This window comes from Phyllobates terribilis, unplaced genomic scaffold (genome assembly GCF_046119375.1).
Source record: "Phyllobates terribilis strain yellow unplaced genomic scaffold, ASM4611937v1 Scaffold_5__5_contigs__length_657084704, whole genome shotgun sequence".
Lineage (NCBI taxonomy): Eukaryota > Metazoa > Chordata > Amphibia > Anura > Dendrobatidae > Phyllobates > Phyllobates terribilis.
Genome location: NW_027362765.1, coordinates 67379367 through 67496745, shown reverse-complemented (window position 1 = coordinate 67496745; position 117379 = coordinate 67379367). Strand labels below are relative to the sequence as shown.

Genomic DNA, 117379 nt, shown 5'->3' with positions numbered 1-117379 from the left:
ATTAGAGTCTCTAGTTTGAGAAATCGACACCTCACAGCTCCTCAACTAGCAGCTTCATTAAATAAGTACACGCAAACGCCAGTGTCAACATCTACAGTGAAGAGGCGACTCCGGGATGCTGGCCTTCAGGGCAAAGTGGCAAAGAAAAAGCCATATGGAAGACTGGCTAATAAAAGCAAAAGATTAATATGGGCAAAATAACACAGACATTAGACAGAGGAAGATTGGAAAAAAGTTTTATGGACAGACGAATCAAAGTTTGAGGTGTTTGGATCACACAGAAGAACATTTGTGAGACGCAGAACAACTGAAAAGATGCTGGAAGAGTGCCTGACGCCATCTGTCAAGCATGGTGGCAGTAATGTGATGGTCTGGGGTTGCTTTGGTGCTGGTAAAGTGTAGAAGGTAAATGGGATTTTGAATAAAAAAAGCTATCACTCCATTTTGCAACGCCATGCCATACCCTGTGGACAGCGCTTGATTGGAGCCAATTTCATCCTACAGGACAATGACCCAAAGCACACCTCCAAATTATGCATGAACTATTTAGGGAAGAAGTAGGCAGCTGGTATTCTATCTGTGTTACGGATCCGGGTGGTGAAACCTCTGTGTTGCGGTGCAAGGAGGGACCAGAGGGGCGTAACTAGGTATCAACTCGGACCGACCAAGGTCGTACGGCGGCTCAATCGACTCCGTGACCAGGGAAGGACCGAGCAGAGCGACCAGGTGCTACTCTGGGACCGACCTTGTATGATAGCAGGTGACTCCCACGGGTCAGAAGGCAGGGACTGACCGGAACAGCAGATCAGCACGGGTCGACGGACTGGCAGACACGGCAGGTAACAAGCTGGAGCCTCCAGGTAGGCTGGCTGGTAGGCACGGCAGGAAACAGGCAGGTGCTTCCAGGTAAGCGGGCTGGAAGGCACGACAGTTAACAGGCAGGTGCTTCCAGGTAAGCAGGCGGGCAAGGTCCATAGACAGACTGGCTGCCTGGACTGTAGACAGACTGTTGGGCTGGAGAGTAGACAAGCTGGCGGACAGGACTGGTAGTCATGCTGGCGGACTGGACTTGTAGTCAGGTTGGCGGACTGGTAGTCAGGCTGGCGGGCTGGACTGGTAGTCAGGCTGGCGGGCTGGACTGGTAGTCAGGCTGGCGTGCTGGACTGGTAGTCAGGCTGGCAGCGGGACCTGAGGGCTGAAGCAGAGTTTAACAGACAAAGCTACAACCTTGCACGGGCACCTCCATTTTGGAGGAGGTGCCTTTTATATGAGAGGTCCTCCGGCCATTGGCCGGGGACTCCTTAGGACGACGTGCGTGGCCCCTTTAAGAGGGAGGGCGCGCATGCGCCCTAAGCACAGTGCCCTTGAAGCTGCGCGCACCGGCAGCAGTAGAAGCAGGAGCGCCGGAGGACGCCGGGCGGGGAGCGCGGCCGTAAGAGGGACGGCGTCTCTGCCTGTCAGGAGGCAGAGATTCCGATACTACAGTACCCCCCCTTTACGCCCCCTCTTTTTTAGGCCTGAAAGAAATTTTTTAAGGAGAAGCGGGGCGTGGATGTTCTCCCTGGGTTCCCAAGTTCTCTCCTCTGGGCCAAACCCCTTCCAATCCACCACAAAAAAGGTTTTTTCTCTTACCCTCTTGGTGACCAGAATGTTCTCTACCTCATAGACGTCCTCAGCGGAGACCGGAGCTGGGGAGGTACCTGGATTGATGGAAAAAGAATTAAGCAAAACAGATTTGAAGAGAGATACGTGGAAGGAGTTGGGAATCCGTAAGGTGGCCGGGAGTTTTAACTTATAGGCTACTGGGTTGATTTGCTTGAGGACTTCAAATGGACCGATGAACCGTGGACCCAACTTATAGGAGGGTATTTTGAGATGAACATGTTTGGAGGAGAGCCAAACCTTGTCTCCCGGACGGAATTGAGGCGGATCCAGACGTCTCTTATCAGCATGTTTCTTCATCCGCTCGGAGGACTGAAGAAGTGCGGATCTAGTGTCCTCTCAAATAGTGGAAAATTCGCTGACCAGAGACTCCGCGGCAGGGTTGTCCACTGAAGTGGAAACGGGAAACGGAATCCGGGGATGTTGACCGTAAACCACAAAGAACGGGGACTTGGAAGAAAATTCACTCTCATGGTTGTTATAGGAGAACTCGGCCCATGGTAGGAGCTCCACCCAATCGGTATGGTGAGCGTTGACGAAGTGCCGGAGGAAGCTGGTAAGGATCTGGTTGATACGTTCCACTTGGCCATTGGACTGCGGATGGTAAGCAGAGGAGAAATCCAGGGTGACATCCAGCAGCTTACACGTAGCTCTCCAGAAGCACGAAGTGAACTGGACCCCTTGATAAGACACAATGTGGAGGGGTAGGCCGTGGAGACGAAAGATGTGATGGATGAAGTCCTTAGCCAGCACAGATGCAGACGGGAGACCAGGCAGAGGGATGAAGTGAGCCATTTTAGAAAAGCGGTCAGCGACCACCCAAATGACCATGCAACCGGCAGAAACAGGGAGATCAGTAATAAAGTCCATAGCAATGTGTTGCCATGGGGCAGCAGGTACGGGAAGAGGCAGGAGACGGCCGGCTGGAAGATGTCTGGGAACCTTGTTGCGGGCACAGGACGAACAGGCCGTGACGAAGTCTACCACATCCTGGTGCAGGGTAGGCCACCAGTAATGCCAGGTAATGAGCAGGAAGGTATTATCCTGGCCAGCATGGCCGGCTAGTTTGGATGAATGACCCCAGTGAAGGACCTTCTTACGATCCGGAACCGCTACAAACTTCTTACCGGGTGGGAGACGAGACAGGACCAAGGGGGCCACATTCATCACTTTGGAGGGATCGATGATATGCATAAGCTCCTCCTCTTGATCGGAAGACAGGAAGGATCGGGACAAGGCATCGGCTTTAACGTTGTTGTCCGCCAGGCGGTAATGTAGGGTAAAGTTGAAGCGGGTGAAGAACAAAGACCACGGGGCCTGACGCGGATTGAGTCTTTGGGCATTCTGTAGATATGCCAGGTTTTTGTGGTCAGTATAGATGACCACCGGGTGCAGAGTCCCCTCGAGCAAGTAACGCCACTCCTCCAGCGCCAATTTGATGGCTAGTAGTTCTCGGTCTCCTATGGAGTTGCGCTCAGACGAGGAGAAGAGCTTGGAGTAGAAGCCGCAGGTTACCATTCTCCCGGATGGAGATTTCTGGGAGAGCACCGCTCCGGCTCCGGAAGAGGAAGCATCAACCTCAAGAAAGAACTGCTTGTTGCTATCTGGACGGTGCAGCACAGGGGCAGAAGAGAAGGCTTGTTTTAAGGAGAGGAAGGCCTCCTCCACTTCGGACGGCCATTCCTTAGGATTTACTCCCTTTTGGGTGAGCGCAGAGATGGGAGCAGTCCGGGAGGAGAAATGTAGGATGAAGAGACGGTAATAGTTGGCGAAGCCCAGGAATCGCTGAATCGCCTTCAACCCCTCCGGACAGGGCCACTTTAAGACGGCAGAGACCTTCTCGGGGTCCATCCGTAGACCTGTCTTAGAGATAATATAGCCCAGGAATGGAAGAGAGGTCTGCTCGAAGAGGCATTTCTCAAATTTTGCATATAGGTGATTCTGCCTGAGCCTAAGCAGGACCTGACGAACATCCCTCCGGTGTGTAGGAAGATCCGGAGAGAAGACCAAGATGTCGTCCAGGTACACCACCACGCAAGAATACAAGAGGTCACGGAAGATGTCATTAACTAATTCTTGGAAGACGGTGGGAGCATTACAGAGACCAAAGGGCATCACACGGTATTCATAGTGACCGTCCCGGGTATTGAATGCCATCTTCCACTCGTCTCCTTGGCGGATCCGGACCAAGTTATACGCCCCACGAAGATCGAGCTTGGTGAAGATCTTTGCGCCTTTAAGGCGGTCGAACAGCTCAGAGATGAGCGGCAGGGGGTATTTGTTCTTGATAGTAATTTGGTTGAGTCCTCTATAATCGATGCAGGGGCGAAGTGAACCGTCTTTCTTTTTTACGAAGAAGAATCCGGCTCCAGCCGGGGAGGAAGATTTCCGGATGAATCCCCTAGCCAGATTTTTTTCGATGTACTCCGACATGGCCCGGGTTTCGGCCAACAACAATGGGTAAATACGCCCACGGGGTGGAGTGGCACGGGGTACCAGGTCGATAGGGCAATCATATGGCCTATGAGGTGGCAGTGTCTCTGCCTCCTTCTTGTCGAAGACATCAGCATAGGACCAGTAAGGTGCCGTTAGACCAGTTAAATTATCCGGAGTAGATGGAGGTCGAGCTGGGCGAACCGGAACCAGGCAGGTCTCACAGCAATCCTGCCCCCAACGGAGCACCTCACCGGATTGCCAATTCAGAACGGGTTTATGTCTATGTAGCCAGGGTAGACCTAGCAAAAGGGGGTGAGAGAGTCCAGAAAGCACATGGAAGGAGATCCTCTCTTAGTGCAGCATTCCTACCTGCAGGATTACAGGCTCAGTGACGAGCAAGATGGTCACCGGAAGGAGTCTTCCATCCACGGAAACGACTGCCAGTGGTTCAGCCAGAGGTTTGGTAGGAATCTGATACTTCTCTACAAGGGACTGGGAAATGAGGTTCCCAGCGGCTCCGGAATCCAGATGTGCGGTTTCAAAGAAGCGGTTCTCTCCACAGGAGATAGAGATGGACAGAGTCAAGAACAAAGAGGATTTATTCCTGCCTAGGATGACCTCTCCGAGCGGTCCTAGACTCTGGAGTTTCCCGGCTTCACCGGACAGGAACGGATCAGGTGCTCCTTACTACCACAGTAGAAACAGCTCCCCTTGGCTCGGCGTGTTTCTTGGCGAGACTTGACCATCTTGGTCTGGTCGATCTGCATAGGTTCGGGCGAGCTTGCCCGGGGAGTTACTGGCTGGGAAGCCGGTTTCTGGAAAACAGGAGCAAGACGGGGAAATCTTCTCTCCCGGGTAGTCTCCTTAGCACGTTCTAGGAAACGGATGTCAATCCGGGTAGCTAGTGACACCAGGTCATCCAGGGTGGTAGGAATGTCCCGGCCGGCTAACTCGTCCTTAATCTGACCGGAAAGACGCTCCCAGAAGGTGGACACCAGGGTCTCGTTGTCCCAGGCAAGCTCAGAAGCGAGGATACGGAACCGTATGGCATACTGGCCCACGGTGAGACTCCCTTGGTGGAGATGGAGCAATGAGGAGGCAGTAGAAATCCTTCGTCCGGGTTCATCGAAGACCCTCCGGAAGGCAGTGAGGAAAGCGGGAAGATCGGACACCAGGGAATCCCCTCTCTCCCATAGAGAGTTTAGCCATGCCAATGCTTCCCCGGTGAGATGGGACATGATGAAAGCCACCTTGGCCCGGTCGGAGGGAAACTGATGTGGCAGAAGTTCAAAGTGCAGCATGCACTGGTTTAGAAAGCCCCGACATAAGACGGGGTCACCTCCAAAACGAGGAGGTGCAGAAAGCCGGGGTCCGAGGCTGGATGCCGTGGTATTGGTAGGCAGCGGCGCTGCCAGAGCAGGTGTTGCTCGACTCGAGGCGGGCACAGGTGGGACAGTGTGTCCAGGCGAGAGTTGACAGACCGCAGGTAGGTCAGGATGGTCTCCTGTTGGGATCTCTGACGAGAAACCTCCTGGTACAGGTCAGCAAGCGAAGGGGCCTGGGGGCCACCGGGTTCCATGGCCCGTGCAAACTGTTACGGATCCGGGTGGTGGAACCTCTGTGCTGCGGTGCAAGGAGGGACCAGAGGGGCATAACTAGGTATCGACTCGGACCGACCAAGGTCGTACGGCGGCTCAATCGACTCCGTGACCAGGGAAGGACCGAGCAGAGGGACCAGGTGCTACTCTGGGACCGACCTTGTATGATAGCAGGTGAATCCCACAGGTCAGAAGGCAGGGACTGACCGGTACAGCAGATAAGCACGGGAGGCAGGCTGACGAGTGATCCGGGTAGACGGACTGGCAGACACGGCAGGTAACAAGCTGGAGCCTCCAGGTAGGCTGGCTGGTAGGCACGGCAAGTAACAGGCAGGTGCTTCCAGGTAAGCAGGCTGGCAGGCATGGCAGGTAACAGGCAGGTGCTTCCAGGTAAGCAGGCGGGCAAGGCCCACAGACAGACTGGCGGACTGGACTGTAGACAGACTGTCGGGCTGGAGAGTAGAAAAGCTGGCGGACAGGACTGGTAGTCAGGCTGGACTGGTAGTCAGGCTGGCAGACAGGACTGGTAGTCAGGCTGGCGGACTGGACTTCTAGTCAGGCTGGCGGGCTGGACTGGTAGTCAGGCTGACGGGCTGGACTGGTATTCAGGCTGGCAGCGTGACTTGAGGGCTGAAGCAGAGTTTAACAGACAAAGCTACAACCTTGCACGGGCACCTCCATTTTGGAGGAGGTGCGTTTTATATGAGATGTGCTCCGGCCATTGGCCGGGGACTCCTTAGGATGGCAGCAGAAGCAGGAGCGCCGGAGGACGCCGGGCGGGGAGCGCGGCGGTAAGATGGACGGCGTCTCTGCCAGTCAGGAGGTAGAGACGCCGATACTACAATCTGTAATGGAGTGGCCAGCGCAGTCACCAGATCTCAACCCCATTAAGCTGTTGTGGGAGCAGCTTGACCGTATGGTATGCAAAAAGTGCCCATCAAGCCAATCCAACTTGTGGGAGGGGTTCAGGAAGCATGGGGGGAAATTTCTCAAGATTAACTCAGCAAATTAACAGCTAGAATGCCAAAGGTCTGCAATGCTGTCATTGCTGCAAAGGGAGCATTCTTTGATGAGAGCAAAGTTTGAAGGAGAAAATTATTCTTTCTAATAAAAATCATTATTTCTAACCTTGTCAATGTCTGGACTATATTTTCTAATTATTTTGCAACTCATTTGATAAATAAAAGTATGAGTTTTCATGGAAAACACAAAATTGTCTGGGTGACCCCAAATTTTTGAACGGTAGTGTATACAGTTATTTAATCTGTCCAATTACTTTTGGTCCCTTTAAAAACAGGGTGGCACATGTTAAGGAGCTGAAACTCCTAAACCCTTCATCCAATTTTAATGTGGATACCCTCAAATGAAAGCTGAAAGTCTGAACTTCAACTGCATCTGAATTGTTTTGTTTAAAATTCATTGTGGTAATGTCTAGAACCAAAATTAGAAAAATGTTGTCTCTGTCCAAATATATATGGACCTAACTGTACAGTATATACACACACACACATATATATATATATATATATATATATATATATACACACATATATATACACACACACACACACTGTGAAATACATCAGAAAGAGGAAAAAACAAAAGCTTTATTTCTCTGGTTGTGCAGTGCTTGGTGAAGTGATCTGTCACTCTCAGAAGTAGGTGCTTGCACGAGTGATGGGTCGGATGCAAAATGTTCCGAGACAAAGAGCCGGCTCCCTGCTTTGAATGATGGCAGCCGGTGCCCCAGAGAAAGCCACTAAATTCTCTGAATGGCTCTCACTGGTGTATCCCTGCCTTCGGTGGCAACTTAGCTTTCCATGTGGCCAATACAGCCTGATCAGGTGTAGAGGTCATATGGGACAAAACGATGAGGGTATGACTGCCAGTACCACCACTATTCCATAGGACAGGCTCTTCCACAAATCACGCTAAATATTTTATAGAGGGGTAAAAATACTCCTCTTAGCAATTTTTAGCCAAGGATGAGGACATAATTTGCAGTAACTCAAATCTATAGTACAAAGATGAGTATACAGCTACAGTACATACATCAGACCTGGACAAAGTGCGGCCTGTATCCAGATTCCACACCTTCCTCCGCCTGGTGTCCAAGGTTGCTAACTGTCCAGAAATTCCAGGACAGTCCATAAAAATATGCCACTTTTGTGCCTAGTCTTAAAAGGTAGGTGCCACAATTTATTTTTTGCATTAATAATTATTCATTATATAATTAATTATTTTTAAATACAAAATTAAATGCACTAGTTTAGCTATTTTTTTTTTTATTTATTAAAGGGGATATCCCCTTCATTAAAGTACCTAAGCACTAAAAGGCAGGTGGTAGTTGCTACCTACCTGCTTGTTTTGCCTGGCACCGATCAGCCACTGACTGCTGCTGCTGGCGATTCACATCGACAGAGCAGTGGCTTCTTTCCCGCCCTGCCGACTAGGCGTGACTGCCGATGCCATACTGATTGACAGCCGGCTCTGCCAATTAGGCAGTGGGGATCCGGCGGCCAATCAGAATGATGTCAGCAGACACTCCCAAGCTTTTATTTTTTCCTCTTTCTGATATATTTCACAGTGTATATATATATTTTAGTATACATATATAATATGCAAGGATATCACTCTACATATGTCTCTATAGTTATGTATGTATATGCAAATACACAGGACGTGTGCGCGCAAAATTGTGGTGTTTGGCAGACTTAACCCCACCCACTGAACAATTTAATTGGTTAACTGCAAGTAAGTGGAGTTTCGACCTCTGGGGGCGGGGTTTCGGCCACATTAACGTCATCTTAAATATGTGTTCACCTATTGTGAACAGATATTTAATAGGGATCCATTTAGGATCCAAAAGAGCTGACTCTTTTTGGTGAGTGGAGCCAGGAGAGCCAGATCACCAAAAAGAACCGGACGGTCCATCACTAGCTTGCATTCTCACAAAAAGAAGTAGAAGATTGAAGATAGAGGAAGGAGGGCAGAGAGGGTTTTGCAGTGGGTGTGATAGGTGCTGGCTTACAGGTCACTGCAATGCATGATCGAACTTGTAGTAATAGAACACAGGAAGCAAGGACAGGGGAAGTTGTCGATTAACCCCATCAGAGCTGCAGCCAGTCACGAGAACGTGCTGCTAGAAAATAATAAAAGGTAACATTGCTAAAATAACACAATGGATGTATTGAGAGGCACATAAGATTTTTGAAAAACAAAAACAAAAAAAACGTTATCGTACTGGACAATCTTTTTAAGCATCTTGCTTATCGATATACTTCATCGATTTCATGGTATTTGTGCCATTATCTCTCTTTATTCAAACTTTATTTCATGCTTTGATGCTTTATGTAATGAAGTCTATATATCCCTTTTTTGTGTTCTTCCTCTTCCAGACTTTGATTTTCTGTTTGTTATATTATGCGGTTACAAAATCAATAAAACTATGAATTTGAAAAGAAAATGCCTACTTTCCTGTGTGAGTTTTTAGATGTGTTACAAGACTTCCTTTCCAATTAAAACATTTCCCACATTCTGAACATGAAAATGGTTTCTGCCCTGTGTGATTTAGTTGATGTGTAACAAGACTTGGTTTATATGTAAAACATTTCCCACATTCTGAACATGAAAATGGTTTCTCCCCTGTGTGCATTCTCTGATGTGTAATGAGATGCAATTTTCTATTAAAACATTTCCCACATTCTGAACATGAAAATGGTTTCTCCCCTGTGTGAATTTTTTGATGTTTAACAAGACCTGATTTATCTGTAAAACATTTCCCACATTCTGAACATGAAAATGGTTTCTCCCCTGTGTGAGTTCTCTGATGTGCAACAAGACTTGATTTCTCTATAAAACATTTCCCACATTCTAAACATGAAAATGGCTTCTCCCCTGTGTGAGTTCTCTGATGTGCAACGAGATTTGCTTTCTCTATAAAACATTTCCCACATTCTGAACATGAAAATGGTTTCTCCCCTGTATGAACTCTCTGATGCTTAACAAAATTTGATTTCTGTATAAAACATTTCCCACATTCTGAACAAGAAAACGGTTTCTCTCCTGTGTGAATTTTCTGATGTGTTAGAAGTTTGTATTTCTCACTATAACATTTCCCACATTCTGAACATGAAAATGGTTTCTCTCCTGTGTGAATTTTCTGATGTATAACAAAATTTGATTTGTGTGTAAAACATTTCCCACATTCTGAACAAAAAAATGGTTTCTCTCCAGTGTGAATTCTGTGATGTTTAAAAAGTTCGGATTTCTTTCTATAATGTTTTCCACATTCTGAACATGAAAATGGCTTTTCTCCTGTGTGAGTTGTGTGAGTTGTCTGATGAGTAACAAGACATGTTCTTTGTGTAAAACATTTCCCACATTCTAAACAAGAAAATGACTTCTCCCCTGTGGGATTTTTCAGATGTGCAACAAGCTGTGTTTTCCGATTAAAACATTTCCCACATTCTGAACATGAAAATGGCTTCACCCCACTGTGTATTTTCTGATGTCTAACAAGACATGATTTCACTTTAAAACATTTCCCACATTCTGAACATGAAAATGACTTCTCCCCTGTGTGTATTATCTGATGTCTACCAAGACATGATTTTGTTGCAAAACATTTCCCACATTCTGAACATGAAAATGGTTTCTCCCCTATGTCAGCTATTTCATGATAAACAGCCCTTCTCTGACTCTTGTTTTGCATATTTGTTTTTGATGAAACAGAAAAAAGAACCCGTTGATGAGGATCAGATGACAGATTTTTTCTGAGAACATCTTGAGGTGTATCCGGTATAATGACATGTTCTTCACAAGTATTATCAGAGAATATCAGACGCCCCTCTGAGATTCTGGTACAGTCATCTGCCAAGAATAAAAATGATATTGTGTGTCAGTAACATTACATTGGAATATTACTATTTATATTATTATATACTTTATAGTATTTCCATGCAACATGTAATACAATTCAAATATTGACAGACTAAGACAGCAATCCACTAAAGAGGGACTGAGATTACAGTGGTAGTCAACCAGATTATGTCCTTTCAACTTTCACTTCTCTATTATAGCCATATTTTCAGTTCATTTTTCACTGTGTCTGTCATGAATCTGTTCCAGTTACATGCTCAGAGGAACTCATAAAAGGGATATGTAATAACTTTTATTAGGTGTTTCCATCTGATATATTCTCTGACAGTTGCAAGCACTATAGCACATAGAAAAGAACATTGGAGGAGATTGGTCATGTACACAAGTCATGGCTTTGGATAAAAAGTAAGTTTTTTTATATATTTTTTATTAATGTAACTAAACTGTGGATGCAAGAAAGGAGAACAAGTCCTACATATTTTATGCAAGCCAATAGAAACACAATGCTGCTGTATTGGTGTCGCGTGTAGGGGAATCAAAATAAACTAGTAAACAGGTGTACAAGAACAGACATGCACAGTTAAATGACTGGATTTTTAAAATTAATTTGTTATTTTTTTAACAAAATAGTCTTTGCTTCTCAAAAAAAAGACAAATAAAGCCAAGAAGGTGCATGTCCGAAAACTCAGCCATTACAGTTGTATTGGTGAGATATATATGTATGTAAAATAGTAAAACAGGAGTTAAAAAAATGATGACATACACATCATTTACTGAGGTAGATTGTTAGAGTTCTATGTCTGGATTTTGGTCAATTTTATTTAGTATTTTCACAAAAATGAAAACAAAAGAAATGGAGAAATTCGGTACAGTCGGTCGCTTGTGACAAGCACATTTTCTAAGCCCATTTTCTTAGACTGACACCAAGTTTAGATTTTATTTTCTTTGACAAATATTATTGTTGTTATGTTCTGCTACCAGAGCTAAGGAAAGAGAGGAGATCTGTCCCTACGATAGAACTCAGCTTAATCCCTACGATGTAACAGGGAACCTGATCCTGCAATCAGACCTGCTAAAGTCCTAAGCTAGTCTGTACGGAGACCTATAGATGTGGGGAAGGAATCCCTACAAGTACTAAGGACTGGGAGGAAAATGGGACACCTTCTAACAGAAATAGTAGCAGACAGACGAACAAACAAAATATATAGAACATAGAGGTCCGTAGACCAATCAGACTAACAGAGTTAGATACAGAGCACAGGCTAGCTAGAAAGTAGTTATACAATGAAGTCCAGCAAAGCCAGAAGGGCGGAGCAGGATTAAATAGGCCAACAAGGTCATGTGACCAGCAAAGGAAAAAACCTAAGAGCAAGGTTCTAACAGTACCCCCCCTTCTAAGAGGATCCTCTGGATCCCCTAGGACCAGGCTTATCAGGAAATCTCCTGTGAAACGCTCTGATAAGTCTGGACGCGGAAACATCATCCGACCTCACCCAAGAGTTATCCTCAGGTCCGAAACCTTTCCAGGCCACAAGATACTGCAAACTACCTCTATACCGTCTAGAGTTAAGGATGCGAGAAATTTCATATTCCCCATCCTCCACCACCGGAGGAACAGAGGCAGAGGCGTCACAATCCGATACAACAGCTTTTTTCAACAGAGAGACATGAAATACCGGATTAATTCTCCAGGAGGTAGGAACCTCCAACCTAACAGCAGATTGGTTGACAACCTGAAGCACCTTAAAGGGCCCTACAAACTTGGGACCCAATTTCTTAGAAGGAATCCTCAACCGCAGATTCCTAGAGGACAACCAAACCATGTCACCAACAGCGAACAAAACCTCCTGTCGTTTCCTATCAAAGTAGTCTTTAGATTTTCTGTTGGCCTCCTGAAGATTACCACGCACATCCGTCCAAACTCTCTCCAAATCACCGGAAAAATTCTCCTCCTCAGGCACGGCAGATCCCAACTTGGAGAACGACCCAAACGACGGATGTCTCCCAGAACAACAAAAAAAAGGCGAACAACCAGCAGAAGAAGATGTATGATTGTTCAGAGCAAATTCAGCAAGTGGCAGAAACTCAGACCACCCCTCTTGATTGTCTGCCACAAAACAACGCAAGAACTGCTCAACATCCTGGTTTTTCCTTTCTGTCTGGCCATTAGATTAAGGATGATATCCGGACGAGAACGACAAATGAACTCCCAACCTGTCACAAAAGGCACGCCAAAAACGAGCCACGAACTGAGGACCCCTATCAGAAACAATGTCAGTAGGAACGCCATGAAGTCTGACAATTTCCTTGACAAAGGCCTTAGCGAGAGTTTTAGCGCAGGGCAGTTTGATGAAGGGAACCAAGTGACACATCTTGCTAAAACGGTCCACGACCACCCAGATGACAGTAAAACCCTCAGAGGGGGGAAGGTCAGTTATAAAGTCCATAGCCAAATGTGTCCAAGGAGCACTGGGAACCTCCAAAGGACAAAGCAACCCCGCAGCAGGAGTATGTGAGGACTTAGATCTAGCACATATAGTACATTGACGCACCCACTTAATGACTTCCTTCTGCCATCCAGGCCACCAAAAACTGCGACCCACCAGTCTCTTGGTCTCAGAGATTCCGGGATGACCTGCCAACCGAGATTCGTGACACTCAACAAACAAATCTCTCCTAAAGGTCCCAGGCACAAACAACCTCCCATGAGGAGTGTTAGATGGGGCATTCTCCTGTGCTTTAAGAATCTCATCTTCCAAAACGGAGTCCAAAGCAGCTATCACAACACCTTCTTGTAAAATGTTCTCCTCTTTCTCAGCACCGACTATGGGAGAAAAACTGCGAGACAAGGCATCCGCCTTAACATTCTTAGTACCAGGGATGTAAGTAACGGAGAAATTAAACCGCGAGAAAAACAGTGCCCACCTAGCCTGACGGGCATTCAGGCGCTTGGCAGCATCAAGATATATCAGATTTTTATGATCGTAAGAACCTGAACGGGAAATTCCGCACCTTCCAAGAAGTGGCGCCAGTGTTCAAATGCGAGTTTAATAGCCAATAATTCCCGATTACCAATATCGTAATTCAGTTCAGTCTCCGAAAATTTTTTTGAAAAAAAGGCACAGGGATGTAATCCATCCCCGTTATCCTGAGACAATACTGCGCCAACCCCCACAGAGGAAGCATCAACCTCAACCAAAAACGGCTTAGTCACATCAGGCTGCATAAGGATGGGAGCAGAGGTGAACCTCTCCTTGAGATACACAAAAGCTTCAATGGCCTCAGAAGACCACTGAACCGCATCAGCACCTTTCCTGGTGAGATCGGTCAGAGGTTTGACAATACTAGAAAATTTTTTTATGAATTTTCTGTAATAATTGGCGAAACCTAAAAACCTCTGTATCGATTTCAAACCAATAGGCCTAGGCCATTCCTGTACAGCTTGAACTTTAACCGGGTCCATCTCAAAACCTTTGCTGGAGATAATGTAACCCAAAAAACTAATTCTCTGTACTGCAAACTCACATTTCTCCAGCTTAGCAAAAAGCGAATTGTCCATTAATAACTGTAATACCTCACGTACGCTCCGCCAATGAGACTCCAGATCCGGCGAATAAATCAAAATGTCATCCAAATACACAACCACATTTTTGCCGATCAAAGGTCTAAGGATATCATTAATAAGATTCTGAAAAAATGCTGGAGCATTGGTAAGACCAAAAGGCATAACCAGATTCTCAAAATGACCCACAGGAGTGTTAAAAGCAGTCTTCCATTCGTCACCCTCCTTCATGCGCAACAGATTGTATGCCCCCTTGAGGTCAATTTTAGAGAACCACTTGGCCCCCATTAACTGGTTAAACAGATCAGGAATCAATGGCAGTGGGTAAGGATTGCGTACAGTAATTTTGTTAATCTCACGAAAATCCAGACAAGGACGTAAACCGCAGTCCTTTTTTTTTACAAAAAAAAATCCAACCGCCACAGGAGACTTAGAGGGCCTAATGTGACCGGCGGCCAAACTTGTCTGTATGTATTCCTCCAAAGCCTTCCTCTCAGGAATAGTAAGGTTAAATAAACGACTTTTAGGAAGAGTCGCTCCAGGGACAAATTCAATAGAACAATCATAGTCTCTATGGGGAGGCAAAACCTGCGATTCCTTCTCAGAAAAAACTCTCCAAAAATCTTGAATAGGAACAGGCAATTCTCCCCTATCCAAAGCTGCAATACGCCCGTTACAACACTTGTCATAACATTTATGGCTCCAGGATTTAATTTCACTGGTAGACCAATCCAGTACAGGATTGTGAAATTTTAACCAGGGCAATCCCAATATTACTGGAGAAGGCAAGTTATTCAAAACTACCAAATCCAATTTCTCATGGTGAACACCATTAATAGTGAGAGGAAATTCACAGACCTTGAGAGTAATATTCTTCAAAGGGGAACCATCCACAGAAACCACAGCAATGGGGGATGATAAAGGTTCGGGTTTTAAATTGAGTCTTTCCAAGAATCCCCCATCAATTACATTCAGAGTAGACCCACAATCAACAAACACCCGAAATTCCATTAATTTTTCCTGAGCAATCGTGGAAGCAGCTAAAAATACACCCTTGGAATTTAAACAGGCAATACGGGCATGACTGACCATTTTTTTTTCTTTCTTCATACGAAGCTCACAGCCTTTAATCAAATGACCAGATTTTCCGCAATAGAAACACAAGCCTTCAGAAAATCTGCGGTCTTTTTCTTGAGAGCGAGGTGCCATCGCTCCAATCTCCATCGGTTCACCACTGTTAGTACACACATTCTCATAACCAGAAACTGACATAGCAAAGGATTTGCTCTCATTAACCCTTGCACGCAGTCTCCTATCCACACGTATAGCTAATTGCATAGCCTGTTGCAAATCTTCAGGTGTAGGATAAGCAATTAGCAGGTCTTTAACCCTTTCATTGAGCCCAGCAAGAAATAGACTTTTCAGAGCAGAATCGTTCCACCCTGTTTGAGTAGACCAACGACGGAAATGAGTACAATATTTTTCCACATTACCTGATCCCTGTTTCAAACATCTTAACTCAGTCTCAGCTGATGAGACACGGTCAGGATCATCATATAATAGTCCCAAAGCAGAAAAAAAACTATCCACTGATCTGAAGCATGTATCACTAGGTTGCAAAGAAAAGGCCCACTCCTGAGGCTCTTTGCGCAAAAGTGACATTATGAACCCTATGCGCTGGGATTCATCCCCAGAGGACTTGGGTCTCAAACGAAAATACAATAAGCAAGCATTTTTAAATGAAAAAAATTCTCGGTGTTCACCAAAAAATAAATCCGGCAAACATACCTTAGGCTCCAAGAAATGTGCTCCAGGACAGTTACTCACGTGCTGACGAAGCTCGGCCACCTTCATAGAGAGTCCCTGCAGGCGTTTAGCCAAATCCAGAACCGACACCATGATGGAACAGAAAAATCTTTCCTTAGAGAATTTGCAGGCTGGACTTACTGTTATGTTCTGCTACCAGAGCTAAGGAAAGAGAGGAGATCTGTCCCTACGATAGAACTCAGCTTAATCCCTACGATGTAACAGGGAACCTGATCCTGCGATCAGACCTGCTAAAGTCCTAAGCTAGTCTGTACGGAGACCTATAGATATGGGGAAGGAATCCCTACAAGTACTAAGGACTGGGAGGAAAATGGGACACCTCCTAACAGAAATAGTAGCAGACAGACGAACAAACAAAATATATAGAACATAGAGGTCCATAGACCAAGCAAACTAACAGAGTCAGATACAGAGCACAGGCTAGCTAGAAAGTAGTTATACAATGAAGTCCAGCAAAGCCAGAAGGGCAGAGCAGGATTAAATATGCCAACAAGGTCATGTGACCAGCAAAGGAAAAAACCTAAGAGCAAGGTTCTAACAATTGTGTTGGCTTGCTGCTTTCTAAGGCATGAAGATTTTTTTAAAATAAATTGTAACTCAAATGAAGCAAAAAAAGATGCCAGCCCATCAACACTATATCCCAGGTCAATCTCACTAACTCTGCTGCTGGCACAACTCTACCATCTTCCTCTGCTGGTCAATTTAATCTCTAGATTATTCACAGAATACTACACTCATCGTCTTTCTCTGCTGCAGTGGTACAACACAGACTTTCTGAAGTATTTGTCAAATGTTTTAGGGCTTACTCTTCCAATTTCTACTGCTGAGCTGTGATGTCACCTCACTATCCAGAACCACTTAAAAATGAGGATAGCATTCCCTGCCTCAGCTTTTATAAAGACTGATATTTTCTCCTAATTTGTTATGCTACTGACTCGCCCCCTGGGCCGTGGGGCACTCGGATCCGGGCAGTAGGGGAACGATGGGAGTAGTAGTGGCAACCCGGTTCCGTGGCTCAGGGTGGTCAGACCAGTGGCAGTCTTTTAGATGTTTCAGATAATGTCCGACTACGCCACCCGTGGATTGCGGTTATTAGGAACCGCCGCTGCAGGGCAGACCGCTGGGGCCGATGATGGATGCAGCTAGGATGGTGTGACTCCCCACGGGAAGAGTGCGGCCCCAGGGCAGTGTGGTGAATGGTGGGAGTGATGGTGGTGAGAGTCCCAGTACCGTTAGGGCTGGAGGAGCGAAAGAGCACACAGACAACGTACTGCAGTCCAATGTCTTTTACTCACAGTTCAGGTACTCCGGGTCACTTCTGTACACGTAGTGACCGCCCGAGCCGTGCTGCGTCCACCAGGTGTGGGGCTCGGTCAACTCCCAGGCAGTTCAGGAGTATGGCTCAGGACCCCCTTTTGTCCTTTCTCTGGCCTGCCTCACCAGTGACCCACTTTTGTCCAGCTGCCGCGGACTTGTGCGGTTAAACGTGGGCCCCGTCCTCCGCTGTCCTATATGGTGCCTTCCTAGCAGATTTGATGAGGTGTCGCATAAATGATCACGACGTCCGGTCTTTGGCTGAGGGTAGTTTCTCCTCCACCAACTTGGGATCCGGTACCCTTAATCTACCTGACCCTTCACCCTGGATTCTCGTGGGTTCTTAGGGTCCCTTCCACCTTCTTGTTCCTGAGCCCTTCGGTTTCTCTGTCTCTCCTCCGTCTTTCCTGTTCCTTCTTATCCTCCCTTCTCGTGGAGCTGGGCTCAGGTGGCACCACAGCTCCCCTTCACCTCCTCCTCGGCCTCTCACTAGGCCCTCCTGGAGTAGAGCTCCTACGGAGCCTCTACTCCCTGTCTTCTCCTCTCTGGACAGAACCTAGATCTAAGATGGTGCCCACCTTTTATACCTCCCTCTGACCATGAGCCCAGGTGACCAGCAACCAATGGGCTCCTTCCTATGCTCAGGAACCAACCCCTATCTGCCCCTACAGCACTGGGTGTTCCACCCCCCTCCCCACTCCAGACAGGGACATAGTCGGTCGTGCCTGCACTTCTGTCTAGTGGGAGCACCGTTGAGCTATCCCTCGGAAATGGGGTGTGTGTGCTGTATGCAGCTAACTGAGCCCTGGTCCATACTCCATCCTTACCCGGGAGTGGAATACCACACCTCTGGTCTGAGGTGCAATACCCCTGTAGCGGCCGAACCCTCGGGGCGCTACATTCCCCCCTGGTAAAGCACAGCATGTCCTCGGGCTGGAAAAGAGCAAAAACAGTTAATTACAGGACATGCAAACTTTTTCACAACTTTTTACATCAGAAACGGACGACATTATTCAATTCCCTTTATGGGACACGCCCTTCTTTTTCACTAGACATTATAAAAGCATTTTCAAGAATTCCGGAACTCTTTTGTATAAAACACCTTATAAAACTCTTGCATTATCACCTAGCAGCATATAAAACTTTCTTATGTCAAACATTTTTAAGTAAAGCACATTCTTAGATTCTTGGGTCATGGCCGCGGTGCAACTTTCGACCAGGTGTTCTTTCTTCTTAAAGGTGCAACAGTCCAGTAAACTTGTCTTGAGGTAGACGTTGCAGTCTTTTTATAAAACCAGTAGGGGGCGCTTTAAGAAGCGCAACTATATACAAGGGGTGGCCGCTCTCAGTCCTCGGCCAGTTTTGGGAAGGGAAATGGCTGCTCACAGTCCTCAGCCTGCTAGGGGATGTAGGGGATAACTCTCACACAGTCCTATATCAGTCCCAACGGGGACCACACTTTATTTGAAACAGTCCCACACAGTTCTCTGTACCCTGACGGGTAACTATTTACATTGGCGCTTCTTCCTACTCTCTATCGTCGTCCTCCATATGCGCCTTGCTCCTCCTCGTCATCTTCAGGCCCATCCGGGTCCTCTTGGTACTCAGCGTCCGAGTAGTGCTGTTCCTCCTCCTCTACTACTCTGTGGACGTGGAGGGCGTACCATCCCTTCACGCCTTGGTGCCGGGTGTAAGACACCACATCCCCTGGAAATAGATCTCGCCCTCGATGACCCTCCGGCAGGTGGCTCTCCACATCTCTCCTCGTTACGAACACATCGCTGATGGTCTCAGGGTCCCGGATGAAACCCCAGCCGCGCTCCATCTGGAACTTCAGAACAGTCCTGGTGACTCGGGGACTGCGGGCAGTTCGGGGATCTCGCCGGGTCTTCATTTTCTGCTCTGCGCTCTGGACCTGCAGCTTCTCTTGCTTCACGCGCCGTTCTCGCTGCTCCCTCTCAAACATTTCCAGCTGTTGGCGGCAGGCTTCCCGCCGTTCGGCTGCGTCTGCCCGCGTTTCCTTCGTGAACCCCATTAGGTCCTCCCCAGTGGGGTCCCATTCAAACTGGACGTCCTCCAACGGTAGCTGGGGGGTTTCCGGAGGCGCCGGAGCAGGGATGAGGGGCTCAGATGGTACTTCAACCTCCGCGGGCAGGCTCCTCCGAAAGCGGGGGTTGACATACTCGGGGGGCCAGATGAAAGGAAGCCCATCCGGACTGGTGTGTTGGGCGAAGAGATCTGCGCCCAGTGGTGGTACTGCAGAGGCAGGGGGCACGAGCGGGTTGGCGGCGCCCGGGGGCACGTGGCCTTGCGACCAGGCCCGCGCTGGTCGCTTCCTAGTTGCTCCCAGGGGTGGTACAGCAGGTGCAGGGGGTTCCGTCGGGGCAGCGGCGCCCAGGGGCGCTAGGCCTTGCGGCCGGGCCTGCGTGGTGGTTAACTGAGCACGCCCGGGGTCAGAGGGCACGGCGTGGGGCGGGGCTCACTGGCAGCGTCGACGGCCTGGGGACTGGTTGGTGGCGGTGGAGGCACGGTGTCGACGGCGGGTCCAGGTACGTTGGGCTCCGCAACAGGGTGCAAGGGCAGGTCGGCGGCCCCAGGGTTCGGGGTAGGGGCGTCTCCGTTACCTACCTCTGCTGTCGCGGCCTCCTCCGCGGCGTCGTCCTCGGCCTCCGCTCTGCTTTCACTGCCCTCGGTGGCTGGTGTGCTCCTGGACGTCGACGGCACCTCCTGCTGCAGGGTCACAGCCCGCCGAGCCACTTCTTTCCACCCGGCTATGACGTCCTGCTGCGCCCGGACCATCCTCCGGTCCAGCTCCTCCAGCGCCGCCCGCGCATACTCGGGGTCCTCCTTGGGGAGATGGGCTAGCAGCTCTGTGAGGCTGCATGGTGGTGTGGCTTGCAGCAGGCCCCTTGCCAAAGTGCTGGAGCTTGTTACTTTCTCCATCTCTGGGTGCGGCCTGGCCAGACTGATCCAGACCACCCCCCCTGCCCCGCAGTTTTCTTCTCTTTCCGCCCCCATGGGGGGTGGTCCTGGGGCATTTTGCTGACAATCACTCTCAGGGGCAGCCCCCCCACGCTGACTGACATTTCTACCGCCGTGCTCATGGTTGTTGGGGGCGGGCTTCCTCTTTGGCGCCATTCTGGGACCCGGCCCACGATGGGAGGCGGCCTCCTGTGGTCTTTTGGCGCGCACATTATGGCGCTCGTTCTTCTGGGGCGGGCGCCATCTTTAGTACAATGAAACAGTCTCTTTTCAGGCGCGCAGTACCCGTTGTTAGCGGGCACGAAATCCTGCCGACTACGCCAAAGCTGACTCGCCCCCTGGGCAGTGGGGCACTCGGATCCGGGCAGAAGGGGAACGATGGGAGTAGTAGTGGCAACCCGGTTCCGTGGCTCAGGGTGGTCAGACCAGTGGCAGTCTTTTAGATGTTTCAGATAATGTCCGACTACGCCACCCGCGGATTGCGGTTATTAGGAACCGCCGCTGCAGGGCAGACCGCTGGGGCCGATGATGGATGCAGCTAGGATGGTGTGACTCCCCACGGGAAGAGTGCGGCCCCAGGGCAGTGTGGTGAATGGTGGGAGTGATGGTGGTGAGAGTCCCAGTACCGTTAGGGCTGGAGGAGCGAAAGAGCACACAGACAACGTACTGCAGTCCAATGTCTTTTACTCACAGTTCAGGTACTCCGGGTCACTTCTGTACACGTAGTGACCGCCCGAGCCGTGCTGCGTCCACCAGGTGTGGGGCTCGGTCAACTCCCAAGGCAGTTCAGGAGTATGGCTCAGGACCCCCTTTTGTCCTTTCTCTGGCCTGCCTCACCAGTGACCCACTTTTGTCCAGCTGCCGCGGACTTGTGCGGTTAAACGTGGGCCTCGTCCTTCGCTGTCCTATATGGTGCCTTCCTAGCAGATTTGATGAGGTGTCGCACCAATAAATGATCACGACGTCCGGTCTTTGGCTGAGGGTAGTTTCTCCTCCACCAACTTGGGATCCGGTACCCTTAATCTGCCTGACCCTTCACCCTGGATTCTCGTGGGTTCTTAGGGTCCCTTCCACCTTCTTGTTCCTGAGCCCTTCGGTTTCTCTGTCTCTCCTCCGTCTTTCCTGTTCCTTCTTATCCTCCCTTCTCGTGGAGCTGGGCTCAGGTGGCACCACAGCTCCCCTTCACCTTCTCCTCGGCCTCTCACTAGGCCCTCCTAGAGTAGAGCTCCTACGGAGCCTCTACTACCTGTCTTCTCCTCTCTGGACAGAAACTAGATCTAAGATGGTGCCCACCTTTTATACCTCCCTCTGACCATGAGCCCAGGTGACCAGCAACCAATGGGCTCCTTCCTATGCTCAGGAACCAACCCCTATCTGCCCCTACAGCACTGAGTGTTCCACCCCCCTCCCCACTCCAGACAGGGACATAGTCGGTCGTGCCTGCACTTCTGTCTAGTGGGAGCGCCGTTGAGCTGTCCCTCGGAAATGCGGTGTGTGTGCTGTATGCAGCTAACTGAGCCCTGGTCCATACTCCATCCTTACCCGGGAGTGGAATATCACACCTCTGGCAGAGGTGCAATACCCCTGTAGCGGCCGAACCCTCGGGGCGCTACACTACACCTTGCAATGTGATAGCTGCAAGGCATAATGGGAAAACCCACGTGGCCACACCTGAGGTCACAGGAACCTTCTGTGGAAGATGCAATCATCTGCAAAGCAAAAAATGGTGATTCACACAAATCAAAATTGTTCACATTTGCCTAGACAAGAGAGACTCATCTAAAATTCTACAGAAATTCTGTTTGTATCAAACTGATTTGCTAATCTTTACTCTTTTCTGGTCCAATTAATGGATCAAGATATTGCATGCAAAAGAAGACCGTTTTTGCACCCATCCACAATACAAATCTAGAGGTGCACACGAAGCCAAGCAAGTCTGCAGTCCGCAAACACGACTGTCACTATTTTTGAGTTTGCCATCTGCATCCAGTCTTATCACACTCCATGACTACAGCAGCGTGACGTCTGAATGCCTTTTTATGAGAATTCAAACAGTGACCTCAAGCAGAGACAGGAGCGCACGCAAGAATACAGAATGACCTTCCCCTGAGCCATAGCGTTGGTCTTCGTTAGCCTCATTGCACTGAATGGTGAACATATATACACTAAAAACGATTATTTATTAAATTCTATTAAAAGCACAAAAAAAACTGTACAGTAAAAATTCCTATATAAGGTAATATGTCTGGATGACCTACAGCTGACATACACAATTAATCAATGGTGAAGAGCTGTCCAAGATAATGTGATATATGAATCCAAAAGACCTGCAGTATATCTAGGTCAGAGATACTGAATGGTATCAAAGTCCCAGGCAACACCAAAATAATAACCTGTGGAACTCTAGATCAATACCTTGGCTGGTACTGCCTAGCTGCGGAGGTCGACACCCTAGATATACGTGATGTGGCTATATTCATACAGGCAGCATCAGGTATGTAATTATAAAGGGAGACCCTTGTAATATATAACAGCAAAAATTTACCCCAGTGTGGTTCACTCCGACCAGATTGGTTTCGTCAGTGAAAGACAAGCCTCTGACTCCACTAGAAGAACTATTAACCTGGTCTCGCTTATAGAAAAACACTGAACACCTTCTCTGCTCCTATCTCTGGATGTAGAGAAGGCTTTCAATAGAGTGCACTGGGGATTAATGCGGTCTATTTTAGAAAAATTTGGATTTACTGGACAAATATTAAAAAGGCATCATAGCCTTACACTCAGTCCCCTCAGCTCATGTTTCAAAAACTGTGCTGATGTAAAGTAGACATGTGGGAAATGAAATAAGAATTAAGAAATTTAAAAATTGTGAAGTTTTCACCAAATGTAAGGCTATGTGCCCACGATGCAGAAATGCTCAGGATTTTTCCTGAGCGTTTCTGCATCTCACTGGTAGAAAAAACGCATGCGGATTGTACATGCGTTTTCCTGCCAGGGACATGCGGAAATGAAGCGTTCTGCACATGCATTTCCGCATGCGGATTTACAAGCGCTTTCCAAGCTATTAGCATCACTTGGAAAGTGCTTATGACAACTTGGTCACACTATATAAATCCATGCAAAAGGCATGGATTTATATAGTGTGACCCGAGAGAGTGGTTAAAAATAAAAAAATAAACTTAAATACTTACCTTCCGATGGCCCCCGAGACTTGCTGTGCTCCTGTGCCATCAGATCGCGGTACTGAAAAGACCTGCCGTCACATGACTGTGACGTCACCGCAGGTCCTCCAGTCCTGCGCGATTGCCGGCAGCCAGCACAGGGAAGGAGTCCGGGGGCAGTCGAAAGGTGAATATAATCTTTATTTTTTATTTTATTCTTTTTTTATGGTACCTGGGTGTGGAGGAGACTCTCCTCTCCTCTACACCCGGGTACCATCCGCACATTAGAACGCACCAATTACGCAAGTACAGATGCAGTCTTGCGGAATTGGCGCGTTCTAATGCAAGTCAATGGCAACGAAAACGCAGCGCTTCCGCAAAATAATTGGTAGTGCTGCGTTTTTTTCCGCAATGATAATCCGCAGCGGAAATTTCCGCAGCATGTGCACAGCACATGCGGATTATTATTGGGGAACATTGCTGCCCTTCTACCATGCGTTTTTAATGCGTTTCTGCAGCTGCAGAAACGCATTAAAAACGCATCGTGGGCACACAGCCTAAGAAGGCCTCCTGTATGATGTCTCCAGACTAAGTTGGTATGGATGCTATCCAGCCTGATAGTCTATGACAATCACTAAAGTGGCGTTATTTGAATGGTTTACTTTGTTTTGCCAGCACTAAGGGGTTGTACGTAGAAATTATGGGGCCCCATAGCAAAAGTTCTAATGGGGCCCCCACCAAGAAAAAAATATTTTGTAAAATCATTTCGGACACAGTGCATAGGCATTGATGTAGAAAGTCATATCTCCTATGTATTGTGGCACTTACAAAGTAATTTTGCCACTACTGAAGCCCCTTAATATCAGAGGCTGAATTTAAGGGCTCCATAGTGGCCTTGTGATCTAGCACCATTAGTGGTATGCTACTGTTTCATATATTTTTGAGGCTTTGATTTGCTCCTATATGTATTGCTGATGACTAAAAGTTAAAGGGAACTTGTCAGGTGGTTCATGCTGCCCAACCCACGGACAGCATGATTCGCATCCTGGCTGAATGATTGTAGCTAAGTATTATAATTCTCTGAAACACTGCAGTGTTTCAGAGAAAATATAACTAGAAGATCGGGCTCACCCCTGGCTGGCTTCTCCCAGCACTGCACCAGGTGATTGACAGGTCTCTAGCAGAGGGAATCTTTAAAGTATAATATTCTCTGAAACGCTTCAATGTTTCAGAAGATAATACATCTCACTGCAAATGCGATTCATGCTGCCCGTGGGTTGGGTAGCATTAATCGCTTGCAGGTTCCCTTTAAAAGCCTCTCTCCATGGGGCAAACATAGTAACATAGTAACGTAGGTTGAATAAAGACCTAGGTCCATCCAGTCCCACCTTTCTCCCCAATTGTACTCCCTACACTAGCATACTAACTTACTGGGACTAGGCCTGGCAAATGTATTATTACCATTTTTATTATTGCTGCACTATTACAATTAAAAATTAGTTTTATATTTTGTATTACTCTTGTGATTCTAATAATGGTATTCCTAAAATACCTATGCCTAAATCTGTTGATCCAGAAGAAGGCAAAAAACCCAGGACACATTCAGCCAATTTGCACCACGGGGAAAAAATTCCTTCTTGACCCAGAAAAAAGGCGATCAGTCCTAGAACCCTGGATCAAACCTAATTGTGATACTACACTGCTCAAAAAAATAAAGGGAACACTTAAACAACACAATGTAACTCCAAGTCAATGACACTTCTGTGAAATCTACCTGTCCAGTTATGAAGCAACACTGATTGTGAATCAATTTCTCCTGCTGTTGTACTAATGGAACAGACAACTGGTAGAAATGATAGGCAATTAGCAAGATACCCCCTATAAAGGAGTGGTTCTGCAGGCGGTGACCACAGACCATTTCTCTGTTCTCAACCTTTTTGGCTGTTGTTTTGGTCACTTTTTCATTTTGCCATTCCTCTCACCCCTAGAGGTACAGTAGTATGAGGCGGTGTCTACAGTACAACCCACAGAAGTTGCTCAGGTAGTGCAGTTCATCCAGGATGGCACATCAATGCGAGCTGTGGCAAGAAGGGTAGCTGTGTCTGTCAGCACAGTGTCCAGAGCATGGAGCAGATACCAGGAGATGTGGAGGGAGCCATAGGAGGGCAACAACCCAGCAGCAGGACAGTTACCTCATCCTTTGTGCAAGGAGGAACAAGAGGAACACTGCCAGAGCCCTGCAAAATGACCTCCAGCAGGCCACAAATGTGCATGTGTCTGCACAAACGGTTAGAAACGGACTCCATGAGGATGGTATTAGGGCCCAACGTCCACAGATGGGGGTTGTGCTTACAGCCCAACACCATGCAGGACGCTTGGCATTTGACACAGAACACCAGGATTGGCAAAGTCGCCACTAGCGCCCTGTGCTCTTCACAGATGAAAGCAGGTTCACACTGAGCACATGTGACAGACGTGACAGAGTCTGGAGACGCCGTGGAGAGCGATCTGCTGCCTGCAACATCCTTCAGCATGACCAGTTTGGCAGTGGGTCAGTAATGGTGTGGGGTGGCATTTCTTTGGAGGGCCGCACAGCCCTCCATGTGCTCGCCAGAGGTAGCCTGACTGCCATTAGGTACCGAGATGAGATCCTCAGACCCCTTGTGAGACCATATGCTGGTGCGGTTGGCCCTGGGTTCCTCCTAATGCCTGACAATGCCAGACCTCATGTGGCTGGAGTGTGTCAGCAGTTCCTGCAAGATGAAGACACTGAAGCTATGGACTGGCCCGCCCGTTCCCCAGACCTGAATCCGATTGAGTACATTTGGGACATTGTGTCTCGATGCACCACAGACTGTCCAGGAGTTGGCGGATGCTTTAGTCCAGGTCTGGGAGGAGATTCCACAGGAGACCATCCGCAACCTCATCAGGAGCATGCCCAGGCATTGTAGGGAGGTCATACAGGCACATGAAGGCCACACACAATACTGAGCCTCATTTTGACTTGTTTTAAGGACATTACATCAAAGTTGGATCAGCCTGTAGTGTGTTTTTCCACTTTAATTTTGGGGGTGGCTCCAAATCCAGGCATCCATTGGTTAATAAATTTGATTTCCATTGATGATTTTTGTGTGATTTTGTTGTCAGCACATTCAACTTTGTACAGAACAAAGTATTCAATGAGAATATTTCATTCATTCATATCTAGGATGTGTTATTTGAGTGTTCCCTTTATTTATTTGAGCAGCGTAGTTATGTAATTACTATTATCGTATTAAATTTACTACTATAGCTGTAATATTTTGTCTAATTTAACTGTAGCTCACAATGTTATGTGTATCAAGGAAATCGTCCAGCCCTTTTTTGAACGCTGTTATAGTGTCGGCCATTACTACCTCTTGTGGTAGGGAATTCCACAGTCTGACTGCTCTGACTGTAAAGAACCCTTTCCTGTTTAGGTGCCGGAATCGCCTTTCTTCCACCCGTAATGAGTGCCCCCTGGTCCTTAGTATGGTCTTTGGAAGGAATAAGTCATGTGCTAGTCCTTTGTACTGACCCAACATATATTTATACATGTAAATGAGATCCCCTCTGAGGTGTCGCTTTTCTAAGCTAAACAAGCTCAACTTTTCCAACCTCTCATCATAGGAGATCCCTTCCATCACTTGTAATAATCTAGTTGCCCGCCTTTGAACTGACTCTTAACTGCTGAATATCCTTTTTAAAATGTGGAGCCCAAAACTGGATCCCATATTCCAGATGTGGCCTCACCAATGATTTATATAGGGGTAACAATATGTGGGGATTGCGGGATTTTATTTCTCTTTTTATAGATCCTAAAATCTTGTTTGCTTTTGTGGCTGCTGCTTGACATTGAGTACAACTGCTCAGCTTACTTGTAACCAGAATACCCAAATCCTTGTCCTGTTATGTAGTCCCGAGTATACTCCCATTTAATGTGTATGTAGTGTAATGCAGCGGCTTGCGGCATTACTGTAATGGTCCAGGGTGTGTTCTGGCTGACCATGTACATCTCCCTCCGAAGGACATGACTGTGACATCAGTACAGGTCCTGTGTGCACTGAAGGACTGATCACATGACTATGACATCATTGCAGGTCCTGTGTGCACTGAAGGATATATAAATCCTGGTGCTTTTGAAACAGGGTGAAAGGCGTGAAGCCTGTTCCCCGTGTGTGTGACACTGTTAGAGTGTGAGGCCTAGTGAAGCCTGGTGAAGCCTGAAAGGCAGGGGCTGGATCCTTGTGTGAAAGAGATGCCAGTAGCCTTGGAAGGTACGAGGGCTGGAGACCCCCATCTGGGAAGCCGTAAAGCCACAGCTGTGGCAGAACAAAGCTGACTGAAGCAGCTACGACCCGGCAAAGGTAAAAACGCTGCGTTATATGGACATTGATATAGTTACTTTGCTGAAGGCTGTAACTGGAGCCAAGTGGGCCTGTCTGCCACTTGAAAGGCTCTTGCATGTTATGTGTGTAAACATGCCGGTGAGCCACTGAGATGGACTATGTTATAAGCAGTTATGAAGTGTAATAAACTGCTGGATTGTGAAATACCGGAAAGACGTTGCATGTGTGCTTTAATTCACCCGGTGAAGCGAGTGTTCCCCAGCATGATGAATAGCGCTGCCTTCCAGTAGCAATAGGATTACTCTGTCCTCGGTGCATTACTCTACATTTATCTACATTAAACCTCATCTGCCAGGTGTTTGCCCATTCAGACATCTTATCCAGATCATTCTGCAATATTGTAACGTCAAGATCAGATTTTAATATCCTACATAGTTTGGTGTCATCAGCAAAAACTGACACTTTACTCTTAATCCCATCCCCAAGGTCATTAATAAAGAGGCTAAAAAGAATCGGTCCTAGCACAGACCCCTGTGGCACCCCACTGCTGACTATGTCCCATTTAGAGAACGTACCATTTATGACGACTCTTTGTTTCCTATCATTTATCCAATTCCTTACCCATCTGCATATAGTTCCCCCAAGTCCTTGCTTCTGTAGCTTCAGTATAAGGCTGCTATGTAGTACAGTACTTACATCCAGATTTGCACTTACCGCCTCATAGAACCCCAACATGTTGGTTAAACATGACCTATTTTTCATGATTCCATGCTGATTATCATTTATTATATTATTCTCTGCGATCTAACTCTGCAGGTCATCTCTTATGATGCCCTCAAAAACTTTGCACACTACTGATGTCAGACTTATTGGACGATAGTTACCTGGATCCACCTTCTTACTTTTCTTAAATATCGGTAACACATCGGCTATCCTCCAATCCTGTGGCACTACCCCTGTTACCAGAGAGTCTAAGAATATGAGATACAGCAGTTTGTCAATTACTGAGCTTAATTCCCTCAGTACCCATGGATGAATACCATCTGGGCCGGGGGATTTGTCAATGTTTAATTTGCTCAGACGCAGGGGTACTTCTTTTTGTGTTAATATAACTAGTTTATGTGGTGAACTTTGATTTTTGCCCTGTCGAAAGACCCCTGGAACGGACGGTTTGTTGGTGAACATGGATGAAAAGTGTTTAATATCTCAGCATTTTCTTTGTCCTCTGTTTTTTTCTTTTCTGGCATTGATGTATGTATAAAAAATTTTGGGATTTATTTTAATGTCGCTGGCGATTTGTTTCTCTATAGATAACTTTGCTAGCTTGATTTCTTTTTTACATTTCTCATTTAGATCTTTATACTCCTGAAATGCTATTTCGGTATTCTCGGCCTTCAAGATTTTGAATGCCCTTTGTTATTGTCTTATTAAACTTTGTCTTATTTATCCACAATGGTTTCTTTTTATTCCTGGACATTTTATTACCAGAGGGTATACATTTTCTACAGGATTCTAGTAGCAATTCCTTAAACATGCTCCATTTACGTTTGGTATCCCCAGTTACCATGACATGGTCCCAGTCTACACGATTAAGCTCTTCCCTTAATTTGTTGAAATCAGCTTTCCTAAAGTTCCAGGTTTTTGCATTTCCTTTTTGAAATGTTTTATTAAATATTACATTGAAACTTACCATATTATGGTCGCTGTTTCCCAAATGCTCCTGGACATGTAGATCTGAAACAGTATCTGGTCTATTTGACCAGATCCAGCAGATTAACTCCCCTGTTTGGTTCATCTACCAGCTGGGAGAGGTAATTGTCCTGAACTGTGGATAAAAACGTGCAGCTTTTAGCACAACTGGACACTCCTATGTCCCATTGGATATCTGGATAGTTAAAATCTCCCATAATAAGAACCCTATTATTATTTGCTGCCTTTTTAATTTGTTCCAGCATTTCGTTCTCTACCAGTTCAGCTATATTAGGAGGCTTGTAGCAAACTCCAATTAAAAGCTTTCTATTATGGCCATCTCCATGTACATTAAAGACGTGTCTAAAGCCTACAATACGGGAGGATGCATGGGAGGGAAATGAGGAGGTCGAGTCCTTATGGGTGGAGATACATGGGGCAAAAAACAATAATAAAATTATCATAGGAGTCTGTTATAAGCCACCAAATATAGCAGAAGCCACGGAAAGTCTATTAATGAGACAAATAGACGAAGTAGCAAAAAATAACGAGGTGATTATTATGGGGGACTTCAACTACCCCGATATAGACTGGGAAGCCGAAAGCTGTAGATCTCAGAAAGGAAACAGGTTTCTGTCAATTATCAAAGACAATTATTTGTCACAACTTGTGCAGGAACCAACTAGAGGGACGGCCCTTTTAGACTTAATATTAACTAACAGGCCAGACAGAATAACTGAGGTGCAGGTCGGGGGGCACCTGGGAAATAGTGACCACAACATTATAGAATTCCACATGTGCTTCAGTAGGGTGCCCAGCAAGGGAGTCACAAAAACACTGAACTTCAGGAGGGCAAAGTTTGATCAGCTAAGAGATGCCCTTCACCTTATAGACTGGGATAGTATCTTCAGTAATAGGAGCACGGATAGAAAATGGGAAATTTTCAAAACAGTCCTACATAGTCACTGTAGAAGGTACATACCTTATGGGAATAAAAGGGCTAGGAATAGGAGGAAGCCAATGTGGCTAAATAAGGAAGTCAAGAGGGCAATGAAAAACAAAAAAAGGGCTTTCGGTAAACTTAAACAAGAAGGCAGCGAGAAAGCGCTAATATCTTATAGGGAAAAAAACAAAATCTGTAAGAAACAAATAAGAATAGCAAAAGAGGAGACAGAGAGACTAATTGCCAAGGAAAGTAAAACGAATCCCAAACTGTTCTTTAACTATGTAAACAGTAAAAGGATTAAAACTGATGGAGTTGGCCCATTGAAAAATAACCTGGGTAAAATCATAGAGGGCCATGAGGGTAAAGCAAACCTACTCAATAGCTTCTTCTCCACTGTTTTCACAAAAGAAAACAATTTATCGGAGGAAATGCAGAGTGATAAAGTAAACCCTCCGCTAAATATCACCCACCTAACCCACATGCAAGTTTAGAAACGCCTAAATAATATCAAAATAGACAAGTCACCAGGCCCAGATGGCATACACCCCCGGGTACTAAAAGAATTAAGTAATGTGATAGACAGACCGCTGTATCTTATATTCAAGCACTCTTTATGGACAGGGACTGTCCCACTAGACTGGCGCCAAGCAAATGTGGTACCAATATTCAAAAAGGGGTCTAAAAGTGACCCTGGGAACTATAGACCAGTAAGCTTAACGTCTGTTGTGGGTAAATTGTTTGAAGGATTTCTTAGAGATGCTATTGTAGAATATCTTAATGATAATAACTGTCTAACTCCATATCAACATGGATTCATGAGGGATCGCTCCTGCCAAACAAACCTGATCGCCTTCTACGAGGAGGTGAGCTCACAGCTGGACCGGGGAGAGTCAGTGGATGTTGTATACCTTGATTTCTCCAAAGGGTTTGATACCGTGCCACACAAAAGGTTGGTATATAAAATGAGAATGCTTGGTCTGGGGGATAATGTGTGCAAGTGGGTAAATAGCTGGCTGAGTGATAGAAAGCAGAGGGTGGTTATCAATGGAGTAAGCTCAGGGTGTGTCAGGGTTACTAGCGGGGTGCCTCAAGGGTCTGTCTTGGGCCCTATATTATTTAATATATTTATTGATGATCTAGTGGAAGGGTTGCATAGTAAAATAGCAATATTTGCAGATGATACTAAACTTTGTAAAGTAGTTAATACAGATGAGGATAGGGCACAGCTACAGGAGGATTTAGATAAATAGGGGAGTTGGGCCAAAAATGGCAAATGGGGTTCATGCACATGGGAAAGAAAAACAGCAGTCACCCATACATATTAAATGGGAAACCGTTGGGGAAATCTGACATGGAGAAGGACCTGGGCGTCTTGGTTAATAGCAAATTAAATTGGAGTGCCCAGTGTCAGGCAGCAGCTGCGAAGGCAAATAGAGTCATGGCATGCATCAGAAGAGGAATAGGGGCATATGATGAGAACATTGTTCTTCCTCTGTATAAAGCGCTGGTAAGGCCGCACTTAGAATATTGTGCACAGTTCTGGGCTCCGGTGCTCAGGAAAGACATATTGGAGCTAGAGAGGGTACAAAGGAGGGCGACTAAGGTAATAAAGGGAATGGAGGGACTACAATACCCAGAGAGGTTGTCAAAATTAGGCCTATTTACATTGGAAAAGAGAAGGCTTAGGGGAGACCTCATAAACATGTATAAATACATCAGGGGGCAGTACAGAGATCTCTCCCATGACCTGTTTATACCAAGGATGGTGACAAAGACGAGGGGGCACACTATGCGTCTGGAGGAAAGGAGGTTCCTGCACCAGCATAGAAGGGGATTCTTTACGGTCAGAGCCATGAGACTCTGGAACTCTCTGGGAGAGGAAGTGGTGATGTCCAACTCACTTAATGAGTTCAAGAGAGGCCTGGATGCCTTTCTTGAGAACAATAAAAGAACATCTTATGCTTAGTTAATTAATCCAGGGATTTAATCTGACTGCCAGATTGGTGTCGGGAAGTGAATTTTTCCTCAATGATGTAAATTGGCCTATACCGCATGTTTTTTTTTTGCCTTCCCCTGGATCAACGCTGCGGAATAGCTGCAGTGCACAAGAAATAGGCCTTATAAGCTATGTAACTATCTATGTAATTAACCCAGACTGACTTTACATTGTTGCAGCTCCCCCCAATGTTGTCATTGATCACAGGTTTTAAGTTGGATCTTCCGAAAATACACACTCCTCCACCTTTTCTGTCTTTCTTGTCCTTTCTAAATGTAGTGTAACCCTCCATGTATGTCACCCAGTCTTGGCTTTCATCCAGCCAGGTTTCCGTAATACCCACTACATCATATTAAATGACCGACATGAGAGTCTACAGCTCAGCCATTTTGTTAGCGAGACTTCTTGCATTTGCCAGCAAACATTTAATACCATTAGCACATTTGTTACTCCTACTCAGCTCCCTACTTTCCTTGCGTATCCCAGTACCCTCTAGATCCTCTATAACCCCTGCTGTCCCACTCAGTCTACTCTATCTATCCTATTAGCACGAATACCTTCCCTCCCCCCAGATCCTAGTTTAAAAGCTCCTCCATCCGTCTGACCATTTTTTCCCCCAGCATAGCTGCACCCTCCCCACTGAGATGCAGCCCATCCCTACAGTATAGCCTGTAGCCGATAGCGAAGTCGGCCCAGCTCTCCCTGAACCCAAACCCTTCATTCCTGCACAAATTTCTAAGCCATTTATTTACTGCATCTCCCTAAGCTCCCACTGTCTTTCTAGTGACGCTTGTGGCACTGACAGTATTTCTGAAAACACCACCTTGGAGGTCCTGGCCTTCAGCTTCTCTCCTAGTTCCCTGTACTAATTTTTTAAGGACCTTCCACCTCCCTCTAACTTTGTCATTGGTACCGATGTGTACCATGACCGCTGGGTTTTCCCCAGCCCCACCCAGCTATCTGTCGATCCGATCCCCAATATGTCGAACCCGAGCACTCGGCAGACAACACACTGTTCGGCGTTCATGGTCTCGGCAGCAGATGACCCTGTCTGTCCGCCTAATTATAGAGTCCCCTACCACCAACATCTGTCTGGCCTTTGCAGCACTCCTATTTCCCTCCTTCCTACAGCAGTCGTCTTCCTGGTTGCTAGGAGCAATGTCCTGCTGCAGTGATCCCAATCCTGGGCTTGCAACCCTAGTATCAGCCAAGCAGGCATATTTACTAGGTTGTGCCAGATCAGGACTCGGCTCCCTAGCACTTTTCCCCCTACCCCTTCTTCTAACTGTTACCCAGCTACCTACTTCTGGGTTCTGATCTTCCCAACCTCCACCCTCCTCCATATCACTGGCCCCAGCCAGTGCAAGCTCAGTGAGCTCTAAACTCCTCTTCAGGTTTGCAATGCTCATGAGTGTTGTTAGCTGCATATTTAGATCCAGTATCTGGGCTTCCAAACATGTAACTCGCTGACATCGAGTGCAGACATTTTCACCCTCAAACGTCTGTTCAAGGCATGCATAGATCTCACAAGATGCACACGTGGTAGCATTATCCATGGACCACATATTACATGGGGATAAACAATACAAGTAAAAAAACATCTGAGGCAATTTTTTTTTATGAACATTGAACCCACAAACACTTTCGTTTGCTGTTGGCTGAATGATGGTTTGACCAATCATTTGTCTGACCACCACCTCTCCCATAGACTACAGCGCTCGCTCTGCTGCTCTCTATTCTCTATAACAAAGAGCCACTACCAGACATCTTTGGTGCCGGCTTATCTTTAGAGAACAAAAGGAGTGTAAAAACCAACATGCCGGATGATTATCTCCCCTACATCATAGGTTGGGAGAGAGTTGGGAAGCCCCATACACATTAGACCAGGGATGTCAAACTCAAACACACAGAGGGCCAAAATGAAAAACTTGGACAAAGTCGAGGGCCAACCAGTATACAGTATAATGGCCCCACATAGTCCTCCATACACAATTATGGGCCCACATAGAGGTGGTGGTGCTGGTGTCACGGGCCAAATAAAACCTGCCAGCCAGATTTGGCCCACGGGCCAGAGTTTGACATGTATACATTAGATTGTCAGCTGAGCCTGCTGAAATTGGCAGGTTCAGCTGATGTCGATCTAAGGTGTGATGGTCTTTAGGGCTGCTACCTTTTTATACTGAAAAAACACCAAACAGGCTTGCAGATCCATGGGTTAAAAGAAGAGCAAATACTATATACCTGTATTTATGTACATACATACGCAAATCGTCTCGTAATATCATATTTCTAAAAAATAAAGTGCAGCTGTATGGACAGTGAATGCAGCCGTATGGACTGTGAATGCAGCCGTATGGACCGTGAATGCAGCTGTATGGACCGTGAAGGCAGCTGTATGGACAGTGAAGGCAGCTGTATGGACAGTGAATGCAGCTGTATGCACGGTGTCAGGGGACTAAGAGTTGAGAGCCCATTACCACCTCCAAAGCAGGGGGAACTGTGCATTATGTTGAGGTTTTGGACTGCAAAGGGCCAATATAGTGTCTGCACAGGGGCCTCTTCTGCCTGTGTCAGTCCCTGCATGGTTTTAACACATGGCACCTGTCTTTCCCAGTCTGTGCAATGTACATGACACCTATACACTGTACGGAGACGCTTTGTCACTTCTAATGTATCTTTCCTTGATGGAAAAGTGGCACATATGTGATGTGGCTTTAGTGAGGAGGCCTCTAGACAATTGACAGGTGGTGAGGTAGTGCAGAAGTGATCATGTACATACAATAGCGCTCAGTTCATTGTACACATGGTTCAAAAGTATTGAGGAATACAAGGCCTAAATAAGTTATATTTCTATGTCAAAAGAATTGAGGCAGCGTTGCAAAGTCCATGACTAGTGATAAGCGAACGTGCTCGCCACTACTCGGTACTCGCCCGAGCATCACGGTGCTCGACAAGTTCGGCGAGTGTATTTCCGGGTTGCTCGGACGGGAGCTCTGGTCCCCGCCCTGCATGTTTGCCGCTCTTTAGAGAGCCAATGAACATGCAGGGATTGCTTGCCATGCACTGTAATGCCGTAGCCATGTTGGTTGTGGGCATTACAGTGATTGGCTGGCCGCATAGCGTCATCGGGTCTATATAAGACCTAGTGCCGCTATGCTCGTCACAGTCTACCCCGGAAACAGGCAGAGTAGGGAGAGCTGCTGCTGAGTCAGGAAGAGATTTGCTTTCTTATAGTTAGTATGGGTATTCCACAGCATATCTATATATCCATCTGAACTAACAGTCCTTCTGAGGACTAATCCAGCTGCATATCTTCAGTGGTGATAGGAGGTGTTAGGCAGGCAGGGTATGTGACAGACTGCAGTGCATGTAGCACAAGAGTGTCCATTGCACGTTCTGTCTGCTGCTGCTGTTACAGATATTTGTAGACAAAGCCGGTCAAGCTATTCACACAAGGTCGCTGTGAAGAATAGTGTTAGTAATCTTCAGGCCTGCTATTTAAAACCATTTCTGGCTTCCATTTCCATTTTGTTGCAGTGTGTCGGTGAAGCTATTCACACAAGGTCGCTGTGAAGAATAGTAACCCACAGGCCTGCTATTTAAAACCATGGTCGTCCGTCAGACGTATCACATATAATTGCGGTTCAAATCCAGTCATTTGTAGTGAACGTGGAAAATATTGTCCTCCATTTAAAATGGGCAAAGTGCATGGCAAGGGACAGGGAAGTGGATGTGATGGTGCATGCAGAGGCCAAGGCCATGGGCAAGCTGAAATTGTGCCACAACAAACACCCACATCTTGTCGCTCGACCTTCCTGTCCAAATTACTAAGGGACCGCAAAACACCACTATTGAACACAGAGCAGTGTCAAAAGGTTGTTGGTTGGATAGCATATAATGTTTCCCAGTCACTTTGCCACCACCACCACCACCACCCTGTCTTCCACACGGTCAAGTCTCAGTAGCCGTGAGTGTGGACCACATATTCCTCACCCTGATCCTCTTTCCTCCCACCATGCCGAGTGCCCGGAGACAACTGATCCCACACTTGGACACTCAGAAGAGTTGTTCACTTTTCCATTTGTAGATTTGAGCCTCTCGCCCGGCCAGCTTCAAGCGGGTTAAGAGGAGAACGTGTGTAGCGATGCTCAAATATTTGAGCAGCCACGGTCACACAAAGGCAACGGTGGAAAAGTGCAATTACTGTCGCAAGAAGTGGATGATGAAGAGACACAATTGCCAGAAAGTCAGGAGGAGGACCAGGGTGCGGAAGTGGAAGACGAGGTGGTGGGTGATATAGTAACCACACATAAGGCCTCAGGAGTGGACATGGATGTCAGACATCTGTACCATCCTCCAAAACTTTGAGGACTCCACCAAGATGGTGAGCGGCGATGACGCCATAATTAGAGTCACCATTCCGCTTCTCTGTCTTCAGAAACGCTCTCTGCTCACAATTAAAGAGCATGCATTGCAGGCAGAGCACAATGAGATGGAGCAAGGAACCATACAGGGTGATTCCACTCATCCCAACGTGGATTGGGAGACAATGAGGAAGAGGAGGAGGAGAAGTTGGAAGAACAGGAGCTAGTTTCCTTCGCTATAGACTACCTGGACAACTGTCATACTGTCTGTTCAGCATGGATGGCCTGAGGGCAGGGAGGAGTAGGAAGAGGAGGAGGATGAGAAGGAGAGAATGGTCAGTCATCCTATTGGTGAGGACACGGAAGTCTTGTCTGTTAGCAGTCTGGCACACATGGCTGAGTTGATCTTACGCTGCCTTTCCCGTGACCCTTGCGTTGTCCAAATTTTGAGTGACAGTCATTACTGGTTGGTGACACTTCTAGACCCACGCTACAAGGAGAACTTTCTCTTTCTTATTCCTGCGCTGGGCAGGCCTAATAAAATGGGGCAGTACCAGAAGGCCCTTGTTGCGGAATTATTTTTAAAAAATCCCATCTGAAAACGCTGGCGGCAGAGGTCACAGTTCGTTGGACAACCAAGGAGTACAGGCGAGAGAGACATAAATCCAATCCAGCAGAGGCAGGGGAACACTGTCAATGTTCTGGGACAGTTTTCTCAGACCACCCCCATCGCACAGGCCCTGATGTGCGGGGTACTCTCAAGGAGGGAAAAGTTTCCAAAGATGCTGAGGGAGTACTTTGCCGACCTTACCAACATTCTCTGTGCCCTATAATTATTGGTTATCCAAGCTAGACACGTGGCATGAACAGGCTCTCTATGCCTTGGAGGTCCTGGCCTGCCCTGCCACTAGCGTTTTGTCAGAGCGGATTTTTAGTGCCGCTGGTGGAATTATAACCGATAGGCGCATCCACCTGTCAATTGAAAATGCTGACAGGCTGACTCTTATAAAAACGAACAAGGGCTGGATTGGGCCAGACTTCTCAACACCACCGAATGATAGCAGCATAACAAACTCAAATACAGTGTCTTTTTTTTGGGAGGTCTAACTCTATTCCCCATGCACCCCTTTCTTCACACCCACACATGGGTATACGCTTCCTGATTTTGTCTATTTGCTTTTGTCCTTCTCCTCCTCATCCTTCACCACAATATCACCACCATATCTACCATATCTACGTCTCTTGCAAGAGGCATTGGAGTTCCTCCAAATTTTTGGCAACCATTGCATTCACTGCATAGGCAAACAGTATGGGAGACCCACTTACAAATAATGGGAAATTTTTTTCAGGAAGCCCTCCTCTACGTCTCTTGCATGGGGCATTGGAGTGCCTCCAAATTTTTGGCAGCCGTTGCAGTCACTGCATATGCAAGAACAGTATGGGAGACCCTCTCCTTTCTAATGGGAACATGTCGTTACTGTGGCCCACCTCTATGTGTCTTTAAATTGTTATTGGGGTGTTTCCCAAATCTTGGCAGCCATTGTACTCACTGCATACCCTATAACTGGATAGCAGAGACGTTCTTTTCTAATGGGAACATGTCGTTACTGAGGACCACCTCTATGCGTCTTTAAATTGTTATTGGGGTTTTTTCCAACTTTTGGCCGCCCTTGCAGTCACTGCATGGGCATTACCACTATAGGAGACCCACACCTTTATAAAGGGAACATTTTTTTTCTGAGGCCCTCTTCTATGTCTCTTCAAAGTGGTATTGGGGTGCGTCTAAATTTTTGGCAGCCCTTGCAGTCACTGCATACGCAATAACAGTATAGGAGACCCACTCTTTAATAATGGGAACAACAAATCATAGCCGGCTGATGGCCCTCTAACAATAGTGAGGGCTGACGGCTGGCCCTATAAAAATAGTCTTTGTGACTTTCAGAGTACCTCCTTCATAAATGAAACAGGATGTGTCTGATGATGTCTTACATCACACCACATGACAAGATAAGGTAGTAAAATGTTAAAATTGCATTTACCGGTGAATGTATTTTTCACCGTTGAAAGCAATGCAAAAGTGCAAAAAAGCATCAAAAACGCTACGTGTGAACATAGCCCAAGGTGTGGAGGAGCAATTTTGTTTTTGTATATTTATTTTGCCTTATATAAAAGTCATTACCCTGGAAAGGATGTTCCTTAACATATTTCTCAGGAAAATCCATTTTGGTTTTGTTTTTGTATGTTTTATTGTGAGTCCGTAAAAGTGGCATAATACTCTGATAACATTGTTGACAGCAGTGACCTGGGAGTCAGAGATGCTTCCAGGGCTCTTCCCTATGCTGTTCACATGTAATTTGAGCACTGTTTCCATCGATTTGGGCAATTTTTAGGCCCTCTGCAGACCGCCAGGGGGGCCGCCGGAAAAATGCTCGAGTTTTCCATAGACTTACATTGGGCTCATTGCTTGGAACGAGCACTCGAGAATTCCAATTTGCTTGACCCAAGCAACGAGTACCCGAGCATTTTAGTGCTCGCTCATCACTATCCAGGACAGAAAAAAATAAAAAAAAACTTTATTCCCCCAGGTCGCTCTTCTCTATTTACCCCATCTGGCTGCCTGAATTCTTTTTATTTGTAGCACTGTGGGATTTTTTCATATATTCACTCCATAAACTGTGATTGTCATACATACACATATATATGACATGTGGGAAGTGGACATATACGTTCGCTATATATCCTGTTAAGCACACCGTGCTCTGTGACGCTGACCTTCCCTCCCTGGAGCTGCCATGTCCTCTCATGGGTCAGATCGGCATTTCTCCTTCTCTGCAGGGGGAGGCACCGAGCACTGCTTATCAGTATTTATACCTAAAACGTAGAAAGGGGTCAGGACCTAGCAGTATCCTGTGAGCTGGCTGCTCTACTCACTGACAGTGCTCACACTGCAGCCTCGAGCCCGTCCGGACATCTATCATGATGCTGTATTAGTGCAGACTCACTCGCACCGCTCTGCTGCTTGATGATGATTGGTAGTAGTACAGCAAAAGAGCGGGATTGGATTACTGAAAGCCCCACCTCTCTTTTCCTGTGACACCATTCGTTACTCTCTCAGGTTGCCTATCATGATGAAGCTCCACCGTCCTACTGCCTCCGAAGACTGGTAGGAACGTTATACGGAAAAAAAAATCATAGACGCTACAGCCAGCAGAAAAAAAAAACCACAGCCCTGGCACCAGGCCCCGAGCTGCCGCGTAGTCTGCCGCTATGGGCGGTACGCCCCTGCCTGCACCGAAAGGCCATTTATTTAGTTTCCTTGATGCATGGTTTATGTAATTGTAATAAACCAGCCTGGACTTTTTACTTAAACCGCTTCCTGAGCCTACCATAGTGAGTAGAAACTTTACACTTCCCCTATCAACTGCTCAGTGAAGAACAAGCAGCTCTCAGATAAAGATACAAGAGGAACATTGGGGTCTTTCTGGATTCGAATATGTGTCCATTTTGAGAAAACAAAGTTGTACAATGATGATCTTATTTTATAGTTGTCCAAACTGACCTGAATAAAAAAAAATTCAACCATTTTTAGTCACACAATTTGTCGATCACCATAAATAATTGTAACGATTACACAAAGTATGTCATGTTTATTGTAATTGCTTTGCATCTTTATTGTATCTTCTAATGTACTGGCATATAGAGATATCTGTATAGACCAGTATATTATAACATGTAATGAAGAATGCTATTGAGGTTTTTAGGCTGAGAAAATTCTCCTGTACATAACAGTGAAGCCTGTGGCTGGTAATGTTTCTGCCTTATATATCAGAGGTCACCAACACTAACATACTTCAAAATATGTTTAGAGACATCCATTGTGCACAGTGACCTGTGATGGACAGGACTGTGAGTAAAGAGTTATCTCCTCTGCAGCAGCTCAGAAATGTGCTCTGGATGCAGTGCAGAAACCAAAATGCTGCAAAAAAAAATGAGTGAAACACTGAAGAGTCGTAACCTTTTTGCGAAACGTGGCTTGTGGTGCCCGCCAAATTCATCGCTAGGGGCATAATTTACACCCATCAGAAATGTTGCTCCAGTCCGTCGTTAACTTGGGTACCATTTCTGTCAAGGCGCACAGAGGAGCTCACCACTGAGAAGAAGTAGTGTGTGTGCGTCTGAGTGAATTCAGAATTACTTAGCACAATTACCTGTCTGCTGTACTCAGCGCTGGGTCAGAGTGGTCACCGACCGCTCCTGCCGGTGATTCAGCTGTTTCATGTCAGCAGAGCAGTCCTTCTTCTGGCTGCTCTGTCGATAAGACATGACTTCCGATATCATGGTGATTTACAGCTGCCTTCCCGTAGTTAAACTATCAATCAGCATGACATCAGCAGTCACGCCCGATCAACAGAGCAGAGTAGAGGAGAAGCCGAATCACCAGTAAGAACGGTCTGTGACCGCTATGCGTCAGTAGAGATCGGCAGCAGGCACAAAAGGTAGGTAGGAAGCGACTACCTGCATGATAGCTCTTAGCTCATTGTAAAAAAAAGAATAGTCCCGGGTAACCCTATAGTGAATCAGCCCCTACATCCACAACAAAAGTTTCATGTGAACACAACCGAAAAAACCCTAAACATCTAAATTTACTCTACAATCCAGTGACTGATTAGAACCTGTGACTTCTCAGCATTTAGTGGTCACTACTCACCTGTGCGGTTATCTGTAGGAATCTCCTCTTTACACCGCTCATCACCCCTCACATGTCCCTCTGTAGTATTAATATGGGGCAGATCTTTACCCTGAAAGAAATATTCTAAGTGTCACAGACAGATGGAGACGTTTGAGAAGATCCAGACAACATCTAATGTCTATGATCAGCTTTATCCTGTTATCTCCACCAGATATAAAACATACACTGAATGGCCACATTGTGAGAAGATCCAGACAACATCTAATGTCTATGATCAGCTTTATCCTGTCATCTCCACCAGATATAAAGCAGACACTGAATGGCCACATTACTAGAGACACGCAACAAGTAACATGTAGGATCTTCTTTCCCCTTCAGAACCTCAGCAATTAATTGCGTCATAGATTGTACAAGGTGCTGAGATTGTTCCCCAGGTATACTGGCCCATGCCACCAGGATAGGTTCTTGTAGTTGCCGCAAATTAGATGAAAGTGCTGAGATGTTTTGGACAACCAATTCTACCTCGTCCCACAGATGCTTTATAGGGTTAAGATCTGAGGACTGTAAAGGCGGGAAAATAAGGGAAACTCACTGTCATGTTCCTGGTGTAAAGAAATCTAAGATCCTGGCACCTCCTCAAGAGAATTTATGTATGACATAAAGGTATATTTGTGGTGCTGCAGGATATATTGTTATTACAGGACAATGATGAAAAGTAGAGTCATTATATGGTTAACACTATGGTTCATTATAATCAGTTTAATGTGATAGTTAAAAGCGTAGGCAGCTGGGCAGAGGAGAGACTATAGTTGTAGTGCATGTTTCCTATGTTGGACTCTATAGAGTGAGGTTGTGCTATGCTCATTGTTGGTACTTGAGGCATGATATTAGGTGTGCGGTCCGAGCCTGACAGTAGCATAGAAACACATGCTGTCATGGTCGGGTGAGCCGCAAGCCAGTCCGAGCATTGTGATGCACTCCTTGTCCGAGTTATACAGCATCTGACGCTACCCTTATACTTGTGGGTAAATCAAGATTGAATACAACACCTTCACACCCTTCTACACATCATAGGGAAGATCTCATGACACCTTCTCTCCATCTACCTGATGATCCTGGGGAACATTGGGATCTTCTTGTTCACAGTCTTGTGGAAGAAAAGGATGGGGACATCTCTCTGGTGTTGTCCTCTTACTGGACGGAACTGGAGGATACATGTACAGGGAGTAAATTTATTCTTTACATACACATAATTATAGGCCGTGTGTATTTGGTCCTGTCTATTACCTGGTGATGTGAGGGGCTGGGGAACCTCCATCATGATGTCCTTGTACAGATCTTTGTGTCGTTTCTAAATACTCCCACTCCTCCATGGAGAAATAGATGCTGACATCCTGACACCTTATAGGAACCTGACACATACAATGATACCGTCATCCCCCGATCCCTTCATAGCGTTACTGTATAATGTCCCAGCATTCCCAGCAGTGTCACCTCTCCAGCCAGCAGTTCAATCATCTTGCAGGTGAGTTCTAGGATCTTCTGGTCATTGATGTCCTCATGTATCAGGGGGTGAGGTGGAGGCCCTGTGATTGGGCTCAGGGGTCTTCCCCATCCCTCAGACACAGGGTCCTGACAGCGCTCACTAGAGGTCTTCTTCACTATTGTGTAATCCTGGTTATGGAGAGACACATTAATAAATCTCACTACAGACATTTCCAGAGTCCTCACCTCTCCAGTTCTGTCCATCTGTTATTCCCATAGATAAGAATGATGTAATGTGACGTCATCAGAATCTCTCACCTCTCCAGTAAGCCGGAAGAGGATCTCTAGGGTGAGGTGTAATATCCTCTCCGCCATCTTGTCCCTGTCCCTATCCATCCTTGATGGTCAATCAGGAAAATTCTCTTATATAGAAGATCTCCACTGAGAGGATCCGATATTGTAGGGACCTGAATGGGGAGAAGATGACTATGTAACATCATAAAGATCCCATGTAAGAAATCTCCGGAGCTGTTACCGGCTTCACATGATCACTACATCCAGTCATGGCCCCGTCCTGCCCCCGGTATAACACACAATCACATTATAGTCACATACAGAGATTTATCACAATGTCTCCAATCCAGCACCAAAAACACAGAACAAATCTAAAAGAAAAACCTAAATTATCTGAATCTTTGTTAAATATTCCATAAAGGGAAACAAAGTTATAAAGTGCAGGGAACATCCACAAAGATCGGGACGGCAGAACCGGGACGTCAGTAACAGATAATGACTAATGATAGAACATTTATATTAGCTACCGAAAATTGTAATCCCAATAAATGTCATTGGCCCAGTAAATCCCTGCATAAAATCGAGAAAACCAAAAAGGGGATATGTGCCAGGACAAAAATAATTATTCCAGTTATTAAAAATTGGAAACTTTATTAGATACAATTCATAAAAAAAGGGTATGGATATTCCCAGTAATACAGACAAAAGTTAAAATTAGTGGGTAAGCAATAGGGTATTCCTTATTGCAAGCAAAAATATATATTTTTGATTTTTGGATGGGGCACTCTCTGAAATGATTAATTTGAGTAAAAAACTAAATTTACCACAAACATTTTAAAAATCTTTTCAATTTTACAGGTCCCTAGTAGTGATGAGCGAGCGTGCTCGCCACTTCTCGCTACTTGCCCGAACATCTCACTGCTCGACGAGTATTTCCGGGATGCTTGGGCGAGAGTTCGGTTCCCCGCCCCGCAAGTTTGGCGCTCTTTAGAGAGCCAATTTACATGCAGGGATTGCCTGACACTCGCTGTAATTCCGTAGCCATGTTGGTTGTGGCATTACAGTGATTGGCTGGCCTCATAGCATCATCGGGTCTATATAAGACCTGGTGACCCTATGCTCGTCACAGTCTACCCCGGAAACAGGCAGATTAGGAAGAGGTGCTGCTGAGTGAAGGACAGAATTGGCGGTTTATTAGTTAAGTATAGGTATTGCACAGCAAGATATATATCCATCTGAAATAACAGTCCTTCTGAGGACTAATCCAGCTGTATATATTACTGGTGATAGCAGGAGTTAGGCAGGCAGAGTTTGTGGACACTGTATAAAACTGAATAGGGTCCATTGCACGTTCTGTCTGCTGCTGTTACAGATATCCATAGCCTTAGATATCAGGGCTAATTTTTTTTGCTCTTAATTCTGATTATTTGCTTAAAAAGCATTACAGTACACAATTTTACTGCTCCATTTACTTGTTAGCAGTATACAGCCAGATTTTTTTTTATTTTATTTGCATTGCTGTATTGTAGAAGCAGAGAAACTTGTCCATCATCAGACGTGATCCCATATTACTGCCGTAATAATCGTAACATTTTTTGCAGCGTGACAAATATTACACTTTGTCAAGTATTCCACAGTGACGACACCGGGGAGATCACGCAATATCTCACCGTGCCGTCATTGTGTCATGGATTTTGTCCGGAATTGCCAGCACAAGATCCAGACTACTCACTTCTTGGGTATCGGCAAGCGAACAGTGAGCGTATGGCGTCACACTTTACGCCCTGCGTACAGTTACTGTCAGCTTCACGATAGCCCAATTAATATTATTCGCAGCCACCACCGTCCAGATATGAAATATAATACAGACCTGGGCGGACGCCTGCGGTCTGGTAGCGTATATGGCTTTGGGGAAGGGAATGATTACAGGACAAAAGAAACAGAACTATTAAATTTTATATTTAATCCAAAAGGGAGGCAGTGTTTAAGAAAAATATATAAAAGGATTTTACAAAGGAGACATTACAATACATAAGCAGTTACACAAAATATAGTAAGGATTAAGGAAGAAATTTACTATACGATCGCTGAGACGATTCAATATAGGTGGAGGAGGGGCTCCCTGATTTGATTAGACTTATCGAACAGGATCCGTTGCTTATAGTCCTTATACCCCTCTGGCAATGAATGAATCTCTAACCTCAGCAAACTATTTTATGCTTAAGGGAGAGACCTGTCCACACCCCCTTGTGCCGACATCACAGGGGCTGGGACTCCATCCTTCAGGTTTGAATTAAAAATCTGTTTTTTGTGATAACTTATCGCTGGTTGATCCCAGAAGCCCAAAAGTGGTACCATATTTTCTATTATGATTTTACCTTCATTTAGAGACATCACATGATATAGTTGCAGTCTGCTCTTTTGCCACTTTTGTGCCACAGCTCCCTGGTTTGGCTTACAGCAATAAGAAAATATGCATACGTTACGTGGCTTTCCCTGCTACTAAAAATATAGGTCCCGTTATTATCGGACGTACAGAATTTACAACATTCCATATTTCGTATCGGTGCCGAAAATCCTGCAATCTGTAGATGGGAAATTGTCCTAATTATATGTGAGTGCCTTTGAACTTGACGAGTCATTTCCTCTTTCCTTCAAACTCTGACCTGCGAGAAGGTGTCAATCTATCCCAGGTCTGTGTTAAGAGGAAATGCATTCGTATGTTAAGTGGGTCCTGTAGCCTTCTCTTCGTGCCAGCATCTGGCTAATTAGCCGCTTTTTCTGTGTGCTGAGACTTGCACACAGACCGCTGCGTGGAGTGTCAACTCTGGTCTCCTGACAAATGATGGATAAGGGAGAGGTGAGGAGGACTTCAGGGGGGGGGGGGGGGGAGGGTTAATATTTTAATATCTCCCTGACATTAATATCTCCCTGACACACTCCATTTAAAGTCTGCCAGTTGTGTTTTGTTCAACCTATTCACACTTAGTTGCTGACCAATACCATATCTGTAACGCCACTGTCTAAAACCGTGGTCATCAGACAGGATCAGATATTACTTCGCTAACAATCCAGAATTTTTTTGGAAGCATGCCAGATATTGCATTCCATTTAAAGTTTGCCAATTGTGTGTTGTTCAAACCTATTCACACTTGGTCGCTGACCAATAACATACTAATAGGCCACTGCCTAAAACCATGGTCATCAGACATGATGCCATTTTACTGCAGTAATAATCCTGAAATTTTTGGGAGCGTGTCAAATATACTCCATTTAAACTAAGCTAGTTGTATGTTCAAACCTATTCAGAGTTGGTCGCTGACCAATACCAGATCTATGAACAATGTTGTCAGAGTATTAAGCCACTTTTACGTACTGACAATAAAACATACAAAAAACTAAGCTAAAATGGATTTTCCTGGAAGAAATGTTAATAAACATTCTTTGCAGGGTAATGACTTGTGTATAAGGCCAAATAAATAATAAAATATATACAAGGTGGGGCATTTATATGGATACACCTAAATTAAATGGCTGGTGATATCAACTTCCTGTTTGTGGCACATTAGTATATGGGAGGGGGAAACCTTTTCCAGATGGGTGGTGACCATGGTGGCCATTTTGGATCCAACTTTATTTTTTTCAGTGGGAAGAAGGTCATGTGACACTTCAAACCTATTGAGAATTTCATAAGGAAAACAATGGTGTGCTTGGTTTTAACGTAACTTTATTCTTTCATGAGTTTTTTACAAGTTTATGACCACTTATAAAATGTGTTCAAAGTGTTGCCCATTGTGTTGGATTGTCAATGCAACTCTCTTCTCCCACTCTTGACACACTGATAGCAACACCGCAGAAAAAATGCTAGCACAGGCTTCCAGTATCCGTTGTTTCAGATACTGCACCTCCAGCAGGCGCTGGGAAGGCAGAGTGACTCACCGCTGCCTGCGTGCAAGTTCCCTGCTGCACAACACTACACTGACGGCAGGGAGAAGAGCGCCGTCCGTACAGAGTAAACAACGCAGGCGCGGGATCTGGCCAGGAACTGCATGTCACAGGGCCCTGTGACTTACAGGGGAGGTTGGGCGAGTATGGAAATAGGGCTAGTAGGCGGGCAATTCTTGGCGACCGGGGGATGCTAAGCTTACCTTATTTATCAAATTATTTCTGCTATTACACAGCAACCAGAACGCTAATATGGGCCATACAGGTAAGTATAGATTCACATTTCTATCACCTGTATGCCCATATCAGCGGTCTGAAAGGTCCCAGGGGGTGACAGATTCCCTTTAAGAGTCAATTACCAGTTTAGATGGAAAGGCCTGGGTTTTGGGGGAAGGGCTGCCACATGGTAGGCTGTGGGCCCTCACTTGGTGGATGGACTTTTCCCCATACGTCTTGATGTCACAATCTCCCCAGGAAAAAAGACGATGATGTCAGGGTTCCTGGAGTACTTAACCCCTGTGGCTCACTCCCAATCCGGCCTTGTGGCTACGCCCAAATCTCCGCCCCTGGTCTCTCTTAGTTAAGAGACTCCCAAAACTAAAATGGGCTATACCTCCTTACTGGATGGTCTTAGGGAACCGATTCAGGTGTCAATGGACCCAGCCGGGCCCCTGCTACGCGTGGAGACCAAACACAGTGGCCCTGGGGGTTTCTGAAAGGCTGTGCCGCATATCTCCCTATTCTTGTTTGCTGGGCGGTGAAGAAAGGAATGGTGATATTCTCCATTCTTTTAAGTTTCCGAAAATTTATTTTGTGTATCACTTGGATGTATCGCCTTCTCTAATTTGATGTTGAATTATATTTTCTTGAACAATAGAAGCACATGGTATGGGGGATGGGAAGGGACAAATCCTGTGCAGCTGCTTGCAGCTGCTGAGGGGACTGTCACTCACGCTTGTCGGCCCCCTCCTTTGCAAGTTGCAGTGTTGAATTATATTGAACATGGAGATCTCGAATCACAGTCACGTAGTGCACAGTGATTGACAGGGGATTACCTTGAATATATTCACAGCTGCTTCATCACAGTAGTGGAGGGCCACAGTTAAAAATGTCTTTTCTATAATTAAGGAGTGAGTCTCCTAGACTGGTAATGCCCATGCACTAAGTGCATGGGCTGAAAAACGTTGACCCCTGTGGGGTATACTATACATATATATTATATATGAAGTTAGAGGTAGGCCTCTAAAAATAGTTCCTACGCGCATCATGAACACCCTTCAAAAATTATGTGAGCGTTGCATGATGGTCACCCTGGTGATATGGTGGTGGAGGATGAGAAGGAGGAGGGCGACATAAAATAGAAGAAATCCTGAGACGTACAGTATATATTACCCATGTCTGGGTGTGAAGGGGTGAATGGGAATAGACCCCATAAAAAACAACCACTGGAGTTTATGTTTGATGCTATCATCAGGTGGTGTTGAGAAGTCTGGCCCAATCCAGCCCTTTTTCATTTTGATAAGAGTCAGCCTGTCAGCATTTTCAGTTGACAGGCGAATGTGCTTATCAGTTATAATGCCCCCGGCAGCATTAAAAACCATCTTTGAGGAAATTATAGCGGCCATAACCTCCAAAACATACAGAGACAGTTCATGCCACATGTCCAGCTTGGATACCCAACAGTTGTAAGGCACAGAGAGGAATCATGGAGGACGCTGGTATGGTCGCCAAGGTAGTCCTTCAGCATCTTCAAAAACTTTTCCCTCCTTCTCAGAGTACTCCATGTATCAGGGCCTGGGCGCTCGGAGAGTCTGAGAAAACTGTCCCAGACCTTTGACAGCGTTCCCCTGCCTCTGCCACATCTGGTTTGTGTCTACCTCACCTGTACTCCTTGGTTGTCCAATTCCCATCTGTGACCTATGCCGCCAGTGTTGTCCGATGGGAATATTTTTTTTTAATAATGCATCAAGGGCCTGAACTGAATATCTCCAAAAATGAACTCCTTCCTTTTCCTCCCTCTACTAACCTACCTATTCCTGACTTTTACTAACCTACCTATTCCTGACTTTTACTAACCTACGTTTTCCAGACTTTTACTAACCTACCTATACCTGACTTTGCAATTTCCTCTAAGGTGGTGCCACCATAACTCCCACTCGGCACGCCTGCTGTCTTGGAGTCATATTTGAGAAGCCACTTTCCTTTATTCCCCATGGAAAATCACTCACTCATGTCAATGGCACCTTAAAAACATCTCCAAAATACGACCTTTTCTCACCTTTGATACTGCAATAACTCTTACTGTCGTTCTTATTCACTACTGCAGCTCTCTTCTAATCGGTCTCTCTGTAAACAATCTCTCTCGTCTCCAATCCATTCTGAATGCAGGAGCCAGGGTCGCATTTCTATCAAGACGCTTCACCAATGCCTCTACTCTGTGCCAGTCATTACACTGGTTAGGTTACTCATTTATTACAGAATACAATACAAACTCATCTCTCCCACCAAGCTCTACACAGTTCTGCATGGCCCTATATCTCATCCCTGATTTCTGTCTATCAACCCTCCTGTGCCCTCCGTTCTGCCATTGATCTAAGACTAACATCCTCCTTAATCAGAACCTCACACCTCCGTCTCCAAGACTTCTCTCGTGCCGCGCCAGTTTTCTGTAATTCCCAAAATGCGTATAAAGTGAGGGTCACAGTAAAGGCAGCGGAACATAAAGGCAGCCATGTGTGCCAGAATGCCAACAGCCAAGACTTCCCTATCCATGTTCTCATTCTCTTCCTCCTCATTATCACCCAATGTACATTGAGATGAGGCTGGGCTGTGTAGCATCACCCTGGATAGTTCCTTGTCCATCTCATCGTGCTCCACCTGCAATGCCTCCTCTTTAATTGTGAGCAGCGAACATTTCAGTAGACCGTGAAGTGGGATGGTGATGCTAATTAGGGCGTGATCGCCGATCTCCATCTTTGTGGAATCCTTAAAGTTTTGGAGGACAGCACAGATGTTAGACATCCATGCCCAGTCATCAGCTATTATGTGCGCAGACTGACCTGAATTCCGATGGGCGTGTTGAAGTTGGTACTCAACAACTGCCCTCTGCTGCTCACAAATCATTCCAAACATCTGCTACGTTAATTTCCAACGTTTGGTGACATCGCACACCAGTCCGTGAGCTGGAAGCTGCAAACTCTGCTGAAGCATGGCGAGGGCAGGGAAAGCTGTAGGTGACTTTCAGAAATGGGCAAACATAAGTCGTACTTTCACAAGCAGCTCAGGCACATCCGGGTAGGTTTTGAGAAACCGCTGAACCACTAGATTGAGGACATGGGCCAGGCATGGTACTTGTGCAAGCTTGCCCAGCTTCAGAGCCGCCACCAGGTTACGGCCAGTCACACACGACCATGCCTGGCTGTAGGTTTAGTGGTGACAGCCATAGGTCTTTCTTCTCTGTTACAGCTTTCAACAACTCTGCAGGGGTGTGCGGTTTGTCACCTAAGCATACAGTCCTGCATATTGTTATTGGCAACCAAGAAGTTTAATTACATAATCTGGAATATCTCCTAAAAAAATGAATCCGGTGATGGAGATGGAGGCTGAAGAGGAGGAGGTGGTGGTGCAGGAGCTGTAGAATGTGGGGGCAACCGTGACTGACCCATGACCTGCAATCCTCTGCATCGGGAGGACGTGTTCTGTCCCAGGGTCCGACGGTGTCCAGATGTAAACAATATTAACCCAGTGAGCCATCAATGAGATGTACCGTCCTTGGCTACAATCACTTGTCCACGTGTTTGTGGTTAGAGGGTCCTTCCCAGTAACTGCATTATTGAGGGCACGGGAAATGTTCTGGGACACGTGCTTTTGTAAGGTGGGGACAGGACACCAGGCGAAATAGTGGCGGCTGGGGACTGAGAACCGAGGGATAGCTGCTGCCATGAGGTTGCAGAAAGCTTCTGCCTCCGTGAGCCTAAAAGGCAAAAATTTTAGTGCTAGCAGTCGAGAAATGTGTCAGTTTAGTATTGTGGCCTGTGGATGGGTGGCAGCGTATTTGCGCTTGCGTTCCAAGGATCCAGGGGTAGGGACAACTGAACGCTGCTACAGAGAAAGAAAACCGCGCACGCCCTTAACAGACTGATTTGGTTCAGAGCAAGATTATCGCCAACAGAACTTACGAGTGCTTACTAGTGGAAAACAGTCCATATATCATAGTAAAAAAGAGAGTAGAAGTAGCACTCACCGATTCTTCAAACTTCAAAGTCTTTATTTAAGGTATCAAAAATTATTTGCAGGAGGGATGTAGCACAATGAACAGACGACGGGTCCTGGAGTGCAGGTGGGTGGAAAAGAGTAGATTTAAATATTCAGCTTCACCCACAGGTACGTCATCTGATCCTACCTTGCAAACCCCATGCTGCATATCTGACTGTCTTTTCCAAACTGTATCTGTCTGTCTCCCGGTATGTTCCCTGTATCCATTATCTGCTGTGTATCCACAGACCCCTGCTAATTTCATTCTATCTGTCCTTGGTATGTTCGGTCCAATCTGCATGTGGATCACCTCAATCCTTTGATCCTAATACACACTGGTCCCTAGCTGTCTGTTTCCTGAACTCATTTAGCCTTTGTGTCCTAATTACCCCCCCCCCCCCTCCACCCATGCTTCTGTGAGCAGTGTCCCTGTGACTCCTCCACTCCATAACACCTAATGTGCTGGCCAGAGCTCCATAAATCAAGGGATCCAAGTCTGACACAGACGGGTCTGGCTTTTAAAGGGATGCCCTGGTAACAGACATGGTGGAGGAGTGGGTCTTCTCCTCTCTAACAACTGCACCTTTAGCCCTACTCCTCCTCTTCCCTCCCTTATTCTCCCTTCTTTTGAAGTCCACTCTGTCCGCATTTACTCTCCCTCCAACCTCCAAGTGGCTGTCATATACCGAACTCCGGACCCGATCACTGCCTTTATTGACCAATTCTCCTCCTGGCTTCTTTACTTTCTCGCTGCTGACATTCCCACAATCATCATGGGCGATTTCAACATACCCACTGACACTCGCCAGTCAGCATACTTCATCCTTTGGACGTACTCCGTGGTCCTCCTCAGCCACCCACACAGACGAACACACACTAGACCTGATCTTCACCCAACTCTGCTCCCTATCTAACCTCACAACCTCCCCCCTACCCCTATCTGACCACCATCTACTCACATTCTCATCCCTGTCCTCCTCACCTGTCTCCCATGTCCGGCAACTAGCACACCCCCACAGAAACCTTACACATCTAGACACACACACACTCTCTGACTCTGTTCCACCACTGACATCCATATCCTGACTCCATGACCAGACAGCGCCACCGCTTTCTACAATGCCCCTCTCGCATCAGCTATTGACTCGCCCCTCTTGTGCATGGAAGGGCGCGACGAGTCAACAGGCAACCCTGGTACGACAACCTCACTAAACAGCTTCGACTTTGACAAGTGTCCAGGGTTGCGGAGCAGCGTTGGAAGAAAACACATACTCAAGATGACTTCACTGCATTCAAACAAGCACTCACCTCTGCTAAACAGGCCTACTTCACAACCCTCATATCCTCCCTATCCTACAACCCCAAACAGCTATTCAACACTTTTAACTCTCTCCTCTGCCCTCCACTGCCCCCTCCGACCTCCGTCATCTCAGCTGAGGAGTTTGCCACACACTTCAAAAACAAAATTGACCAAACACAGCAAGTCTTTACTGTCCGACTACCACAACTCCTTTATTTTCCACACCATTTCCCTACCCCCATAACCTCCCTTCCCAACATCACGGAAAGAGACCTTACTCGTCTCCTCTCCAAATCACATCTCACCACATGTGCACTCGACCCCATCCCATCCCACCTCCTCCCCAACCTCACCCCCACACTCATCCCATCCCTAACCCATCTCTTCAACCTATCACTATCTTCTGGTACTTTCCCCGCTTCCTTCAAACATGCCACAATCACGCCCATCCTCAAAATGCCATCCCTCGACCCAACCGTCTTGTCCAGCCATCGCCCCATATTGCTGCTCCCATTTGCCTCCAAACTCCTTGAGCAACACGTTCACTCTGAACTTTCCTCCCACTTTTCATCTAACTCTCTTCGACAAACCGATAATCCGGCTTCCGCCCCCACCATTCCACCGAAACTGCCCTTACCAAAATCACCAATGACTTACTTACAGCCAAAGCTAACAGACAATTCTCTGTACACCTTCTTCTTCACCTGTCCTCTGCTTTCGATATAGTTGACCACTGGCTCCTACTACAGATCCTCTCTTCCTTTGGTGTCAAAGACCTTGCCCTATCTTGGATCTCCTCATACTTTTCTAACTGCACATTTAGAGTCTCCCACTCCCACACTACCTCCTCACCCCGCCCTCTCTCTGTTGGAGTCCCTCAAGGCTCTGTCCTAGGACCCCTACTCTTCTCAAACTATACCCTTGGCCTGGGACACCTCATAAAATCCCATGGCTTCCAGTACCATCTGTACGCTGATGACACCCAGATCTACCTTTCTGGCCCAGATGTCACCTCTCTGCTGTCCAGAATTCCAGCATGTCTAGCAGCCATATCCTCCTTCTCCTCCCGCTACCTCAAGCTCAATGTGGACAAAACTGAACACATTATCTTTCCCCCATTTCGCATATCTTTCCCACCTGATCTATCACAATAAATTATATCACTCTTTCCACTGTACCGACAATCCGCTGCCTCGGAGTAACCCTTGACTCTGCCCTGTCCTTCAAACCCCACATCCAAGCTCTCGCCACCTCCTGTTGCCTCCAGCTCAAAATATTTCCAGAATCCGTCCTTTCCTCAACCCTCAGTCTACTAAACTGCTTGTGCATGCCCTCATCATCTCCCGCCTCGACTACTGCAACATCCTTCTCTGTGGCCTACCTGCTAACACTCTCCCCAGTCCATCCTCAACTCTGCTGCACGACTTGTTCATCTCTCACCTCGCTACTCCTCTGCTACCCCCCTTTGCAAACCCCTTCACTGGCTCCCAGCGTATCCAGTTCAAACTACTAACACTGACCTACAAAGCCATCCATAACCTCTCTTCTCCGTACATCTCTGAACTAATCTCCCGATACATTCCCTCACGTAACCTTCGGTCCTCCCAAGACTTCCTTCTCTCCTCCACACTTATTCGTTCCTCACGCAATCGCCTCAAAGATTTCTCCCCAATATCCCCCGTCCTATGGAATTCTGTGCCTCAACACGTCCGACTATCCACCACACCTGGATCCTTCAGACGGAATCTGAAAACCCATCTCTTCAAACAAGCTTACAGCCTGCCATGACCTTGCTTGCTGCCACCCCCAACAACACCGGAGCTACTGCAACCCCCCAACCTACTGTCTCCTCCCCCATTCCTGTAGAATGTAAGCCCGCAAGGGCAGGGTCCTCTTCCCTCCGTACCGATCTATCATTGTTAGTGTGTTTACTGTAAGTGATATCTGTATTTGGTATGTAACCCCTTATGTACAGCTCCATGGAATCAATGGCGCTATATAAATTAATAATAATAATAATAATAATAATATCCTCACTCCACCCACCAACACCTGTCAAATCACCTCCTCACAGATCTGGACAAATAAACTACCCCACAATACAGGGTGCATAAAAACAATTTCACAAAAATACAGACAGTTTATGATGATTATCACCTCGTGAAGGATAGGACACTTTTTCTATTCCTGCAAAACGCAGCACATTCGGGTCTGAACTGTGTTCTGCCCAATTGTGTTGAATTAGCCTGCTAGAACCTTTTCCAGATGAAATAGATTTATAATGTTCCCTGAACCTTACATAGAGAGGTCTGATAGCATTTTAACATAGGAAAGACAGACAAGGACAAAAAATAACATATACCATAAATTTAGATTTACATGTAATAAGATCTTGAACTTGGTGATTTATATGCCCTATTTGGATATTTTTTTATACCAGGTGTAGATTGCAAATTGAGCATCTTCCACATTTATGGTTTCCTACAGGCTGCAAATCTCTTAATCCATGATTTGAACTAGTTTGTAAAAGATTCCGGACTAAAATGTCCCTCAAACTAGTGCATTTTCTGTAAGTCACAATTGGTTTTTCTTTAGTAACCCTTGCTAATTCTCGATCATGGCCCAGTAAATGCTAATGTTTCAATATAGCAGAACGAATTTGACTATCCATAGGTCCATATTTAAAACTGAAAATGAATTTTTTTGTTTTCTCATTTTTATCAGTATTTTTACTTTTTAACCCCATTACCCCCGAGGGTGGTTTGCACGTTAATGACCGGGCCAATTTTTACAAATCTGACCACTGTCATTTATGAGGTAATACCTCTGGAACGCTTCAACGGATCCCGTTGATTCTGACATTGTTTTTTCGAGACATATTGTACTTCATGATAGTGGTAAAACTTCTTCGATATCACTTGCGTTTATTTGTGAAAAATTAGAAAATTACACAATTTTAAAAATTTTTATTTTTATGCCCTTAAATCAGAGAGATATATCACATAAAATAGTTAATAAATAACATTTCCCCATGTCTACTTTACATCAGCACAATTTTGGAACCAAAATTTATTTTTATTAGGGAGCTATAAGGGTTAAAATTTGACCAGAAATTTCTTATTTTTACAACAAAATTTACAAAAACATTTTTTTAGGGACTACATCACATTTGAAGTGACTTTGAGGGGCCTTTATGACAGAAAATACCCAAAAGTGACACCATTCTAAAAACTGCACCCCTCACGGTGCTCAAAACCACATTCAAGAAGTTTATTACCCCTTCAGGTGCCTTACAGGAATTTTTGGAATGGGGAAGAAAAAAATGAACATTTAACTTTTTTCACAAAAATGTTACTTTAGACCCATTTTTTTTATTTTTGCAGGGGTAATAGGAAAAAATTGACCCCAAAATTTGTTGTGCAATTTCCCCTGAGCATGCACATACCTCATACGTGGGGGAAAAACACTGTTTGGGCACACGCAAGGGTTCAGAAGGGAAGAAGCGCCATTTGACTTTTAGAATGTAAAATTTGCTTGAATAATTAGCGGACGCCATGTTGCATTTGGAGAGCCCCTGATGTGCCTAAACAGTGGAAACCTCCCACAAATTACACCATTTTGGAAACTAGACCTCTCAGGGAACTTATCTAGGTGTGTGGTGAGCACCTTGAACCCCCAGGTGCTTCACAGAAGTTTATAGCATGGAGCCATGAAAATAAAATTTTCACATTTTTCCCACAAAAATGTTTTTCAGCCCCCAGTTTTGCATTTTCATAAGGGTAACAGGAGAAACTGCACCATGCAACTTGTTGTGCAATTTCTCCTGAGTAAGCAGATACCCCAAGTGGGAGAAAACCACTGCTTCGGCGCACGGCAGGGTTCGGAAGGGAAGGAGCGCCATTTGACTTTTTGAATGTAAAATTTGCTTGAATAATTAGCGGACGCCATGTTGCGTTTGGAGAGCCACTGATGTGCCTAAACAGTGGAAACCCCCCACAAGTGACACCATTTTGGAAACTAGACCCCTAAAAAAAATTATCTAGATGTGTGGTGAGCACCCTTAACCCCCAGGAGCTTCACAGAAGGTTATAACATGGAACTTTGAAAATAAAAAAAAAACCTTTTTCCACAAAAATGATCTTTTAGCCCCAAATATTTTATTTTCACAAGGGTAAGAGGAGAAAAAGGAACCTAAAAACCATTGTGCTATTTCTCCTGAGTACGCCAATACCCCATTTGTGGGGAAAATACACTGTTTGGGAGCACATCAGGGTTCAAAAGGGAAGGAGCCCTGTGTGACTTTTTGAATGCAAAATTTGCTGGAATCAAGAGCGGACGCCATGTCGCATTTCGGGAGCTCCTAATGCGCCTAAATAGTGGAAACCCCCCACAATTGACTACATTTTGGAAACTAGACCCCTCAAGTATTTTATCAAGGGGTATTATTTCCATTTTGAACCCAGAAGTACGACAGAATTTGATAACATTAGGTCATCATATTGACTAAGTTGTCATTAGTCTTGAGTGCAAGTGCTCGCTACTTGAGTTTGCATCGGGTGCTCGGGTATGCACCATGTATCATGGGTGCTCGAGTGACATGCTCGAGTCCCCGCCCCGCACGTTTCACGGTTGTTAGACACCCAAAAAAAAACATGCGGGGATCGCTCGTGCATGGCAGGCAATTCCAGCAACTTTTTTTTTTGCACGCGAAGCACATGGGGCAGAGACTCGAGCATGTCACTTGAACACCCGCGATACTCAGGGCATACCCGAGCACCCGATGCAAACTCAAGTAGCGAGCACTTGCTCTCAACACTGGTCGCCATATCGTCATCATTTTTTTTTCTTTACTTTTGAAAAAATCCCAACCCTAAACCCCAACCCTAGCCCAACCCTATCCCTAGCCCAACCCCTACCCTAACCATAGCCCAACCTTAACTCTAGAGTTTATTTTTTACGCCGTTCCTCGTGCTGTATAAGTGATTAGACGACTTTATTCTTCGGGTCGGTGCGATTACAGTGATACCAGATTCATATCGGGTTTTTATGATTGACACCTGTCGCACACTAAAAGACGCTTTTCTTTTGTTGCAAAGACTAGTTTTTGCATCGCCATATTTTGAGAGGTATAATTTTTCCATATTTTGGCCGACAGTCATATGATGGCTTGTTTTTTGCGGGACAAGTTGACGTTTTATTGGTACCATTTTCGGGCATATATATTACATACATACATATGATATATTTTGATCGCTTTCTATTCCGATTTTTGGGAGGCAGAATAAACAAAAAACAGCAATTCCAGAATTGTTTTTTTTTTAATGCCGTTCCGTGTGTGGTAAAATTGATAAGGCAGCTATATTCTTCGGGTCAGTACGTTTACAGCGGTACCGCATTTATATCTTTTTTATGTTTTGGCGCTTTTACACAAAAACTATTTTCTAGAAAAAAAAAATTTGTATCGCTTTATTCTGAGAACTATAACTTATTTTTCGGATGATGAAGCTGTATAGCGGCTTGTTTGTTGCGGGACTGGATGACGTTTTCAGCGGTACCATTTTTATTTATATTCGTCTTTTTGATCGCGTGTTATTCCATTTTTTGTTTGGCGGTATGATAAAGCATTGTTTTTTGCTTTGTTTTTTTTTTTTGTTTTTTTTTTACAGTGCTCACTAAAGGGGTTAACTAGTGGGACAGCTTTATAGGTCAGGTCGTTCCGGACGCGGCGATACCAAATATGTGTACTTTTATTGGTTGATTTTTTTTTTTCCATAATAAATAAATATTATGGGTACAATATATTTTTATTTTTGGGGGATTATTATTTTCTTTTTTTTTTTCCACTTTCCTACACTTTTTTTTTACTTTTACAAATTGTTCCACTATGGGACTTTCACTTTTTGCAGCCTTATCGGCTGTATAGCATAGAGAGCAGCAGCTCCCTATGCCATGCAGCTTGTCAACGCTGCACATAGGGAGACATTACTTTGGTCATGCACTGCGCATGACCAAAGTAACTTCCTGCCTCCTGGTGACCCGGATGTTGTCATGACGACATAGGGTTGTCATGACAACATCTGGGAGCCGCCGCAGACATCGCGGGACGCCGGAGAGGAGGTGAGTACCGGCGCTTACCTCTCACCTAGCCCCCGCAATGCTGCGATCGACTTTTATCACAGAATTTCGGGGGTTAATGTGTCGGGAGCGGTGCGGGACCATTCCCGGCACATAGCGCCAGGTGTCAGCTGTGACAATCAGCAGCACGCGTAATAGTATGTAGCTGGTCCATAAGTCCCAGGGCACAGCTACGTAATATTACTGACTTGGTCGTAAAGGGGTTAATAATTAGTTTCGTGAATGAGAATTGGCTCTTTCTAGAGCTGTATCTGAAATATGTTCAGGATATACCCGTTGTAAAAAAACAACGCAGAAACTTGTGATAGAAAATTCTCATAGTTGTTGATCTTTTTTAACCTAAGGAACTGGCTATAAGGTATGGCTTTTTTTGCATGCTGAGGGTGTGCGCTCCGGAAGTGCAACAGGGAATTTGTGGAAGCCGGTTTTCTATACATCTGAGCCACTAATTTCCCATCTTTTACTTGTATTTTCACATCTAAAAATTGTAATTCCTGATCTCCAAATTTGGACGTAAACCGCATGTTCATATCGTTGATTTCGTTCCGACGAGTTACAAAGGCATCAAATTGTGTTTGGGGACCTGACCAAATTATAAAAATATTGTCCACTTATCTAACAAAATTTTTAAGATATTTAATAAAAGGATTCCTTACAGTAATGATAAATTTATCTTCCAGATAAGCCAAAAATAAATTAGCAAAAGAACATGCCATGGGCGTATCGGTGGCTGTACCACTGTGCTGAAGATTGTATTGTTCTTATTGTCTCTACACCCATATCTTGTGGTATGCGGGTGTACAGACTCTCAACATCTATTGATGCCAGAGAAAATCCTTCTTTCCAAACCATATTCTTTAAAGTGCATAAAAAATCTCCAGTGTCTTTTATATAGGAGGGTATTTCTTTCAACAATGGCCTAAGTAACCAGTCAATGTATTCAGACAGGGTTTTGGTTAAGGAGCCCACCCCTGAAACGATGGGACGACCAGGGGGTTTGTCCAAGTACTTATGGATTTTGGGGATTGAGTACCAGTGGGGTTTAATAGGAAATTTTTTAGAAATTGTACCAACTTCTACTTGTCTCAAAAAGGATGACAATTCTTGAAATTTAAAAGTTGGATCGGTGGGCAAAGACGGTAAGTACTGCTGTCTGCAAATTGCCTTTCGGCTTCTATTATATAGTAATCTCTAGTGAGCAAAACTATATTACGCCCTCTGTCTGCGTTTTGTACTACTACATCCTTCCAATTTTTTCTCTCCTTTAGGGCTCTCAACTCTCCATCAGATAGATTTTTAGGTAAAACTGGGCAAATTAATGCTTCCACCTCTTTTATAACCAGATCGTGAAAAACATCGATCATGTTCCCTGGTGTAACTGAGGGCATATATGTTAAAGAAATCCCTTCCATAAATAGAGAAAAGTACTCTGTATCATGTGGTTCAATGGTCCTCTGTAGGTCAGTGTTCAGACTAACCAAAACTTCAGCATCCTTTTTTATTTTAGACATGTAACCAGGATCTAAATTATTCCCCATAAAACCTAATGGACCCATAGTACAAGGAGACTCTCTCTGTGGTACAGAGGACTTTTCTCCATTTATGGGAGGGATTTATTTAACATATATGCCCTCAGTTACACCAGGGAAAATGATCGATGTTTTTCATGATCAGGTTATAAAAGAGGTGGAGGCCAGGGCCGGCTCCAGGTTTTTGTGGGCCCTGGGCGAAAGAGTCTCAGTGGGCCCCTTTAGCACATACCACGATTCATGATGCACAGATACCACAGAGAAATATATATATAGTACAATGCAAAGATTTCACTTACTACATTACATGAGCGATATCTATTGTAAATTCTACAATAGCTCAGAAACCAGCGAATCCTCACAGCTCACAGTGCAGACCAGACAGTATAGTCCTCCATACAGTATTATGGGCACCATATCATGCTCCATACAGGATACTGACCCCCATAAAATGCTCCATACAGGATACTGGTCCCCATATAATACTCCATACAGGATACTAGCCCCCATATAATGCCCCATACAGGATACTGACCCCCATATAACGCTCCATACAGGATACTGGTCCCCATATACAGTTCCATACAGAATACTGGCCCCATAAAATGCTCCATACAGGATACTGGTCCCCATATAAAGCTCCATACAGGATACTGGTCTCCATATAACGCTCCATACAGGATACTAGTCCCCATATAAAGCTCCATACAGGATACTGGTCTCCATATAACGCTCCATACAGGATACTGGTCCTCATATAACGCTCCATACAAAATACTGGCCCCCATAAAATGCTCCATACAGGATACTGGTCCCCATATAAAGCTCCATACAGAATACTGGCCCCCATAAAATGCTCCATACAGGATACTAGTCCCCATATAAAGCTCCATACAGGATACTGGTCTCCATATAACGCTCCATACAGGATACTGGTCCCCATATAACGCTCCATACAGGATACTAGTCCCCATATAAAGCTCCATACAGAATACTGGCCCCCATATAACGCTCCATACAGAATACTGGCCCCCATATAACGCTCCATGCAGGCTGTTCCCCCCTTATAATGCCCCATGCAGGATGTCACCCCCCCTCCATATAATGTCCCATGCAGGATGTCACCCCCCCCCCATATAATGCCCCTTGCAGGATGTCACTTCCCCCCTTTAATGCCCCATGCAGGATGTCAGACCACCCCCTCCCTTATAATGCCCCATGCAGTATGTCACACACCCACCCTCCTTATAATGCCCCATGCAGGATGTCACCCCCCCCTTCTAATGCTCCATGCAGGATGTCACACACCCCCTTATAATGCTCCATGCAGGATGTCACTTCCCCCCTCCCCCTCTTATAATGCCCCATGCAGGATGTCGCACCCCCCCTCACCTTATAATGCCCCATGCAGGATGTCACACACACCCCCATCATATAATGCCCCATGCCCCCATACATGAAAAAAAAAAAAAAATCCAATACTCACTTCACTTCTTACCTGCTGCTGGTGCTGCTCCGGACTCCAGCGTCGCCCGCGTCTTCCCGCTCTGCACTGTGACAGGTCAGAAGAGAGTGCGCGCAGTGTAAAGACATCACCGCGCCCTCTGACCTGAGACGTCACAGTCAGAGGACGCGGAAGATGCTGCGGAGGCACGGGGAGGGGTAAGTATTGTGCCGGCTGCCGGGGCCCTGAGCAAGCGGGGGGGGGGGGGGGGTGGCGGGTGCGGACACTGGCACCGCACCGCTCACGGGTCCCATAGCGCGGCGGGTGCCCAATGGCAGTGGGCCCCTCCTCCTGCTCAGGGCCCCGGCACTTGCCCGGGTGCGCCTGGTGCTGACGCCGGCCCTGGTGGAGGCATTAATTTTCCCAGTTTTACCTAAAAATCTATCTGATGGAGAGTTGAGAGCCCTAAGGGAGATAAAAAATTGGCAGGATGTAGTAGTACAAAATGCAGACAAAGGGGGTAATATAGTTTTGCTCACTAGAGATTACTATATAAAAGAAGCCGAAAGGCAATTGGCAGACAGCAGTATTTACTGACGCTTGCCCACTGATCCAACTTTTACATTTCAAAAAGAATTATCGTTCTTTTTGAGACGACAGGTAGAAGTTGGTACAATTTCTAAAAAAAAAAAGAACAAAAAATCTATATCCGCAATTTCCTAATAAACTCCCCTGGTACTCAATCCCCAAAATCCGTAAGTCCTTGGACGAACCGCCTGGTCTTCCCATCGTTTCAGGGGTAGGCTCCTTAACTGAACCCGTCTTAAGTACATTGACTGGTTACTTAGGCCATTGTTGAAGGAAATACCCTCCTATATAAAATACACTGGAGATTTTTTATGCACTTTAAAGAATATGGATTGGCAAGAAGGATTTTCTCTGGTATCAATAGATATTGAGAGTCTATACACCCGCATACCACAAGATATGGGTGTACAGACAATACGAACAATACAATTAGACACAGACCAAGAATCCAAATTTATTGGTTTTGTTTGCGATGCGATTAATTTCTTTCTAAAACATAATGCCTTCAATTTTTTAAACAGATGGTTTCTTCAGCACAGTGGGACAGCCATGGGTACACCCATAGCACGTTCTTTTGCCAATTTATTTTTGGCTTATGTGGAAGATAAATTTAACTTTGGTAAGGAATCCTTTTATTAAATATATTAAAAAATTCGTTAGATACATGGACGATATTTTTATAATTTGGCCAGGTCCCCAAACACAATTTGATGCCTTTGTAACTTATCTGAACGAAATCAACGATATGAACATGCGGTTTACGTCCAAATTTGGAGATCAGGAATTACAATTTTTAGATGTGAAAATACGAGTAAAAGATGGGAAATCAGTGACTCAGACGTACAGTACAGACCAAAAGTTTGGACACACCTTTTCATTTAAAGATTTTTCTGTAGTTTCATGACTATGAAGATTGTACATTCACACTGAAGGCATCAAAATTATGAATTAACATATGTGGAATTATATAGTTAACAAAAAAGTGTGAAACAACTGATAATATGTATTATATTCTAGGTTCTTCAAAGTAGCCACCTTTTGCTTTGATGACTGCTTTGCACACTCTTGGCATTCTCTTGATGAGCTTCAAGAGGTAGTCACCGGAAATGGTCTTCCAACAATCTTGAAGGAGTTCCCAGAGATGCTTAGCACTTGTTGGCCCTTTTGCCTTCACTCTGCGGTCCAGCTCACCCCAAACCATCTCGATTGGGTTCAGGTCTGGTGACTGTGGAGGCCATGTCATCTGGCGTAGCACCCCATCACTCTCCTTCTTGGACAAATAGCCCTTACACAGCCTGGAGGTGTGTTTGGGGTCATTGTCCTGTTGAAAAATAAATGATGGTCCAACTAAACGCAAACCGGATGGAATAGCATGCCGCTGCAAGATGCTGTGGTAGCCATGCTGGTTCAGTATGCCTTAAATTTTGAATAAATCCCCAAGTCACCAGCAAAGCACCATCACACCTCCTCCTCCATGCTTCACGGTGGGAACCAGGCATGTAGAGTCCATCCGTTCACCTTTTCTGCGTCGCACAAAGACACGGTGGTTGGAACCAAAGATCTCAAATTTGAACTCATCAGACCAAAGCACAGATTTCCACTGGTCTAATGTCCATTCCTTGTGTTCTTTAGCCCAAACAAGTCTCTTCTGCTTGTTGCCTGTCCTTAGCAGTGGTTTCCTAGCAGCTATTTTACCATGAAGGCCTGCTGCATAAAGTCTCCTCTTAACAGTTGTTGTAGAGATGTGTCTGCTGCAAGAACTCTGTGTAGCATTGACCTGGTCTCTAATCTGAGCTGCTGTTAACCTGCGATTTCTGAGGCTGGTGACTCAGATAAACTTATCCTCAGAAGCAGAGGTGACTCTTGGTCTTCCTTTCCTGGGGCGGTCCTCATGTGAGCTAATTTCTTTGTAGCGCTTGATGGTTTTTGCAACTGCACTTGGGGACACTTTCAAAGTTTGCCCAATTTTTCGCAGTGAGTGACCTTAATTTCTTAAAGTAATGATGGACACTCGTTTTTCTTTACTTAGAATTTGTATTATGGCAAGAAAAAAGCAGCTAACAGTCTATTCAGTAGGACTATCAGCTGTGTATCCACCTGACTTCTGCACAACACAACTGATGGTCCCAACCCCATTTATAAAGCAAGAAATCCCACTTATTAAACCTGACAGGGCACACCTGTGAAGTGAAAACCATTTCCAGTGACTACCTCTTGAAGCTCATCAAGAGAATGCCAAGAGTGTGCAAAGCAGTCATCAAAGCAAAAGGTGGCTACTTTGAAGAACCTAGAATATAAGACATATTTTCAGTTGTTTCACACTTTTTTGTTAAGTATATAATTCCACATGTGTTAATTCATAGTTTTGATGCCTTCAGTGTGAATGTACAATTTTCAAAGTCATGAAAATACAGAAAAATCTTAAAATGAGAAGGTGTGTCCAAACTTTTGGTCTGTACTGGATAGAAAATCGGCTTCCACAAATTCCCTGTTGCACTTCCGGAGCGCACACCCTCAGCATGCAAAAAAAGCCATACCTTATAGCCAGTTCCTTAGGTTAAAAAAGATCAACAACGATGAGAATTTTCTATCACAAGCTTCTGCGTTAAAAGACCGTTTTTTACAACAGGGATATCCTGAACATATTTCAGATACAGATATAGAAAGAGCCAATTCTCATTCACAGAACAAATTATTTAAAAGTAAAATACTGATAAAAATGAGAAAGGGAAAAAATTAATATTCAGTTTTAAATATGGACCTATGGATAGGCAAATTTGTTCTGCTATATTGAAACATTAGCATTTACTGGGCCATGATCGAGAATTAACAACGGTTACAAAAGAAAAACCAATTGTGACTTACAGAAAATGCACTAGTTTGAGGGACATTTTAGTCCGGAATCTTTTACAAACTTGTTCAAATAATGGGTTAAGAGATTTGCAGCCTGTAGGAAACCATAAATGTGGAAGATGCTCAATTTGCAATCTACACCTGGTATAAAAAAATATCCAAATAGGGCATATAAATCACCAAGTTCAAGATCTTATTACATGTAAATCTAAATTTATTGTATATGTTCTTGCCAGCATTTTTACATAGGAAAGACAATCAGACCTCTCTATGTAGGGTTCAGGGAACATTATAAATCTATTTCATCTGGAAAAGGTTCCAGCAGGCTAATTCAACACATTTGGGCAGAACACAGTTCAGACCCGAATGTGCTGCGTTTTGCAGGAATAGAAAAAGTGTCCTATCCTTCACGAGGTGGTAATCATCAAACTGTTGTTAATGTCAGAATCAAAATGGATTATGCGGACTAATGCACAAGATCCTATGTGCTTCAATGATAAATTTGAAATGTCTGTATTTTTGTGAAATTGTTTTTATGCACCCTGTATTGTGTGGTAGTTTGTTTGTCTAGATCTGTGAGGAGGTGATTTGACAGGTGTTGGTGGGTGGAGTGAGGATATTTAAATCTACTCTTTTCCACCCACCTGCACTCCAAGACCTGTTGAAGCGCATACCGCACGCAACGGCCGTCGTCTGTTCACTGTGCCACATCCCTCCCTGCAAATAATTTTTTATGCTCTAAATAAAGACTTTGAAGCACTGGTGAGTGCTACTTCTACTCTCTTTTTTACTATGACACCTGAACGCGGCGCTGGGACAAGGACATGGTTGCTGACGGTGATAATTGCAAGTGTGCAACGACTGGTGCAGGGTGGGAGGCATCTTCGCCTGCTTCATGGATGGAGACTTGGCGTGCACGTACAACAGGGGAAGAGGCAGTGGTGTCACACGCAGACACTGTTTCTGCACCCTGACGTTCGGCCCATCGACTTCATCATCCACCACCTAGTCTTACAGTTCCGCACCCTGGTCCTCCTCCTGACTTTCTGGCAATTGTGTCTCATCATCATCCACCTCTTGCGACAGTAATTGCACTTTCCCACCGTCACCTTCGGGAGACCATGGCTGCACAAATATTTGGGCATCGCTACATGCGATCTTCTGTTACCCGCTTGAAATGGAACGAGCCAGAGGCCAGAATCTATAAATGGAAAGGTGAACAGAACAGCTCTTCGGGGTGTCCAAGTGTGGGATGATTTGTCTATGGGCACTCGGCATGGTGGGAAGAAGGAGGATCAGTGTGAGGAATATGCCGACTCAAAGTAAAAAAAAATCTCCCGGATCCGCACATTCATAACCTAGTCACGTAGGTTGAATAAAGGATGGTCCATCCAGTTCAACCTTTCTCCCCCAATTGTACTCCCTACACTAACATACTAACTTACTGGGACTAGGCCTCACAAATGTATTAACATTTTTATTATTGCTGCACTATTACAATTAAAAATGAACCCGTTTATAATTTTTTTGATTAGTTTTATATTTTGTATCACTCTTATGATTCTAATAATGGTATTACTAAAATCCCTATGAATAAATATGTTGATCCAGAAGAAGGCAAAAACCCCAGGACACATTTAGCCTCAAACAAGAATCTGCAAAAACACTAGTGCATTCCCTCATTATCTCCCAACTCGACCACTGCAACCTCCTGCTCTGTGGCCTCCCTTCTAACACTTTAACACCCCTCCAATCTATTCCTAAACTGTGCTGCCTGGCTAATCCACCTGTCCCCTCACTATTCCCCAGCATCTCCTCTCTGTCAATGCCTTCACTGGCTCCCCATTGTCCAGAGATTCTAGTTCAAAACCCTAACCATGGCATACAAAGCCATCCATAACCTGTCTCCTCCATATATCTGTGACCTTCTCTCCCGGTACATACTTACACACAACCTCCAATCCTCACAAGGTCTCCTTCTCTACTCCCCTCTTATTGTCACGGGTGTGTCAGATTTGACAGACAGTCATACGGGGTCCGGCTGTAGAAGGTTGCTATGTTTGGCCTTGCAAACATCTTCCTGATCCTTTCATGATCCCTCTCTCTCTAGAACCCAGAGGTGATCCTCACTTGGCTTGGGGATTATACCATTAGGACCCAGCAGTGATCCTCGTCTTCTGCAACTAATTACCACACCCTTGCTGTATCCTTATATACACTATTTTTCTCCACAGAGTGCCTGGTGATAGACTTATCTATTCAGGCTTAAAAATCTAGTAGTCGCTAGAATTATCTTGGAGTTCCTTCGTGGGTTGTTGCCTTGTTTTCCCCGGTGTCATCTTTAACCACTTCGCACCAGAGCCTGTTTTTGCCTTCGTGACCGGGCCAATTTTTTCCATTCTGACCACTGTCACTTTATGAAGTAATTACTCTGGAACACTTCAACGTATTCCCCTGATTCTGAGAATGTTTTTTTCATGACATATTGTACTTCTTGATAGTGGTAAAATTTCTTCGATATAACTTGCGTTTATTTGTGAAAAAAATCGGAAATTTGGCGAAAATTTTGAAAATTTTGCAATTTTCAAACTTTGAATTTTCATGCCCTTAAATCAGAGAGATATGTCACACAAAATAGTTAATAAATAACATTTCCCACATGTCTACTTTACATCAGCACAATTTTGGAACCCAAATTTTTTTTTGTTAGGGAGCTATAAGGGTTAAAAGTTGACCAGCGATTTCTCATTTTTCCAACAAAATTTACAAAAACATTTTTTTAGGGACCACATCATATTTGAAGTCACTTTGAGGGGTCTTTATGACAGAAAATACCAAAAAGTGACACCATTCTAAAAACTGCACCCCTCAAGGTGCTCAAAACAACATTCAAGAACTTTATTAACCCTTCAGGTGCTTCACAGGAATTTTTGGAATGTGGAAGAAAAAAATTAACATTTAACTTTTTTCACAAAAATGTTACTTTAGACCCAATTTTTTTTATTTTCACAGGGGTAACTGGAAGAAATGGACCCCAAATTTTTTTGTGCAATTTCTCTTGAGCGTGCTGATACCCCATATGTGAGGGTAAACCACTGTTTGGGCGCACTGCAGGGTTCGGAAGGGAAGGAGCGCCATTAGACTTTTTGAATGTAAAATTTGTCTGAATATTTAGCAGACGCCATGTTGCGTTTGGAGAGCTCCTGATGTGCCTAAACAGTGGAAACCCCCCACAAGTGACACCATTTTGGAAACTAGACCCCTCAGGGAACTTATCTAGATGTGTGGTGAGCACCTTGAACCCCAAGGTGCTTCATAGAAGTTTAGAATATTGAGCTGTAAAAATAAAATTTTCACATTTTTCCCACAAAAACGTTTTCCATCCCTTAATTTTGCATTATCATAAGGGTAATAGGAAAAATTGCACCAAGAAATTTGTTGTGCAATTTCTCCTGAACACGCTGATACCCCATATGTGGAGGCAAACCACTGTTTGGGCGCACGGTAGGGTTTGAAAGGGAAGGAGCGCCATTTGACTTTTTGAATGTAAAATTTGTTTGAATAATTAGCGGACACCATGTTGCATTTGGGGAGCCCCTGATGTGCCTAAACAGTGGAAACCCCCCACAAGTGACACCATTTTGGAAACTAGACCCCTTAGGGAACTTATCTAGATGTGTGGTGAGCACCTTGCACCCCCAGCTGCTTCACAGAAGATTATAATATTGAGCCGTAAAAATAAAATTTTCACATTTTTCCCACAAAAAATGTTTTTCATTCCCTAATTTTGTATTATCATAAGGGTAACAGGATAAATTGCACCATGAAATTTGTTGTACAATTTCTCCTGAGTACGCTGATACCCCATATGTGGGGGAAAACCACTGCTTTGGTGTACGGCAGGGTTCGGAAGAGAAAGGAGCGCTATGTTGGCTGGGATAGGTAGCAGACACCATGTCACATTTGAAGAGTTGCTGACATGCCGAAACAGCAGAAACCCCCACAAGTGACCCCATTTTGTAAACTACACCTCTCAAGAAATTCATCTAGGGAAGTAGTGAGTATTTTTTAATTTTTAAATTTATACCATTGGGCAGTGAAATAAGCATAATTATATTTTTACCACAAAAAAATGTTTTACCCTCAGATTTTACATTTTCACACAGGGCAATGGGTAAAAATGGTGCCGAAATGTGTCACACAATTTCTTCTAAAAGTGGCAATACCCCATATGTCGCTGTATCGTACCGCTCAGCCATACGGCGAGATCTGGGGGGGACGGAGCGTTATTTGACAATTGGAGAACAAATTATTGTAGAATAGGCATTTGGATTTGGGAGAACAAAATTTTCTGAATTTCTTTTGGGGGGGCAAGGGCCATTTCGCTTTTCCAGAGCCTTTCTGCTACCAGTAACTTGGAAGTCCCTTATATTTTTAACAGATGACGGACCTGAGTGGGGACTAGCTTTTTTTGAGGACTGAGTTGAAGCTTTTATTGGGAACATTTTACGTAACATTTATCCGGCGCTCTAGGCTGAGCACTTACATCGGGGTTTCCATCTAAATTCCCAAGTGATGTAATTCAGATGAAACCCCTGCGGGATCCATTCACTGTAATGAGGCAGCAGAGTTACTCTGGACTCCGTCTGGCCTCTGTTTAGCGGTGTCCTTTTTTTCAGAAGTGCACAAAACTGTGGCCAACCGCACTTTTATGCACGCCTAAAACAAATGACACCGTGGGATCACAGGCCAGACGGCATCCACAGTGGCCTATATCTGCCTCATTACAGGGAATCTTCCGTCATGGGTTCCGGCTGAATCACGTATTTCAGAGATTTACACGGAAACTCTGGTGTAAGCGCTCAGCGCAGAGCGCGGGATAAATGTGGGCAGAGCCTTAATGCGATCTTTGGGAGACATAATAAACAAATCAGTAGCAGGTGAAGAATTGGTTTTATTTATTTTTTACGCCGTTCCTAGTGTGATATAACTGATTAGATTACTTTATTCTTCGGGTCAGTGCGATTACAGAGATACCAGATTTATATCGGGTTTTTATGACTGACAGCTGTCACACACTAAAAGACGCTTTTTTTTGCAAAATCTAGTTTTTGCATCACCATATTTTGAGAGCTATCATTTTTCCATATTTCGGCCGACAGAGTCATGTGACAGATTGTTTTTTGCGGGACGAGTTGACATTTTTATTGGTACCATTTTTGGGTACGTGACATTTTTTGATTGCTTTCTATTCTGTTTTTTGGGAGGTAAAATTAACAAAAACAAACAATTCAGGAATTGTTTTTTGAGGTTTTTTTTTATGCTGTTCTGCGTGTGGTAAAAGTGATCAGGCGGCGTTATTCTTCGGGTCAGTACGTTTACAGCGAAACTACACTTACTGTATTTTTTTATATGTTTTGGCGCTTTTACACAATAAAACAATTTTATAGAAAAAAATATTTTTTTTGCATTGCTTTATTCTGAGCGCTATAACTTTTTTATTTTTCGGCTGATGGAGCTGTGTGGCGGCTTTTTTTTTTGCGGAACAAGATGACGTTTTCAGCAGTACCATTTTTATTTCTATTTTGTTTTTGATCGCATTTTTTTCCACTTTTTGCTTGGCGATATGATGAAAAAGCATATTTTTTTGCTCCGTTTTTTATTTATTTTTATTACGGTGTGCACAGAAGGAGTTAATTAGTGTGACAGTTTTATAGCTCGGGTTGTTTCGGACGTGGCGATACCAAATATGTGTACTTTTTTTGGTTTTGTAAAAATATACGGATTTATTGGTTTAATATTTTATTTATTTATTTTTATTTATTTTGTGATTTTTTTTTTTAACAGTTTAAAAACTTTTTTTTTACTTTTTTTTACATTTTTACTTAGTCCCTGTATGGGACATTAATTTTTATTTTTCTGATCACTGATCTCATGTAATGTAATAGACATGTATTACATTACATGAGATCTTCGCTGACTGTTTCACAGTCAGTCTCCTGCCTGGCTTCAGCTGCAGGCTGAGCCAGGCAGGACAACATATATGGCAGATCTGGAGGCGGTCATGTGACCTCCAGCTGCCATAGCAACCCCAGGTCCTGGAAGCTATCAGGGGTCATCGGAGAGGTAAGTAAGACGACCCCCTCTCCTCCTTCTATATGCCGCGATCACTATAGATCGCGGCATATAGAACATAGCAAAGGGTTAACATCACTGGGACCTGATCCAATCAGGTCCCGATGATATCCCCTGTCAGAGCTAACGCTCTGCACCGGAATCGCAGCGTTTGCAGGACCCTGGGGGTCCTGAGCGCTGCGAGACCACCCACCGTTTTTAAACGTCGGCGCTGCACAGAGCCCAGCTAGCGCCGACGTTTATCTACAGTGGGCGGTCGGGAACCAGTTAAGCTAAATGTATAGATGTATTCCCTTTGTTTGTTTTCCTTGTGTGTACTTTAGTTTGCAGTGGGGCTGACTATTGCTCCCCTCTTTCTTTAGGGTCAGCTAGGGCCAAGTTTCCTGCTCGGCAATAAGTGTAGAACCTATATAGGGTCCATAGGGGAGTCAGGGTTTGTCATTTGAGCTGTTTAGGGGTCTTCACTCCCCACCTCTCCACACTTGTAGGGCGCCTTTACCTTTTCCTGTCGTTATACACTGGGTTTTCCCATACCCAGCATGACACTTATCTCCTCTTCCCACAATCGCATACAAGAATTCTCTTGTGCATCCCCCCTACCCGGGAACTCTACCCCAACATATCAGACTCTTGCCTACTGTTGAAACCTTCAAAAGAAACCTGAAGACCCACCTCTTCCAACAAGCGCACAACCTGAAGTAACCCTCAATCCACCATACCGCTGCACGACCACCTACTCCCTCACTCATCCCTTGTAGACTGTGAGCCCTCACAGGCAGGGTCCGCTCTGCTCCTGAACCAGTTGCCGTCACATTTTTGTTCAAGATTATTATAATTGTTTTTGCAATGTATACCCCTTTTTCACATGTAAGGAGCTCTAATAATTAAAGAATAATAATGTGATCCAGACTCACGGCTACTGAGACTAGACCATGTGGAAGACAGGGTGGTGGTGGTTGCACACTGAGTGGAAGCATTATTTATTTATCTACTATCCAACTAACAATCTTTTCACACTGGACTGGCTTCAATAATGGTATTCCGCAGCCCTTTAGAAAGTGGGACAGGAAGCTAGGTCGACATGATGTGGGTGCGTGTTGTGCTCTTTCAGCAGGCACAATTTCATGTTGCCCACAGCCTCTGCGTGCACCATCACCATTACGTCCACTTTCCCATCCCTTGCCACACGCCTTGCCCATTTTAAATGGAGTTTAATATTTGTCATGTCACGTTGCCAAAAATGTCTGTATTATTACTGCAGTAATTTAGGTTCACGTCTGATGACCACGGTTTTAGGCAGTGACCTGGAAATCAGAGATGCTTCCAGGGGTCTTCTCCATGCTGTTACCATGTCATTTCAGCACTGTATGAATGTGTCTGATCATATTTCACACACACCAAATGGGCAGATAAGGTAGTAAAATGTTAAAATTACATTTACTGGTGAAGGTGTTTTTCATCGTTGAAAGCAATGCAAAAGTGCAAAAAACGCATCAAAAACTCTACATGTGAACATAGCCCAAGGTGTGGAGGAGAATTTTTTGGGGGGTTATTTATTTTTCCTTATATGTAAGTCATTAACCTGGAAAGAATGTTCCTTAACATTTTTTCCAGGAAAATCCATTTTGGTTTTGTTTTTGTATGTGTAATTGTGAGTCCGTAAAAGTGGCGTCATACTCTGACAACATTGTTCACAGCAGTGACCTGGGAGTCAGAGATGCTTCCAGGGGTCTTCCCCATGCTGTTCCCATGTCATTTGAGCACTGTTCTCATAGATTTGGGCAAGTTTTAGGCCCGCTGCAGTCATCCGGGGTGGGGGGAGGGCGCAGGAAAAATGCTGAAGTTTCCCATTGACTTACATTGGGCTCATTGCTCGACCTGAGCAACAAGCACCCGAGCATTTTAGTGCTCGCTCATCACTAGTCCCTCTATTAATGTTGTTGACCCTTAGGGTCAGCTGCTACTGCCAGACGCGCCCTGGGAGTGGCACCTGGCAGCTACCTGCCACACAAGCCTGACCTCACCACTAGATGCTACAGCAAACACCAAGGTAGCCGCTTTGTCACGCCCTTCAGGGTAAGTCCAGTCTGTCACAGTGGGTTCATGAACCACGTGCGTCACAATCATTCAGGGCCTTTCGACGGGCCAAAGCAATGAACAACCACTGCTTCCAGCATTATTTCTAGAATATGATGGCGGCATGAAAACCACAGCATGTCCTTGCCAAGCTTCTGCTCTAGAAGTTTTCAGGCGCCGTTCCTGAAATCCATGTTGACAGATGTAGTTTCAAAACAAATGCACTTCACAGTGTCAGTAACAATCCAGGTCACTGCTGCAGCCTAAACAGCATTAGCACAATCTTCACCTGTTCCTTCGGCAAGCTTTAGACCTCCAAGCAATTGATCAAAGCCAACTCCTGATGCCAGAATGGGAAGATGGTCTACAGTTTTCCTGCTGCTGATGTCTTCTAAGAGCTTACCATCCCAGTGAATTGTTAAAAGGTACAGTTGGCTGAAACTTCTATTTCAGGTTTAGTGCCATTGTCTGATGGCGTTTTATTTTTTCTCTACGAACTGATGAATGATTTACATTGCAATCTGAAGGATCATGGCCAATGTGCTGAAGGGTTTGTGTGAGAATTAATGCTGCATTTCTGTCACTCTTTGGCCACGTCAAGGCTTGCTGACAGTTTGTCATCTACTACACCGACTCTTCCTCTTTTGGCGTGTTTTGCTGACAGTAGTACCCCTGACGATTCATGTTTCATAGTCTTCCATATCTGTATCTACTTCATCAGATGATGACTGCAACACCAACTTTTCCTCTCTCGGACTTCTTTCTTATCTCTCTTTCTTCAAAATGTATTTTTTTTTTCCTCAAACTCTGTCAACCCTTCCCATTTTTCCATAGCCTCCATTATGTGTCTGAGCTAACAAAAACTCCTTGTCTTCAGGTATTCTTGTCATATCCATATTCCTAGCATGCATGATATCAAACAAGTTGTCTAAACCTGTTTTCCATTCTTCCTCCTACTTCAGACTATTAGAATGTTTAGCTTTCTTTTTCTGTTTTTCTCAGCTTGTTATATTCTTTGAAGAGACTTTCCACTTTTTCAACCACATGTTTTTTCAGTCTCGTGGGGATTCCTGCCTTTGCCCAGACATCATGAACATCATTAGTTGCTGAAGGAGCTGCATCATGAACTGTCAGTTCAGTCATTTTCTTGTAGTAGTAGGAAAGTGAAATAACTTCTCTCTCACATGGCAGTTTAGTTGAAGATAAACTACTATCAGACATATGTCCAATAAGCCACAAAACTGTTTCGATTCTGGTTGTTGGCTTTGACATACTTCCCACTCCAGTCTCCAAGATTTCTCGTGTGCTGTGCCAATTCTTTGGAATGCACTACCCAGGACAGTTCGATTAATTCCCAATACCCACAGTTTCAAACGAACCCTAAAAACCAATTTCTTTAGACTGGCGTATCGCCTCCACACACTATCTGTCCATCCCAGTTGTCCGTCCCAGTTTTCCCCCATATTAAAATCTTCTTCAATTTCCGGTTCATACCAACCGTGCACATAATAGCCTCGGTCAGGACTGCACACATACTGGCAGGCGACCAGTCCATATATTATTTATCCTATTTAGTATATCAAGGCTGCATTATACAATATATGTACATTCTACCTTTTGTGTCTCCCCCATTTCCTCATAGACTGTAAGCTTGCGAGCAGGGCCCTCACTCCTTTCGATATGAGATATGCTTATTCTGTATTGTCTGTATAAGTCCCTCCTAAAATTTGTAAAGTGCTGCGGAATATGTTGGCGCTATAAAAAATAAAAATTATAAAAATTATTATTATATTATTATTACTGCAGTGCTAGCTGCTACAAGGTTGCCACCGTAATACAGCTCTGAGAGGATTAATGTCTCATACTGAGGAGCACTGTCTGTTTCTGTTTCCATCAGTTCCTGTACCCCATACTGCCTTTACTGGGGTTACAAAAATAAAACATCAAACATACAAGTGCTTCTCACTAAATTAGAATATCATCAAAAAGTTAATTTATTTCAGTTCTTCAATACAAAAAAGTGAAACTTTTTGACTCTATATACGAGTTTCACTTTTTGTATTGAAGGATTGAAATAAATTAACTTTTTGATGATATTCTAATTTAGTGAGAAGCACTTGTATGTTTGATGTTTTATTAAAAGTTGCATAAAGTGACATCAGGTGATTTCTATGCAAATATAAGTATTAAAAAAACCTCGCATAAAATGGAGAGACAGTTTCACTGGAGTGTACACACTAACACCTGCGCAGAGGAGCATATCGGTCTGTCAGTCTACTGAAGGGAAAACACAGCGCCGATGTGCGGCCACATGGAGAAGCCAATAGCAGGACTTGTCAGATGATGCAGTGGTCAGATGACTATCGTGTCAGAGAACAGCGCATCAGGCAAACAGTATAGTATATGACTACAGTCAGCGAGCGCACAGGTGACATATGATGGAAAAGATCCTCAGTGCTAGTGCTCCTATTTCTGTACCAAATTATCCCTCTAACCCTAATGTGCAGAAAGTCCTGGTGCTTCCCCCAGGACTGAGTCCTGTCCCCTCTATCACACAGTCCCTGCTCCCTCATTACCGGTCCCCAGTGCAGAGTCCCAAAGCTTCCCCCAGGGCTGAGTCCTGTCCCACTCTATCACACAGTCCCCGCTCCCTCATTACCGGTCACCAGTGCAGAGTCCTGGTGCTTCCCCCAGGACTGAGTCCTGTCCCCTCTATCACACAGTCCCTGCTCCCTCATTACCGGTCCCCAGTGCAGAGTCCCGGTGCTTCCCCCAGGTCTGAGTCCAGTCCCCTCTATCACACAGTCCCTGCTCCCTCATTACTGGTCCCCAGTGCAGAGTCCCGGTGCTTCCCCCAGGACTGAGTCCTGTCCCCTCTATCACACAGTCCCTGCTCCCTCATTACCGCTCCCCAGTGCAGAGTCCCGATGCTTCCCCTAGGACTGAGTCCTGTCCCCTCTATCACACAGTCCCTGCTCCCTCATTACTAGTCACCAGTGTAGAGAGTCCCGATGCTTCCCCCAGGACTGAGTCCTATCCCCTCTATCACACAGTCCCCGCTCCCTCATTACAGGTCACCAGTGCAGAGTCCCGATGCTTCCCCTAGGACTGAGTCCTGTCCCCTCTATCACACAGTCCCCGCTCCCTCATTACCTGTCACCAGTGCAGAGTCCCGATGCTTCCCCCAGGACTTAGTCCTGTCCCCTCTATCACACAGTCCCCATTACAGGTCACCAGTGCAGAGTCCCGGTGCTTCTGTGACATGAAGTGCTGTTGATTCAAAAGCATCCAACAACTGTTACAAATAACACAAGCACAGGAGACAGGGGGCGTTTTAGCAGAGCCCCATGGGGATTGTGGGGAACTTGATATTGTAGTTTGGCTGAAGCCAAAGAGAAAGGTGGTGTGTTATCTGGATCTGACAGAAGGCAACTGAACAGGATTCAGATCAGGAGAGAAACTAAATACAGGTCAGATAAACTTCCTGAACTAACAGTGCAGAGTATTATCCAGCAGAAAGATAAGGACTGGAAGAAATTGTATCACAAGTATCATCTCCCTCATCAAACCCTCCCCCCTCCATCTCCATGCAGGATAAAGAATGCTGTGTACTAATGTGTCCTTGTGAAGGAAAAGCCTGTGGTTGTGTATGCATAGAAGTGTGCTGCTAAGAGATCTAATCTATGCTGAATTATGCTACTGAAGAGACTGTAATACTGTGCCTTGTGAAGAAACTACTGTATTGTTACTGGAGCCGGTTGCTCAAGAAATTCAGACTGTACTGTAATGAAGATTGTTGATGTAATATGCCTGAATTGCACTGGCCGTGCTTCAGATTAAATTCCACTGTTAAATTGTTGAAAAAGACTCATCAGATGTGTCTGGTCAGCAAGTGAATCTATCGTGTGCCTGAGAGAAGCTGCAGCCTATGGTCGCCCTGAGTAAAGGTTCCCCCAGGATTCCAAAGATTTCATGAAACCCGGCTCACCCTATCTGAACCTAGCGGAGTGTGTGTAACATTGGTGGCCCGTACTGGGAATCCTGAGTGGGAATTAGCGTGTAGAGGGATAAGTGGAAAAGTGTCTGGAAAAACACAGCAACACAGCACCTCAATTCAACTCTGCTACACCAGCCCTAAAGAAAACTCACTAGCAGCAATGGATGTGGAAATACAAATGGACAGAATTAGTGAGCTGCTTCTTCAGTTAACCTGTGAAGAATTGTAGAACAGTAGCAGAACATATAAAGAAGTCAGAAGAACAGATTTCTAAAGCACACGACCACACTCAACTGTTAGCTGCCATTAATGCAAAAATAGATGAACTGGGTGAGAAAGAAGCTGAAGACGTCATGGGGACGTTCCTCCAGGAGCTAACACAATTTCTAACCAGGTTGAAGTTGAAGTTGGAGGATGGAGGGGTGGCACCAAATACCAAAAGCGGGAATCTCCGTTCACAGACAGAACTACAGGAATTGAAAGAACAATTCAAAGCCCTAACAACAGCCCTGCAACAATCAACCAAAACCTCTGAACGGGTGACAGACTCAAACAGAACCTTTACCCGGGTTAGATAAATCAGGTAGACAGTCCTCTCTAACATCACAAATCACCATAAGGAAAGAATTCAAGATCCTGGGACAGATTGGAGAGTGTGAACAGAAAGAGAAACTGTCTTATATGAACTTGTTGCACCAGATCGATGCAGGCTTACAGAAAGGCTGCCAGCGAGATGAGATAGTTGAGGGGGTGGTGAAAGCGATTAGCCCAGGACTGAACCTCGGTAGTATGCTAGAAATGAAGAGTCAATTGACCTTGCAACAACTGAAGATGATTTTAAAAGGGCACTATAAAGAAGAGAGTACTTCAGAATTGTTCCACCAACTCAACCTCTCACAGAAAAATAATGAATCACCCCAAAGTTTCTTGTTCAGAGCAATTGAACTGAAGGATAGACTGTTTGCATCCAGAGATGTAGAAGCGGAGGAGCAGTTTGATGCTGGACTAATCCAGAAGAAGTTCTTAAGATCATTGGGAACAGGGTTAATCAGCAAAGACATCAAGTTGCAGCTGAAACAGTACTTAGAAGATCCTGGCATTCTGGACAAAATCCTAACTGAAAAAATGAATGAGGCAGCTAGTTTGTAGTCAAAGAGCGAACAGAAGTTAAAGAAAGGCTCTGCTCCTAAAATCACCAAAATGAGCCAGCTGAAGTTGAAGACCCCCCGGTGGCCAGTCCAAAGATCATCTTGGAGACCCTCCAGTGCCACCTCCGAGAGGGAACCTTACATCACCAACAAAAGAGAGGACCGACAGTGCTGACTGGGAGGAAGTAATAGGAGAACGAATTGCGAGCAGAGTTGATTAAGGTGAAAAAGTTGATTCGTTCCAGGCCAGAACCTGTATCCTTCAGACCCAGGAGTGGGTTCCAAAACAGAAGATACCCGGCTTGTGAAGCGTGACGTTCATCAAATCAGAGTACGGCATGTGTCCACTGTCTAAGATGTGGTGAGGAAGGACATTATGCTAAGGAATGCCAATGGTCATGGTCGTTTGGGTTAAAAGACAGGAGGTTGCCAGTGCAGGGCGACTGGTAACCGCGACACGGAGAAGGCCCCAGAAGCAAATCCAAATCTCATCAAACCCCAGAACGGCACATGAGGTATAACGGCTGCGTCAGTACTATCCCTATGTGTGTTCCAGTCTACAATAGCTGCAAGAGAGACAGGGGCATCAGTTACTTAATGCCCACTGCGGAGGTCAAGTAATGTACTCCTGGGAGGAAGATTCCTCGGTCAGTTAAGATAGCCTCATCGGTGAAAGGGGCTTTATACAGTGCCAGCTAGATGGACTCCTGGTAAAAGCACTGTGGAACACAGGAGCCCAAGTGAGCCTTTTAAATGAAGAATGGAGAAGGCGCTACCTGCCACATACCTGCCTTTGGTCACAAAAGAACTCTTAGGACCAGTGGAACTCCACGGCAAAGCTGTCAACCAGACTGAAATCCCTTTCATAGGCTGGGTGGAAGTGACTTTTCAAATGAGGGCCATGAAGAACAGCAACACCATTGAGTTTTTGGTACCTTTTCTCGTGACCAGTGATCAGAATGTGGCAGAGGATCCTATCCTGGGTTATAATGTAATTAGTGAGGTCATCACGAAACATAAGTCAGGGATGCTGGTGGTGGATGCAATTACCACATCACTTGCCATACCCAACGCCATGGCGGAAAATGTGATTCATAGAGTAAAGAAAGTACAGAATACAATGGACCTAAAAGAAGTCAAGGTAGACTGGCGGCCAACCATCCTCCCTGCAAACCAAATGGTGGGGGTGAGGTGTGGAGTCCGGGCAGAACAGGGAAGAAAAGTCCAGAAAAGACTGTTCATGCCAAAAGACTCCTCAGAACTTACGGAAGGCCTAGTTCAAGGTGAGACTGTGCTTATGATTCCTACTGGTGGGTTTGCTCGATTGACAGTACCGGTGATGAATACTACGAAACACAAAATTAGACGTGACCCAATGACTATGTTAGGTCACATTGAGACCGTTAAAAAGGTATATCCAGCCAGTGTGAGACCCGCCCAGGGGTCTACCATGAATTCAGTCTCCCCACCAAGGAAAAGGAGTTGCCCAGGTGAGGAAATTGCACGACCCACCTCAGGGCACTTGTGTGCTGAAGATCGAGCGGCAGCAAAACAGATGCTGAGAGAAGAGTGTCATGCATTCTCCAAAGATGACTCTGATATAGGCTGTATCTCATTGTTGCAGTTGAAAATCAATTTGAAAGACACGAAAAGTTACATGTCTGTGCCAAAACCATTACACCGTGAAGTGAAAGAGTATTTACAAGATCTAATCAACAGAGGTTGGGTCCAAAAGTAAAAGTTATCCTGTCGTTTGTTTTAGGAAGAAGGACGGTACGTTGAGACTCTGCTGTGATTAACGGGAACTAAACAGAGAGTCAGTACCTGATCGGCACCCAAAGATTCAAGATAGGCTATCCAGCATATCAGGAAGTACCTGATTCTCTGTCCTCGATCAGGGTAAAGCATACCATCAAGGGTTTGTTGTAGAGTCCAGTAGACCTTTGACAGCATTCATCACACCGTGGGGGTTATACGAATGGATGCGCATATCGTTTGGGCTCAGTTCAGCTCCAGCAGAATTGCAGAGGAGCATGGAGACATGTTTAGAAGGATTGAGGGACGATATCTGCCAGCCGTACTTGGATGACAATGTGGTACAAAGCCAAACCTTCCGGGAGCATGTTGAACACGTGAGGACCGTATTACAGCGGTATCAACAACATGGAATTAAGTTGACCCCAAAGAAGTGTGAACTGTTCAAAAGGCAAGTCCGATTTCTAGGGAAAATTGTGTCCGGAGAAGGATATACCATGGACTCAGCAGAAATCGCTCTGGTACTGGCCTTAAAAGACAAGCAGCCCTCTACTGTCGAGGAGTTGAGGCAGATCTTAGGATTCCTCGCCTACTATACTTACGTTCAGAACTTCTCCAGGATTGCCGCCCCGCAAAACCTCCTCTTGGGGGGGGGACGACAGAGTCAACAACACCCACGGAGAAAAAGAAGAACGCGAGTAGGACCGGGCTTAAAATAAACAATGCCGTTTCGTCCCAGCAGCCCATTCTCTGGACATCAGACCACCAGGAGGTATTGGAAGAGCTAGTAGACTACCTGGTAAAACCACCCATTTTGGGATATCCTGATTTCAATTTAGCATTTTTTCTTCACTGTGACGCTTCTTAAGTTGGACTGGGAGCTGCCCTGTATCAAGCATCAAGATGGAAAATTGAGAGCCAAACTGAATGCAACTGGTCAGAGATGGTTCGCTGAACTAGCTGACTTCAATTTCAGCATCAAGTACAGGCCAGGAAATTGCAATGTGGATGCTGACAGATTGTCGAGAATGCCACTAGAACCTGAGGAGTTCATACAAGAATGCTCAGTCTGGAAGCAATTGAGAGCACTACCCAAGCAGTGCAAGCTTATTAAGAGGAAGACACACCATTGTGGTGTCTGTTGATGGTGGAAACGACCATAAAAGCGAGAGAACAAGATCACCCCCTGTCCATTCAACAAATATGAAAAGGAAAAATCCGTAGAGCACAAGGGGAAAATCAGATAATTGGTAGAATGCTACTTTATGTGGACCAAAATCAGTTTTCAAAGTAAACGGGAGAGAGATAATGAGTCACCAGCAGTATCTGTTTTAGTTAAAGAATGGACGAAGCTCTACCTCAGTGAAGACGGTATCCTGTATCGTAAAGGAGGACAAAACCGACAGTTGGTACTATCCAGAGTATTCCGTAGGTTGGTCTTCAAAGAACTCCATGAAAACATGGGACACCTGGGAGTGGAAAGGACAACCAACTTGATTCGTGAACGTTTCTTCTGGCCGTACATGCAGAGATATTGAGAGGTACGTGACCAGGGAGTGTGGCTGTCTGAAAGGTAAATGTCCCAACACATCAACCCGGGCACCTATGGGCAACATCCAAACTACGTATCTGTTTGAGATGGTCTCAATAGACTTTCTAGATCTCGAGACGTGCAAGGGTGGTTACGAATACATCTTGGTGGTTATGGACCATTTTACTCGATTTGCTCAAGCATATGCCACCATCAATAAAGCGGGTCGAACAGCAGCAGAGAACATCTTCAATGATTTTGCTTTGAGGCTTGGGTTCCCTACGGGGTTACACCACAACCAAGGAAGAGAATTTGAGAACCAGCTCTTTGCCAAGCTAGGAAAGTACTGTAGAATTCAGAGATCCCACAAAACACCCTATCACGCAGAGGGTAATGATGGACAAGTGGAACATTTTAACCGGACATTATTGTCAATGTTGCGCACTTTAATAGCTTACGAGAAGAAAGACTGGAAGAGTTCTTTGTCAAAAGTGGTACATGCCTATAACTGTACAAAGAGCGATGCAACGGGTTACTCACCCTTCTTCCTATTGTATGGACGATCGCCAAGACTGCCAATCGACATCATGTTCGATACTCCGGTGTCAGAGACTTACAGAAAGTATCCGAAGTACGTTCGGAAATGGAAGGAACGGATGGCAGAGGCATACAACATAGTGTCCAAAGTGTTACGCAAGGACAGAGCAAGAGTAAGGAGTACTATGATCGAAAAGGTTATGGAGCAGAATTGGCACCGGGAAGCCGGGTGCTAGTCAAGAACGTATGTGAGAAATGTGGTCATGGAAAACTTTGTCCGTACTGGGAAGACAAGGGGTATGTGGTTGTAAAGAGGAAAGTCGATGACAGTCCAGTGTATGAAATCCGATTGGAAAGAGGGGAAAAGAAAACCAGAATAGTCCATCGGAATTTATTACAACACTGTGATAATCTCCCACCACAACAAGACTTCCCAGAAGCAGACCAACATCGACAGAGATCGACTAAGAGACCACCACAGATTGAAGCTCCGGTGGTGGATAGTGACCTTGAAAGTTCCGATGAAGAGCACACCGTTGTATTTCTCGGACTGGCAAGGAGAGGGATGTACCATCCTCAGGAGAGTGAACTAAGTCCCGAGGCTCCAGAGTTTGTACCAAGGAGTACAGATGAAGTCCAATTCAGATATGATGATCGAACACCGGTACCTGAAGAGACCGATCGACACTCAGGAGGAACGGAATTACCAGACTGTGCGGAAACAGGTGATTAAGGAGAAGTACAGGAACTTACAGAAGCAGCTCCAAGTGCATCTGAGGAAGCACGGGAAATGAGTGTGGCAGAAGAAACTCCTGTGACCGAAGAACCCGTGGTATCTGAGGAACAACCCACCAGGAGGATGTCGGCTCGAGAAGTGAGGAGGCCCGTGATGCTGACGTTTGAGACACTTGGTGAACCGAGTCAAGTGCCAAGGACTGTCGACTGGAAACAGGTATCTCTGCCTACGGACCAGGTAAGCCCCCTGGAGTGGTATTCACCACCGAGAGGCAGTATGGAAGATGTTGCCTGGTGGAAAGACTTGTTTTCATGCTTTGATTTTCCTTAAAAAACTTTGTAGAAACAAAGAATTGTTAAGGCCTAGTGAAAGAGAGCTGGTTGAAGACATAAGAAAAGCTCCAGCTGAAGAGACGCTAATTGTGTTAATTGTTTATTTCTTCCAGGAGTACTACAAGAAAAAGGTCGTAGAATAGGTTGTTATAAATGTTAAAAAATGTTATGCCAACTTGTGTATATAAAGTTACTCAACTTTCACCACTGTCTCAGAATTGGTCAGATTGACCAATTAAGCGAATGACATTCAAAAAGGAGGGAAGAGTGTGACATGCAGAAGTAGTGTTGTTGCTTCAAAAACATCCAGCAACTGTTACAAATAACACAAGCATAGGAGACAGGAAGTGTTGTGTTTCAGAAGCATCCAGCAACTAGAGGGGTTAACACAATCACAGGAGACAGGGAGTGTTTTAGCAGAGCAAGGAATTGTATCACAAGGATCATCTCCCTCCTCAAACCCTCCCCCCTCCATCTCCATGCAGGATAAAGAATGCTGTGTACTATTGTGTCCTTGTGTAGGAAAAGCCTGTGGTTGTGTAGGCATAGAAGTGTGCTGCTAAGAGATCTAATCTATGCTGTCCTTTGGAAGTGCATTTGAGCTGTAGGTTGGATTACTGAAGGGGAAAAAAAAACAAAAAAACTCTTTAAATCTTCTTCCTTAGCTGACTGTGACCGGAGCGTAAGTGCAAACGGAAGTAAGTGTGTGACTTGTTTTTTCAGTGACTTTGGATTCAGGGAGTTTGGAAGGGAGGAATTTGGACTGAATTGCTGTCTGTATTTTATTAATTCTTTATATTTCTTTTTACTTAACATTTCTGTCTAGTGCAATCCCCATTAGGAAATGAGCTCCATTATTGACAAGGCTATCCAGTGTGCATCTTCCCACATGTATGCAATCCTTGAACAGACGGTCATGGGTGCATACTGCTGTGCGAGATGTGAGCATGCTGTGCGTTTGGAAGCCCAGGTACTGGATCTAAATGAGCAGCTGGCAACACAGAGCTCCATTGACAATATGGAAAGGAGTCTGCTACTCACTGAGCAGCTGCTCACTGGGGTAGATGTGGGGGAGGGTGGTAGTAGGGAGCTTCAGGACAGTGAGGCAGCTAGCTGAGTGACAGTTAGAAGGGGGTAGAGGGAAGAGTGCCAGGGAGGCTAGTCCTGATCTGGTACACCCCAATAAGTTTGCAAAGTTGGCAGATGAGGGCAGTGTCAGTACAGGGGCAACACTGCTGCAGCAAGGCATGTCCTCTGAAAGCCAGAGGAGTGTAAGCTCCAGTAAGGGGGAAAATAGGAGAGCAGGGAAGGCCAGGCAGGTGTTGGTAGTGGGGGACTCAATTATTAGGGGAACAGATAGGGCAATCTGTCACAAAGACAGGGATCATCGAACAGTGTGCTGCCTACCTGGCGCTCGAGTCCGCCACATCGCTGATCGGGTTGACAGATTACTGGGAGGGGCTGGTGAGGACCCAGTGGTCATGGTGCACATTGGCACAAATGACAAAGTTAGAGGTAGGTGGAAAGTCCTTAACCCCTTTAAAGCCCATGACGTACTAATACGCGTCTGTGCCCTGGGACTTAAGAGCCTGACCCGTATTAGTACGTCATCGCGATCGCGCGCGCACACAGGCTGTGCGGACGCGATCGCCGCCGGGTGTCAGCTGATTGTCACAGCTGACACCCGGTACTATGTGCAGGGAGCGGTCCCGCACCGCTCCCGGCACATTAACGCCCGCAAAGCTGCGATAGAAGTCGATCGCAGCATTGCAGTGGCTAAGGAGAGGTGATCGCAATACTCACATCCTCTTCCGGCCTCCAGCGCTGTCTGCCACAGCTTCCCGGGTGTTGCCATGACGACCCGATGTCGTCATGACAACATCCGGGTCACCAGACAGCAGGAAGATTGTTTGGTCATGCGCAGTGCATGACCAAACAATCTTCTCACTGTGCAGCGCTGACTGCCTGCATGGCACAGGGATGGTGCTCCATCCCTATGCTATGCAGGCGATCAGAATAAAAAAAGTGAAAGTCCCAGAGTGGGACAAAGTAAAAAAAAAAATAAAATTTTTTTTTAAAAATTGAAAAAATATTTTAAAAAAATAAATAAATAATCCACCAAAAATAAAAATATAACGTACCCATCAATAAATATTATGAAAAATGACAAACAATAAAAGCACACATATTTGGTATCGCCGCGTCCATAACGACCTGACCTATAAAACTGTCCCACTAGTTAATCCCTTCAGTAAACACGGTAAAAAAATTAAATAAAAAACGAAGCAAAAAACAAAGCTTTATCATCATACCGCCAAACAAAAAATGGAATAACACGCGATCAAAAAGACGAATATAAATAAAATTGGTACCGCTGAAAACAAGCCACCATACAGCTCCATCATCCGAAAAATCAAAAAGTTATAGCTCTCAGAATAAAGCGATGCAAAAAAATAATTTTTTCTATAAAATAGCTTTTATTGTGTAAAAGCGCCAAAACATAGAAAAACAATATAAATGTGGTACCGCTGTAAACGTACTGACCCGAAGAATAAAGCTGCCTTATCAATTTTACCACACGCGGAGTAGAATAAAAAAAATGTAAAAAAAAAACCAATTCCTGAATTGTTGGTTTTTGTTTATTCTGCCTCCCAAAAGCTGGAATAGAAAGCGATCAAACAATGTCACGTGCCTGAAAATGGCACCAATAAAAACGTCAACTCATCCCGCAAAAAACAAGCCATCACATGACTCTGTCGGCCAAAATATAAAAAAATTATAGCTCGCAAAATATGGCGATGCAAAAACTAGATTTTAGAAAATATGTGTCTTTTAGTGTGTGACAGCTGTCAATCATAAAAACCCGATATCATTCTGGTATCTCTGTAGTCGCACCGACCCGAAGAATAAGGTCGTCTAATCACTTATACCGTACTAGGAACGGCGTAAAAAATAAACACTAGGGCTGGGGTTGGGGTTAGGGTTGTGCTAATGTTAGGATTGGGGTTAGGGTTTTTTTTTTTTTTCAAAACTAAAAAAAAAAAAAAAAAGATGACGATATGGCAACTAGTGTTGAACGCAAGTGCTCGCTACCTGAGTTTGCATCGGGTGCTCGGTTATGCATTGAGTATCGCGGGTGCTCGAGTCTCCACCCCATATGCTTCGCGGCCAAAAAAACCTCACGGGGATTGCCTGCCATGCACGAGCAATCACCGCATGTTTTTTTTGGGGTGTCTAATAACCGTGAAACATGCGGGCGGGGACTCGAGCATTTCACTTGAGCACCCGTGATACATGGTGCATACCTGAGTACCCGATGCAAACTCAAGTAGCGAGCACTTGCGCTCAAGACTAATGACAACTTATTCAATATGATGACCTAATGTCATCAACTTCTGTGTCATACCTCTGGGTTCAAAATGTTCATTATACCCCTTGATAAAATCCTTGAGGGGTGTAATTTCCAAAATGGGGTCACTTGTGGGGGGTTTCAACTATTTAGGCACATCAGGGGCTCTCCAAACGCGACATGGCGTCCGCTCTCGATTCCAGACGATTTTGCGTTCAAAAAGTCACACAGTGCTCCTTCCCTTCTGAACTCTGCCGTGCGCCCAAACACTGTATTTTCCCCACATATGGGGTATTGGCGTACTCAGGAGAAATTGCACAAAGGTTTTTGGGGTCCATTTTCTACTCTTACCCTTGTGAAAATAAAAAAATTGGGGCTAAAACATCATTTTTGTGGAAAAGTTTGATTTTTTTATTTTCACGGCTCCATGTTATAAACTTCTGTAAAGGACTTGGCGGTTCAAGGTGCTCCCCACACATCTAGATAAGTTCCCTGAGGAGTGTAGTTTCCAAAATGGTGTCACTTGTGGGGGGTTTCCACTGTTTAGGCACATCAGGGGCTCCCCAAATGCAACATGGCGTCCGCTAATTATTCAAGCAAATTTTACATTCAAAAAGTAAAATGGCGCTCCTTCCCTTCCGAACCCTGACGTGCACCCAAACAGTGGTTTTCCCCCACATATGGGGCATCTGCTTACTCAGGAGAAACTGCACAACAAATTTTGGGGTCCATTTTTTCCTGTTACCCCTGCGAAAATAAAAAAAATTGGGTCTAAAGTAACATTTTTGTGAAAAAAGTTAAATGTTCATTTTTTTCTTCCACATTCCAAAAATTCCTGTGAAGCACCTGAAGGGTTAATAAAGTTCTTGAATGTGGTTTTGAGCACCTTGAGGGGAGCAGTTTTTAGAATGGTGTCACTTTTGGGTATTTTCTGTCATAAAGACCCCTCAGAGTGACTTTAAATATGATGTGGTCCCTAAAAAAATGGTTTTGTAGATTTTGTTGGAAAAATGAGAAATCTCTGGTCAAGTTTTAACCCTTATAGCTCCCCAATAAAAAAAAATTTGGTTCCAAAATTGTGCTGATGTAAAGTAGGCATGTGAGAAATGTTATTTATTAACTATTTTGTGTGACACATCTCTCTGATTTAAGGGCATAAAATTTCAAATTTGGAAAATTGCTAAATTTTCACAATTTTCGCCAAATTTCTGTTTTTTTTCACAAATAAACGCAAGTGATATAGAAGAAATTTTACCACTATCATGAAGTATAATATGTCACGAAAAAACAATCTCAGAATCATAGGGATCCATTGAAGCGTTCCAGAGTAATTACCTCATAAAGTGACAGTGGTCAGAATTGTAAAAATTGGCCTGGTCATTAACGTGCAAACCACCTTGGGTTGTAAAGGGGTTAAAGATGATTTCAGGGAATTAGGCTGCAAGCTTAAAGCAAGGACCTCCAAGGTGATATTCTCTGAAATACTGCCTGTACCACATGCCACGCCAGAGAGGCAACGGGAGATTAGGGAGATAAATAAGTGGCTCAGGAATTGGTGTAGGAAGGAGGGGTTTGGGTTCCTGGAGAACTGGGCCGACTTCTCAGTTGGCTACAGGTTCTACGCTATGGACGGGCTGAACCTCAATGGGGAGGGTGCAGCTGTGCTGGGGGAGAAAATGGCTAGAAGGTTGGAGGAGTGTTTAAACTAGGGATTGGGGGGAGGGTATTCATTTTATAGGTGGGGTAGATAGTGCAGATAGTGACCTGAGCACAAATAAAGAAATTGGGGTGGGGTTAGAACAGTCAATATAGTAAGAAGGAATAGAGGTACAGAGAGATACATAAAATGCATGTACACTAATGCCAGAAGCCTCACCAACAAAATGGAGGAATCAGAAATAATTTTGTTGGAAAATAATTATGACATGGTGGGGATATCTGAGACATGGCTGGACGAGAGCCATGACTGGGCAGTTAATTTACAGGGGTATAGTCTGTTCAGAAAATGACTGTACAAACAAGCGAGGTGGGGGGGGGGGTGTTTATATGTAAAATCATCCTTAAAACCCATCTTGCGTGAGAATATATGTGAATCTAATGAAAATGTAGAGTCCCTGTGGGTGGAAATAAGGGGAGGAGGAAAAAAAATAATAAATTACTGATAGGGGTTTGTTATAAATCTCCAAAAATAATGGAAGCAGTGGAGAATATCCTCATGAAGCAAATAGATGAAGCAGCGACTCAAAGAGAAGTCATTATTATGGGGGACTTAAACTACCCTGAAATACATTGGGGAACAGAAACCTGTAGTTCAAGCAAAGGTAATAGATTTTTGACAACTATGAGAGACAATTACCTTTCACAACTGGTTCAGGACCCAACAAGAAGGGGGGCACTGCTAAACCTAATATTAACCAACTGGCCAGACCGCATATCAAATATACGAGTTGGGGGGTCACTTGGGTAATAGTGATCACAAAATAATAAGTTTTCATGTATCCTTTAATAAGATGTGTAGTACAGGGGTTACAAGGACACTAAATTTCAGGAAGGCAAATTTCCAACGGTTGAGAGATGATCTTAGTGCAATAAACTGGGACGATATCCTGAGACATAAAACTACACAAAGCAAATGGGAGACATTTATTAGCATCCTGAATAGGACCTGTGCACAATATATACCCTATGGGAATAAACATGGTAGAAATGCTAGTGGAGGAAACCACTATAGCTAAATAGAACTGTAAGGGGGGGCAATAAGTGACAAAAAGAAAGCATTTAGAGAACTAAAGCAAATAGGTAGTGATGAGGTATTAAATAAATACAGAAAATTAAATAAATTCCGTAAAAACCAAATCAAGGCAGCAAGGATTGAGACAGAGAGACTCATTGCCCAAGAAAGTAAAAATAATCCCAAAATATTCTTTAACTACATAAATAGTAACAAATGATAGTGTTGGCCCCCTTAAAAATAGTCTGGGTGAAATGGTGGATGAGGAAAAAGCCAATATGCTAAATGATTTTTTTTCAACAGTATTTACACAAGAAAATGGCATGACAGAAAACATGATCAGTGATAACAAAAATTCTCCATTAAATGTCACTTGCTTAACCCAGCAGGAAGTACGGCGGCGTCTAAAAATCACTAAAGTTGACAAATCCCCGGGCCCGGATGGGATACACCCGCGAGTACTGCAGGAATTAAGTAAAGTCATAGATAGACCATTATTTTTAATCTTTAAAGATTCCATAACAACAGGGTTTGTACCAGAAGACTGGCGTATAGCAAATGTGGTGCCAATATTCAAAAAGGGGACAAAAACTTTACTTGGAAATTATAGGCCGGTAAGCTTAACCTCTACTGTGGGTAAAATCCTGGAGGGTTTCCTAAGAGATGCTATACTAGAGTATCTGAAGAGGAATAACCTCATGACCCAATATCAACATGGGTTTACGAGGAACCGTTCCTGTCAAACTAATCTGATCAGCTTTTATGAGGAGGCAAGTTCCGGACTAGACCAAGGAAATGCAGTGGATGTTGTGTATATGGACTTTTCAAAAGCTTTTGATACAGTTCCACACAAAAGGTTGATACATAAAATGAGAACAATGGGGATAGGGGAAAATATATGTATGTGGGTTAAGAACTGGCTCAATGTTAGGAAACAAAGGGTGGTTATTAACGGAACACACTCAGACTGGGTCACAGTTAACAGTGGGGTACCACAGGGGTCAGTATTGGGCCCACTTCTTTTTAACATATTTATTAATGACCTTGTAGGGGGCATACAGAGTAGTATTTCAATATTTGCAGATGACACTAAATTCTGCAGGGTAATCAATACAGAGGAGGACAATTTTATATTACAGGAGGATCTATGTAAACTAGAAGCTTGGGCTGATAAATGGCAAATGAGCTTTAATGGGGATAAATGTAAGGTAATGCACTGTGAGAGAAAAAAATCCATCTTGTTTGTCTGTGGTATCCATTTTGTTTTCACTCTTATGTAATGGTCGTCAGGTAACACTGATGGGCAGTGAGGTTTCATATTACTATTCACTCCCCTAAGGTTACTATTGGTTCATAGGTCAGAGGGAACTATTCCTTTGTCTCTGACCCTATTTAAAGTGCCACATGTGCTAATAAAGCAAAAGTCTTTTCTAGTACACCATACAAGGCTGTGCTGTATTGATTTCCCGAGGTCTCGTAAAACAAATCTTATTAAAGCTGTGTGCCCACGATGCGTTGTTCAAGCGTTTACGCTGCGGAACTTCCGCAGCGCAAACGCTTGGGAAACGCTTGGTAAACCTTCCCCCATGGTCTCAAATGCAATTCCGCACTTTCAATGCCCATGCTGCGGATTTTTCCGCAGCGTTTGTGCTGCGCTCAAAAATCCACAGAATGTCCATTAATTTTGCGCAAGCGCTGCGTTTTTGCCGCCATTGACTTGCATTAGAACGCGCCAATTCCGCAAGACTGCATCTGTACTTGCGTAATTGGCGCGTTCTAATGTGTGGATGGTACCCGGGTGTGGAGGACAGGAGATTCTCCTCCACACCCAGGTACCATTAAAAGCTGTAAAAAAAAGAATAAAATAAAAAATAAAGATTATATTCACCTTCCGACGGCCCCCAGACTCCTTCTCTGTGCTTGCGGGCAGATCTGTAGGACCTGCGCTGACGTCACAGTCATGTGACGGCAGGTCCTTCAGTACAGAGCACCGCGATCTGCCGGCAGCCAGCACAGGAGCGCAGCAAGTCTCGGGGGTCATCGGAAGGCAAGTATAGGTTTAATTTTTTTATTTTTAACCATTCTCTCGGGTCACACTATATAAATCCATGCTGTTTGCATGGATTTATATAGTGTGACCTAGTTGTCAAGCACTTTCCAAGTGATGCTAAAATCGATTGGATAGCGCTTGACACCCGCATGCGTAAATGCATGTGAAGAACGCTTCATTTCCGCATGTCCCTGGCATGAAAAACGCATGTACAATCCGCATGCATTTTTTTCTGCCAGGGAGATGCAGAAACGCTCAGGAAAAAAACCTGATAATTTCGGCATCGTGGGCACATAGCCTAATTTGGAGTTCGGAAGGCATAGAAGAGAGCGTATTTCGCTCACAGAATTTGGTGCCGAAAAGTCCCGGGACTAGATGCGCATTATACCATCCGAATCTAGAGTGAGGAGAACTCTCCAGTAAAAGTGAATTCAAATGCTGCAGCATAAGGTAAGAAGCTTATTCTTACAATTGTATTTCACTTTTACTGTGACCTGGTTCACCTCCAATCCGGGTGAGTTATTTTTGCAAATAATAGTCTAGTCCAAGAACTAGGAAGAGTTACCTATGCCTTTTTGAACTGTGTGCATGTGATCTGATCAGTGCTTGAGTGTGATATTGTGGTACTTGTACTTAGAGGATTGTTGGAATTGCTGCATCTTGTTTGACTGCGGAGACTGTTTAACTCAGCAGGAAGGGTATCTTAAAGACCATTTACTGGGTTTATTGTAGTATCTGTGGCTAAGTGCCGGACTACAGAATAATAGGATGTGTGCATGTGTGGCCTGCCTATTGGACCCGTGGCTTTGTGCCTATTGTTGATATTGTGCTAGCACCGATTTTGAGGCAAGTATGGGAAACTTGTCGAGTAAATGGACCCAATGGAAAGACAGCAAAAAGTAGAATGTTCAGATAACGTGAAGGCAAGGATGCCATAACGGATAGTAAAAGAATGTTGAAATGACTGAAATTCCTCACAGGGGGTCTGGTCCATATGTGTTCAGGAAGAAGGCTGAGCAGTTAAAGAATGTTGGCTCTGGAAGTAATTAGTGCAGAAAGTGTGAGAAAACCACTATAAGTAAAAGTATTGTGTGAATGCTTTTAACAATGGACTGAATGGACTTAATGAGACAGAATTAACAGTACCTCCTCCTTATAATGGACCAGGACGTTGGACATGTACAGTATGTAAGATACAGTATTTGGGATGGAAAAATAACTGTTCAAATTGCAAGACAACTAAATCTAAATTAAATTCCCCAAATGCTCCTATTCTACCAGTTATAACAAAGACGCATGTGATAGCTGGAGCTGATAATGCACCTCCTCCCCCAGAGCTAATTACATGGGACGGGGAGGGGGAAGAGAGCAGTGAGAGGAGAGGACTGATAGAGAGTACCCTCACATACCAATGACCAGTACTCCTCACACATGAGGCATGGCCCCCCTCACAAGGAGACTATAAAGGAATACAAGCCTTGGAGCCCCAGTGAACTGTTAGCTATGATGAAACCACTTCCTGACCCTGATGAGAAGCCTGTTCCTTTCTCTAGACAAATTCAACAGATACAGATACATACAATTGTACATGGCAGGATTTAGAATCATTAGTAGACTGCACATTTTATAAAGCAAGAGACAGGACCGTCAAAAGACTATCTGATTGACAGACCTGGAACAGAATATTTACAGACATTAGAGTCAGGGGAAGACTACTGTAAGATGTTGCAGCGTTGGGCATTGACAAAACAGAGAGAACAATCTATATCTTTAAATGACATCACTCAGGAAAAAGATGAGACTGTAGGAAAATGTTTTGCCCGTTTACAGATGACTTGGACAGATATGGGATATTTACCAGGGGACACTCTTAATATACGTATATTGGGAGATGCTTTTGTGGATGGGTTAACGAAATCAATTAGAGAGGGACTTGTAAAACATGCACCCAGAGTGGAGGGGGAATGACCCAAAGGATTTGTTACAAGTAGCCAAAGGGGTGGAATAAGAGTTGATCCAAACTCGCAGAACAAAGAGTAAGTTTTTTTCCTTACCATAGAAAAAGGTGTGTGTGTGTGGGGGGGGGGGGGGGGGACAGGAATGCAGCAGCCCCCACTCACATAGCAGATAGCCGGGAATTACTTTTTCCCTTTATCCTAATTATTGAAAACCACTAGATAAAAAATATGACAGAAATTCAAATTTTAGAGGTTCTATTTCAATAATTAAAATGAACTCCAGGCACATTTGTACATTTTTATTTTTTTCCTTAATAGATACTGGGCAGCCAGGTCTGTATGCAATTAATGTTTTTCTTTGAGAAATCATCAAAGCATTTTATGGCGATTTACTTAGACAATGCATTCTTTTCCGTGCCTCTGCATCCAGACTGCCTATATTTATTTATTTTTCATTTTTCCTTGGTCATGAACAATTTACATGGGTAGTGCTATCACAAGGTGCTCAAAATTCAGCGATAATGTCTACTTTTGCAATGTTTTCTCATTTTTAAAATTTGTTGACTCCTCCATATTTGGAGGTTGTGATGTTTTAGTTTAGAGTATGTGGACGATTTATTACTTTGTCCTGATCAAGTCTCATGTCAGGAGTCGTCTATCTCACTTTTGTGTTCCCTAGCAGAACGTGCATGTAAGTCCTCTAAAAGAAACCACAGGTTTATCACCAGAAGGTAGTCTTCTTAGGACATGGCATGTCACAATGCACCAGACATTTCACAGAGGAAAGAAAGGTCACAAAATAGCAGCTTGCATTACCCAAAACCACGGACAACTACAAAGACAAGTGGCCTACTACTCAGCTATGCTGGATCCTGTTGCCAGAGGTGCACCCTCTTGTGTTAGAGCCATTTCTGAGGCTCAAGACATGATTGAAAAGGCCACAGAAATAGTTCTTGATTACAAGGTCACACTTTACACTCAACATGACATTCATGGTGGCCTCAGTCAGGTACATCCTAGGCACATTTCAATGACCCAGCAACTTCGACTTTAATGTGTCCTCCTCATTCCCCCAAATGTAGAACTCAAACGACGTACAGTTTTGAATCCAGTTACGCTTCTGCCATTGGATTCAAAAAGGGGGGAAAGATGGGGAAAAGGGACTATTTTTACATTCTCTGACAGAGGAGGAAATAGCCGAAATACATACACCCCATGATTGTGTAGCTCTGATGTAGCAAGAGACGGCAGGGTTTGAACATGTCTCAAATGAACCCATTGCTAATGCAAATTTTGAGTTTTTTTTGTAGATGGATCCAAATGCCAAGATGTTGGTTGGTTCTATACTGGATACGCTGTGGTCACACAACATGAGGTAATAAAAGCTGAACCACTCCCTCCTCACCTATCGGCACAGGAGGCAGAGCTGAAGGCACTCACTGAGGCGTGTACAGCGGCAAAGGCCAAGATGGCCAAATGTGTGTGTAGATAGTAGATCTTGCCTAAAGTCACATGAAAAACCTATAAAACCACAGAGAGCGTAAGGGCCCTGATGAAGGCTCTCCTGTTACCAACTAACCTTGGCATAGTGAGAATAAAGCTCATACTCGAGCTCACACCAATGAAGCCAGAGGAAATGCTCGTGTGGATGCCGCCGCCAAGGAAGCAGCAAAGAGGCTGAGAGTTGGGAGTCTAGAGCGGTACAGACCGTGACCTCAGTGGCACCTGTCACTCCTAATATTCTTAAATCCCTGCAGAAACAGGCAGTTCAACAGGAAAAGGAGTGGGAGACGCAGGGAGCCAAGCTGACTGAGGAAGGTTTGTGGAAAAAGGGCAGTAAGCTCTGCCTGCCGCGAGCTCTTTACTCAGTGACGGCCCAGGTAACCCACGGACTAACAGATTTGTCTAAAACAGCTATGTGTGCTTTGGTAGACAAGGTATGGGTGGTACCAAGGTCCAGTACCCAGGCACACACAGTCTTGTATGACGTGTGCACAACAACGTAGGGAAAGCTGTGAAGACCCCACAGAAACACACCTCTCATCCGCTCTACCCGTTCCAGAGATTGCAGATTGAATATATACAACTACCATGAGTAGGAGTATATGAGTTCGTGCTTGTGTGTGTTGATCTCTTTTCAGGTTGACCTGAGGCATATCCGGTGCAGAAAGCTACAGCAAAGATTACTGCTCAAAAACTCATGAAGGAGGTGGTATGTAGATATGGGGTTCCTGAAGGGATAGAGGTACGCATTTCACTGGAGAGATCATGAGAGAGATCTTAAAGTCTTTGGGGATTGATCAGGCTTTACACACACCTTACCATCCACACAGTAGTGGGAAGGTGGAAAGACTGAATAAGACATTAAAGTTAAAGATTCAGAAGGCAAAAGAGGAAACCGGCAAACCATGGACCGAATGCTTGCCTCCAGCTCTTTTCTCAATAACGTACACTCCAGGTAGAAAAACAGGTCTCTCTCCATATGAGGTACTTTTTGGTTTAGTAGCTAGAACAGGGTCATATTTCCCACAGTCACTTCAGATGAAGAATGACAGCCTGAAAAACTGGCATCTTGTCACTGCAGACAGGGATTTCCAGGTGGGAGTGGGAAACCCATTGATTACTTACCGCCGGGGACCAAATTTGAAAGACAAGCTTGTAAAGAATTGCATAGAGGGTAACTCGGCGAGGAATTGGTTAAATAAATCAGTAATCACGGGCAATCACAAATGTGGTACGTGTAATTTTTGCAATTTTCATGAGAATGCCCGGCAAATAGAACTTGGAAGGGTACACCATGTGATCAGGGATCTGATTACATGTAGAACCAAATTCACGGTTTATGCAATTTTTTGCCCGTGTAGAAGGTTCTATATAGGCAAAACAATTAGACCCCTGTTCACACGGTTCAGAGAGCATTTCAATTCAACCCTTCAGGGAAGGGCTCTAAAAGGTTAATAGAGCATATCTGCACTGAGCATAGGGGTAATCCTGAAGTCATGCGCTTCATAGGATTAGAAAAAGTGGAATTGCCACGCAAGGGAGGAAACCACAATAGGATCCTCTTACAGAGGGAGGCGAAATGGATCCTCCGAACTAATGCCCAGGGACCCTTCGGCTTAAACGACAAGCTAGACATGGCAGTCGTTTTATGATGGTTCCATGAATCATTTGTAAAAAATTTTTTTAAAACAATTGTTTTTAATTTTGTATTTTTTGTTGTAACATTTTGTATGGCTGTTTGGTCCAGGGGGTGGGGTCAGGAGTATTTTAACCCCTGCACACCCCCATAACCATATGCCTGGACCCGTGGAAGCGTGATAGACACTCGAAACGGCCGTCGTCCGCAAAAGGTGCCACTTCCCTGCATTTTTAATGGAAATGGAATAAAAGAAGATTTTATTACATCAGTGTGCCACCTCGCTTTCTTCATGTATGAATTGTGACTTACTTGTTTCTGGAGGGAGTTGCATCCGATGGTAAGATTGATTGCTCCAGCTGATGAGGTCGAGCTTCTGGAGTCTCTGCACAAGGACTGAATCGCTGCAGTGCTGGTTGCCTGTGCATTTGGACTTTTCTTATTGAATCCGTGCACGCAGATGTCCGTAGACATGGAGACTCAGCAGAACCAGGATTTAAATGCCGACCCAGATAGACAGCATATGCATTCAAACGGAATTGAAGCAGGACGTGAAGGTGCGGCAACCTTTTTTTCTGAATGTAACGACAAAGAAGATATTCAGGTACTGAGCACTAAAACTATTGAATACAAAATGTCTAACTTGTCTAACCCGTTTAACAGGAGTGCAATGGCAAGTCTGTCTTAAAAAACTTGAAAGCAAACTGATACCTCTGCAGTCTGAAATTAAACAGTGCAAAAAGGATAAGTTTGTATGGGACAAAGCAGATTTTGAGATCTCAAAGCCTGGAGACTGGGTGGTCCTAAAAAGACAAGTCAGAAAAAGCCTTGATCCAATATTTGATGGGCCATTCCAAGTTTTTCTGACCACAGCAACTTTGGTGAAGTTTGAGGGAACTATAAACGAGCCACTCCACAAGCAGAACGATGACCTTTATGCCAGTTCTAATGGGGATAGTGGTGGTATTGCCTCTAGCAAAGACATTAAATGAGGTTCTGAATGATGACTGGGATAATAAATTTATTAGACATCACCAAGTACTTTTAAAAGACATGGACACGAGTACATTACCAAAAGACTGTTGGATTTGCACTCACAGCCCTGTGAGCTCTAATACTATGCCTTATTAAGCCATTCCAGTGACTTTGAAAGAAATGTTCTATTTGAATAACCGCACTTTTCCCACTAAGCTAGATAACAACCGGAAAGAGAGAGCTGTAGGTTTGCCTGTAGCTGAATGGGTGACTCAGCCGTGGGTGTTGTTCAACAGGTGTGGTCTGCCTCTAAGACAGACAGGAATGCCTTGGGCTTCTAGTCGTGTTGACATCTCCTGTTATCTGAACTTCACCTCTTGCAGCTGCATCCAGATAAGATCCAGAGAAGTCGCTTTCTCTACAGCTGAGTATTTTGAGTGTAATGGGTCTGCTACTGACATCACACAGTGTGTAGCGGTCGAGGCCACGCTCAATCCTGAGCTTCACTGTGTAAACGTCACCTTGGAAAGACTGATATCAGGTATTATGTCAAATGACACTCAGTATCAGGAAGAAATGATGGACATATTAAGTTTCACCTTATGGTCTAAATGGATTGCTAGGCTATTCAATAACACTGTTATGGGAGCACCAGAGAGTTTGTACATTGTATGTGGACATCAGGCCTACAAGTGGTTACCTAATAACTTCACAGGGGTCTGCACACTGGTCTTCCTGATCCCATCAACCTTTATAGTGCCTCACACCAGAGTAAATGTTAAAGCAATCCCTATACACACATTATACAGACGAGCTGCAGACAACAATCCCAGACCCAATGGTAAACCTCATTTTGTAGAAATGGGGGTGGCAAATAAGATTGTGAGCAGCGTATTAATTTACCCATTCATAACGCAGATGTAGGATAAGCTGGTAGAGGCGACTGATTATCTAGATGACCAGATCTTCCAGGTGCTTGATGTCCTTAATGCATCTAATATAATACAGAAGCGGCTGATTGTAGTCACTGACAACACACCATAGTGCTGGACTACTTGACCGCTAAGGAAGGAGGGATGTGTCAGATCATCGGTTCCGCATGTTGTCATTACATCGACGTTATGGGAAATCTCCAGGTTAGGACAGATATACAGAAGATACCAGAGATAAGGGATAAGTGGTTACAGGAACATGACGCAAACAAGGACTCGTGGTGGGAGAAACATTCTCTTTCCTGAATCCCACCAATTGGTTCAAGGGTCTAGGTGGGGGCTCTCAGGGATTATACATACATGTATGCAATTATTATTATTCTACTTGTTGATATACAGTATGTAGCCGTAAAAGCGCTGATCTATGTTACACCTAAGTTACTCAGGTCTATATGTAAGAAAACCGCGTCACAGAACCCCTGATTGTATACTATGGACCCCAGACAAGAAAAGATCCATTGTTGTGATAAAATTATAGGTGTTTAGGTAGGGAACTCAGGTGAAGTAGGTAGGAAAGTCCAGAGGACGCGACTAGCGAGCTCCTATATACCTACTGAGATGCCATAATTGGTAACAAAAGGGGGGAAATGTGAGAGAAAAGAATCCATCTTGTTTGTCTGTGGTATCCATTTAGTTTTCACTCTTATTTAATGGTCATCAGGTAACACTGATGGGCAGTGAGATTTCACATTACTATTCACTCCCCTAAGGTTACTATTGGTTCATAGGTCAGAGGGAACTATTCCTTTGTCTCTGACCCTATTTAAAGTGCCACATGTGCTAATAAAGCAGAAGTCTTTTCTAGTACACCATACAAGGCTGTGCTGTAATGATTTCCCGAAGGCTCGTAAAACAAATCTTATTAATTTCGAGTTCGGAAGGCATAGAAGAGAGCGTATTTCGCTCACATGCACTTGGGCAGAGGAAATAAAATGTATAATTATATGCTTAATTGTAAAACACTGGGCAAAACTGTCACTGAAAAAGACCTGGGTGTATTGGTGGACGACAAGCTCACGTTTGGTGGCCAGTGTCAGGCAGCTGCTGCAAAGGCAAATAAAATAATGGGATGTATTAAAAGAGGCATAGATGCTCATGAGGAGAACATAACCACACTTAGAATACTGTGTACAGTTCTGGTCTCCGGTGTATAAGAAAGACCTAGCTGAACTAGAGCGGGTGCAGAGAAGAGCGACCAAGGTTATTAGAGGACTGAGGGGTCTGCAATACCAAGACAGGTTATTACACTTGGGGTTATTTACTGTGGAAAAAAGAAGGCTTAGGGGTGATCTTATTACTATGTACAAGTATATGAGGGGACAGTACAAAGACCTTTCTACTGATCCTTTTTAGTCTGAGGCCAGAGACGGGGACAAGGGGGCATCTTCTGCGTCTGGAGGAAAGAAGGTTTAATTATAATCACAGAAGTGAATAATTTACTGTAAGAGCAGTGAGACTATGGAACTCTCTGCCGCATGATGTTGTAATGAGTGATTCACTACTAAAATGTAAGAAGGGCATGGATGAATTCTTAAAAAGTATAATATTACAGGTTATATATACTAGATTCCCCGATAGGGTGTTGATCCAGGGAACTAGTCTGATTGCCGTATGGAGTCAGGAAGAAATTTTTTTCCCCAATGTGGAGCTTAGTGTTTGCCACATGGGTTTTTTTTTTGCCTTCCTCTGGATCAACAAGTTAGGCTATGGGTTGAACTAGATGGACTTAGTCTTCCTTCAACCTTAAAACTATGTATGCTGATTTATGCTACTGAAGAGACTGTAATACAGTGCCTTGTGAAGAAACTACTATATTGTTACTGGAGCCGGTTGCTCAAGAAACTCAGACTGTACTGTAATGAAGATTGTTGCTGTAATATCCTTGAATTGCACTGGCAGTGCTTCAGATTAAATTCCACTGTTAAACTGTTGAAAAAGAGTAGTCAGATGTGTCTGGTCAGCAAATGAATCTATCGTGTGACTGAGAGAAGTTGCCGCCTATGGTCGCCCTGAGTAACGGTTCCCCAGGATTCCAAAAAATTCATGAATCCTGTCTCGCCCTATATAAACTTAGCGGCGTGCGTGTAACATTTCCCTGAGGACTGAGTCCTGTCCCCTATATCATACAGTCCCTGCTCCCTCATTACAGGTCACCAATGCAGACTCCTAGTGCTTCCCCCAGGACTGAGTCCTGTCCCCTCTATCACACAGTCCCTGCTCCCTCATTACCGGTCCCCAGTGCAGAGTCCTGGTGCTTCCCCCCAGGACTGAGTCCTGTCCCCTCTATCACACAGTCCCTGCTCCCTCATTACCGGTCCCCAGTGTAGAGTCCCGGTGCTTCCCCCAGGACTGAGTCCTGTCCTCTCTATCACACAGTCCCTGCTCCCTCATTACCAGTCCCCAGTGTAGAGTCCCGGTGCTTCCCCCAGGACTGAGTCCTGTCCTCTCTATCACACAGTCCCTGCTCCCTCATTACCGGTCCCCAGTGCAGAGTCCCGGTGCTTCCCCCCAGGACTGAGTCCTGTCCCCTCTATCACACAGTCCCTGCTCCCTCATTACCGGTCCCCAGTGTAGAGTCCCGGTGCTTCCCCCAGGACTGAGTCCTGTCCCCTCTATCACACAGTCCCTGCTCCCTCATTACCGGTCTCCAGTGCAGAGTCCCGGTGCTTCCCCCAGGACTGAGTCCTGTCCCCTCTATCACATAGTCCCTGCTCCCTCATTACCGGTCTCCAGTGCAGAGTCCCGATGCTTCCCCCAGGACTGAGTCCTGTCCCCTCTATCACACAGTCCCTGCTCCCTCATTACCGGTCTCCAGTGTAGAGTCCCGGTGCTTCCCCCAGGACTGAGTCCTGTCCCCTCTATCACACAGTCCCTGCTCCCTCATTACCGGTCTCCAGTGTAGAGTCCCGGTGCTTCCCCCAGGACTGAGTCCTGTCCCCTCTATCACACAGTCCCTGCTCCCTCATTACCGGTCCCCAGTGTAGAGTCCCGGTGCTTCCCCCAGGACTGAGTCCTGTCCCCTCTATCACACAGTCCCTGCTCCCTCATTACCGGTCCCCAGTGTAGAGTCCCGGTGCTTCCCCCAGGACTGAGTCCTGTCCCCTCTATCACACAGTCCCTGCTCCCTCATTACCGGTCCCCAGTGTAGAGTCCCGGTGCTTCCCCCAGGACTGAGTCCTGTCCCCTCTATCACACAGTCCCTGCTCCCTCATTACCGGTCCCCAGTGTAGAGTCCCGGTGCTTCCTCCAGGACTGAGTCCTGTCCCCTCTATCACACAGTCCCTGCTCCCTCATTACTGGTCCCCAGTGTAGAGTCCCGGTGCTTCCCCCAGGACTGAGTCCTGTCCCCTCTATCACACAGTCCCTGCTCCCTCATTACTGGTCCCCAGTGTAGAGTCCCGGTGCTTCCTCCAGGACTGAGTCCTGTCCCCTCTATCACACAGTCCCTGCTCCCTCATTACCGGTCCCCAGTGTAGAGTCCCGGTGCTTCCCCCAGGACTGAGTCCTGTCCCCTCTATCACACAGTCCCTGCTCCCTCATTACCGGTCCCCAGTGTAGAGTCCCGGTGCTTCCCCCAGGACTGAGTCCTGTCCCCTCTATCACACAGTCCCTGCTCCCTCATTACCGGTCCCCAGTGTAGACTTCTCCTCAGATTCAGCTCTTACCTGTGGCCGCTTCCTACACAGAAAACCGTTCACTTCCTACAAGCCCCATCCTGCTCCTCCCCCATGTGATTGATCACATGACTGTGACATCATCACAGGTCCTGGAAGCCGAACTGCAAAGGTTCCCAGAATAGAAAGAGGGATAAACTCTGCTCAGCTCCGGGAAATGTCTCTTCCCCGCCTACCGCCCCCAGCCACAGACACAGACATTTCAATTTCTCTCTCCCCCAGTAGGAGGAGATGTCGGAGGGGGCATGAGGGCAGTGAGGGGCATTCAGGAGACGCCCGAGACTGCATGGCAGAGACCCAAATCCAGGAGACTGTCCGCCGTATCCGGGGCTGTTCTCCGTATCCGGGGGCTGTCCTCCGTATCCGGGGGGCTGTTCTCCGTATCCGGGGGGCTGTCCTCCGTATCCGGGGGGCTGTCCTCCGTATCTGGGGGGCTGTCCTCCGTATCCGGGGGGCTGTCCTCCGTATCCGGGGGGCTGTCCGCTGTTACAGGACTGTCCGCTGTATCGGGGACAGTTGGGACCTCTTGGTTATTTGTGACCATTCACAGTCGGAGCATAGAACTTTCTCGTTATTACACAATCTTCTCTATATGACATCGGGCTTTATGTGTCTGTAAGGCCGTGTTCGCACCTTGCATATATACTGTGTTTCTTTATTTCTGCAGGTCTCCGCAGCCAACTGCACAATAACAATCTCCTCTGGTTATTACATTCTCGCTGCACTTTTTAGGCCTTTTCTCGTTATTTGATGCAGTTTTGATGCAGATGTGAAGCTGCGGTTTTAATGTTTTTTCTATCACAGAAAAACCCTTTTATTTTGCACCTAAAATATCTGCAATTTTTTACATTAGTTCTTTTCAGGCTCCACATAGACAATTATATAGAAGGAAAAAAACACAAAAACCGCAGAGTTCAGCAAAGTCTTTGGACGCACAATAATGAGAAGTTTTCATGAAATCACATTTAATTTGCTTGGACAGTTTAACACAGCAGAATTTCTGTGCAAAACAGCATTAGAAAAAAAGCACAACTTTTACGCTACATGTGAACACGGCCTATATGTCAAAGCAAAGTGGATGTGATTTCATGAGATCTGCGCTCACTGTGGTCTACAGACGCTGCTGAACTCTACGGCTTTGGTGCATATTTTTCTCTATAAGCTTTGTGAGTGCAGGAGTTATACTTTATTGACCTTGACTCCATGTTGATTTTTGTACGTGTATCTTCTGCTTACCAGAATGGAGTTTGAGCCAGCATGTGTGTGTGAAATAAGGAGTCTTTGGAATGTCTTTGTCTAAAGTCTTAGAAAAAACACATATGGAAGAAAACGAAACTAGAAAGTGAGATATTCCTAAAGTCAGAAAGCTGAGTGTAGATAGAATTACTTTTAGCCAATGAGATGTATGTATGCTAATGTCAGCACATATGTAGATAAGCTGAGCCAATTATATTGTTACCATGTATGACTATAACAAGCTATACAAGTGACCTATTGTGTAATAAAGACAGATCTGCCCTGATGCTCAAATGTATCAGTCGTGACTCTTCCGTGCACGTATTTGAATTTTACAATTTAATTTGGAACAGGCACAACGTCTCAGAACGTCTCACATTATGTGGCGACGACAGCTTCTATGTGGAGCCTGGAAAAAAAAACAAATGTAAAAATCCACTGTTGATTTTTTAAGAATAGAAATAAAACTTTCCTGTGCTATTAAAAATGCTTTAAAATCCTGATTCACATCTTGACCAAAAACGCATCAAATAGGAAAAGGCATAAAAATGCAGCAATAATGCAACAACACAGGTCTGCAAGGGTAAATTTGTTAGAAAAGTAAGAGGTGATTTTTATATACTTTCGATCGCTGAAAATATTGAAAAAATTCCATCACGTACAGTTTTTTCACAAACACTGACTCCATGGGCTTTCTCTTGCACCATACTTGGACCCCTTTTCGTTACCTTTGGTGATTGATTTTGGTGTCATTAGATTGGTTAGAAATTAATAGATACTGTGCTGTGATTGGCTGCTGTGGACAGAGATTTTCTTATTCCAGCTTCCAAGGAGTGTGGTGGTGTCCATATCATATCTTGCATTTTACCTCAGCAGTATAAGAAATGAAAACTGCGCTGTAATTGGTTGTTATGGGCAGTAAAGACAGATTTTTTGTAGTCACATTTCATAACAGTGTGGTGATGTCCATAGCAACAAATCAGAGCACAGCTTTCATTTTACCAGCAGTATAAGAACTGGAAGCTGCACTGTGATTGGTTACTATGAGGAGCAAAGGCAGATTTTCTTTTAGACACTGTTCATAAGATTGTGGTGGTGCGCTTACCACGATACTTTTAGTATATAGTGATTGTGGTGCATTAAGCTTCTGTTTCTCACAACATAATTGTAATTCACCCGACAACTTTTGCTACATTTGCAGTTGTTTTTTAGTGAAGAAACAATGAAAGAACATTACGGACTTCATTAGAAAAGTGTATTATGCGTACTTTGGTGTAAAAGTACTGCTACCAAGAACTGCTAAAATTAATAGGATAACTACCAAGAAATAAAAGTCCAGGCCCAGATGATCTCACATCTAAATTTTATAAATCCATTTTCCGAGCTACTAACCCCCCTGATTATAAAAGTCTTTAACCCCTTTCTGACGTGGTCAGGAATAGTATGTCGCACTGGCCCGGGCCTATTGGACCAGGTACGTGCTATTACGCGCAATCTTTAATGCGGTCCCGCAACCACAATCGCTGTGATTCATTGTTCTGAATTGAACAGCCAATCACAGCACTTTTCACTGTTACATGCAATCAGATTGCCTGAAACAGTGATGTGCAGCCTAGGATCAGCACTCCTAGGAGCACTGAACCTAGGCTGTTGCCTAGCAATGCCAACCCTGGCACCAACCAGCTCTGATTGTAATCTGCGATCGCACCAATCAATCTCACCAATCAGCGCGACCGCGCAGTGACCGGCCTGTGACCTGCCTGTCACCGCCCCATGACCCCCTATGATATCGGCCCCAGCCGGCTCTGATTGGAGCGCTCGATGATGACATCAATTGCACCAATCAGAGTGCCTGACTGGAAGGTGACCAGGCTGTAACCTGGCTGTCACCGCCCTATCACCCCCTGTGACCACCCTGCATCTCCTAACAGTTGGTGAGTATTTGTACAGGGTGGTCACATGTCTGATCTTTCCGTGCTGGGCCTTGTGGTGCCACAGAAGCCTCTGTGGCACCACAAGACCTTTCTCTTACCTTCTCCGTTCTCCTGGGTCTCCTGCTCCGGTCTCCTGCTGCTGCGGTAAGCCGCTCCAGAGCCTGATCCTGCTGCTGCTGAAAGAAGAACAGAGAAGACTTTGGTAAGCCCATCTCTGATCTCCCCTCATCCACCCAGTCCACCTCCCCCCCCCTCTTTTTACCCCTCTCCCCCACCTCTTTTTACCGCCCTCCCCACCCCCCCTTTCTGCTACCGAGCGCTGAATAGAACTTGATCGCTCGTTTTTTGGCAGTTTTTTTTCCAGTGTGTCCTGCTGCAGCCGAGCGCTGATCAACGTCCGTGCTCGCTGGTTTCCAGGACTTTTTTTTGTCTGTCCATTTTTTCTCCCCCCACCTCCACTTTGCACCAGAAGCCTGTGACACCACAATCGCCGCTCCTGCTACAGAAGACATCTGACAGAAAACATCTGACAGAAGACAACTGTAAGTAGGATTTTTTGATCCCTCCTCATCCACTCCAATCCCCCACTACCCCTTCCCATCCACCTTTCTGCCACCAAGTGCTGATCAGTACTTGATCGCTCGACTTTTGTCAGTTTTTTTCGTGCTTCCTGCAGTGGCCGAGCGCTGATCAGTGACCACATTTCACTGATCCGCACTCATGTTCGCTATTTTACACCCCCCTTCCTCATTTGCACCACACCCGTGCGCACATCCAGCAGCTGTCAAGTGTTGATCTGTGACATAGTTCACAACCATAGAAGTTTGCACCATCTATGTTTGTTCCGTTTTTTATCTTTTTCTTTTAGAAAAAAAAGTTTGCACGAAAAATACTGACAAACACACACACGCTAAATAAAGTAATAAAAAATGTCCCGCTCATTCAAACTCGCTATTCAGGGGAGGAGTCATACGCTTTCCTTACCTCCGACACTGACAGTGAGGGGTAGGATCCCACGTTTCTTTATTTTTCTGATTCCTCATCGTCCTCCTCTTCCTCCTCCGGTGCTGCCGAACCACCCCGCAGTCGTCCCAGGAGAGATGGACCAGCGCCCCCCACTACTGACCCCGTATGGACCTCGCTCCCTGAAAATTATGAACCACTGATTCCTGATTTCATGGCGGAATCAGGAATCAAGCTTGACACCACCGGCCTCACAGAAACAGACTTTTTCAAAGTCTTTTTCTCTGAGGATTTTGTAAACCTCATGGTGGGCCAAACTAATTTGTACGGTCATTAATTTTTGGAACAAAACCCCTCTTCATCATTTTTTAACTGGTCTCCTGTAGACGCAGTAGAAATGATGACGTTTTTGGGCCTGGTCCTTCATATGGGGATCCTGAAGAAGCCAGAAGTTCGGCAATACTGGAGTGCTGACGTTTTGTATAACACTACAGTGTTCCGAATGGCTTTGCTCCAGACCCGTTTTGAGGCCATCCACCAGTTCTACTTGCATTACAACGATAATACAAGGAGTACTGCACACGATGACCTGAACTTTGATTGTTTTTTCAAAGTTCGGCCGGTCATTGAGCACTTCAACAACAAGTTTGCTGAAGTGTATGTGCCCCAAAGGGACATCTGCGTGGATGAGTTCTTAATCCATTTTAAGGAGCGGCTTGGATTCTGGTACAGAGGTCCAGGTACGGAATCAAACTGTTTAAACTGTGTGGGAGTACCTCAGGGTACACTTACAAGTTTAGAGTTTACGAAAGGAAAGGACTCTCGGATTGAACCCCCTGAATGCCCCCCTGGCCTGGGAGTGAGTGGGAATTGTGTGGTATTTGGTGCACCCACTGCTGGATAAAGGTTATCACCTTTACCTAGATAACTTTTATACCAGCATCCATCTCTTTTTAAGTCCCTCTCTGCGCAAGGTACCGCAGCCTGCGCTACTGTCCACAGAAATCAGAGGCCTCCCGAAGACGCTAATTGGGCAGATGCTCAGAAGGGGTGAGAGCAGAGCCCAATGTAGCAGCCACCTGTTGGTGGTCAAGTACAAGAGGGATGTCCTTCTCTTGACCACCATACATGGTGATGGCAACACCCTCAGCACTGTACGAGGTTCCACTACACAGATCATCATACCAAACTGTGTAGTGGGGTACAACAAGTACATGAGGGGAGTTGATCTCTCTGATCAAGTCCTCCAGCCATACAATGCTTTGAGAAAGGCCAAGGTGTGGTACAAAAAGCTGGCCGTGCACATTGTACAAATGGCAATGCACAACAATTTTTTTCTATCATGATGTGCAGGCCAGACTTCTACGCTGTACCTTCAGTAGAAGTGTTCGTCAGGTTGTCCTACGTTAGTTGTGTCGTGTTCGTTAAGTTGTCCTACACAACTGATGTATGACATTACATTATGAAATTTACAAATCAGGTATCAGTTCCAAAAAGGGGGCACTTGTTGAGCATTTCCACAGTTTATGCACAGCAGGGGCTTTGAAAATGTGACATGACGCCCACAGACCATTCCATCAAAGTCTGCATTCCAAAGCATCACTCCTTCCCTTTCGAGCCCTGACATGCACCCAAACAGTCATTTTCTCCAACAGATGGGGTATCAGCGTACTCAGGAGAAATTGTACAACAGATTTTGTGGTCCACTTTCTCCTGTTACCCTTGTGAAAATATTTTTTTTAACATTTTTGTGGAAAAAAATGTGTTTTTTTTATTTTCACAAGTCAACGTTATAATTTTCTGTGACGCATCTGGGGATTCAAAGTGCTCACCACACATCTAGATAAATTCAGTCTAGTTTCCAAAAAGGGGCACTTGTTAGGTATTTCCACTGCTTAGGCACATCAAGGGCTCTGAAAACTTGACATGACGCCCGCAGCCCGTTCCATCAAGGTCTGCATTCCAAAGCATCACTCCTTCCCTTCTGAGCCATGCCGTGCGCCCAAACAATGGTTTTCCCTCACATATGGGGTATCAACGTACTCAGGGGAAATTGCACAACAACTTTTGGGGACCAATTTCTCCTGTTATCCTCGTGAAAACAAAAAAATTGCAGCTAAAAGATCGTTCTTGTGGGAAAAAAATAATTTTTTTTCACGGCTCTACGTCATAAACTTTTGCAAAACACTTGGGGGTTCAAAGTGCTCATCACACATCTAAATACGTTCTCTAAGGGATTTAGTTTCCAAAATGGGGTCACTTGTGGGGGGTTTCCACTGTTTAGGCACATCAGGGGCTCTCCAAACGCGACATGGCGTCCGTTGTCAATTCCAGCGAGTTTTGTGTTGAAAACATCAAAGGGTCCTCCTTCTCTTCCGAGCCCTGCCGTGCGCCCAAACAATGGCTTTCCCCCACATATGGGGTATCAGCGTACTCAGGAGAAATTGCACAACAACTTTTAGGATCCAATTTCTCCTGTCACCCTTGTAAAAATAAAAAAATTGGGGTCTAAAGTAAAATTTTAGTGTAAAAAAGTTAAATTCATTTTTTCCTTTCACGTTCGATTAATTGCTGTGAAGCACCTGAAGGGTTAATAAACTTCTTGAATGTGGTTTTGAGCACCTTGAGGGGTGAAGTTTTTAGAATGATGTTACTTTTCGGTATTTTCTGTCATATAGACCCCTCAAAGTGACTTTAAATGTGATGTGGTCCCTAACAAAATGGTTTTGTAAATTTTGTTGTAAAAATGAGAAATCGCTGGTCAACTTTTAACCCTTATAACTCCCTAACAAAAAAAATGTTGGTTCTAAAATTGTACTGATGTAAAGTAGACATGTGGGAAATGTTATTTATTAAATATTTTGTGTGACGTATCTCTCTGATTTAAGGGCATAAAAAATTCAAATCTTGAAAATTGCTACATTTTTAAAATGTTTGACAAATTTCAGATTTTTTCACAAATAAACGCAAGTGATATCGAATAAATTTTACCACTATCATGAAGTACAATATGTCACGAAAAGACAATCTCAGAATCAGGGGGATCCGTTGAAGCGTTCCAGAGTAATTACCTCATAAAGTGACAGTGGTCAGAATTGTAAAAATTGGCCATTAACGTGCAAACCACCCTCAGGAGTAAAGGGGTTAACTCCATCTCAGATTCTACCCCATTCCCATGTCACTTCACAGCTGCACATATTACAGTTATTCCTGAAAGGATCCCCAGTCCTGAAAAGCTACAGCCAATTTCCCACTTAAATGTTAACTTGAACATGTAGGCTAAATTACTTGCAAATAGATTCAACCCTTATCTTCCAGGCTTAACTCACCCTGACTCATGTGGGCTTTGTCCCGGACAGAAAGGCACCTGACAACACCCTCAAAACACTTGACATCATTAATTTTGCACACTAATATAAAACTCCCCTCATGATTCCGTCTTTGGACCCCAAAAAGGTTTAATAGAATTTCCTGGCCTTCCCTCTCACAAACTCTGGACCATATTGGTCTAGGGCCAATATTTATATCTAAAATACTTGCTCAATATCACTCACAAACGGTCAGACTAAAAATTAATGGTTCATTATCAAACCCTTTTTCCATAAATAAAGGCACCTGACAAAGCTGTCCTTTATCCCCCCTACTCTATATACCAATTGTGGAAAATCTTTTGGCAGCCATATGTGCCAAACCTAATAAACATGAAATCAAGATTGCAGGGAGAGAATAGAAATATTCACCATTTGCTGATGATCTCCTGATCTATATTACCAATCCACATAGATCTGTCCCCTCTCTGATTGAACTGAATTGATGCATTTCGAGAAATGGTTCAACTTCAAGATAATCAGTGGACACTCTGAAGTCCAACTTCACCATTAAATGGCCCCCAAATAATAATATCAACTATCTGTGCATTGATGTTCCCTCTGATTTCGTGGCTATTCTCTCGCAACTTTCAATTGTTTTTCTCCTGGTTGGAGTTGGATATTAATTTCTGGAAGCGAAATAATTCTCCTACTTTGGCATAGTCAATGTTCTTAAGATGACAGTCCTACCTAGACTGCTGTACCTGCTGAAATCAATCCCGGTGTATATACCTTGTTCTTTTTGGGTTAAAATTTAACGTCGTTTTAGTCTTATTGTTTGGGCATCAAGCCGTCCAAGAATCCAGTAAGTATAATATTATATCCTGCCCAAAAGATGCTAGTGGTGTCGGTTTACCGGATTGCCATCAATATTATCTAGCATCAGCCCTTATGAAGATCCTCCATTTGTTGCATTGCATTAAATCAATACTTTTGGTCCGCATTGTACAGGATATTTGCTTGGTATCGGCATCCTCTTTTTCCATGAACATGGCACATATTATTTCAGTATCATACAGCGTCAGGCAGACACTGTAGACTATACAGTGCCTACAAGTAGTATTCAACCCCCTGCAGATTTAGCTGGTTGACACATGCGGAATTAACTTGGCATTGTGACATTTGTACTGTAGATCAGCCTGGAAGTGGGAAATGCACTGCAGCAAATTTTTTTTTTTTTTAAAAACGTAAAAAGTTAATTCAGAGTGTCATTTATTATTCAACCCCTCAAACCACAAGAATTCTGTTTGGTCCCCCTAAAGTATTAAGAAGTAGTTCAGGCACCAAGAATAATGAGCTTCACATGTGTGGATTAAAGATCTCTTTTGCCAGCCTTTTCTGACTATTTAAGACCCTCCCCAAACTTGTGAACAGCACTCAGACATGGTCAACATGGGAAAGACAAAGGAGCATTCCAAGGCCATCAGAGACAAGATCGTGGAGGGTCACAAGGCTGGCAAGGGGTGCAAAACCCTTTCCAAGGAGTTGGGCCTACCTGTCTCCACTGTTGGGAGCATCATCCGTAAGTGGAAGGCTTATGGAACTACTGTTAGCCTTCCACAGCCAGGACAGCCTTTGAAAGTGTCCTCCCGTGCCGAGGCCAGGCTTGTCCGAAGAGTCAAGGCTAACCCAAGGACAACAAGGAAGAAGCTCCGGGAAGATCTCATGGCAGTGGGGACATTTGTTTCAGTCAATACCATAAGTAACGTACTCCACCGCAATGGTCTCCGTTCCAGATGAGCCAGTAAGGTACCTTTACTTTCAAAGCGTCATGTCAAGGCTCGTCTACAGTTTGCTCATGATCACTTGGAGGACTCTGAGACAGACTGGTTCAAGGTTCTATGGTCTGATGAGACCAAGATCGAGATCTTTGGTGCCAACCACACACGTGACGTTTGGAGACTGGATGGCACTGCATACGACCCCAAGAATACCATCCCTACAGTCAAGCATGGTGGTGGCAGCATCATGCTGTGGGGCTGTTTCTCTGCCAAGGGGCCTGGCCATCTGGTCCGCATCCATGGGAAGATGGATAGCACGGCCTACCTGGAGATTTTGGCCAAGAACCTCCGCTCCTCCATCAAGGATCTTAAGATGGGTCGTAATTTCATCTTCCAACAAGACAACGACCCAAAGCACACAGCCAAGAAAACCAAGGCCTGGTTCAATAGGGAAAAAGTCAAGGTGTTGGAGTGGCCTAGTCAGTCTCCTGACCTTAACCCAATTGAAAACTTGTGGAAGGAGCTCAAGAATAAAGTCCACATGAGACACCCAAAGAACCTAGATAACTTGGAGAAGATCTGCATGGAGGAGTGGGCCAAGATAACTCCACAGACCTGTGCCGGCCTGATCAGGTCTTATAAAAGACGATTATTAGCTGTAATTGCAAACAAGGGTTATTCCACAAAATATTAAACATAGGGGTTGTATAATAATTGACCCACACTTTTATGTTTAAAATTTAATAAAATTCAACTGAGCAACATAACTTTTTGGTTTGTAAGATTTATGCTTCTGTTCATAAAACCTACTCTCGTTTGCAGTTTGAAGGCTCTAACTTATTTGCATCTTATCAAACCAGCTAAATCTGCAGGGGGTTGAATACTACTTGTAGGCACTGTATATACACCAAGTGTGAGGAGTGTTTTGGTTGATCAGAGGGGACCATTGATGCCTATAACTGATCTATAGGTTTTCACTTGACGGTTCTGCACATTCCTTCTTAGCCGGCTCCAAAAAGATGTCCTTAGGTATACACCAAGTAGCTCCATTTGGAACGCTCTTATCCCTTTCTACTATCCTAGGTGACTGTCCTTCGGAATCCTCCTGCCCATTACCCCTTTTGAAATGTTGAGTGTTGCCCACCTATGCCCTCCGCATGCCATCTTGGGTATCTACAAATTGTTGACGGACACAGATCAGGGAAACCTTCCTCCATTTCGCAATGCTTAAGAGACTGTACTCCCAAGAACATTTACGAAGGATCAGTGGGATAAATGTTTTTCCTCTCCTACAAATCAGGCCACTAAATGACAAGAAACCAGATATAAAATTGTTTCAAGATGGTATCAGGTCTCCTCCGCTTTGCATAGATGGATCCCTGAGGTATCTAATCTGTGTTGAAGTTGAAGGGTACATGAGGGGCCGATGTCACATATATGGTGGTCTTGCCTGGCTCTACGAAATTTTTGGGACGGGGTCATCAGTTATTAAGGTGACAAGAGTATCATCATCTAGGACACCAGAGGTTACACTGTTATACATGTTTTCTATGCCCAAACAGGTGTAAAAAAAATCACTATTAAAAGGCATCTACTAAAGGCAGACAAAACAATAATACCATGTCACTGGAATGCAGTAGACCCCCCTTCACTTATCTCCAACGTGGTTTAGTTCTGCTTACTGATTTGTAAAGTTCATGGTTCTACATTTGTATGTATAAATTTAATTATAAATTTCTCATTTTTGTTAACTTATGTGTTTTAATAAAATGATTTGAGAACTATGGGTTAAATTTTCATTTCTGTAATTATAAAGCTTGTTGTAAAATTAGTGAAAAGTAACTGCTAGTTGAATCTGTAGCAGGATGTGTTCACACATTGTGATTTGTTGGGGACACAATCTTCAGCAAAGTCCTCACCACTAGACCCGCACTAAATGGTTCAGATCTCGCTGACCATTACATTCCTGTCTTCAGCAGAAAGTTTTAATATCGTAGAGCAGGAGTGGTGCTTCTAATCTAAGGTTCCTGCTCCCACTCATACTTACCCACCACTGTCTTCACCTTCTATCAGAGCCGCTCCAGTCACTCTCCAGGGTTGGCTGGGTGAATCGTAGGTCACTCTGCAATACAAGTTTATGAGAGCCTGGTTCTGACCTTGTTCTGGCTCTCATATCCTTGTATTGAGAGCTTGTGACGGTTACCTCTGACTTCCGGCTTATGCAACCAATTTATTAGGTCCCAAAGCTCGCAGCAATGTTTCTTGATGTATCCCGGCCTGCGGTGGCAACTTAGATTTCCATGTGGCCAATACAGCCTGATCAGGTGTAGAGGTCACATGGGACAAAACAATGGGGGTATGCCTGCCGATGCCACCACTATTCCATAGGACAGGCTCTTCCAGAGGTCACACTACATATTTTACAGAGGGGTAAAAATACTCCTCTTAGCAATTTTGAGGAGTATTTTTAGCAAAGGATGAGGACATAATTTGCAGTAACTCAAATCTATAGTACAAAGATGAGTATACAGCTACAGTACATACATCAGACCTGGACAAAGTGCGGCCTGTATCCAGATCCCACGTCTTCCTCCGCCTGACGGCCAAGGTTGCCAACTATCCAGAAATTCCAGGACAGTCCATAAAAATATGCCACTTTTGTGCCGGGCCTTAAAAGGAAGGTGCCACAATTTTTATTTTTGCATTAATAATTATTGATTATATAACCAATTATTTTTAATACAAAATTAAATGCACTAGTTTAGCTATTTGTTTTAGTTATTAAAAGGGCATATCCCCTTTACTAAAGTGCCTAAGCACTCACAGGAAGGTGGTAGTTGCTATCTACCTGCCTGTTTTGCCTGGCGCCGTTCTTCGCTGGCACAGATCGGTCACTGACTGCTCCTGCTGGCGATTCACATCGACAGAGCAGTGGCTTCTTTCCCACCCTGCCGACAAGGCGTGACTGCCGATGCCATGCTGATTGACAGCTCTGCCAGTTAGGTTGTGCGGATCCAGCTGTTAATCAGAATGACGTCAGCAGACACGCCTCATTAACAGGGCGAAAAAGAAGCCACTGCTCTGTTGACATGACATCAGAGACACCTGAATACGCGGCAGGAGTGGTCTATGAACACTCTGTGCCGGCAAAGAAAGGCGCCGGGTACAACAGGCAGGTAGGTAGCAACTACCACCTGCCTGTTAGTGCTTAGGCACTTTTTCTTTTACAAAGTCCCTGATATCTTAACTTATTCTTCAGTCAATGGGGACTGCCATTTGCTGATGGCTCTCCTACAGCATCTCCTACACTTTGACTGCCCCTTTCTGTGACCTGGGCACTCCCCCTGGGTTGTCCAGATCACAGCTGTGGGAGGAGATAGACGCCTCTTTCCCCGTCACCGTCCACAGTGCTCAGTGCGACCAGTGACGGGAGGTCCGAGATGAAGAGAGTATCAGTGGCGGTGAATGGTGTTTGCAGCCTGACAGTAGTAGTAAAGTACCAGGCTGCTGATCACAGCTCCCCACTGCTGTCATAGCAGGTGTTTAGAGCGCAGCAGAGTAATAGTCACACTGCTGTGCTCTGATCACTTATGCATGGTAAGCCTCCTTCAGTGTATTACATTGACATAGCAGAGTTGTATCTAATGCCATCATGTGTGGTACTCCAGAGAGCGTATCTATATACTGTATATATCTCACATATATAAACAATATATACATGCACACACGTATACTGTATGTAGAAAGACATACAGTATATATGCACACGTGCAGTGTATTTTACACATATACACATAACTTTAGAGACATATGTACAGTGATATCCCTGTATATTATATATGTATACTAAAATATATATATATATTATATATATATATATATATATATATACAGTATATATATATATATATATATATATATAAATAATGGAATTACATACTTAACAAAAAAGTGTGAAACAACTGAAAATATGTCTTATATTCTAGGTTCTTCAAAGTAGCCACCTTTTGCTTTGATGACTGCTTTGCACACTCTTGGCATTCTCTTGATGAGCTTCAAGAGGTAGTCACCGGAAATGGTCTTCCAACAATCTTGAAGGAGTTCCCAGAGACGCTTGGCACTTGTTGGCCCTTTTGCCTTCACTCTGCGGTCCAGCTCACCCCAAACCATCTGGATTGGGTTCAGGTCTGGTGACTGTGGAGGCCAGGTCATCTGGCGTAGCACCCCATCACTCTCCTTCTTGGTCAAATAGCCCTTATACAGCCTGGTGGTGTGTTTGGGGTCATTGTCCTGTTGAAAAATAAATGATGGTCCAACTAAACGCAAACCGGATGGAATAGTATGCCGCTGCAAGATGCTGCGGAGAGCAATGCTGGTTCAGTATGCCACAGTGCCATGGGCTTTAAACTTCTTGATGACACTGCACACGGAAGACACAGGAACATTCAGGTCTTTGGAGATGGACTTGTAGCCTTGAGATTGCTCATGCTTCCTCACAATTTGGTTTCTCAAGTCCTCAGACAGTTCTTTGGTCTTCTTTCTTTTCTCCATGCTCAATGTGGTGCACACAAGGACACAGGACAGAGGTTGAGTCAACTTTAATCCATGTTAACTGGCTGCAAGTGTGATTTAGTTATTGCCAACACCTGTTAGGTGCCACAGGTAAGTTACAGGTGCTGTTAATTACACGAATTAGAGAAGCATCACATGATTTTTCAAACAGTGCCAATACTTTTGTCCACCCCCTTTTTTAGGTTTGGTGTGGAATTGTATCCAATTTGGCTTTAGGACAATTCTTTTTGTGTTTTTTCATTGAAGACAAATTAAATGAAGATAATACCAAAGAATTTGTGATTGCAATCATTTTCAGGAAGAAACTGAGTATTATCTGACAGAATTGCAGGGGTGCCAATACTTTTGGCCACCACTGTACACATATATATATATAAATATATATATATATATATATGTAAAAAGAACTGACCAGCACATCCTAATGTGAACAGGTGCAAGCTGCAGAAACTGAATAAGATATATAAAAAGAAAGCGCAGCAGCACTCCATTATAGCCAAAATACATAAAGACAATAAAAGCGTTTGATTTAAACTGTTATTTAAACAGTCATCAAAGCAAAAGGTGGCTACTTTGAAGAACCTAGAATAGAAGACATATTTTCAGTTGTTTCACACTTTTTTGTTAAGTATATAATTCCACATGTGTTAATTCATAGTTTTGATGCCTTCAGTGTGAATGTAAAATTTTCATAGTCATGAAAATACAGAAAAATCTTTAAATGAGAAAGTGTGTCCAAACTTTTGGTCTGTACTGTATATACATACATACACAAGAAAGAGGAAAAAAAATAAAAGCTTTATTTCTCTGGTTGTGCAGTGATTGGTGATGTGATCTTTCACTCTCAGAAGTAGGTGCTTGCACTAGTGAAGGGTTGGTCGCAAACGATCAGAGACAAAGATTCGGTTCCCTGCTGTGAATGATGAGAGCCAGCACCCCAGGGTGAACCACTAAATTCTCTGAATGGCTCTCTCAGAGAGTAAAATTGCAGTGTTTGGTGGACTTAACTCCGCCCATCCCAACAAAACTCCACCCATTGAACAATTTAATTGGTTGACTGCAAGTAGGCGGGGTTTTGGCCTCAGGCGAGCTGGGTTTCGGTCGCATTAACGTCATCTTAAATATGTGTTCACCTGTTGTGAACACATTTAATAGGGATCAATTTAGG

At 44.7% G+C, this 117379-nt stretch overlaps 1 protein-coding gene across 3 annotated transcripts; it reads right to left on the bottom strand.

The window, feature by feature from the left end:
- Positions 1–8932: 8932 nt before the first annotated feature.
- Positions 8933–102715, bottom strand: LOC141270743 (uncharacterized). Of its 3 annotated transcripts, XM_073680845.1 has the most exons (9): positions 102409–102715; positions 100076–100136; positions 97089–97351; positions 43279–43427; positions 42970–43149; positions 42763–42887; positions 42582–42679; positions 41494–41584; positions 8933–10568 (listed from the first exon to the last, which is right to left on the bottom strand). In XM_073680845.1, exons 6-9 carry the CDS (start codon positions 42794–42796, stop codon positions 9166–9168), a joined length of 1626 nt encoding a protein of 541 aa, XP_073536946.1. In that variant the 5' UTR covers positions 42797–42887; positions 42970–43149; positions 43279–43427; positions 97089–97351; positions 100076–100136; positions 102409–102715; the 3' UTR covers positions 8933–9165. The 3 variants fall into 3 exon arrangements, with proteins under 3 accessions (XP_073536946.1, XP_073536947.1, XP_073536948.1); XM_073680846.1 differs by lacking the exon at positions 100076–100136; XM_073680847.1 differs by lacking the exons at positions 41494–41584; positions 42582–42679; positions 42763–42887; positions 42970–43149; positions 43279–43427 and having other exon boundaries at positions 102409–102713.
- Positions 102716–117379: the final 14664 nt, after the last annotated feature.

Bases quoted from the DNA above. Each gene is read 5' to 3' on its own strand.
- LOC141270743 (XM_073680845.1), bottom strand. From the start codon at position 42,796: ATGATGGAGGTTCCCCAGCCCCTCACATCACCAG. The intron at 42,680-42,762 runs GTAATAGACAGG...TGTATCCTCCAG, and splicing joins CCAGCCCCTCACATCACCAG to TTCCGTCCAGTAAGAGGACA. The intron at 41,585-42,581 runs GTAGATGGAGAG...TATTTCTTTCAG, and splicing joins ATGTTCCCCAGGATCATCAG to GGTAAAGATCTGCCCCATAT.